The following is a 121896-nucleotide window of genomic DNA, read 5'->3' as shown; positions in this document are numbered from 1 at the left end:
GAAAGTGTTGTCGAAGCGAATCCTTGCCACACACCACCCCTTCGGCACAAGAGAGTTTGCGTGAGTTTGTACTTCATAAATTGCTACAAAAAAACACATTCTCAACCAGGCGGGGGCCAAGGGGGCACTCTAATGGAGCATTGTCAGGTTTGACAGAGGGTAGAATGAAACGATGGACATGAGCTTAAATAATGATAATGGTGTTGTGGATTTTTATTTTCCCGCGTTAGATGGTGCAAAACTGTCATAAAATCCATTAGAGACAAAGAAAAGGCATTATAAAAGCAATATCGCACCAAAAAAACAAAAGTAAATCCCAACGATACACTTCTGTTATGGCGAGAAAGTCACCGCCCGACAGCGACGTGATCTTGACGTTACATGCAAAACTCTTACCAGCTTAACGCATCGTTATTGTTACGTCGTATTCATCAACGATCCTTTCCTCACTCGTTACTCGATGGCTGGCTGCCAGCTCTGCCAATTCCTGCACGTTTTTCAATTGTAATCTCTCCTGTCGCGTGCATATATGATGTCAATTTTCGGACTACACGTAAGATAAACCCCTGCATGTATGCAAACGGTGCAGTGATTATCTGTTTTTATGCAAATTACATACTCTTCACTCTAGGCATCTGTTTATACCTTTTCTGCGAAATCGAAATGGAAAGTTGCTGTGTGCGTTAGCGTGTGATTCAATTGCAAACGTGCGCGCAGATATATCGGCATTTGAAAGTAGTAGAGTGGTGTGCGCACACGCGGCATTGATCGTGCAATGATTTATTCAGCATGAAATCCGCACGAATTTATCACCCACCCGGGGGGGGGGCCATCATTATGAGCGTCGAAATCAATAAGACGTTTAAAGGGACCATTCGTTGCGTGAGAGGCCATTTTCACCTTTCCGTGTGTGTTACTGCTGCTCGACTGTGAAAAATAGACAAGCTCCAGATAAAGGCTAACGAGACCTTATGATACCGACTTTAATTACATCGGTCAGAGTAAAAATCGATTCCACATATATCGGTGCTCAACTCGTGCTTATCACAATTTGTACAACCCAAAGCAGCAGCAGCAGCAGGGACAGCAGAATCACGACCAACGCCTTATCTTTTTCGCCGAGTGCAGCTTTTATTGCGTTTGCGATATAAAAATGCAGAGTGATCGCGCGCGCCCATCCGGTTCGTGGGATGCCGTTTTCACTCTTGCTCGCCGGTCTGCTTATCGTCGTAAACTATGAGCACGAATCCAATGATTAATACGCATCCGATAGAAAATGCAACCAATGCATCGAGGCAGACTCCGTGCGTGATTCATCACGGCAACACACACACACATGCCCCACTCGAAGAAAGATAGAATGAACGAGGCTCATTAGTGGCAAATGGTTCATCATTTTCTTTTCCATCATCAGCCCGTATCTGGTGTGGTCTGCAAGGGAGGAGAGGGATGTTTTGTGGTCAGCGCGCTGCTTTGTCCTGCTGCTTCATCTCACATTTCACGCCGTGATGAATTGCAATCGGTACGCCATGTAATGACGTTCGCCTCTCGAGGGCGTTGGGTTGTGGGGTCGTTTATTGCGATCTCCATTGCCCCCTCTCACACACTCCAGTGCGACAGAAAGCTTACCCTTTCAGTGCTTTTCTCTAATTGGCCATTCATTAGAGTGGTCGTCGGTGAATGCAGAATGCAGGCTGCTGGAATGGAGGGAAACGAAAATGCATTGCAAATGCATTGCAATGCTGCTGTTTGCGTGCGTGTATTAGATGCGTGTGCTCATTAATCAGCGGGGTGAATCGTTCATCACACCGATCGGCTTTAGTGAGGGCTTAGTGCGCCGGTAATCGAGATCCTTCAACAGTCCTGAAGGGTTAGAGAGATCAGGATTACTTTAAACAGCGTGCAGCGTGCAAGTGTCGTAAGTGATTTTAAAGTGGCTTTAATGAGCAAAAGCGCATTGCTGCTTATTGGGGCAGGTGTTACACAGTTTTCACACGCAAAGGTGGTCCAACAAGACGAATTTATCGTTCGGTTTTATGTTGCTTAAAAATCACCTTTACCATCAAAACGCTTTTTGTTTGTTTCTGTGCTGCAGTTTGCATACTGTCAGGCGACTTCATATAACAACCTTTTTGCAAATTTTCTCTGACTAAAAAACACAAAACTATTTCTCCTTATCGTATTACTTAACACACTCGTTTCCTTGCCCAACCTTTACCACTCAGTCTGGTGAAATCTAACGGCATCATCGCATAGCACTCCTCCGTGTGTGTGTGTCTGTGTGTACGACCGTACGTGATTGCATTTGCAATTCACCTTCGCCCGAAAAAAATGAACATAAATCATCATCGCATCGCTACCGGCGTTTATTAGTCCACTCGACCGGCTTTCTGCTGCGTGCGTGTGTGCCGATCGATGGCGGTGGTTGTGTTTTCAATTCGCAATCGGGCGACTCTGGGGCTGGTCCGGAGCGCTTAAAATTGAAAGCTCCCCACCACCAGCTCCGCCACGCCAAGTTTGGATGTCTGTGGAGCATGCATTATGCATCGATGTGCGGAATTCGAACACGATCACGCGCCCGGCCCGCCGTTCACGTGCGCTGTGCGCGAAATGGAAAGAAAACAAACGCAAAAGTTTAAAAGAAATGATCCATATGCGGGCATGATGCCGCCGCCTTCTCCCACCTGCACGGGTTTGTGTCTTTTTTGAGAGATTTGGTGTAAAATTGCCATTCCATTCCGTGGGTGGAAGTAGAGGGAGGAAGGAGTGGCGAGTGAGAGATATTTTTTTCTAACACCTTCATTCCATAGCAACGATCAGCGACAATTGGTGGAATATTGTGATAAATGGTTGGTGTAAATAATATTTCCCCACAGCTTGCGCCTGTCCGGGTGGCGTTGATTTTTGGGTGGTCTACTGCTTACCGTCTTGCGCCATCGCTAAACAGCCCCTCCTTCTCCATTCCCTCAAGAAGCACCTTCCAGCAGTGGTTCGTAATTCGACACGATTAGTGGACTGAGGCACTTCGCACAACACAACACAGTCACAAAACTGATCCATCGGAATCGGAAACAAAAAATGCAATTAATGCACTTTTTTCCCTACTACGGTATTGGGTGCGGCCCTAGGATGAGGGGTTTGGTAGGGAGGACATGAAAACACTTAACCAGAGAACTGAATTGTCATTTGATGCAGCAGTAGCGTCATTCGGACCGGGGGCGCCAGCCACTTGCAAAACGAGCCGGCTGCCCCAATGGTTGAAGGTTGTCGCTTTTTTTTGTTGTTGTTTGTTGATTCAAGCAAAAACCTCGCAACCCAAAAAGAAAACGTCGAAATTGAAACTGATGCGCTTTTTTTGTAGGCGCACGGAGGGTGCAACTATGCAACTGCAACGAAACGGATGATTCATCAGAGCGATCCGTTTGCGGCAAAGATGAGGTGGCGCCTTTTTCAGCTCTTTATTTTATCAAGGGTGCGTTTTGATGAAACGATTTTTCTCATTTTACGCTTCAGGCTGAGATAACAAAAAAACACGCGAAATGAAATCTTTGCCAAATGGAGATGTGAAAACGCCCAATGCCAAAAGGGGAAAATAAATAAAAATTGATATTTTTTGTAAGTAAAGATTGTGATTCTTCTCTCTCTTGCATAACAGTGAGATAATTTAACACTCCATGCACACTAATCAAGCCTATAATCATTTGAAAATCCTTTTAAAGTTAACTCATTTGGAATAAATCGGCCCAAAATGTTTCACACCCACTTCCCATTTTGCCCGCCAAACAACGAATTAACAAGCATGGCTGCCGAACCTTAATGCACAATGCTTTCCAAAGCATCGATCTTTCCTCAACCAAGAAGCACCATATCAATTTCCACTCAGCAGCCTTTCCCTTTGAAGGTCGATCGAGGCTTTGGAAAAGAAAAGGGAGGAAAAGGGGCTGGGGGGAGGGTAACTCAAATTATTAGCTGATTGCTAAAAATTAACCACCTAAATCCGACTAAACACAACCCACTAAAAAATCGGGGCCACCCTTTCCGTCCGACGCCTCCTCGAGCAGCACACTCACACGCGTACACGGCGCACTGATGGGGCCTCGGCAGGGAGGAAAAACGATGCGCTCGATCGACGGTTCGTGCGCGCGTGAATAAATTTGCAAACGAAAGCAAAACAAGAAGCTTTCCGGACCGTTTTGGGCTTCATCGCCAGGCATCGGTTCGGGAAGGGTCTACGGTCGGTCAGTTGCGCTGGTGAGTTCGTGGTGTGTGCAGTGTGTGGTATTGTGTCCAAGGCGTCCAGCCCAGCGCCCGCTTAAGCGACCATGCACGTGCTACTGTTGGTGAATCTTGAATCAAAGCAAAAGAAGCAGCATGCGTCCTTCTTCAAGGCCGTCGCAACCGGTGATACAAAGTGTGAGGAAACAGTAAATAGTTCATGTACTTTGATGTAGTTGATGTATGCAAGTGTTTAGGCTTACAAGATAAACTCCACAAACTCCAATTGCCCGTACTCTGTGACTCTGTGGCTAAGACATGACTGCAAAACAAGATCAAAAAGGAACTCAAGCAACCCTAGAACTCCCGATTTTGCTGAGCACAAAAATATCGCTCCAACGATAAGTGAATTTCGCCCCTTCTGCGGCAGGTTCGCATACACACACTCTTCAATGCTCAACCAGACCGGTGAAAATGGCAAACATAAACGCCCATAAAACGTGACGGCTCAATTCCATCGCATAACCGCCGACAGCGCCTAATTGGGGATTGAATTATTTTCTCGTTTTACTTCCAACCTCGGGGGAGCAATGCAGCATCTCCAGCAAGAGGAATGGTAGAGGGTGCATCTAAAAATAGGGCCCTCGGGGGTCCGTTTTGGTTTCAGATTCACTTCACGGTTGCGCTTTTTTGCGTGGGTTTGGCCCACCGAAGGCGAAATATGACACTGATGCAAACACAGCCAGTTCCACAGTTTTGTGGTGCAGTATCTCACCATTTCGATCACTTTCTCTGGAGAGGGGGAGGGGGGGAGCGTTGTGCGAATTTGCGCAAATCTTAGAATCAAAATCACACTCCGGCGTGATCGTTCCATGCGGAACCAAACCAAGCAATTGTATAGGGTGTGGCGTGAATATATTTTAATAAATTTCAAACAATTTATTACACACCACCGGAGGCCAGGGGGCACATTTGGTCCTTGCTGGAACACAGGTCGGACCAACTAATGCACAGCTCGCTGGTTGCTCTAGTGGCGGAGAGTGCACGAGTTTGGTTTCGTTTTACTTTCTTTTGTTTGGGTGTTTGGAATAGAGTCATTTGTGAAAGTTGAGAGTGCACCAATGTAAGGAACAGCGAGACAGAAACTGTTCCTGTTTGCTATTGAAGTTGTATGTATCAGAGAGCAATGTTATATGTGGTAGTTTAGTTAGCAAAAAGCAAAGGAAATATTTTAAACATTTTATGTAACTCACTTCCAACAACTCAAAGCATCTTTTTAACCTTAAACCCGTTCGCTCAAACTCCTTAAACTCTGGTCCATTGAATTTAGTTCTCCATTGAACTCTTGTCCACCGAATGCGCCATAGTGCCCAGCCCGGAGTCGAAGAAAGTGCAGGAAATAGATAAAGGAGACAGAACTGATTAATGTTTTTTTCCACCCGTGACGGCGTGGCAAATGGTGTAAACGTGAGTGTATTAACGATTTTCCATTCTCTTCTTCTCATGCCCTCTCTCCCCATGCAGTACTGATCATGACCGACGCACTCAAGATGACCGACATGCAGCAGCGCGCCAGTATCGAGTACGAGCGGCAGCGCCACCTGGCGAACTGGCTGATCGAGTCGAGCCCGCACATGCCCAAACCGACCGCCGCCCAGCAGAAGCAACTCCAGCAGCACCAGGCCCAGCTGCAGCAGCAACAACTGCAGCAGCTGGCGGCCGGCGGTGCCATCACCAGCAAGCAGTCGAAAGCGGCCAGCAAGCTGCTGAAGCAAAACCCCATGTTCCTGCTGGCCAAGATCGGACACAACATGAACCTAGCGGTCGGTGGTGGTGGTGGTGCGGGTGTTGGTGCCGGTACTGGTGGCGCTACCGCGGGTGGAAATTCGCTCGGCGCCGGGTCCACCTTCAACTCACAAACGAACCTACCGCTGCAGATCCTAGCCCCGGGGGGTGGCCGCGAAGGCAACAAACCGAAGCTGCGACGCTTCAACTCGCACGACACCAGCGCCAACATGTTCTCGGTGGCGGAGTTTGAAAACGCCCGAATGGCACGGCGCAACGAGCTGGAAAATGCGGCCCTGCTCCGGCAGCGCGCCCGCTACAAGCTGAACTCACTGTCCTCTGGTGGTGGTGGTGGAGGCGGAGGGGGAGGTGACTGTTCGACGGGCGAAAGCAAAGGCTCCAAGCTGAGCTCGAGCGAGTCCACCACGGAGCCACTGTTTGCGGAACAGTTTCTCGAGCGCTTCTCGCTGCCGCGCGTCATCCGGCTGTCGTACACCTCCTCCTCCTCGTCGTCGTCCGTCTCGCCGGCAGCGGGCAGTGGCCACCAGGGCGACCAGACGATGACGTCCTCCAGTTCGGCCGAATCGAGCAGCACGGCGGAGCGGCCGACCAGCGGCTCGAAGGGCAAGGGCAAGAAGGGCAAGGCGGGGCAGGGCGGCCCGATCGGCGGCGATCTGTTTCTGCTGTACCGGTACATGCGCGGCTATCGGAGTTACCACGTGTTCAACACGAAGGCGGGCACCAGCCGGAAAAAGGGCTACAAGATACCGCACGATTTTCCCGGTAAGTCACTACGCAGCTTTAAGAATGTCTTTCGGTAGTTTTGTAGTGTCAATTACAGGTGAGCGCGGGTTAAGCTTTAAAGCGCACTGTGATGTGCTCTTAACCTTAAATGCTAATGCAATGGGCTGTTGGGGAGAAAGTTGGCGCCGCTGTCCGCTTCAATCAACTTAATTGAGTTTAAGTGTTTCAACAACCACAAAAAAAGAATTTCCTCCATAAGTCGTTGGTCACGCTTAATGGTTTTAACTGCTCGTATGATAATTTGTTGCACGATCGAACGACAAAGACGATCCGCTTCAAAAGGGCCATACATGATATAACAAAGTCTGTGTATTTGGGTCCGTCTTTTGGAAATTTTGTGTTTTTTTTTACTAAAGTATTGCAATTTGAATTAGGAAAAGATGCTCTATTCCTCTCGTTTTCTCATTCAAAGTGAAAACAACCACTCTTCTCCCTCCTCAAACGCTCCCAGCTGATTAACGCAAGCGATCTATCATGCTGCCATTCTTCGCACCTTTTTTTGCATCGGTCGGGGTACCCAAAACGTCCCCTCCCAATACTCACCCACCCACACACACACCCTAAAAAAAAAGCTCCGCGCGCGAGCTTCCGACGCGTAACCTGGCGAATGGTTTCGTTCGCGCAATAATTTTCTACGCTTCGCGCTACAGTTCCCGTCCGCCCGGCCGGAGCGCGCACCACACGCCGGCGTCGATAGCATTTGCATAATTCCGCTTGAAAGCGGAGGAAGAGAAGGAAAGGGGCAGCAGCAGAAACGGTGAGAGGGCTCCAGGCATGTGGGTGTTTGTTGCTGGCTTTGCCTTTTCTTCTGCAAGATTGGCAATGAAAATTACATTATTTCACCGACCGCCCGTTGAGGGTGGCAAACAATTGCCTCCGCCTTCCTCTCTCTCTCTTGGCGATGGACAATCGAAGGAAGGGGAGGGGCTGGTGGGATGGTGCAATGGAACGCAAACTCGAACGATAGATACCAATCATGCTAATATGCGCACAACACTCTCCCAACACTATCGCCCCATACCAATCAATCTGTGTGGATGGCTTTCCTTTGGCCGTGGTTTTTCTTTTCAACGAGGGGGGGGGGGGGGGGTTTTGGTTTGCTGATTCATCTCTTCCAAGCGCAACAGCAAACTAACACCGACTCCTCTCCCCCTTCTACCAACAACGGCACAGCGAAGATCACGTGTAAAGAATGTGTTCTAAAACTGCACGCGTAGGCAAATAATATTGGGTGAGGTAAAAAAGCGAACCACCAAACATGCACCCTCCCACACAATCCCTCCCAACCGTATGACGATGCATTTTTAATTGAATGCAAACAGAGGGAGAGCGGGATGAGAGAAAGAGAGGGGGGGGGGTGGGGTGGCAGCACGAATGGAAGAGGGAAAATTGCATACCACGCTGCTTCTTTTTCTGCTGCGTGTGTGATACCGTTGCGTTGTGCGCCATCATTTAGATTGGCTTTGCGCGCTCTGGCTTGTGTGGACGGCTTCCCTTTCCTTTCCTGTCTTTGCGCCTTATTGTTAGCTCGGTGCCGTTTGACGCCGCGGCAGGCTGGTGGGCAAAAGTGCAGCGTCAAACACTGTATCGTTAGCATTGCGCATTATCGCCTCGCGTATCGCCTCCGATGCGTTGCGTTGCTAGGCTAGATCCACGCGCTGTGCCAAGCAGCAAGCGGCGCTCCAAAAAGTGCAGAAAATACAGATCAGCAAACGCGAGGTTGGTGGATGGACGAGAACTGTATCAGAATAGAATCTGTGGCTGTGGCTGAGGCCGTGTCATCATTAATCAAACATGGCGGCACCGGTTGCCTAGCAACAGCAGCGTGCTGCATCGGCTGCAGTAATCTGCATGTGTTGCTGGCAGGGGGAGTAGGGAAGCTTTGTGTGTGGATCGTTGTCAAACGTTTGCGATCTTGCATCTCATTGAGGTTTCTTTTTTTTTGTACCCAACTCTTCCCGGGTCGTTAAAGCGTATTGTGTGTCTCAACACCCTCCCAAGAACCATCGAGGTGATTATCTTTTTTTAGAATTTTAATTGGAATTCAAAGGCCGCCTTTCTGCTCCGCTTACAATCCAAAGGCTGCTCAGCCCCTGGTTAAGGTATAAAATTAGGGAAGAATGCGTCATCGCAGCTACTAACAGCAAACAATGCACACCACCGACCGATGCGCCGTCTCATTGAACAACGCACAAACCCGCATTTTAACAACAGACAGCGGATATGAACTTGAACCTCGGGCCAGGGGGAGAAGGTGCTTGTGTTTGATCGGTTTCGGTTCCTTAGCTCACACCATTGCACTGCACACAATGCACAGGAGAAAATGCAGTTTCATATTCAAGGGCATGTGGTGTGTGTGTGTGCGCGCCTTGTGGAATGCGATTATCTTGATCAATCGATCCCGTTTAATGACACACGATACTCCATTAGTTTTGGGTGAGATATGAGGGAAATGGAGAAGAGTAGCAGCCAGCAGTAAGTAAAGAAGAAGAGCGAATGAGATCACAATCGGTGTTTGGTTTCACATAGCTCTAAACGAAGTGTGTGATTTAAGCAAAAAGTATTTTTTTTTATTTTGATTTTTTTATGAATTATGTTTGATTACATAGAACGAACATACGGAGATATATATTGGCAATTCCAATAGAATATGCCTCTAATAGATCTGCATTGAATTATAGCATAACTCTGTTACATCCCGAGATTTGAACTCATGACAAGTGCTTCGTTCAGTCTTGCTCTTACCAACTGCTCTAGAGAATACACTGAAGATGCCGGTTGATCAAGGGCTAATAAAAATGGCGTTAAAACACTCATCTCATATAACCATTCTCGAGTTGGCAACGAAAGTACTACTTACCTTTAAATACAGTCCTTTTCCACATGTTCCAATAAGCTAATAATTTCTGCTGCTTCTCAACAAATCTCCTTATTTTCCCTCAGATTGATGATAGAAAGAAAAATTACGACACTTTCTTCTATTTGTTGTTGGCAAGAAGGTTATAATTTCCACACATCATTAAAAACAGAGCTGCAGTTTAATCGATGCAACAAGCAATCCCACGAGGGGCCGGGGACCTTCACATACACTTGCCGCAAAAGAGACTTTGTTGTGATGGGAAACCCAACGCCGACCGTTTTGGAATATGCAATTCAGTTTCCCACCGGCTTACTTGCAGCAACGGTTTGTGTTGTTTTTTTTTTGTTTTGGTATGAAGATGAACTTTTTTGTAGAATTTCAATCAAAGTCCATTTGAAAAAGCGTGCCTATCTTAATGAAACCCACCCTGAGATATAGTTGGATTAGAAGTTCGTCCACCCACAAGCTAACAGGCGCTTCTTGCGGAGCTTATTAAGCTTACATTACCATAACTGAAAACAACAGGAGCTATCTCAGGGTCTCTCAGGATAGGCCTCTTTAGGGCGGCAGCAGCACCAAGCAGTCGACAAATCGAACTCGTTTGCAGCGATCCACCGTCCAAATCGGACAACCATTAACCTAATTACTGCTTCTGTCTGACGGGAAGGCATCCCACCTCCCACACACACACACACACTCAAGGGGAATGATCTTGATCGGCTACCAGAAACGCTCATCAGCGTGCGTTGCCTCTGACAGAGACCATTTGTTTGCATGTTAATAGGGTTTAGGTGCTTCTGGTTGGTCCACAAATGCCAGCCAACCAGTAGCAGGCAAGAAAAACCTGTATCGCACACACCCGCCATTTACGCGCTATCCCATGATCTTCCCCGTGATCCCACGATCGAGTTATGCAACGGGGTTTGTCGGTTGGTCCACATCAACAATAACTCAATCGAGAAAACAATTGCCTCGGTGCATCATCACAAAAAAGGGGCAAGAGCAGGGATCTTCGTATGCATTCTTTGTCATTATCTGTCACATTTTAATGACCTCTACGGGTGGACGACGGACGACCTCTCTCCCATCTCCCCTCACCCAGCGTATGCACGCTGATATGCAAATGTCGGAGCTTGGGAACTGTGACCAGTGGTGGCAAACAAAAAGGGAAATAGAAAAGCTATAATCAAGCTTGTCCGGCATGTGGGAACTTTGGGGTAGCCCCCCCTTTTTTCCATAACTCCATTGACAGTCGTACTTTACGGTTTCTTTGTGTGTTGTGCTTCTTTCCCATCCAGGGTACTTCTCGTTCATCAACGACAAGGGCGCACCGACGGCCACCGTCTACACGACGATCGTGCAGCTGGTGCGGGATCAGGTGTACAAGTTCCTGTCGCTGGACAGCCTTTCCGCCTACACCGAGTCGCACGGTAAGTGACAATTGCAAACAATCCCGCCCTAAGATGTGTGCCTTAACGTTGTTTTTCCACACACTCAAACACAGACAACTTTAGCCACAAAACGCACTACGTGAAGGCGACGGCCAAGGCAGGGCAGGTGTACCGGCTGCTGGCCGTTTTCCAGGACGGCGATCACAAATCGGCCACATCGCCCTCTAGTCACAAGGATGGGTCGGGCGCAGGGAACGGTAACGTCGGTGGGCGCGAGAAGGAACGGGGCAAGTACGCGCAGCTGCTGGATGACAATCGGCAGGTAAGTTGTTGTGAGGTTCGCTCGAATTTGGCATGTTCACTTTGACCAATTTGCTTCCTCAAACCCACCTTCAGATCTTCTACGTGTCGCTGTCCGCCAAAGGCAAGTTCTACGAGATCGAACAGCACAGTGCGCCGGTACTGCAGAAGCACGGCAACTTTGGCAATCACCATCAACTGCACAGCCTGAACGGGAACAACACGAGCAGCAGTAGCGCCGGCACGAACGCTGGGAATCAATCCAACCAGCAGCAGCAGCAGCAGCAACACGCACAGTCGTCGCCCCATCGCAAACCGAAACAGCTGAGCCGGGACTGTGTGCATCGGATCGGGTTCATCATGCAGTCGGATCCGTGCCTGCCGCTCAACCTGAAGCTCATCTCGCCGCAAACAGGGACACACTCCTCCACCGTGCCTGGTAAGTGTGCAGCAGTGTGCTCCGGTTCTGGACGCCCTATTTAATGGTCGCTCTTTCTCAAAACACACAGAGTACGTGACGATCGCGAAGATCAGCGAGGAGAACTTCCTAATTGCGTGCCCACTGGACGAGCAGCAGCTCACGACGACGCTGACGCTGGCCAAGCTGCACCTGACGCCGCAGATGAAGTTCGCCAAGTGTACGATGGGCTTCGAGAACGAGCAGCACATGTTCCTGAACGCGAACGTGCAGACGGTGCTCAAGTTCTGCCAGTTTAACTGCGACAACTTTCTGCGCATAGTCGACCACGAAACGAACGCGATCGAGCTGCAGCAAATGACGGCCCTTTCGGTCGGACAGCAGCAGCAATCCCTTACCATGACTTCTAACACAACGACGACGACGACGACGACCGGTCCAAGTTCGCTGGGATCGTCGAGCAACAGTGGTGGTGGCAAGCAGCACGAATCAAAGAGCGGAGGGTCCGATGTGCTGCGAAGGTTTGGCCGGCTGTTTGGTGGTGGTGGGTCCGGTGGTGGCAGCGATCGCAACGGGTCCGGCCACGAGAAGGAAGATTCCATCATATTTTTAAGTAAAAATGACCTGGAAAGTCTGGAATGTGGGGCCGGCGGAATGGACGATAGGAGAGAGCACCACCATCTGCACCACCAGCACCATTCGCTGCACCAAACCACCAACAGCACCGCTGCCCACCAACACCACAGTCTGGTGGTGGACGATCGAACGCTCGGCGGCCGGTCGGATGGGGGCGGAAGCACCCACGAGCCACACTCACTGCCGATGCCGAGCTACCGGAGCGAGAAGATGAAGGTGTTTGCCTCGCCGAGCGGCAAGCCGGCGAAGAGCACGACCGCAGCGACCGCAACATCGTCCTCGAGCAGATGGTTCCGTGGCTTCGGCAGCCGATCGAGTGCGAACGAATCCGTGTCGGCGGACGATGAGTGGGATAAGCGCACGAGTCTCGATCGGTACCGGGACATGTCGAAGCTGATCCAGGAACGGTTCGGTACGCTCGGCATGCTTTCGCTATCGTCGCGCGCCGCCAGCACCGATCGGATCAGCAGCGCGTTTGACGATGGTACGATCGTGAGCCACGACCCGTCATCTTCGGTGGCGAGCGTTGGCGCACGGGAAAAGTGTCTTTCGTTGCAGCACATCGAGCAGAAGTGCAAGCCGGATCTGGTACCGCCCCATCATGCGTCCGGCGGTGCGCACGAGGATGAGGACGACGACGCTACCAGCGAGCTGACGGCTTCGGAGCTTGGGGACACCATATTCTTCCCGCTACGCCACAGCACCAACCAGCAGTCGTTCATGACGCAGAAGCTGTACAACGAGTTTCACGTCAAGACGAAGCAGTACAGCAAATCGTCCTCGAGCATTCAGCAGCTGCTCCATCTCGCCAGCAATGGGCACCGATCGCAATCGAGCAATCAGGGTGATCACCACCTGATGATGTTGTCGGGTGGTGGGAAAAAGAGCGCCCTAAAGAACCGCTTCCGAAACAGCGCGAACAACCACGACGAGGTGGTGCTTTCCTTTGAGGACCTTCGCTACATCAACAGCGTTTGTGATGAGGAGGCACAGGAAGCGGCTGGGAAGGAGAAGCGCCGCACCACCACCACCCCGAAGGCTGTCACGCTACGGGAACCTGCCAGCGGAACCGTCGCCGAGAGGACGCTACTGGACGATTTGCCGTACAGCAGTGTGCGGGATTCGATCGTGCTGCAGGCAGGGGACTCCGATCAGGACAGTAGCTCCGTACCGGCGGAAAGCATTTACGCCGAGATTTGTACCGAACATCCGGGCGTGGGTGCAAGCGATGGCGGTAACAGTCCCTCACCGACACCACCAGCACCACCGAAGCCGAAGAAAACTGTCCAGCAGCAGCAGCAGCATCAGCAGGTACAACCGAGGCCGGAAAAACGGTTCGTCAGCATACGCATCAATGTGCCGCCGTGCGATAGTGTGGCGGCGGCCGGTTCGGTCAGTCTGAATCCGGCTGGGGCAAGCAATATCAACACCACCACCACCACCACCACCATCAACACCAGTAACAGTAGTAGCAGCAGCTGCAACAGCAACACAAGCAGCCGCTGCTCGTCGGCCGTTTCTAGTCCGATGGAAGACAACATTTACAACACGATCAAGTAGCGTAGCTGTTGTTGTTGTTTGGAAATGAGACGACGACCAAAGTATTACCGGAATTTGTGATAAAGCCAGAACCCGGGTTTGGAGATACCTACGCCAAGGGCGTACACTCCAAGAGCCTGGTAGCGTTGTGGAGTAATGGAAGTAATACCGTTTAGAGGGTGCTCCGGCGTCGTGTACGAAATGAAACAGAACCGAACACGACGCAAGGGATAATTTAGGGTCGTTTTTAAAACGACGAGAAGGTTTATTCGTTCGGAGGAGGGGAACCCGCTTACCAACTAGGAGAAGAAAAGGACAAAGAACTTATCGTCAAGGGCGTGTGTGTGTGTGTAACTGTTTATTAAACGCTAGTGGAATTAATGAGATGAAGATGGTCGGGAGCGAATTACGTTGTTGCTCCTCCTTTAAGCGCTCGTAGACGCTCGTTCGGCACCCTTTCTGTAGGAAAAAAAAATCAGAAAACCAGACAAAAAATGGAAGTGAGAAAACTGCTAGAATTTAATCTTTTTCAAACACACTTGCATAAAAGTGGAATATTAAGGAAAGAAAAAGCCCCATCATGTGTGTGTGTGTGTGTGTGTGTGTGCATAACAACTAACACAAACGGGGAGGAGAAGCAAAAAAAAAAGAATTTAGTGTAGCAACGAAAACACACATGTAAAGATCGAAACAAACGCACGTTTTTAGTGAGTAAGATGTGAATTATTTAACTGTGGCTTTGTGTAGTGGGTTTTCTGTGCGCAAAAGCGTGGCCAGCCAAGGGAAGGAGGGGATTTTAAACTGCACAACACCTCAATAAAAATGTCTTTGAATGTAAGAAGAAAAATCCGCCGCTTTGTTTGTGAAATTTTATCCGAACGGTGGGGTAAGGGGCTTGGCCATAGGTACTTACAACATTTCGTCCAATTTGCGCATCATAAGCCACGCAAAATCAAACTGGGCGTAGTTGTCGGACAGGTCGTCCATCACGCGTTTGAGCAGCTGGAGCAGTACGTTAAACTCGCGCAACAGCAGCCCCTGCTTGAGCTGTATGTGTTCGCCTATATCCAAATCATCTGCTAGAAACGGAACGATAAAGGTTCATTACTATCCTGCTAGCTACTATAGGGATGGAGAGTATTAGACTCACACTTTGTTCGGGACATCAGCTCCGTCTCATCCGCTTCGCTCATCGCTTTGTACGTGCGCATCAGCTGTGTCTCCAGGCCCTGCTTGCTGTTGGAAATCTGTTTCAAATTCGATGCTCGGATCGATTTCACCTTCGGCTTGGCAATACTGTCCTGCATGCGCAACACGGCCAGACGCTGCTGCTGCTGCTGCTCGAACGACACTAGCTGGCCGTCCACGTACCGGACCGGGTTCGTGAGTATGGTGTCGAAATCGGGCAGATTGAACAGGCTCGCAAACTGTTGCTCGCTTTTTGTCGGTGGGTTGGGATTTTTGCGCTTGTTGGCGGGTTTGGCCAGTGCCATTTGGTCATCGTTTGCGTACTGGTGCTTTTCGATTACCGCTTCGAGCGAGTCAGTAGGTGTGCCGTTCCGATCGAACAGCTTGTAGCCCATCATCTGCAGGGCAATCTCCGTCAGCTCCGATACGCGCATGTTCATCGTGACTAGGGTACTGGAAACAGCTAAATCAAAGCGTTTGGATTGGTCACGATTGTTCCAGCATGTGAAACAATCAGTTGCACTAGGTACTTGGAAGCAGAGGGAAAACGAGCAGATTTCCGTGCGAGCTACTGGCGCAGTCGTTTGTTTACTTCGCGGAAACTGTCAGCTGCATTGTTTACCCCAAAGTGGGTTTATTATACAGGTGGGCTTATCCCGAACAAATTGACAGCCGTACTGTAGAAAAATGAAAACGAAATGACAGGAGGGGATTCGATCATTTGTTGATGTATGCGTGTGAATTCCAATGGCTATTTTGGATGATGTGTCGTAGTGTGGGTGAAAAACTACGTATCACAATCGAATCCCCTCCTGTCATTCGTTCGTCCAATATGGCCTTCCCGCCAAACCTATAAGCCCACCTAGTCCCTATACCCACTTTGGTTTACCCGTAGAACAAAAACCGCGGTTTCGCGAGCTCGCCAGCGCACTCTGGCGAGGTTTTTTGAAAGGTGTTGTAAGGGTTTAAAATGACCGCTAAAAAGGTCGCGCTGGTGTGCAATTTTCGCGTGAAACAAACGAAACAGGCGAGCATGATCGTGGGTTTCTTTGAGGCGAATCCACCATCGACCAATTTGTCACTCTACGGCAGGTCCTCCGGAAGTGCCGAGATCGCCAGATCTTTACGCACTACCTGTTCATCGACTTTCAGGCGGCCTACGACACGACAGACCGAAATGAGCTATGTGACATCATGCAGCGGTACCTCTTCCCTGGGAAGTTGATCCGGCTATTAGAGGCCACCACGAACGGGATGGAGTACAAGGTAAGAGTGTCGAACTGATGTCGGAACCGTTCGAATCTCACAGGACTCTGAGGTAAGGTGACGGACATCCGTGACACTAACCTCTACCGGTCTATCCATTTTCCAAGTTCTTCGCGGATGACATCGACATCATCGCCGGGATAACAGCGAAGGTGTGTGAGGTGTACATACGACTCAAACGCGAAGCAGCAAGAATCGTATGCTGCCGATTGTGTTTAACTCTTCGAATTTATTTATTTTTTTACTCTCCCCAATGATACAGCCTTTGCGATTTTAGAATGCGCCGTCCGTTTATTGCTGTATACACCGTTTGCGTTACCAGTTTCGCTAGTTCTCTATATGATTCCTATTCCTCCTTCCAAAAAACAACTAGGGAAAGGGCATAATGTTCCAATAAATATTAAATTAAAACTCAAAACAAAAGGGAAGAAAGGATAACAATATTCTTTTGCTTTTAGTGACAACTTAGTGTTAACGTTCATGCCCCTTTTCCTGCCACACGTTCGAAGGAGGAGATAATTTTCCGCAATGCCCCATTTTCGTCTGTTGAGTGTTAGAACTTTTTACCCCCGTCAAAATCGCACGGTCGCTGTAATGGGACGCTCTGGGCTAGGATGGGATCGGAAGAGAAGGTGCTGTCCCCACAGCCGCGCCTAGCCGGTACGAGATGGTCCTGCTGCTGCTGGTCGACGGCGCTGGCACTGCTGCTGCTGCTCGACAGCCTTTTTGCTTGCTGCAACGGATGTCTATTAAGCTGGTAGTGCCTTTGCATCTGCTGCCTTCGGTCCGTGTAGTTATCAACCGAGCGGGAAATTCTGTTCGGAAATGCAAACCAGTATTAATATCCTATCAATTGCGGTGCAAATAAATGGCAAACGTGCCCTCCTACTCCTCACCTATTACTAGAGGGGCTGTCACGAAGGAACGATCCACTACTGCTGCTACCGCTACTGCTTCCACCGGTAGTGGACAGTGAAATAAACCCGGGCGATGACGCCCCGAACACGGACGAGGGTAGCATTTGGAACGCTTCCTCAAGATCACGCTTCTGCAGCGGACCGCCGATGCCGGGGATAGTGAGAATGTCCTGCAGATTAACGAGCGTGGCCCGCGGGTCGCCCCGGCTCAGCGAGAGCTGATGCTTGAGCTGGGAAATGTTCTGATTCAACAGGTACACCCCATACAGCAGCGCGTTCGGCGCTGGTCCCGAGCGACAGTGCAGGGGAAAGCTGCAGATGGGGGGAAGAGAAACATGTTCAGTAGCGAATAAGCGTACTATTTGCATCGTAAATCACACTCACTCTCGATCCATCGTTGGTAGTAGCTTAATTTGGTCCACTATCTTCGAACGGGAACCGTCATACTTAATGGGATTTCTACAACAGGATGAGAATGCATGATCAATTTGAATTTCAGCTGGTGGTGGTGGTGATGTGCGCACCGCTACACCGATACGCACCGTAAGGGAATATCTAAAAACGAGGAACACATCATCACAGCGTGGGCAACGAAGCCAAGAGCAACGCTGAGGGCCAGTGCCGGCGTTGCGTCCGTGTACGATTCCGCATTCGGCAATGGTACATCGTTAATGGTGTAGATGCCCTGACTCGTCTGCAATTGTAAAAGAACGGCGCATTATCGAACCTCACCTCACCGCACTCCACCCCGAAACTTACCGATTTAATGTAATAAATTTCGTTCAGCCCCTTCAGCAACTGATGGCGCACCATTAGCATCTTTGCGCATACCTCGCGCACGCTGTCCTTCTGGCTAGCGTAAGCCATCTTCTGCTGGTACAGCTGCTCCTTCTCCCGCCCGTACGTCCGATAGCGCTCCATCAGTGCCGACTCTCGCTCAATGTTGCTATCACAGGCCGCATTCAGCCGATTGCGCAGCTGCTGCATTCCACCGCACATCCGGTCGCGTTCCTGCTCCAGCAGCCGGCAGCGAAACCGAGCCCGCTCGATGTGCCGCCGTAGCTCCTGGCCGCGAAGCAACACCATCGGATCGATTGGTTCGCGCTCCTGGTACAGCAACCGGCTCAGCTGCTTGCCCATCCCGCCCGTCCGATGTTGGTTCGCTCCCGTCCGGTACACCAAATGCTTGCTCGCGAACAGCTCCAAGTTGAGACAGTAGGCACTCTTCATGCAGATGCGCTCGATGAGCGTTTTGACGCTGTCCGCCTCGTAACGGATCCTTCGCTGCCGTTCCTGGATTGCCAGCAGCCGCGGTACGTCGTAGCTAGCGCGCACCTCCGGCGGGAGGAACTCCATAACAAGGTAGCGCAGCTTCAAGCTCGTCTCGAACGGTTCCGTCCAGCTGAGCGGTGACGAAGGGCTGGTTGATCGTACGGCATGGGGAAGTACACCACCACTGCTTCCCCCGTTGCTAGTCACCGGTGATACGGACAGCTTGTCGAAGCGACCTTCCACACCGAGCAGAGCGCCACCACCACCGTTTGAGAAGTTCCACTGGTGCGGAGACGTAGAGGAAGGCGTCTGGTAGGAGCCGAGCGGAGCCCCGGACATCGTTACCGGGGAAGAATTATTGCTAGTATCACAGTGTAACACGTTCTCGGCGGTATGTCCGCGGCTACCACCACCACCACGTCGAGCACCCACACCCGCTCCAACGATTGGAATCGTTGCGGAAGGCGAGAAAGGCGACGCCTGGCCAGAGGATGCGTTCGGTTTTGGTACAGTCGGGCCTCCCGCTTCTACGGGCAAGTTCACTACCGGCGGTCGTCGTTCTTCCGGCTCGAGGATACAGGCGGCCGAGGTGAAGTAACCGCCGTGCAGCTGAAACACGAGCGTGTTCGGGCGGAGCCGCTTTTCGTTGCGTCGCGCCAGCGGTACCAGACCGGAAAAATATACGCCCCATGCAAACAGCAACCGGTCGGTCTGCTCGTTCGCTGGTTGCGTCGCCTCCTCTTCGTCGTTCCTGGTGGCATCGCTGCTCTCGAGAGGCACTTTCGTTCGGGCAGGCTGGCCGGGTCGGGCGGTGTGTTCCCACACCCGCACACACACACTCCGGAGGGAGGATTTGATCGTTGCCGGACAGTCGATTTCCGCCCACAGTACGTTGCAGTGCAGGTCAAGCTTTTCGCTCGTGTAAAACGGGGCGGAGTGAGGCGTCTGGTGAAGCGTAAAGTAAACGGTACATTTCAATCTCTCTGCGCCTGTGTCGCAAGCTGGCGTTGTTGGCGTTGAGGTGCTGAGGTTACGCTCCGGTACGGTTATGTTGTGGCCGGAGATCTGCATTAGGCTGCGCAACCGTAGCTGCTGCGTCGATAGTGGACACCAGTCGCGACATCTCGGACGGTCAAACATTTTCTGCGAAAATATGTAATGATACGAGGTCAAATGAATGAAATGCATTGGGCTAGGCACCGACCCCTGAAAACGTGCTTTATCATAGCAAGCAATCGTACGATACGAAACCGTCACATGCGTTCTGCTATACGCCAAGTGATTCGACAAAACTTCATTTCGAAAAAGCGTTCGTGCAAAATGAATACACACGATTACGACTTTCTTTCTGCTTTGTGCCAAAGCATGGTCCCCGGAGCATAGTGAAACACTTAATATCCATACCGGGACGAATAAAAATCCCCTCGAGAAGCTGCGTTAAGCAATGGAGCGCGTGCTTCTTTCTCTCCAACACTGGCTATCAACATTGCAGCTTTCGTTCCACATTTACTTTCTGCGTTGGTGGGTTTCTGGCCTACTCTGTTCACATAATTAGCTCCGAAGATACAGTTTCACCCAGATGCTAGCTTACCCACCCTCACCCATACCCCATCGAGAAACATACTCCATTGTTGGTCAAAATCGATTGAGACAAACAAGCCTCCCGATCGATGACCTTACACCGGGTAAAATGGGTAATTTAATTAGGAAGATGGACCATGTTTGGGTGCACCGTATCCGTATCTATTAGTGTATTCCATATGTTTACCACGCAACATCCGTTTTGCTTCAACGCTTCCAAATTTATATGCACACTGGCAGTGTGTCCACTTTGTTTGGATGCCTGGTCTTATCGCGAGTATTCTTGCACACTTACGCTCAAGGTAGGCTGCTTCTCGACACACTCGCCTAAGGCCTCTGTCCCCTCTGTCTGAGACCCCCTCCCTTTGATTTACCTCATCTTTTCTTGTTTCGCACGATTGGAAAACTTTTTCACGAGGAAACCACTCCACCGATATCGCGTAGCCTCAATGCACTTGCTGCTGCTGGTGCCCCTGATACACGATCCAAATTTCTCTCACTCGTTGTGTTGTCGTTGTGTTCGCCCTTTCACGGGGAAACTTAGTCACACGAATGGTCGAGCGCCACACGGATCGTAGGCAATGCGTTAGTTCCGTGCTACAGCGGAACCATCGTTCGCTGTGTAAATGCTGACCAACTTTATCGAAACGCGTACTATCATCGATATTTCCACTCTTTTTCCACTCTTTCCGAATCGTTTTCTCGCTTTGTTTGCATCGCAGATTTCACACAGTGGGAGCCGACGGGGTTTAAATCAATTGACAGCTGACAGCCCGGAGGCACCCTGTTGCTGAATGTCAAACAAGAAAAAACTGCCTTTGAAATGCACGTTATTTTTTTATTGTAGAAAATCGTGGTACGAAGCAAAGGTTGTTTTTAGTTTCATAACGCTGTCTTTCTTTCTCTAAATCTTAAAACCATTTTATACTGAACGAATCAATAACTTGCATATGTAGTCCATATCCTGTTAACCATTTTTACAGATGTCCCCGGAAGAGATGAGAAACTATAACCGCCGGTGCAGCGAAAACCGTGCGAGCTGCGTAATCTCTTCGATAATTTAAAGACACGTTGGAAATACTGCACCTTTCGGAAATCCGTGTTGACGCACAAGTAATTCTGCCGCAATTTTGTTTCATTATTCATTTATTTATATTTTATTCATTATTATCCAGGTTTTGTGTACTTCTTTTTTAAAATAAAACAACTTTTCTGTTCTTTTTTTTAACACAATTGTATGATATATCTATTCAACAATATTTATATGTATAGAGCTTAGATTATCAACCTGTTCACAAACAAATCTACAAATATTACAATTGTTATCCTTACGGGGTTTTCACGTGTTTTGCTGAATGGGGGATGAAGGGGGCGCGCGTTCGTATCCGGGTGTTTTTTAGTGGACTTATGCATTTTTATTGATGCTCTTTTTCCTGCTAGCACTATACGGTGCAAGTGTTTGTGTGTACCGTTGTCTATTATCATACTTACAATGCTTAATGCTTATGTTTTTTTTACCATTCGCCACTTACAGAGTGGTGTCTGTTTCCCTTGTTTCTACTTCATTCGCATATCATTTGTTTTCTTATGCATCTCATATACATATATATATATAGATATACCTATACACATACCGTACATACCGTATATTGCTCTGCATATACATATGTATAAATATGCTCGTACGAACGCGTCCTACACATTTTATTCTTTTCCTACTCTCCGTTCGGGGTGGGTGGTATGTGGGTGTATGAATGTTGTGTGTGTGTGTGTGTGTGTGTGTGTGTGTGTGTGTGTGTGTGTGTGTGTGTGTGTGTGTGTGTGTGTGTGTGTGTGTGTGTGTGTGTGTGTGTGTGTTATGAGGTGTATTTTTGTGAATGTTAATGTTTGTATAATCTGTGCTACGCATAATATAAGCTTCTGTGTCCTTGCAGCAAAGCGGGATGTGCGAGCTTCCGTGGAAGTGCACTTACATTCCTCTGCATATGTGTGATCGACCCATAATGTTTTCCCATTCCTATAACACCCGTTACCCGGCAGCAGAACGTGGTTCTGTGTACGTTCCCGTCCGCCCGTCAAGAGGTTGTGTCACTAGTGAATGGTGCGCGCAACTTATATGGCAATGAAAACGATATATTACAGCAACATAAAACTCCAACAAAAAACCAGCGCAAACAACACAGTGTGATCAACCATGGTCACAAGAAGGAGGAGACGGAAATCCCGGCAGAACATAGTTGTCTGCTTGCTCAGAAAGATAAGGTTATAGGTGTACTGTAGAATGTCTAGCCCTCTTTTAACTCGCGTTGACTAAAGAGCCCTTTCATCTGCAGATTACTTATATCTATCTCTGTTTTTTTCTGTTTCACCGTATTCTCATTCTTTTTGGTCCTTTCCTACCAGCAGCGACGCGTATGCTCTCTTCCATACACAGAGAAATACAACTTTTGTGCCTAATTTTGTTGCACATTCAAGCACAATTCGGAAGGGAAAATCTGGGAACTCACGCACACACACACACACAGCTAGCTAGCTAAGTTTGGCCTATTTCAAGAATTAATGAATTTTATCATTCGGAAGAGTTCGAACAAGCAGCTTCCGTCGGAAGAAAAATGAAACATGAAGCCTTCGTCGCCGATCGTGCTGATCATGTCCCTAAATGTATCAGCGCTAAGATCTATAGAGAGCACACTACCATTCGCCATACGTGAGGGTTGATGATGATGCGAATAAAGTCGTTTGACATTGTACAACAAAATGGAGCGGATATTCTTTGTTTCTTTAGTAGCACTGTGGCAGCTGGCACATGCAGTATGATTAGTTCGCAAATCTATGCTAGCAATTCTTTCGAATACAACATGAATGCCGAAGCGTGTAAAACCAAACTAATGTGTCTGTGCTTCGTATACGATCAAGCAAACATGAGCATGATCGATACGCACATTTAACCGCACAAATAACCTACTCTTATCGTCCTATCGTATCGATTACCTCTTCCACGAGCCAAATACCGTCGGAAGCTGAATAGGTATGATGTGTGCTGTAGCTTTCTCTCTGTGTGCAATATAACCGGGTTTACACTGCAATGGCAGTACACCATATACTCGTTTCCGACCCAGCGCCAATGCTTATACGACAACACTAGCACGTTAGCTGCTGTTAGCTTCATCCTGTCGAGTAGTGAGTTATTAACCGTATCAGTGAACGAATGACTTTATAGTACGTGTAGTATGAAGAATTCGTCTCTCCCTGTGTGTGTGTGTGTGTGTGTGTGTGTGTGTGTGTGAGAGAGAGAGAGAGAGAGAGAGAAAGTGTGTGAAAATGGATCTTCTGTGTGCATATTGTTTACTAAACAAACAAAGTAAGGAGGGCTATGGAGAAAAACTCTGTGACCGTCCTTAGAACGGATTACTTTTTCCCTCAATATTACTTGTTGCTGTGCACCTATACTTGATAATAAACCTATATATACACAATCAAATTTTAAGCTCTGCAGCATTCCTGCACTCATTATTACAAATATCTCCCTCCTCTTGTTTGTTTTGTTTTATATTAACCCCCTGTTCACTGTACCGCGCGACTGTCTAAATCGTCATCGTCATACATCCATACATCTTCAGAACGATCTCTGATCACACTTCTAACGCACTCTAGTTGACTGACTGTCCGACCTGACGATTGGATGCATCGACAATTTCCCTCCCCAAACTAATTCTACCATCCGCTTCTGTTTACTACATACCACCGCCGCACCGGCCAAACCCAATGCGGTTCGTTCACAAAACGCGCTCAACGCAATTACTCCCCCGACGCCGCGCACATTCAACTAAACATAATACGGATAAATTATTTTAAACTATAATCGTGTTTTTTTTCTAATCCGCTCATTACCCTCTTTCTCCCTTGCTGTGTGCACTAAACGTGCATTAATGTGTTGACGCGTCTGCTGCTAACGTGTGCTATTGTAGCGATATTTTGAGTGTTTTTTTTATGTGAATATGTACGTGTCTGTGTTTTTTTTAATTGTTTTTGTGTATTATTATCTTGCTTTCTAACATGTGTTCTACTTGTTGCCTCTGTCCCACCATATGCTATCTCATTCTGACCGTTTAACAGATCGAGCCCAGCTTATACTTCAGTTGTAGAAACACCACGCTCCCCCTGTTTTGAACCAGTTTCCGTATCGAATTACTGAAAGATGATTTATCTGTTCTAAAAGAACAGCATTGCAACAGAGATGAAAGAAAAAACACACACACACAAATCGACTTGTCCTGTTTAAACCAAAAGCATCGTTTTTTATCCACTACACATGCACTCTCAAAGCTCGAGAAATGATCATTTGTATTCGAGAATCGCTCAAATAAAAACAGTCTCACATGTTGATTAGCAAAGATTTTAATGCATGCTCAACATCACTACTATCATCTCCTTCTATATACCCCTGGCCTTTGATATCCGGGGGTTCTTTATTGCACATATTAGCATAATGACAAGCATTTTCGAGCGATTCCTTTCCACATAGGATGCGTGCAGCAAGTAAGCAAAGTCGTTTGCGTAAGAAATTAATAGTGCCTTATATTCTTACGCACCCTCGCGTCAGTGTAGCGTGTGTGTTTTGCAAGGAGAGAAAAAAAATATGTGTGTGTGTGTGTTTTTATTTATTTGTTTGTTTGTTTGTTTGTTTGTGTGATTCTGTAGTATCCGTTTCGCTTGTTCCATTTTAAATCCGCGTGTATTACTAAACAAAACCTAGCTCAACGCACCTTGAGATCAAAAGGTAAGGGTTCCCATTCTAAATCAATATACGAGTGTTCAAAGACAGATCATCTTGGAGGTGCAATTTAAACGATCGGATTTTACCAATGCCATTTGCAATTGGTATCATTCAGAGATGAGACATAGAAAAAAATAGGCAAAATAGGTTTTTTACATTTAAAAAGTAAGCGAACCGTTTTGAGCTTTGAGTGTAAACGATGGCGTATAAGTTGACGTCGCTCAATGACGCGAAGGTACAATACTGATCCACACTTTTCCCCGCCACAATCTAACTCCAGCCACTTGCACATTTGTAAACGATGTTCATCGCTCTCTGCTATATTTAATTTCCTCACCATTTCCCCAACCCGCCATCCTCCGATTTCGACAGCAAACCAGATGCGAAAAAAAACTTCGTTTTTCTATGTGGTACCTAATGTTTGTTTTTCGTATCATTAACTTGGTTCTTGGTTAGCAAATTTTAAGGACCCTCAGGCGCAATAACCTTTTGTTTGGTTTTATCATCATGACTCTTACATCCCTAACGCTATTTATAAGACACTTTTTTCCAACAGCAGCTCTCTTATATTAAGCATGCTTGCTGCCATTATTAGGTAAGCCAAAAGTTGTGTTGTATTTTGTTTTTGTTTTGAGTTTTTGAAGGTGTGCTTTCATCAAATGTTGTTTTTCCATCGGGTTTTACTAGATATCGATCATCAAACTCTGACAAAACGAAATCACAATTCCAATCCGCTCGGATAACTCATATCGCATGTCGCAATCCGAGACAACGCAGCAATAGAACGAATAAAGCATCAATATGATTGAAGCGTTCACATAAAAGGGGAAAAATAAATATATCTTTTTTTCTTTTTTCAAAAAATGAATTGTACAAAACACAGTACAATGCAATACTCATACACAAAGGGGAAACAATTAAAAATGGTTCAAAATCAAAGAATTAAAATTACGGAATCACACTACACAAAAAAACATAGAGCACTGGAATCCTTAGAAACAGGGTATTCGTTGTTACCCTAATTACATGCAAACACAAAGGTTCTGTATCCCGTTTGCATTCTCCTTCACTTTCATTTCCTTACCCACACATTCAGTATAGTGAAATAGTTACCACAGATATTTCCAGGTTACTATCGTCATCCGACGACACAAACTCGTCTAGGCTGCAGTCGCTGTTAGTCGTGAGAATGATTTCACTGGCGTACGAATCTTCGTCCTCCGCGTTGCCTCCGGTTTCCTTCGCCGCTGATCGTACTTGGTCACCTGTACCAGCAGTATCATCATTACGACACGTCAAAGTGCCGGATCCCGCAGCCAAAGCATTATCTCCACCATTCAACAGCGCTTTACCGGCGGCGCAGCTAGGGGTTGGCTTTGTCATCTCTGCTTTTACGCCTCTTTTCCGCGCCACGTCGCGTAGATTTTGCACCTCAGCTTCTTTATGCAACATGCCAACAGATTCATCGACGTGCCAGCTTGCATCACTGCCGCTCTGATCAACATCGTTACACTCCACGACCGTCACTTCATTCTGCTCAGCAAAGTACTGCTGCCCGTCTTCAGTTTCAGCACTTTCACCTTCCATCACAACAGTTCCAGTTGAAACTGGCCCAACATTGTTGACCGCCGTGCAATGGACACTCGTCAGACAATCGTTACGATGATGATCATCAACACAGTTGCAGCGGGCACAGGTAATAATACCTTCTGGCCTATGCCGATAGCGTTGCTCATCGTCGCTAGCGGCTGAGGCGCAAACTGTTGGTCACTTGCTATCTCGGGAGATCCTTCTTCGACGTCCCTCAGTCACGGTGACTTCGAGTCCAGCTGTTGAGAGGAGGAAATAGAAACGTTTTTCATCTTAGCAAATCTACTCGTATCGCAATTGCTGCTTTCTGTCATACCTGCACTTCTCGTTTTACGGCGCAGCTCTGTCGCAGTCCCGGTTTCGATGGCCTCTACCCCACCCGAAGTTCCGGACCCCTTCAAACCGGTTCCCACGTGATGATGGTTCACATGATTTACCACTTTGCTGCTATGATTGCCATTGGCTCCGCCCGAACTCAATCCACCCGATGAGGCTCCGTCCGCATGACCGGTCGCGGCAGCTGATAAACCGCCAGCTCCAGCAACATCGTTCACCACGGCATTATTATTGACAGTGGTACTATTCCCGTGATGGTTACTGTCGATGTTGTTGGTTGTAGCAGCGGTGGAATTCTGCTGAAGCAAAGCATTCGCCGCAGCCTTTGCCTTATTGTTCATCGCCGCCGTGGAAAGCGTCGATGACGTCATGCGTACGCTGCGTCGTGTACTGATTTTCTCATCCGCAGAAGTACCCACCGTTGCAGGAGTTGAGGGTGCACCACCAATGCTGTTTGTGGCGGATTTTTGCGTACCACCACAACCACCGCCAGCACTATCACTGCCGGGACTCGCATTGGCGTTGTGCGTGGGTCCATTGCTACCAGTGGCATTCGAGGTGGGTGTGATGGAAGATGCAGCTGTCATGGTGCTCGTGGTCAACTCAGGAGACGATGCTGTGGAAGACGGCGGTGGCGCAATTCCACCCTGCTGCTTGACACCGGACGCATTCTTACTGTGATGGTTGCGAAGTGATTTTTCTTTCTCGCCACTACCACCACCCCCACCTGTCGACTGGTTCGTTGTGGGTGCAGTCCCCTTCGGCAACGAGGCGGATGACGGTGGTATAGTGCTTTCACTGGCACCGGACGAAACGGCGGAATGAGCACCTTTATCTCCCGAACCAGTTGCTGCTGCGGCTGCTGCGGCTGCTGCTAGGATTTTACACGAGGTTGAGGAAGATGAAGTAGAATTTGTAGTCGAAGTGTTGTTGTTGGTGTGGTTGTTGTTGCGAATAGTATTGATGGTCGTGGTAGCAGTAGTAGAATCGATAGTAGAAGTAGTAATAGAAGAAGTAGCAGTAGAAGATTGTATGGTAGGAGAAGTAGTAGCATTGCTAGTGGTAGAAGTTGAGCTGAGTTTGGAGGTTAGTTTAGAATTTCGAGCTTTACCCGCGATTTCGATCAAAGGTTCATCGCTGTCGGAGGAATCCGCAACAATAGTAACCGTCGTTGGTGCTGTACTAGCGGCGGCTGCTGCCGCGGCAGCGGCAGCGGCTGCCGCATTGGCCGCCTTTCTCGACATGCGACCCTTGGCGAGCGTATTATCTGCCGATCTTCGTAGCGCAGGCTTCGGCGTTTCGGAATGGACTGCCGTGCCCGGGTCGGTAGCAGTCGTTGCTTTACGGGACTTCTTGGCACGCGTCGGAATATCATCGCTAACACCGGACTGGTTGGAGCTCTCCGACCCTTGCCGTTTCCGTTTGTTCGCGGCTGCCGGTCGGATCGCATTTGCAGCCGATTTAGGGCTTGGCCGATCATTGCCAATAGTGGCACCGGCTGCTGTGGCTACACTGCCGCCCCCGGCAGCGTTGGACGTGGCAGCAGAAGCGTTTTGCTTCGCAGTACCGCCAGCCGTTCCTGCTGAGCTACAATTTTTAGACGCAGATATTGCACTGCTCCCTGAGTGGGTGGCGTTGCTGGCTCCTGCTCCAGTGGCTGCAACAGCAGAGGAACCATGCGAATCATGTCCCACTGAGGTTGCCGCTGACGGACTCTGGCGTGGTGGAAGCTCCAGCGGACTCTCCAATTTGCTGGATGCGCGAGTCCGAATCCGATGTTCTCCACTATCCGAGTTCGATGGGATTTCAATGGAGAGCTGAGTTAGCATCTCCTTACCCTGTTGCTGTTCGGATGTCGAATGACCATCGGCGGCACTTTTGCTCGAAGCTCCCGATTGTTCGCTTGCTTTCGAAGTGCGTGTGCTACTCCCTCCAATAGTGGTATTATCGTCTTCCATGCCAGTGCTGTTTGCCGATGGTGACTTTTTACTCGCTGGTGTTCTACTAGGCGACTCGTTCTCAGAATCAACCGATGGATTGGTCTCACTACCCTCGGCAGGTAACGATGTCACGGACGAGTTTCTACGAGATCTTGCATCACTCCGAGCGCTCCCATTAGCTGAAGACTGAATCCCATCACTAGCTGCAGCGGCCGTACGTCTTTCACGCGCTTTTTCACTGGAATAACTGTACAGCGGTGGTTGCTCATGACGCGGTTTCAGATCGATGTGCGGATCAGCCGAATCAGGACTTTTTGGATCCGCTTTCATTTCGACCGGACTCGCCGTGGCAGATGGCTGCGCAGCTGTAGGCGTCGGAGATGATGATGATGATGACGATGATTCAAGCTTCTCAGTAACGGTGGTGGTGGTCTCGGCGGTTACTGGCGCAACAGCAACAGCATCAGCAGCAGCAGCAGCAGTACAAACAGCCGGTGTGGTAGCCGTGGCGACAACGGTAACTGACTGCCGTTCGTCAGAAGATTTTCTTAAACTCTTCTTTACACTACTAACGATAGCCTCGTCGGGATCAGACTTAACTAAGGGTTTTTTATCGTCCACTAACATTATTACCTTACTATCACATTCGCTTTTCACACTAGGGATATTTTTACTATTGTTGCCGCATTCATCGACACTTTTCTGTGTTGCAGAGATGCTTCCGTCAACATCGCTGGACACTTTCGCATCGAGAGTTGCATTTGTGGTGACCGGTGACATTTTGTGTTCCTCTTCCGGAAGATTGTTGTTGCCAACAATGTGCTTAGCGAGTAGTTTGCCGTCCGTTTCGATGGATTCAGATGGAGACAAGTGCTGCTGAGACTGCTGGGACTGTTGTGATTGCTGCTGCTGCTGCGGCTTTTCTCTGCCAGCAACGCCTGCCGCTTTTACAGATGTTTTAGTCTTGCTGCTCCCGATGGCATCACGTTTTTCTGCAACGGATTTTTTCTTAATCATCGTAGTATCGGAAAGTAACTGCTGTTGTTGCTGATGCTGGTGGTGGTTCTGTATCTTTGTATCGTCATCTTTCGTCAACTTAATGCCCTGTTTTTCCTCCGATGACTGATTGGTGTTCAAGTGGGTGACATCGTTCAATAGACTTTCAGGGTCAATAATACTCTGCTGCTTTCTATCATCTTCGACGTCTATGTCAAGAATTTTTCTCAGATTCGTCTGATCCATGCTCTCCAGAGTTTCGTGATGATTGTGATCGAGCAAATCTCCCGGCTTTAGCAGTATAGAATGATCGCCATTTAGCTTCGCATCGGCACCACTGCAGCTAATCGCGACCGCGAGGTCATTTAATCCCTCCATCTTTGCCAACGCCGCCTCAATATCGTTGTAGTGCTCCATACTGCCATCCAACAATGGTGTAGTGGCCAGCTCTTTTCCGTCCTTAGGTGAACCGCTTTTCTCTGACCGCACGGCAACAACATCCGCACCGTTTCCTTCAAGCATTTTTTCATCACACTGTGGACTATCAACGGAAGGCATTTGCTTTCCATCTAGCGTGCTGCTATTACTGTTTGTACTGCTACTGCTGTTCATCACGTTACTGCCTGTGCCACTGCTGCTATGCGAGCCCTGCGGGCTATGCGATGACAGCTGATGGGGACTTTTCTCCGACAGTGCATCCATCGATTCAATGCCACTATCCTCACCCTGTGCCTGAGATCCTGGTGAGCCCCGGACATTCGTATGGCCAAGCAAATGATGATTTACACCCAATACAACGCCCGCCGCTACCGTCGCTGCAGTTGCCATCGTTCCCGTCGAGCTGGCACTACCAGCGGTAGTGCACACAGCGTTTGCCGTGCCAGGAGAATGGGGCGAACTGGACGTAGACGACGGATTCGTACCCTTCTCTGCAGCAGTCGGTGGTGGGGCGTCCAATGGGAGCACATCGGCAATGGCACCATCCGCAGTGCTGCTGTCCTGCTGTTTGCTATTCTTTCCACTGTCCTCCAACGGTACGTCTACCAGCAACTGCTCCGGTGGTCGGTTTTTACTATGATGCTCCTGATCCGAATGATGATGGTGATGCTGATGATCGTGATGTACAATGCTGGTGTTAATTTTATTTAGCGTATTTTGCTGTGGCGATTCTTCTTCTCCGCAATGTTGCTGCCCTGAAGGATGACTTTCCAAAACAGTGGAGGATTTCTCACTTGAGGTAGATGTTGTGGTGGTGGTTGTATTGGTGGCCGTTGTGGTGATGATGGTGGTAGTGATGATATTGTTGCGTTCGGCTGTAGTGCTGCCTGGATTGACGGACGCCGTTTCCGCTGAGGATGAAGGTGATGAAGCTAACGTTACAGCTGCACTATCTCCTTTCTTACAGTCTTCCGCAGCCGACGACAGGGCATCCACGGTAGCCGGTTGCGACTGAGGCGCAGTGGCCGCACCCACAGCAACCCCATCTACCGAAGCTTTGACGAGATTTTTTTGAGTCTTACCGTAACTGCCACCATTATTGTTAATATTGATATTGTTATTGTTTATGTTGTTGCTGCCATTGCTGTTAGCATTATTCGCACCGGAGCTCTTGGAGTTTTTTGTAGCCGATTGGAGCAAGTTTGTCGGAGGTACTGTGCCGACGTTGGTCGAACCAATCGGTACGCTCTCACTGGTTGTAACGATCGACTCGTAGATGTCATTAATTTCCTGCACACTGGTAGTTACGGTTGTTGGCGTGGACGCTGTTTCTGCACCGCTGCTGCTGCTGTTGCTGCTGGCGGTGTTGTCTATACTCGTGCCGGATACAGTCGATACAGTGCTCGCCGCAATGGTACCACCACTCGCGGTTAGACTTATGCTGCTGCCACCGTTACTGAGTCTTCGCTTCTTCTCCGGACAGACGTATCCGTTCGGACTGTGTCCGGCAGAGGATGTGCTGCCGCTGCTGCCTCCAGTAGCAGTCGCATTGCTATGCCCTGCATCTGATGCGGCTCGCTTCTGCGAGCCTAATTGTGCCTCGCTTGTCTGGTCGGTGCTCGATTGCACATCGGAGACAGTCATTTTGGACGATCCAGCAGTGTGGTTTTGATAAGCAGGTGGGGATAATGATACTGTTGGGCCTGCCGTTACGGCCACCATGCTCGAGATTGGTGCGTTGAGGTCAATGGAGTTACGTTTGCTGAAGGTGGATCGTTTCGCAACACCACCACCGTCACTGCTGTCATCTTCGCCACCGCTCTGGCTTTTCTTACGATCTTTGCGGGAGTTCTTGATCACCACGGAATTCTTACCCCGTAAGCTAATGTGCAACGGAGGCACTCGCAACTCCTCGCCTGCTGGAGATGAAGTCTGCACAGCAGTGCCGATACTGTTTGTGCTACCGGTATTTCCGCTGTTTCCCGCCGCATTGGCAACCAGCGGGGCCGGGACAGAGACAAAGCTGCTGCCACCGCTGATACTCCCCATGGCGTTGGTGACTGCCGAGGGGACCGACGTTGCAGCGATGAATTGCTGAGATTGGGAAGCAGGATTTAACTGCAGCGACGTCAGCAACGCTGTGCCATCGCTGTCTACCGTTAACCTGTCCACGCTTGCGTTTGCCGACGCAGCAGGCATACTTCCGGTCGATGCAACCGTTAATGATGGCGGTAGAGCGCTTATTCCACCGGAACGGGAGCCAAGGCCGCTTTCGCGTACGCCAATGGAATCTGGTTTTTCAAGCTTCAGCCGCAACTTGAGTTCCGTGCCGTTTTTACTCGGCGAATCACCTGACCCAGCTGCGTCTACTAACAGCACTGAGGTGGATAGAACTTTCGCCTTTTGCTTGACAACCGTCTTAAGCGATGCTTTCGTTTTTTCCTTGGGCTTGTCCTTGGCTGCTACCGGAGACTTCAGCTTGTCCTTGGCCTTTACAGGTTTCGCGCGTTCCTTTTTATGCTTCACCGGTTTGCCTGTGCTTACCACCATCTGCGGTACAGCGACATTGGCGGAACTGGTCACATTGCTACCAATACCACTTCCGGTAGCAACGGATGTTGAAGGGACAATGGGAGCACCACCATACACAGCATTGCCCATGTTGGCGTTACTGCCCGGTGCTAAGCTTCCAGCATCCATCGCTACTAAACCAGCTGTAGAAGGCGACGGACGTTCCGAATCGCTGGCATCCGAAAATAGCCGCGACGAGGAAAGCCCACCAACGCTGCCCGTAGTGTCGTCGTCCGAATAGAGTGAGTTAGGGATCTCGGGGGGGAAATCGTTTCCACGAACCGCGCCCATCTTGCTGCTCTGCCTTCCACCTGCTTTGCCACCGTTTTCCGATTCTTCAGTACCCTCTTCCACTTGCGTTTCTTCCAGCTCGCCTGTTAGCGGGTTGATCAGAAGCTGTGCCTTCCATCGGCGCTCGCGCAGTTGCGCATCGCTCAACGTCGTTCCACCACCGCCGGGAGCGCCCATCGGCAGCCCGGAAAGTCCAGTAGCCACCGCCTGATTCACGGACGCACCACCAAGCAGTGTACCCGGGACAGTCGAAATATCAGCCGGCTGTTGCAACGACGCTGGACCAAGCAGCGTGTGGTGATGCTGCTGCTGATCCATCAGATCCAGATCGTCTAGATCGTCCAGCTTAGTGTCGAGAAATGCACTGTCCAGATCGCTCGGTAGCAACGAATCCAGGTCGTTCTTTGCCAGATCGGGCAGATCAACCAGACAATTGCCTAGCTCGAGCGAATCGGCACCAACGCTTGGGGACGTGGCAACGCTTGGTGAAACGCCGTCCAGCGAATGGGATTGTTGTTGTTGTTGCGGTGGTCCCAACGCCGCTGTGGGCTTGTTCAATTGTTGTTGACTGAGATTGTACTGCATCTGAAAGCGTGCAAACTCCTGGTAGCCTGACTTGGTGGCCGAATCCATTGGTAGCGTTGGCCACCGTTGAGTATAACCGACTGATTGCAGTCCCTGTTGCTGTTGCTGTTGATGCGATAGTGGCATTGGATTTGGCTGTCGAAAAGGTAGCTGTTGCTGTTGCTGCTGCTGAACTGGAAAACGGTTCAGTTGCTGCTGGGAATGTTGTGGCTGCTGCATTTGCATTTGGTCCTGCAGCTGGAACGCTGTTGGAGACGGGGGTGGCCGCATTCCCTGAGCATGACCATGCGACGACTGTGGTCCCATCACAGGTGCTCGATTGTTAGCGGCTAGCATAACATTGCCACCGCCACCTCCACTGGGTATCGCGAGTTGTTGATGTTGCTGCTGCTGCTGCTGCTGCTGCTGCTGCTGTGGAGCTCTCACGGCCGGGCCAATCCCCACCGCCACAGGTCCACCGCTCGTCGATGGACCCGCCACGAGGCTATATCTTTGCATCTTAATGGTGTTCATGGTGGAGGTGGTGTTGCTGCTACTACTGCTGTTGCTATTTGAAGGCACTGACAATGGTGGAGTTACTAGAGAAGAAGGCGACACGTTCAACACACTCTGATTGTTACTGTTACTGTCATTACTATTGGTTGCTGATGACACAGCACCTGTGGTCACTGCTGCTGTCATCGCAGTCATATTGTTACTTCTATTCACACTACTAGCACTGAGCATTACGCCAGACACACCTGGCACTGTTGTGGGCGCAGCCCCACGCAAAGGACTGCCACTGTTCACTAACGTCAGCTGCTGCTGTTGCTGGTGAGCAACGACCGAAACTGTAGCGGCCCTAGCCGAAACCATGGGTGCGCCCATCGTGGATGCCCCGCCAATCACTGGATGATGCACTAGATGTTGTTGCTGCTGCTGCTGATTTACACTCACTACTTGATGGTTCACCGTGCTACCACTCTTGAGCGCTCCACCTCCCATCACGACACCGTGCACACTTGTATCATTGTCACTCGGCACTATCGGACTACCGCCGCCGACAGCTTGCTGCGACAACATCGTCGCCGACGGTGGGATGTTTGGAATGACCCCGCTCTTCACCATACCTCCACCCCCAGTACCACTGGCAATCAGCAGTTCCTGCTTCAAAATCGGCTGTCCTACACTGCGCATCAGCTGCTGCTGTTGCTGTTGCTGCAGCTGCAATTGCTGCTGCTGCAATTGCTGCTGCTGCTGCTGCTGCTGCTGCTGCTGCTGCTGCTGCTGCTGCTGCTGCTGCTGCTGCTGCTGTTGCTGCTGCTGCTGCTGTTGCTGCTGCTGCTGGGATGGACCGGTTTGCTGCTGGCTGTTTTCATTTTGTAGCAAATTCACCAGCAATGGACTGGACATGGCCACATTGTTGCCCGCGCTTGCCGTGCCCACCGGAATGGGCATCGTGGTTCCGACGACCGCAGCCGGAGCAGCAGCTGCCAGGTTCTCCTTCGCTACAACGCTTCCAGTGCCGACGGCGGATTGATATGGCGGCGGTGGTGGAACTGCACCAGTGCCTACCGGTGGTACAAACGAACCATTCGATGGTTGTTTCACTGCTCCTATGCCGACACCGGACACCGGGGCAATGGACGGACCAACCGTTACCGCCCCACCGCTGCTGTTTAATCCGAGCGTATTTTCGCGCCGCTGTATTACCCTTGCTTGTGTCATGCTTTCGAACGGATATTCGCAGGCGTCGACCACATTTGGCACATGGGCTGGAACCTTGCCGTCCATCGGGCAGATAGTGTTTGGCGATTTGAATATTCCGCTCCCGCCTCCACTAGCGCCCACGGTGTCCATCGGCAATGGACCATTGCTAAGAGGCTTCGGAAGGTTTGGATGGACGACTTTAGAGGTACTGGGACCGGGCAAACCATCAACAGCAGCAGTGCCGTGCAGTAGCTGTTGCTGTTGCAGCTGTAGTTGGTGCTGTTGTTGCATGTGTAGCAGGTGCTGTTGCTGCTGCTGCTGTTGCGCCGGAATCATTGGCTGAGCGTAGACACCCTGGGAATGCCCTTGCAAGACGACACCCGACGAATTTGGCTGGGGTTGCTGTTGCTGCTGGGACAAAACCCGAGCCAGCTCACCCAAACCGCCAGTGCTGTTTCCTGCAACCGCTCCATCAACCGCAGAGTTATCTGCAAAATGAAACCGTAAATCACATTTAGCTACCTGTGTTTCCTTTCAACAGATGCGAGTGTTTGTATCGCTCGAAACAACGCAAATACTGACCAGTCCGCAAAACAATTTCCTGCTGCCCGGCTAACCGCAACGATAGAACCGTCTCTCCTTCCAGCTGCACCGACAGAATGCCTAGGGCCCGTAGTGCACTGTTTCCTTCGGCTGCGAGCCTTCGCAGTCGTACCGCCGCTTCCTTCGGTATTGAGAGGGTAACTCGCACACTGTTCCATGGTTCCACCTAGAAGTGAAACGCAGTATGTCATAGTGAAAGGCAATTAAAATTTGGATTTTCATGGATTTTCAATTTGGAATTTGGAATCATTTCTCTCCGTAGTATCCCCACCGAACACATACCTTATCGACCGTAAGCTTCCCGGAATCGGACTTTTCCTTTCCACCCTCGTCCGGCTGTTTTTCCTCCACCAGCGTTGTGAGACTTTCTACCAGGCTTTCGAGTCGTGCCGGAAAGTCTGGATCGTGCAGGTTCCCTTCGCATATGACAACCGCCTTTAAAGTGCTGTCATTGCTTTGAATTTCACTGACACTATTGCTGCTGTTGCTGCTGCTGTTGCTGCTGCTGTTGCTGCTGCTGTTGGTGCAGCCTCTGCTTCGGCTTCCTTCGTTACCGGCATTTCTACGCTTGCTACTACTGTTTGTCCGTTTCTGTTGATCACCGTCACTATCGGCCGCCATTCTGTAGTAATGGTAAGAACGTAACTTTTCAAATAACCATCGTTTGTTCGCTTAACAAGGGCCCAAGCCATGGACCCGAACGATGAAAGAGTAGCATAGCAATTTCTTAACTTGACCATCATAACAAAAAACTTTACCAAAACTACCGGGAGGATATGTTTGACCATGTGCTTGTGTGTATGTATTTGAGTGGGAGCGAGAAGTATATAGCGGCTATCGCATTCGGAACGCGATACGCCAAAACGCAAGACGCAGGGGCCTTGATTATTCAAATCCGAAAATTCTTCCCGACCCCTGGGGACCTGTGACATTACGTGAACTTTTGATACACTCTGCGTCTCCCTTTTTTTCGTACCACAACCCTCATCCATTCATGGCGTGAACGAATATACAATTGGCGCAATGTGGAGCCCCTGGATGAAGAGAAATCTTCACCCAAAACACGACACATACGCACATTTGCTGTTTACTCATTCGCTCATAAATCTGTCACGTCATCATTGGGTCAGGGATTGGAGAACAGAGCTCCGGCGCAACCTGTTGCGCCATTGATTGTTTATCAGCATTCAATGCTAGATGCATTCCAGAACGGCCAGGACGCCAAGACACAGCTTCCCGTTCCGCTCCGATCATTATCATCCATTGGTTTGAAACATTTAGGATATGTCGCAGCGTTGATCTCGGATTTAACCAACACCTCCAAGGATATGGAGCCGGTGTAAATACATAATCAACCACTGATACAATTGATCGTAAACAAATCGTAATTACGAGGCTTCTTCTTCTTTCTATCGCCATACCAACAAACGGGATTCAATTACACGCGCGTGTTTAGGAAATGCTCACACATAGTCATTTCACTCGCTCATACTGCCTGCATCTATCGTGCCTTCCTGCTCTCGGGCCACTTATACTGCTCTCTTATCAAAAAAGATAGGCGTGCGCGCACACAGATTCAACCGTTATGTTGCAATCTCCCTCACGTAAAGGCGGGAACTACCGTCGTACTTTAGCATACTTTACCATCCGGTCTCGAATGTATAATATAAAAAAAGGTTATTAATCATATACACTATCAAAGCAACCGCTGTGGCACGTAGGCCAATTCGCGTGTAAAAAACCGGTCCTCCAAAAGAGGGATCTTGTTTGTTGCCCTCCTGTGTGAGGATGGTTGTAGTAGTGTGGTATTGTAACAAGCCCTCTTGGCTGCCTTGATGGCGCTCCTACGATATCGACACATATCGTTTAGCTCCTTGGCCATGGGTCACACTCGACATCGTTCAGCCGAGAAAATATTAGCTGCGTTAATGTTGTGTTGGTGCACAATGTCGGGTTTCCTGTCGAGGGGGTGTTCGCAATACACACCACCAACACATGCACACACATCCTCCAAACCTCAACAAAACAAGCTAAGAAATACACTGACCAATTATTGGTCTGTGTAGTTGTGAGGCATGTATGTGTGCGAGAGAAAGAGACGCTAGAGCTTCTAAAAAGACAAGGCAAAGCGCAAAGGATGATGATGATTGTTGGCAACTCGTTGGACAGTTTCACGAGGTTTCTATCCAAATAAATAGCTGTTTTTTGTTAGGTTATTGTATTTAACTAACCCGACAGTGAAACCTGAACTTCGTGGACCCTGTCAATTCAAAAGCTCCTGTCAAATCTGTTTCATTTCGGGGGACCTTCCGTCGGCATCATAATTATGTAACCTAGTATCATGAATCGCTACATACAACAGCGCAGTGCCATGGTTTTTACACATTGCTGGCGCTTTAATATTTATTACAAAATAGATGTACGTCCTCTTTTTCCAATAACATCGCGCATTTCGCTCAGCAGTATGAACAAGCAACCAACAAACTCAGGGCCCCTGGCCAAAATGTGAGCAGCAGCAGCAGCCATTTTGATTTTAAACTGTGACAAGAAAGGAGAACGAATTCCTGCTTCGATGGAGCGACTGAGACGGACGATGCATCTCTACACTATATACACGCACTCTCTCTCACACACACTCACGCATGTACGCACACACATGCAAGCAAGCGCTATGCTCAACCTGCTGCGAAACCGAAGGCCAACAAATCTGCGCGCTCTTTCGCTCTCGCTCTTTCTGATACACACATCATCAACACGCACTTATACTGCGACTCTCTCTTTTTCTTTCTATCTCTTGCATTCAATCGAAATTACCGCACGCCTCTCTTTCTCCCTTGCGACCTCGTCGTATACACATGCATACCCACACGCACACACACACATACACACCTCCGCAACGCTTCAACACACGCACACGAACGTACACACGCCCCTGTACCACACGTTCTTCACACAACGGTGCAAAACCGCTCCATAATCAGTGCGCTGGGAGATTTCCTGTTTTTCAAGTTATTTCACGCAGGGGCTTGTAGAGTTTCCCGGAAACGGGACTTTTTATATTAAATTATCTTCATTACATTCTCGTCGGATCTCATCCCATCTCGCAGGCCCACAGATCGGCGAAAAAACGATACACTCTGCACTAAAACGTTCCTGAACTGAGATGAAAGCATTTTCCACACATTTTAGGTGAAGAGGAGGTGTACTTCTTCATACACGCCTAAACCACATACAACACAACACGCAAGCTGTTGTACGCTCTCATTTTTACACACGCACACATACTGACAACTGATTATTATGCAGCAAAAAATGCGTTGGAAAACTCGTGTTCAACCTATCGACGTGCCCGAGGCCAACGCATACTCCGTTGTTGCTACTAGCAAACACATTTTCACGCTTTTTATGATACGATGTTGGCGATGTGTTAGGCAGAATTTTCCTTACGACTGGAACACTAACGTATGTTTTGAGCGTACCGCCGTCAACAGCAGCAGCCGACGAACCGATTCTTTGGGCTAGTGTATGTAGGAGTATCTTGGATTGTATGTGTTTGGTGCGCTTGTCGACCTACGAAACACAGCCAGCAAACGCTTGTGAAGAACGACTTCTTACTCCCTCTAGCAGCCGCTTACGCACTACACCCGCACGCACATACACACACTCGTACACACTCGCATCTATCCACATGTGTGGAAGCTCTTAACTCGTATGCTTTACACATGAAGCTGATGCTCACACGGGATCGTATTGCGTACACGCGCACTGTTTGCTTTGATTGTGAAAATACACTTTCTGCATGCCCATTGTCCGAGATTCACACACCTCAGGGTTAGATTTTCACCTACCAAATCGTTCAGAGGTTAGCTTTGCATTGTTTGACAACGTTGTTTCTCGTCCCGTTTACTTTTCACGCGACACGCACGCAAAGGGCAAGCACGCACGACACTATAGCAATGTGGGTAAATTTGTATGACCAGAACCGCATCTCCACACCACACACACGCATCCCAATCCGACCAACTCTGCCAACAACCCACACACACACACATACACAAACACGCGCGCGCGCGTTCTCATACGTCTCTTGTACGTGTACACCATAAACATCGGTCGCCGTCAAGAAGGATAGCAATTACACACATACGTGCTCGTAACCAACACACACACACTGCCAATCGAATCAACAAAACACACACGCATGCACAACGCGAGCACACCAACAGGAAGCTCCAGTGCACAAACCCACACACACACTCGCTCAAGCAACCTTTTCACCCAACGGTGTGACAGAGACGGGTAGAGCCCTCGCGGGAATGACCGACAGAGCGAGACAGTCACGACACGAAACACCAAAAAGAACTCCAGCATTTCTTCGTTCTCTTTTTCCTTTTGCAACCCATAATTCCATGGCGCTCTCGTGAGGGGGTTTCCGTTTGGAACGGTTTTGGGTGCGCTGAACAAAATATGACCCCCGGGAAGTGTGGTGCATACTATCCCGATTGCCTAGTTCCAGGCGAAAGGGCGAAAATTATTTGTTTCACAAACGCAGCCCATAATGGGAGGAACTGTGAGCTTGTGGGCCAACATTGACGTGAATCGTTCGATTCAAGTTTCTTCTTTTCTTCACCAGCAGAAAAACCACATACTACCGCTACCAACACCACCAGCATTACCACTATCACTACCACTAACGTGATCAAAAGTAACTCACACACAACTGTTTCATCGTATAATGCACTCTAGTATAGCGGCCTACAAGCTTCGAATCATATTTAACACATCAGGACATATCACCATTACCTCCCATCACCTATTTCCCCGCACGGAGGGGACATCAAAAGTGGACACCCCCTTGAACACTAAACGGGGACGGAAGTTATCCCGCTTTCCTTCCCGACGGGGATCTTCAAACACACACACACACATACACGCACTAACGCACACATACACATGCATGCGTGCAAGCATTCGCTGTGGAAAAAGTGGCCAATTCTTCACGACTTTCCTGACTGGCTGCTGGCACACACACGCGAAATGGAAACCCACTGCATCGAAAAAAAAACGACCCCCGGAGCATTTTCGGAACGGCAACGCGACCCCCCGACGGTACTGGTCTCGTACGCCTGGGTGTACCACACACACACTCTTTCTTACCCATTTGAGCCTTGCTCAGCCGAGAAGCCGAGGGTGACACACTTTTTGCGACGACAAATATCCACTTTACACGCTCAGTTGCCGCCAAACAATAACGAAAACACGATCGCCAGATGCCAAATAAACATAGTTTACTAGTTTACGGGCTGCACTGTACGTGGAAAGTCTGCATTTAGCGAAAATTCAGTACGTTTGTTACAATCGAACAATAACAACGACCGCCATTTGCATTTTTTCCCATTTTCTTTCTCTTCCATTTCAGTGGCGAATGTTAGAGCGAGAGAATGTGCCGAAAAGCGTATGCGTAAGCGAGAGCGTTTGAACGGTGAAGCAAAATTCACGACACGACGGGCGAAACGGATGGCCGCCCATGCAGCACATTTGCTGTATGGACGCCCTGATGTTCGAACGATTCGGATACATTATTTATACTGATTTTCATCATTTTCAGCGGGTTATAAAGTGTTTCATCATTTTAAAAAATATATCAACTTTTTTCAGTATGCTTATGTCATTCATTTGAGCATTGTAAAGAGAAAATTTGTTTAAAAACTGTTTGTATAACAGATTATAAATTTCTATTTTCCAACGTTGCAAAATGTGTTGTCATTTTGACATTTAATGTGTTCTACGCATCGAATAGCACAACGGCACTTTCTCATAGGAATCTATCTATTATTTTTAATTATTATCATATTCGTAAATTGCCTTATGTTTACAACGTTTTTACATTTAAATCAATCTAGATTGTTTTTGATCATTTTTACTTTTGAATTTACCTAACAGCGGTGCTGAATATGCTTTTAAGCCCTCTTGTATGTTCAGCAATGCTATATTATGTATAAATCGCGCATGTACAGTGGACGTTCCATAGTGCCTCAAAAAGAAGCACAAAATCGGCGCGCGCGTGAATGTTTTGAGAGATCCTTCCGTTGATCAACAAAGAGTTCTGCTCGTAAAATGGAAGACTCTATTGGAAACGTTGAGGAGATATACCTCTGTTTGCGTAGATTGAAAGAAACTTCATCCCACAAAGACCCGAACCAAGCAGTAAACGATGTGCGAAATTTGAACTATCTGCTCCATACGGAATCGCTGCAAATGTATGGAGCAAAAGCACATACGCACGGCTTATCAAATTTATGTTTCAAGTTTAATACCTACTGTTTGCTTCCAGAGAAGATGAAAGACTATCAGCACAGCTGCTGAGCGAAGGCTTGCACAAGTACCAAGATTTAATGACCAATCCCGACGGCGTTAACAACTACTGTGACGATGTGCTGGAGCTGCTTAACACTCAGCCGTCGGAGGTGGCTGACGATGACTTTGAAATCACCGATACGGCGTTGGATGATCCGGTCTCATATTTGCCAAGCAAGGACTGTGCCTGTTACGGATCGTACGAGAACTGTTGTGAGGACGAACTTTCCCCAACCAAACTTGCGAGCATCCTGCACAAATCGAAACAATGCGAAGAGCAGCACCAACAGCGAATTGATAATCGCGTTGATAATCGCGAAACGAAACAACAATCGGCTGCTACTGCTGCTGCAACCAGTTATACCGTCATTGAGGACATTTCACGCCGTGTATTTGCAAACGGTGGCAATCCGGCATTCACTCCTAAACTTCCTGTTACCAAGCCGGCATCGAAACCGCCACCTGCCGTACCAGTACCAGATCATCAGGAGCCTAAATCTGTTAACCATGAAGGTTGTAGTGGTGGTGCTTTCCGAACGGCAAAAGACGAACTGCACATACAAAACATGAAGGTGAAGTGTGTAGAGCGTTGCTTGACGAATGCTTATTGGTAACATATTTCTCTTTGTCGCGATTTTACAGAAATACGGAACCACGAATCCGCCTGGCAAGGCGCCACTATTTGCGTACGGTCGCAAAACGCTCGGAGGGCGGCGAATGCTTGGCAGTAAGTTCGTCTGTCCAGTGCGGTCTGACAATGAGGATCGCTCCACTGGAGCGCCTCACAATGGTTCGGATGATGGTCGGTCAGGACAGTACCGCGGGTATAGCAACGATAACAGCAGCAACGAGGACAGCCAGGAGGATGAGATCGATGAGCGGTTGAGAAACATTGACCCAAAAATGGTGGAATTGATTCGCAGCGAGATCATGGACCGGTTTCAACCACTTTCCTGGGATGATATTGCCGGCTTGGAGTACGCAAAAACCATCATCAAGGAGGCGGTTGTGTGGCCAATTCTGCGGCCAGATATTTTTACCGGTTTGCGCAAACCACCGCGTGGTATACTGCTCTTTGGACCACCCGGTACGGGCAAAACGCTTATTGGTAAATGTATAGCGTCGCAGTCGAAATCCACATTCTTTAGCATCAGTGCCTCTTCGCTTACCTCGAAATGGATTGGCGATGGGGAGAAGATGGTGCGGGCCTTGTTTGCGGTGGCAGCTGTTCATCAACCGGCGGTCGTCTTCATCGATGAGATCGATTCCCTACTCTGCCAACGGTCGGACACCGAACATGAAAGCTCGCGCCGCTTGAAGACGGAATTTTTGGTACAACTGGACGGAGCAGCAACGGCGGAAGACGAGCGAATTCTTATTGTTGGTGCAACGAACCGACCGCAGGAGCTGGACGAAGCAGCACGCCGTCGGCTGGTGAAGAGACTGTACATTCCACTGCCGGAACGGTCGGCCCGTATTCAAATTCTTAATCGTCTGCTGGACCGAGAACGCAACAGCCTGGAAACGGATGAAATTGCACGCATTGGCGATCTTACGGAAGGTTTTTCGGGTGCGGACATGAAAGTGTTGTGCCACGAAGCTTCCATGGGCCCAATTCGCTCCATCCCGTTCGATCAGTTGGGTGACATTGCGAAGGATCAGGTTCGACCGATATGTTACGAGGATTTCCGATTAGCTTTGACAAAGGTGAAGGCCAGCGTATCACAGGACGATTTGCAACAGTACGTAGTCTGGGATCGTACATACGGGGCCGGCGCGATTTAGGGTGTGCTCTAGTATCTATCGTATAGGCACACCCTAAATCAGGCACGAAAGACAAACGTATGGCACTCTATTGAGATGTTCTAGAAAATGTTGGGCATATTTGATAGAACTTGCTAGAGCTTACATCTGTTTTTCGTCGGATACGACTTATTCTAGAGCACTCCCTTGCGATGCTGGGAAGCAGTTACTGAATTAATAAAAGACCGCACCAGCAAATTTGGCTGTGCTGGATTCTTTTGCCTAATTGCATGGATAGTCGTAGTGATGTGGAGAAGACGAGATTGAACTGATTGACCCATGATGACATGATGATAAATCAACCACAAACTAGCATTATCCCGGTTACACTTACACGAGAGCGGAAACCCTTACTCATTCGTTTGGTTTAACCGGAATTTATTTTTATCGCACGATTACCATCAGATACTGGATTGCAATCAACTGCAAACTGTCTCCAAGGAATCATACATATCTCTCTCTTTGTTTCTCTCTCTCTCTCTCTCTGTTACTAAATAAAGTATGCTGCGGCAGCCGTATCTAATCCTTGACCGATTGCAGCAGACCAGCATCCTTCATGCGCTGGAACGCCTTGTTTGCATCATAGGTCCTGCAAAAACAATGTAACCACATTAACTTAGACCAGGAGCGGACGGGCCCACGCAACCAATCCCCGCACCACCATTTTGCACTCACTTGTAGAACTCGGCGTAGTCCCGCACCTTGGGGTCGTTGTGCATCACCTTCATCGCAACGACGGCAATGGTGCAGAGGACGCCCGACACGATCAGGTTGCGCTTGATGGTGGCATTGTGCAGGCCGCGCAGCACGGGCTTCGGGATTCTGGTAGCGACTTCAGACATCTTCAAGAAGAAAAGAAAAAAAAAACAAACCGAATTTACATTACGTAATTTGATCGTCCTTCGTGAGGCGTATTTTCCAACACTTTGGCCCACCCACTGCCAGTATGATTAATTCGTAAATCTTCACGTAAATCACGTGTGTTTTAAGCGCACTGGAACTGGAATCGAGTTAAATAATTGCTCTTTACCTTGGCTCGTGTGTTCTGTTTTTTCACAGCACCGAATTCTGGTTCCGAAAATCACAAGAGTGTGAAAAAAGACAAGAATGACAGTCGAAGTCTACTCGATGTAATGTCAACGCAAAGATGGCGATGAAAGGAAAACGATAAAATATGTTATTTGCAAGAAAATTAACCCAATCAAGCAAGATCGCTCAACATGTGAAACCAAATTTGATTGGACCGTTTGCTTTGTATAACAGAAATGCGCAATGGTGCTATGTCCTCGAAGTCTATATAAAAATCAATAAAAAAATGTTGCTATTTTAAAGCTTCGTACTAATAAAATTGAATGCGTTCTGGTTGCCTGTTATTGCAATCTGCAATCTGGAATGTCTGGTTGCCAGTTATTTGCAATTTCGCTTAAATTCAAATTCTACCCATTTGCATGTTCCGTTGAATCCCTTTGTTTCATCTAAATGTGTGTTTCAAAAAACCGTTGAAATATATCTTTCACTACCCCACAACAAAACCGCCTCTTCGCAGCAATGCAATATCTCGTTGGAAATTCACAAGCAGAGGTAAAAACAAAGAACAAAACTTGACCGTTAATACCTGACTCGAATGTACAATACTTTCACTACCCACTCCAGTAACATCCAAGCTACTCTAACTTGAGAAAAAAAAACTAAACTAATGTTACGATTACGGGTAAAACAATGAAGGAAGAGCCAGTCGCCACATTTTCATAGAAGCCAGCCGGCGGGACATGTTATTTATGTGTGCGAGGGAGCTCGAGCCTTTGTAGGGCGTAGTTTGGTTAGCTTTATCTATCGGGCTTTATAATGCATAACGACCACAACCAAATTCACGCGGGTAAAGGCATACGGCAGAGCATTTGTTTTAGGGGTATCAGGGTTCCTAGTTCTTTATGTAGTACCTGAAGATGGATGTGTTTGTGTGCTTTGAAAAAGGGTAACAATTTGTAAGCGATAGAAATAGTATATAAATTGCTGCTCGGTTCAACCATCGCGTTATTCTTTGTCGGCCGTCCTTTCGTGAACAATTTGTGTGAGTTGCGGAAACTCGGGTTTGTGCTTGTTTTTGTGAAAAGTGTGCGTTTTTGTGCGCGTTGAAAGGTGATTAACACCCAAAAAGTACATCGAGGTAAACATCCTTTCATATGTTCAAAGTGTACAAAAGCGATCGGTTGTAGTTCATGTTGGCTGTGAATATCCCTTGATCGTGTTCGCTACTGCTATGATGCTTTGTAAAGTAGTACGAATACGTACGAGGGATATCTGCATTCCTAGTTCCGAATGCAACGATCGAAACAGTGGAACATGATTGCTTAAGAAAAAAAAAAACAAACGTTAGAATAATTCTCTGTACTGGGATTTAGTAACACACATCGAAACCATTGCACACATTCCAAAGGCGAAAGGCTTGTCTAAGCCTACATCACCTCTTCTTTGGGCGTCCTTCCCCCCTATCCTAACACGAAGAATGTGACGCATTCATTTCGGCAATGGCAGACATGGCTGGCCTTTTTCGCTCACAGCATGATCTAGTGTTCTTTGGACGAATTGATTTTGGTCCTAATCTGACCCCAATGTGTTTTGCTCTCATTCTCTTCGCCCTTTCAGATCGATTTTTTAATAAAATACCCCCAAAATGACTGATCTGGATGCAGTGTCCGCACTGTTAATGCTGAGTGGAGGACACCAGCCCACATTGGTGCAAATGAACAACTCCACAGCCAATGCAGCAACGTCTGGCACGTCCCCACCGAAGCGGCGGGAAAGAAAGAATGGATCACCCAAGCAACGCATCGTACCGAAATCGACCCTGCGCGTTGCTTCCGTCCACGGCAACATTGCTCAGCACGAACTGTTTACTAGACATGCGATGAAGCGCCCCGTCATTTCGTTGGTTCCAGTTAACAAATTGGAAGATACGACTGCCAGGAACCGTGCACTAGCGATGCGGATGGGCTCGTCATCACCGGATTTGGAGCGGTGGGAGCGAGCAGATACGTTGTCCCCTATTATTGTACCGCATCCGGAAACATCCCACGGGGGACGATCGATCAGTCCGCGGATCATCGAGACGCCAGGGAACCATTCCCCTCATCTGCTATACGGTAGCCCCGGTATGAACGGATTCGCAATGATGCTGAAATCAGGTGGCAACCAATACACCAGCTCCCCGGAACCACCTTCGGATGGAGCAAGCGGTAACGTAGAGCACGGCGCCACTGCTGGTGGTTCGCTCGTTGCTATAGCGGACAAACCAGCACGATCACCTTCGGATTCGGGCGTCTCTTCCATACTGGACGAGATGTTGCAGCCGAACTTGGTGCTGCAGCGATGGAAGAAGGACAGCGGAATTCCCGATTGCGTGCAGAAGGAGCTGGACAAAATAGTCGAAATTTCCGCCTACAACAAGGATCTCTATACGAAGGCTAAGCTGGCCAAGTTCCCACTAGAAATGGGTAAGTAGTAATCAAGGGTTTTGTAGTAGCGAGTTATATGGACTCACAAGGTACCGTATTTTTGTTGTGTCCCCGCCTATTACCGATTTAGGATTCAACCCCAACAAATCGCGCATCCGGAAGAATTGTGAGAACGAAGCCGACAACCAGGACCGCGTGAAAAACAACGAGGCGTCACGTCGATCACGCCACAAGAAGAAGCTGATGACGCACATGCTGAACACCAGCCTCGAGTTCGATCGGCAGGAAAATCGTCAACTGTACATGCAGGAACGATGGTTGACCAATTTGATTTGCGAGCTGGAGGAAAAGGCACTGAACCGGGGAATCGATGCGCAGCTCGTGCGCAAGTTACGGCACGCGTGCGGATTTCAATGATCAAAGCGACGATCGGCGTCGGAAAGAAGACGAAGGGTTTAGAACCTAGATATTTTTACCTAGATAGATGTTTTACCAGTATGCAGACAAAGGAGAAGAAAGGCAAAGGCCAAACCAGGACGTTCTTCTTGATATATATGGTTTTTGTACGTTTCCAGTGTAGAGTATTTATTGTGTTTACATTATATTAGCAAAGTGTATTCTTATGTTGTTTAGGAGCCCCTTGTATAGTCTGCGTTGCTTCAAGATAAGTTCTTACATTTGTAAAGAAAACCCGTTTTAAATATAATATAGTGCGTCATCAAAAACACAGCCCAAATTTATTGTCCATAGTTGCAAAGTTTTTCCATCATTTTGTAGAAACAGTAACGGGCATCGTAGTCCATGTCGTACCAAAAGTTGACCGCAATGCATTTGTGGCTTTGTCGTACGTGATGATACCAAAGGCTGGGAAGGTACAGCAAGTCCCCAGCGTTCAGACGAATTTCGTAGGTTGTTGCATCCGCGTAGCAGGGAAACCGTTCCAGATCTGGCTGCAACGGATCCACGCCGACCCACTCGATCATCCGTGGTTTACCTATTTCTATTCAACGAAAGTGCTTGTTTGTCCTGCTATTCCATTCCCTTCCCAAACCCGTTACGACTCACCGTCCAGAATTGGCTCGATAACTATCGAATCGTCATTTTCCTGCATGTAAATACCCATCGGATACTGGCGCCGGGGTACGTTGTGTAGGTCGATCGGAGGGATCAGGATAAAGTCTTTGTATCCGGAAATCACACAGTAGATATTCTCGTACGGATCCTTGTGCACTGTGGACAATTAGAGCAACAGGTTAGAATCCGCCAGCAGCAAGCTGCTTGCCCTCGGGCACACTACTCACTGGATGTGATAGCCCTTTCATCTCCCATCCAAAAGTTAATGGCATCCGGCTGTTTGTTAAACGCTTCGGAGGCAAAATCTAGACTGCTTTCGTTCACATCTATCCACAGCTCTTGAAAATCCTCGGTAAGGTTGGAATTTTGGCGCTGTATGTAGGGAATGACGTCCGGGCTGCAGCATAGAGCAAGGGTGATTAAGTTCGAATTAATTAACGCCTAGTCAATTCCCAATGTCGGATATTTTTACTCACTCCTTGTGATCAAGGGCGGAGAGGAAATCCTCCATTCGCATCGTTTGCTCGAGCGGCAGGACGAAATATTCTTCATCCTCGTGAAAGGCCAAACCGTCCGCATAGCCGTTGGGCGTGATCGCAACCGTTACCTCTTTGTCGGGAATTGTGTCTCTGTGGAACTTGCAAAACGTAAGGGATTGTTCGATTTCGGGTTATTTTAAGCAATTCACGCTTGCTGAATCAAATACCACTCTAAGGGATGGGGGTTTATGATTGAAACAGCATCGGAAGGCGCGACAAGTTAGCGTTTGCTGTCTAACAAATTACACATGCATTGTTTTTACACGCGCTAGAACAGGTGCACATGCAATGCAACTACCTGGCAATCATAATTTTATCACTTCGTGTTGGTGTGCGCGCACAGGAAGGAAGGCGTTACCCCGTCGGCAATAATTTCATGTTTCACAGCTGTGCGCAGGTTGTCTCCCTCCCCAGTCAATGAAAGGTGAGATGATCGTCCAATTAAACTTTCCTCTCTCGCGATGACTATTTTTGGCAGTGGTTCAAAAATGCAAACGGACCACCAGCATACCATGCCAGCGCGGGATAAGACACAGTGCGCGCGGCATCATCACGCGAACAAACGGCAACATCCCAGTTCCCATACAAACTGCTCGTGAAAATATCACAACATGCGTACCTTGCGTCTAGCGCCTAGGAGAGAAAAAAACACGTACAGCTCATGCGTTACTAACCGAAAGTACTTGGAGTTCCATTTGTCCACCGCTGGCCAATCGTTCACAGCGTTGCGCATTATCAGGGGAAGGTTTTTCGCTACGTAGTCGCGCACAAATTCCAGCGAACTCGGGATACCGTACGTCTCCGGTATGTTCGACGGAAGGAACAAATCTGTGAGGGCGAAGAGACGGAAAACATCACATTAGTATGGATTGTTTGATGATCAGTGATAACGTACCTTTGGCCTCGCTGGTAAGAAATTGAAAAGCATCTCGCAAGTTCGAATTGTTCATCTTTTTGGGAAGAATAACTGTCGTCGAGCTCGGGCCCACTCGCACCGCTTCACGGGAGTACCTGCGCTCGCTCTGTTTGCCTCAAGAATGTGTTTGTATTTTTTTTTTCGCGCGGTAATGGCAGCTGATAGACCTGTCAAGAAAAAGTTTGTTTACATGAAGGCGTCTACAGACGGTACCAATCTTGAGCGATTGAAATTATGAATATTAAACGTGAAACTGTCGCAGGTCACGTACGATTTTATTTTTATATTACATCAACACTGTTTAAGTCATAAATCATTGAAAATCAGCTATTTGACGGCAAAACCTAGTAAATTAGTCAAATCAATGCTCCTCTTGCGCAATGTGCCACCTAGCCATATGTCACATGGAGCGGAATGGCAATACCTGTCAATCGGGTCGTAATTTGCACTGTTTTCGTTCACGGGCCGCAAAAGGTGGAAAAATCTTTGCTCCGAATGGCTCGAATGGCCATCGCTCGCTTATTTCACCCCGGTACGCGATAGTGTCCCGCACGCAGGAGGTTTTTACTGGTGGAGTTTATTTCCCCCAACAAGCTGTACACATCTACCCAGCTGTCCTAGTGATTCAGGTTTACCATTGGTTCTCTGCTACGAAGCAGTAAAACAGCGACATAATCTTCTCTAGTCGGAAGAAAAGAGCGAAAGTAAATAAGGGCACTAGGAAATCGTGAACGCGTGAAAAATTGCACAGACGTTGCCCAAAAGTGAGCGGAAAATGTTGTGATGCCAGGGAATGTGCATTTGTTTACGACAGTAGACTAAAAGCGTGTGTGGCCGGCCGTGGTGCGTTCTAACACCGCCGATAGTAGTAAATATCCAAGTGGAAAGGTAAATATTGTGTAGCTTAAGATAACATGGACACGTATGTGGCAGAATGGAAGGATTTAAGCAGTGGAGGAAGTGGCGATCAATGAGTGGATATGTGTGATGCATTTTCATTAGACACTAGAAATGGCAAAATTCCTAGCACTATTCAGTCCGAAAGGAAACTGACACCTGATCAACGCGAGTGGGGAAGGTCTACTATTTGCCATGGCACACAGTGCCTCCTTCCTCCGACTTCAACCCTGTGTAAACAAATGGCCTTCCGTCCTAGAGCGGGTTCGGTGGAGAACGTGGTGTGCTTTAATAATGATGCGGGATATGCTCATGTGATCACATCTTGGAACAAGTGTAGACGAGCAGCTTTCAATCGCAAGCGAGTGCATTCTGAAGAGTTCGAATCGACCTGTCTCATTACTTACTAAACAGTGAATTTCGTTGGGACCATCACAATAAAGCGTAACGTAAAGTAACGGATTGTTTGTTGTTGCTTTACTGTAATAGTGCTGTGAGAAAATATATGCGGATTTCTATCGCTTTTCCAACCAAGCTTGCACGCGAAAGACGGTGATTGTTGAATGGATTAAATCCTCCAAACGCATTGGAAATGGATAGTGGAAAGCAAAGCATTAACATTGCAAAATATAATTACCCTTTTCACTAACTGCTTCATCAACCGTGCCAGCTCCACTCCTGATAATGGAGCAAGTTTTATTGCTTGTGAATTGATTTGATTCGTTCGTGTTCGCGACGTATCGATCCCTCGCTTCCTACGATCCAACGCTTGATAAGGGATCATCATCGCCTGCTGCTTGCGTATGTTATTCATCATGTGGCCGATTTTTTTTTTGGTTGGACCAAACAAGTAGATAACAAGCCCCTCAAGCCTTCATCCGGTAATGTGTCGATCGTGTACAATAAACAATTTATGATATCCGTTTTCACCCTTGCACCACCCTCCGACTCTGATGGAGTCCGCAAAATCTGTCGAGTGTGACAATGGGTGGTGGACAAAGACCAAAGAAACCCACATCTACCGTACGTCTAGAGAGTTTCCCGAGAGCTGATTCACAGTACTGCTGGTGGGGGATTGAGCCAGTTGATTGAAGATGTCGTTGGGTGATGACTTTTTTTGCAGTTAACGACGAAATAATGGAGTCTAGTTATGAGGGTTGAAAATATACCCGGAACTCGCCACTCGGGTGATATACTATTTATTCATTTACGACTGGAAGGGCAAAGGGGCGATTCGTGTAATATTCGTTGCCAATTATAAAATTTCTAATATCCTTTCACACCCTCTCTCTATATCATTCTCTCTCGTCCTAGCAGCTTCTCCACACGCTTTGCACGCCAACCGCTGCGACGGTTAATGCGTCCCGGTGACGTTTTTTAATTACTAATTGCAGAAGCGCGGGCTAGTGAGGAAACAGCGAAACGATGGGAAACTCAAGTACAAAGCTGGCAGAAAAATGTTCCCTGCTGGCGAAGAGCGAAGTGCCCGTGGTGGCAAGCTCCTTTAAGCTAGTCAGCAAAAACTCGGAACGCATCAAGGAAGATGATCTCATGGTTGGTATCTCGCTTGCCGGAGCGCGGTGAGCCAACAAGTTTTGCTGCACTTTTATTTATTTTCTTTTTCTTTTCCTTTTCCGCGTTCATCTCACCCATTCCCGTTCCTTGATGTCCGATCTTTTTTGTCGTTGTTGTATCTCTTGGCGGTCGTTGCCATTCGGAATGAACTGGCACCGTTCCATGTTGTTGACTTTGGTGTCTTACCCTCGGCAGAAATTCTGGGGCTCACAGATGGATCCCCGGTTGGCGCAGTACATCACCAACTTCCTGTTCGGACCGCTCGGTGCCCGGTCGCCGGTGGTCGAGTTTCAGCGGTTCGCCGAACTGTATGTTTATTGTGTCCGCGGCACTATAGATGAACGGATCAATGTGCTGCTGTGCAGTCTCGGGCAGCAGCCCGAATCGGAATCGACCGAAATTGCGTATCCGCTTATCAAGGAGGTAAGGGTGCAGCACTGCCACATAGTAGACCGCCTGTGGTGAAGTGAATCGATTTTATTTTATCTTTATCAAGCAACACGGAGCATGCAAATTGTTTTCTCATGCTTGCGGTTTGTTGTTTTTTTTTTTTAACTATGTCATGCTCATCATGGTTCACTTATCGACACACAGTACGTGGAAGCGGTCGTCAGCAGCTATATGCGAGCTATCCGGCTGGAAGGTGGCCCACAGTACAAGTCTTGGGAATCGCGAGGTTTCCGCATCGTTAAGGATTGCATCCAGAAGCTGGCGGAAAGTTTAGCGTACGATGTGGTGCAACAGGGCACGCAGAAGGTTACCCGAGCCGATGCCGAACGATGGTAAGTGGAATATAATCGGACGCAGCTGACATCCTGCTGCTGCAGCGTGTACGTGTAGTTCCGTAACTTGACCTGCTTTTCGTCCCGCTGTATTTCTGTTGACGCTGGGATAAATGTTTCTCGTTTTTGCTTGGTTATGAGAAAAAAGCATTTCTTTTGATGCTGGGAAATGCAAATAAGCAACGTGTTTTCGAGCGAATGCATTTGAGTTGATTGCAATTTAAAGACAATTTTATTTATTTGGAAACGTATTTCGATGTATGTTTTGTAACATATTTTATCAGAAAGATCCAAAATAAGCCCTCAACCAATCGATACTTTTATTCCATACCTCTAAAACGTAAAATAACCTTGATTGCGTAGTCACAGTAGTTTGTGCGTTTTAAAACTCCCTCGAGAATGTAGGAGGTGCTTTAGGTATAGACTGCTGTAGTTGAAGCCGTAACGAAACATGCATTATCCATTGGCAGGTTACATAAAAATCCTACCTTTCTTAAGATGCTGGAACACGTGTTCTCCCATCTGTACCACTATCGCAACGTGAAGAACGCCTCGGAGACGGATGGAAACGCACGGAAAAGCATCATCCCACAGGAAGCACTCCAATCCATGTTGCCCTACTGCGAGGGTCTCCAGTATGTGCCGGACTATCCGGCTTTTACCGATTTGTCGCAGATGCTGTTTATCAACTCGAATCTGCCCGGAACACAGCAGAACAAGTGGCGCTTTCTATTTTCATCGCAAATCCACGGTGAAAGTTTTTCCACCCTACTAGGTAAGAGAGTGAGAGAGGAGTTTGTTTTGAGAAATGTGTGTTGAAACTTTAAACGAATTAAACGTTAAATTTTCTTTTCGCTACCTTCAGGTCGTATTATGGACCAGGGACCGACGGTAGTAATCGTGGAGGACGCGAATGGATACATCTTCGGTGGGTATGCGACGGACTCGTGGGCACTCAGTCCCAACTATGTCGGCAACGAAAACTCGTTTCTCTTTACGCTGCGGCCCAAAATGCGATGCTTTTCAAGCACCGGTTATAATGACCATTACCAGTATCTGAATTTGCACCAGCAAACCATGCCGAATGGAATGGTACGTGTGTTTGGATTGAAAGTATCAAGCAAACTTGATTTTTATCTTTAAACCATTTTCATTTTCGTAGGGTATGGGAGGTCAGCACAACTATTGGGGCATGTGGCTGGACAGCGAGTACGGTCTCGGGGAGTGTTCCGAGTCCTGCACAACGTACAAAGGATACTTTCAACTGAGCGCTACAAAGAAATTCAACATACGCAATGTGGAAGTCTGGGGTGTTGGTGATAAACCCGTGAAGGAAGATGAAGGGGTACGTTAAACTGTAGTTGAAAACGATTAGAGGTTTTGTTGATGATCTTTTCTTTCTTTTCACCAGGAGGATGAAAAGTCGGGCGCACGGTCGGTGCTGGATGGTAATGCAGACAGTAAGGCAATCCTGAAAATGAGCGGCCGGGAGCAGTACTCGGACGGGTACCGGGAGGAGCCGAAAGACTAAGGGTTGCGAAAACACGCCAGAAAGCAAAAGTGTTTCGTGCTGGGTCGCTCGATGGAAATCAACTTGGTGGATGTAACGGATACGTTCAATTTTAACTTTCTGTAATCGTGTTCAAATTCGGTGCACATCTTGACCGATGGCCGTGGCTGCCTAAAGTCAGGGAAAAACGTGCAATGCAAACAAACGGCATCTGTCGTGGACGTGTCATGCTCTGGGACAAAGTACGGGCCAAAAAGTTGCCGCGTATGAAGTATGTAGCGTTTTAAGAACCAAAGTCTGAATAGTTTTCTTAAACGGGTTTACCATTGTAACTGTTTTTGTGTTTTGATGCTCCCTTCATCACGTTGGGGAAGAATTTATTTGATTTATTAACGATAAACATAAAACAAGATAACACCAACTTGCACCAAGAAACCATCCGTACACCCGCACTATAATCACGAGACTCTTCATCTGGCGTGAGGACAACACTAACTTGTTAGATACTGTTTTGATTTGAGCTTTTAGGCGTTCCACGTTTTACTCGACTGTGGGTTTGTTTAGATCGAAACAAAGCAAACAAGCACAACACTTAAATTATTTCCCTTTGCACAGCAAAAATAGCGCTGATGATATCACGTAGCAGTATCCAAGATACGCAGTAAGATAAGTTTTACAGAAACATTTTGATTGAACTACAAGCAATGTAAATTCGCAAAGATAGCGGAAACCGCTCCTGGCGAGGAAATTAAAGTAGCGTAGTAGCATAGTGTCAGGAAAATTTTGTTTTCAATCTCTCTCCCTCTCTCTACCTTTCAACTTTAACAAAGCCTGGCCATTAGACGTGCAATGAACTAACGGTGAATAATTTAAAATATCATTTCCAACTCCTCAGTAGAAAACGGTATGACGTTTGTACAGTTAATTTAGCTTAGTAATGTGCCCTGAATCCGTCGATGTTGTGCAATTAAATCTCCCCCTAATAGACACACACAGACACATCCGAGGTTTTCATAAATAGTGCAAAAGATGTCTATGCAGTCGGAAATTGGAGATGCAGAGATGTATTTAAGATCATCGATGTATTTATTTATGTATGTTTAATTATAAGGCAATGAGTATAGACCGCGAGGGGTTTAGTTTTGAATGTGCCATACAGGCGATGCGGTATCAAATTCAGGTCATCAGAAAATAGTGCGTCATTCGCCGCAGCAGAATTCTATTCAAATTGTTTCATATGTGCAAAAGGAAAGGCAACAAGTATCCCATACTGGGAAATCCCGTTTTCCGTATGCTATTGTATGTGGCGATCGTGACCCGCGTTGTCCGTTTATTGATATGTGTGTATGTGTGTATTTTATGTAGCAATGTCGCCATTGTTGGCTAGATGCACGGATTTGAATGAATATAAAAATATAAAGCATGTGGATTATTAAAACCAATCCGATAGGAATGCGTGTTTTTTTTTGTTCACTTACCTGTTACATATTAGCTGAGTCCTGTCCTTGCTCTTGTTGTTCCTGCTTGTACCGGTTGCACGCTAGCTGGGTATGGCGCGATAGAAACCGTTGACTGCCGAACAGCTTGTTGCACACCGTACAAACTATCTGCCAATCGTGATGGCCAAACGTACGCTGATGGTTTACCAGTTGAAAGGGGAATTGAAAGTTTTGGCCACACGTCGCTTCCGGGCAAACGTTCAGCTGCTCCCCGTTATGGCTGAATGCAATGTGGTACTTCAAATCCGATGGCCACCGGAAGATGGACCTACATTGATAACATCGATGTTTTCCGCCTTCAGCAACTTTGCGCATCTTCTTACGTGTGCCTTTTGGTTTGTAGGTGGATTTTGCGCGTAGATTATCATCTTCGGTATCGGCAAACGGATTCCAAAACAGGCGACAAAATTCGGCTGACGAGAGATGAATGTTTACAACCATTGAGCCGTTGGTATTGATCGGGACGAACACTTACCATCGTAATGCTGCTTAACGCGGAACAAATCGTCATTATATCTTTGCGAGAGTAAACTTCGGGGCATAATGGATGCGTTTGGATGTGGAGTATGATGTGGAATGTTCTGGTTTGCAAATTTTGAAAATTACATACTTAAGGCCTTGCCCAGCCTACTTTGATCCAGAAGCAAAATCTGGTTCTTTGAGACCGGTCTGACCCGCCACTTTCTGTCATCTCGAATTAAATATATTATTTTATGGACTAATTTACAATACATGGTGGCCTGCCAAATTGTAAAAATGCTAAGATTTTTATTAAAATTCGTGTGTTTTTATTCGACTTCTTCGGATATTCGAGATTCTCTGAAATCTTGGAACCGCATAACCGCGAAACTCGGGAGCAGGCGGTGCATTATAGTAACGCTACTGTCCACTAGAGCGCGCGCTATATATTGAGCTGTGATTTGCAAAAAGTGCTGTTGTCGGTGATTAATTTACATTTTTATTTTCATAGCTCAATGTGTATAGTAAAATATGTGCTTGAAAAGGCAAGGAAAAAGAACATTTTGTTACTTTCGTAAAAAGTTTAAATGATTCATCCACAAATGACACACATTTTTCCCACCGGCACTGTAGATTGTACGGTAAAGTAAGGTTCTGCGCATGTCCACCCAGTAGTGATAACCTGGAAAATTTCTACTTGCCAGTTGCAAAAGTGTGTGTACTGGTACTGGTGACAAGGGACAGACGTGCGTCCTCACTGTGGAAAAGCGCTAGGAAAACAGAAGTTACATCCGACCACCACAGTACGGGAAGGTCAATCTCTGCTCCTCGCGCACAGTTTTTTGGCACAGCACCGTGGAAGAAGTTTTTGCAGTTTTCGCCCGCCGTCAGTGTGGGCCAATTGTGCGGACAACCGAGCGTGAGCATTAGCATCGAGAGTGTGGAAAAGTAGCTGGTGTTGCTGATGGTTTCCCCATCGAGATAGTGTGGAACGTGGGTCAATCGTAGTTTCGGCAAATGTATCGTTGTACGTGTGATAAGGAAAAAGGGGCTCACTTTCCAACGGAGACATGGGCTTGTCATTAGGTTCAGTTTTTGGCGACGGAAAACCCGAACAGTTTAATTCGCAACCTGCGAAACAGGTCATCTGCCTGGCAACCTCATGTGCGTCTTCGGATATAGCAAAAACAAAAAAGCATAGAAAGGATCACACTTGGTAAAGCTACAGTTCCTTATTGTCTTTGAGTCCCGTATCGTCCCGTCGCCCGAGTGAGATGAACATGGGGAATCTTGAGGCGAGCAGCGAAAAGGTGTATGAGATGAGCGGTGAGACGTAAAGAATGCGCTGAGTGTGTTAGTGTGGAAAAATCGTCTGATCGTTTGCGAGTTTTGGTGTGGTATGCATGCGGAATTTGTGAGGATGTGTGTGTGTATTCTCAGTTTCTCACACATTACTCACGCTTGCTCATCCATCCGTCCAGCTCGGTGCTCACTAAGCGTAAAACCCATGCGGAACCGTTTGGTCGTGCAGAGAGACGAAGTACGCTGGCTAGAGCTGACCTGGCCTGGCAACATTTTTTAGCCTGCCGCGTTGAACTTTTCCCTCGTACTCGTTCGACGACTTGGGATGTAAAGTGTGCTAAGTCACGGTCAATTGTTTACGTATATGGAAAAATTGGCGTCACATGAGTGACAGTTTGTGAAGGTGCAGTAATGAAGGTGTATGCTTTTTTTTTGTTTGAGTTAAATTTGGAAATGCGGATGCTAAAAATGGTTTATTTCCACCGATCAATGCTGTTAGTAAGTGGCAAAAGTTTCCGTTACCAAAGGGCCTGGAAGTGGTTTATCTGGCCCTGAAACAGTTTCCCGATGCAGATTCACTCCAATGAGCGGGAATCGTACGTGTACGAGGTCGCGCCGTATGTGATCTTGCTCTGACCTCGACTGCTACCTTGAAAGAGAGCTAACCAGATGGGTGCCATGGGAGATGGAAGAATGTCGAAACCGGGACAACCATTATCAGCCAGAATCTCTCGACATTCTTTATCGGCTCACGCTCATTCCTTCTCTCTCACTGCGGGAGCTCTCCCGCTTGCTCCGCGATTCGAAGAGCATTAGAATACGCGTGTGTCCCCGTATGTGCGCTGATTCCCAGACGGGTACATCGCGTGTGTATGTGTGTTTATGTTGTAAATACTATTTTTCTTGCGATGCTGCTATAGAACCTGATAAAAAGCGCACTTCGTATGCTAAACCAGGTGAGCAACGCAAACGGTACGGACGGGAAGTGCGAGCGGAAAAGTGTTCCTGCATGCCTCGATTGCGTTCCATTTGCCGAAAGTGTGCTCCTCAATGTCATCACCTGTCCCAGGATGTTTGGTGTTGACGGTGAGCAGGACAGCCGAGAGACGAGAACGGGTGGCAAGAGTTGGCAAACGATGTGTGATTCGTGGTGCTGCCTCAAGCATAATCTAATTTTGTGATAAATTGATGAACTAATTTACATGGTGTGTGCCCATCAGAGGGAAGTGGATCGTTTGGTGTGATTTGTATTTTCATTTTGCTCTTGGTTGCGATCGTTGAAATATTTTTAATAATTTACCTGGCACAGCACCAACGCTTGCGTATGAGGGATGTTGTAAGATTAATCATCTGTTTAGTGCTCAGTGCAGGTTTTGGAAAATTAAGGTATCAGTACACATTGGCATGAAAATATATTTTTTTCGTAAAGCTGACGCTAATTTTTCCAACTTAAAACTGGGTCAACTGAGTGTACTACTGATTGTATGTGTATTGTATTTAGGCGGTAAAAGACACACAATTCTGCCACCGAAACGGGAGCATAAACCGGCACATGCTTTTACCTACAGACGAAATGACAACCCCATTCCAGTTACTGTAGAGTGGGAAGAAAAATAATACTAAAAAATACTATAACTCTGGTAGCTATTATTAGCCAGGAAAGTGTCGTGGACGGGCGATGCGTAAGTATAGGATCCAGGGGCAGTAAAATCGGATTGACTGCCTTTTTTGCCTTGCAATTGACTTGCATGGGAAAGTGGCGAACGGTCTCTGATGGCCTTCAAACCTTTGGATGGAGAGTTTTATTTTGGATCTGAAAAGTGAAACCATGAACGAGTAAAAACCTTGCTGCGTCGTGCGAATGCCTTTCCGCATCGATGTTCACGCCGATCTTGTTGCGTCCGTGGTAGAATTTGGTGGACGTGATGATGAGCGAATCGAGGTAAAGAGTATGCATATGTTATGTCAATGTGCGTAGAGAATGTCGATTTTATTTGTATTGTATATTATTTGTCAAAGACTTTTTTGTATGGGTGTATTCAGTTTATATTAAAAGCTATACTAATAATTGTTCTGTTGGACAATCTTAAATAATTTGAGATTTAAGAGTATATATCATATTAAAAGGTCGGTCTCGTAGTACAGTCGTCAACTCATACGACTTAATAACATTCTCGTCATGGGTTCATTCCCCATATGGACCGTGCCGCCATAGGAAGGACTGACTATCCTGCTATGGGGGATCAATAATTCACTGAAAGCCAAGCACAGGCAGGCCTTGACCGACAACGGTTGTTGAGCCAAAAGAAGAAGAAGAAGAGAATCATATTAAAAACTTGCTACAGCAAACTCAGGCAGTTGTTCTGGGAGTCAGATTGTCCATTAAAACAACAACCATAGCTACAATGGAATAAATTTATTACACCAGCTGCGTGCTTGCTCAGCAGGAAACGCTGTCCTCAACGTATCAAGCTCCAAACACACATATAATTCATCATCCGACAATCTCCGTGGCCAATGGTTTGGATGCGCTTAATTGTCCACTCATCAAAGCCCCTCGCAACGAGCACTAGAAAAAATGCATCGATTTTGTATGACGCTGTGAACTGTGACGTTGTTACGTTACCACAGCATACAAGTCGCGTCATTTGGCGACGGCGATTGGGATCAATTGTGGATCTCTAGGTTGAAGAGGGTAGCAAAAAGACCTGTTACCATTACATTCTCAGTCGACGAACGAGATCGGCATCGAGCCGATAATTATCGTCAACCGGGCGACCCAATGTCGTATGTCGTCATCGTTGCCGTGCATCGCACCGTGTTTTCAGTCACTTTGTGACGCACACAATAACGGTAGTGTGTTTGTGCACGAATTTTTTTGCCGCGTAAGTGACTGATTACGGCGATGCCAAGCGCAGGGGGGAGGATTGGAGGTTCTGTGTCGTCAACTAGTAAATTGGTTTGATAGTGCACACAAAACACACTTTCCAGCCTACACAAACTAACATAGTTCAACTGTTTCCGGAGATGAAGAACCGCTTCAATTCCCCCTTGAGAAAACGTTATATTTTTGGATATTCTGTGTGTTTGTACTCACCCGTCTCCCCCAGGCTCGCTACAAACACCTTAGCAAATGCACGGCATGTAACCGTGGTGGTTTGAGGTGCGCTCGAACTGATGGAGGCGCGACAACACGAGACACACCATCGAGAGTCAGAGTACACGGTATGATATTGGTAGGTCAGTGTTTTAGTTGACCCGATAGTTTCGCAGCGTGTGGAGGGTTTGCGCTGTTGCTGGCTCTCTGACACTCTGTGCCTGTGCTGTACCGTGTTTCGTGTTTTATTGCCAACGGTTTGGCGTGCACCAGCGGGAGAGTAGGTGTCTTCAGCTTCAACTTGAAGTAAATTACTTTGCTTTATCCTATCGAAGGGCAGCACCGTGAAGCATGGTGTGTTGTGTGCAACACTCCTTTCTCTCTCTTTCTCACTGCAGAGCACTCGCCCATCGATCAGAAGCTCAGAATGGATAGTAATTATTTAGTATTCAACTCACGAGCACGGTAGTTCGCGGCGCTCCATCGCCGTAATTCGTTTTCTGTGATCTCATCACCAAACCAACCGTTGCCGCAAGTGTGAGTGGCGTGCAATATTGTGCGAGCGTCGAGAGCGTATTAGTCAATCTATGCTGGAGCACTGCTTCGAACGGGTGTGCGCACGACTTAGACCACTGCTGCGGACGTACGGTGACAGATGCCGCAACAGCTGTGTGTTGGCCAGTGCGAGTGAGCGCATCTCCATGAGCGCGTGTGCGAATGAGTGTGTTGAATGGCTTTCGAAAAGTAAACAACCGTTCGTCCGCTTATCCATTATCGTCGTGTTCACCCCGTGTTCCGTGGCGTTCTTATCGGTAAGACCCGCGAACGCAAACGCCATCCAACACCACACACAGTAGCAGCCACAGGGGTTTGACGGGGTTTTGTGGTTCAGCTTGTTGCTTTCGGACTTGATAATTGAATCGGACGATGCTTCTTCACAGCCAAACTTATCCACTACTACGGGAAGGTATTAGATTAGTTGGTTCGTTCGTTCATCCGTTCGTTTCGATTCGATTCGGAAGTGTGCTGTACCGCGTGTGCTGTACGATATGATGACGGAGCCTGTCAGTGGTAATACGCCTAGTAATAGTGTGGGTGGAGAATGAGTTTATCTACCGAACGGTTATCGGTCTACCATATGGTGGTGGGTGCTGTTGACGCGGACCAGCCAGATATGCGGACCTAAAGCCATGCGTATGCGGCTGTGTTCGTTGATCTTGTGTACGTGTGTGTGTGTTTGTGTGTGCATGAGCGTAGAAACACTCGCGTAATACGATGCACACTTGCGCCTGGTTTGTTCCGCAAGGGTTTCTATTTTGTAGTGACGCTAATAGTTAGAAACTGGCACTTTGTCGTTTGATAAAGAAAGTAAAGTCATTTATTTCGACGAGCGCGATTACGGGTGTGTACCACAGGAAGGTGAAGAGTAAAGAGCGATCGAGCTGGTTGTTTGATAATCACTTGAGTTGAGATGTGTTTTCAACTTGTAAGTAAACCGAGCACAAGCGCCTAGTATCCGATAAGACTGTGCTATTATGCTTCGATCTGTTGAATAGAAAACTACAATGTGTAGAAAATATAGAAGAAACGAATCAAAATTAGTATTATATGTAAATTAAACACCATTAAAAGGTCTACCGTATCACGGTCATAGCTCTATCCTGTATGTTTCGTTTATTTCTCCTTTTCTCTCTCTACAGTGCTAAATTTATTTCTACTCTGTGAAAAAAGCATAGACGGAGCGAAAGTCGTTTGATCCTGGCCATAGAGTGATAATTAAACAAGTGGAAAATGACGCTAAAGTGTTGAACGCATTAGCAGAATGCTTGGAATCGTTCAAGAAGGCTACGGTGTGGATTGGTACGCTTCTCTCATCGGTAGCGCACGGGAAACGAGGCTCGTCGAATCGATCGTTAAAATGGTGACAGAGTGCTGCTAAAAGTGAGGTGTACGTCACGGTGTATCAGGTGTACGGTGTTTGCATGTGTTGAAGGAAAATCACAATCTCCGAGAGTGAAGCCTTCGAACCGGAAGCTAAAACGGAACGCTAAACGTGTACGGAAGTGTATATGGAGAGGTGGCTGTGTGTGTCTGTGAATGAATAAGAGTAAAAAGTGGATAAAAAGCCCCATTACTCAAACTGTGTGTGAATGAGAAAGAATATATATTAAAAAAAAAACAACCGGGTGAACTTAAAGTGCACATCTCGGCGTGGTGCTGGAGTGTGTACATAATGCATCCGGTGTGGAGCAGTGCTGTAGTTAAGGGATCGTCCTCCAGTGAGACAACACTGCAAACCGTCGAGGCATTACCAGTGGGGAAATGGTACCGATAAAAGGAAAGATGTGGTGAAAAAAATAAGAAGGCACTGGGATAAGAATCTAAATACCAATCGAGTGCGGGAAAGGCGGCTTGTACAGTGAAGGAGGGCCTCTGACGAGTGTGTTGTAGAAAAAGGAGCATTTTCTTGACCTGAGACATTGTCCAACAAGAGTTTTTCAGTGTGAGTGTTACGTGTGCAGGCGGGGTCATAGGTGTAAAATGGGCAACTACTGTAGTTCCGGACAGACCAAAAAGGATAAGGATAATGTGTCGGAAAAGTCCGAAGAGTAAGTATCGGTCGGATGATGAGAGATCTTTGTTTCCGCTTATATCTAAAAACGATTCCAATAATGTTATGATAGCGAATCAGTAGCGTCCATATAAGCAATGTAGATGAAAGCAGTTTAAATATTAACGTTATACGCTCACTGTCCCGTATCTCATCTCCTTGTCGACTGCTGCTGTTAGCAAACATATTTCACACATAGCGTAACACGGTTGCATATGGCACGTCTACCACGAGCCTGACAGCTATCGATCCGTGCACGAAGACTGAGACATACTATCGGAAAATTAAATTTTATGTCCCATTATAACCGCCTTTGCTCTACTAGGGGTGATGATTTACGTGACGATACTGAACGGTGGGCTCTCTTCTGCTCTGATAAGCAGCTTGTAGCAACATGTGGGTTTTGTGTGCTACCGATGCCCATGCGTCTGGGAATATTGATCTCTGCAGCTACCTGAGGCTACCTATTTGCCAATGGTTTAGTTAGTGCAAAGAAAGGATTTGAATAGAATTAACAACGGTTCCGATTGCACTCCCGCTTCACTTGGCTAGAACTAGGGATTTAAAGGTATTGATGGCCATTATCGCCACAACACCTGCCAACTCATGGAGACGCATGGTATTTTGTGGTGAATTTTAATTTCATTTATTGAATCGGTGCGGGACGACGCAATATTTGCTTGGTTTGATAAAAATAGCTTGACTTGCAAGCGAAAACTAACACCAATTCACCGTAAGCTTAGTTTGTTTTTCCACCCGAACAATCTCAATTCATTTTCGCCTCCCATTCGGCGCTTCGCCAATGGAGACGCATGGTGCTGAGTGACGGTGTGCTATTGCTATATGTGTGTGTTTGTGTTAGTTCTTCACGGTAGATTTATTATTGATGCACGGGCACGTTGGCTGTTGCATCGAACTGCGCGTTGTTTACCTTGGCCGAGGGCGTCGTTCGAGTAGCCGCTAATGTTGACGTCAGCCGTCGGCACGACGGACACATAAGTGCACGTACGAACCAATGATGGAGGTGTTTTGATTTCGCATATCATTTATCACTAACTTGTGTTTGTTTTTGAGGAAGCGTCCAATGAGTTGAAGCAAGTACAGCATACAATGGCGATTGATTATTTTATTACATTTTTTCGTTGATATTGCGTTTAATGTTTTGCCTGATTGTACATTACATTTCAGATCACCATCTTATCAGCTGGCGGATAAAAACAAGGGCAAGGGGAACGATGTAAAGGAGGCTCCGCTGGCGGCTCCGGAAGTCACATCGGATGCATCGGGCACGGGCCAAATTTCAAACAGCTCCAACGTTACCAATGGCTGCAACTCGTCGACCGTGGCTGGAGGGGTGGGCGTGGATGGGGCCAGAGCTCAACCAAAAGCACTCCAGAATGTGCAATCGATGACACTGTCAGGTAAGAATTGCCGTATGAAATAAAATATACATAAAAAAAACATTTCAAGTCTCAAAAATTCAAAAATGTCACATAAAGGTCAATAAAACTATGTAACCATATCCTGCAAAAGTACCGGTTAAAGTAATCTACCATCACGTGCTGCATTTCATACCGTGGTACCGTACAGACCGGTGCCAGCTAGTGTGTTGAAGATAGTAATTTTTCAATCGCCAATCAACTAACCTATCAATCACAATTTGTTGTCCCACTCTTACCTAGACTCCACCGCCAACAGCCCGATGACTGTGTCGCCACCATGTGATATACCGCCAGTGCATCAAAACTTACCGCAAAACCTAACACCACTGTACGGCAAGCCGACTACTAACAGGCGCACGGATAAGTACAAAAAGATCGTTCTCTACATACTGGCCGCAGACGATGGTAAGCCCTGTTCAGCAGGTTACAGTGTGGGACGTTTTTTTAAGTGTATGGGGGATTCTTTACAACCTTAAACATGGAGCGACATAGGACATGGAAGTATTAGCAGTAGCTAGACGATGAACGAAACATTCTTTACATACACTGCACTGTAAATGGATACAGCAGCCACGAGGACTACCACAGTGGGCGTGTGGTAGAAGCAGTGATTGAATATGTGCTTGATGTAGCTCATACCACATCCTGATCTGACCTATTTTCGTCCCAATTTGCTACTGCTCCTATCCTTTCCTCCACCATCTCCAATGGTCGGTACACCTCGGTGGGAAGCGGGGATGGCGAAACGTGCATTTACTGGATTTGATTCCCTTGTGTCAATTATGGTCCCGATTTGCGATGGTTAGTTTATTTTTACTTTTGCTCTGCTACCCTCTCTGTAGCTAACGTTTCATGGCACATACATCCCCTACGGTATGGAGCAGGACGCTTCAGTACACTTGCATGACCTCCGGGTGTTTAAAAAAAACTCGGCAATATCCTCCGGTTATCGCATTAACCCTTTCCGGTGTGTCTGGAGCGTTTTGGCAAGCACGAGGAAAGCGATAGAGGAAGACTTTACGGGGAGAGGGAAAAAAGGAAAATGTTTCAATCGGAATTACGACTCACACGGCACGGCGAGTCGATTGATTCGTGGAATGTAACTGTTACTGGAAATTCCGATGGCTTACCAATGTAACGTATGCTCTTCACTATATTCGCAGGATTTCAAACAGAAAAGGCCATGCTGCGAGAGGTGTTTAAGGGGCTGAACCAGAAATGCCAGAGCCGCGGGTTTGAGCTGCATGTGGCCGATCTGCATGTGCAGCAGCCCAAGGGGAACAGCTTCGACGTGAACAAGTGGTTCCGAGGACCGCTCGAGGCACAGGGCGGTCACGAGCTGGCAGCGAACTGTTTGGCCGAAATTGCCCGCCAATCCTGTGACTCGTACCTTATTCCGGTGCTGTTCCTCGGTGGCACGCTGGGCGATCCGCTGCTGCCACTGACGATCGAAAGCCAGGACTTTGTAGCAGCCCTGCAGATGGCTGAGCGGAATCCAGCGGAACGAGCGATACTGGAGAAGTGGTACGTGCTGGACGATAAATCGCAGCCCGCGTGCTATCGGTTGAATGCAACTGCCCCACCGGTAAATAGGCGATGCTTGAAGATATATGAAGAGGGAGTTATCCATTTTTTCTTCGTTGATTGATTTCAGCCCATGTCTTCAGAAGAGTCGCAGAAGGAACTTGCGCTACTGCTGCAAACGTTGATCGATATATTTTCGAAGGAGCTGCGTGACTCTTATCTAACCACCGTCGTAGAACAGGTACCAAACGTTAATGTCGATGTGTTCAAAGCAACAGTTAATATGGAATATATTTTCACAGGAAATTAACAACACCGTTTTGATCAGCCAAGAACTATCGAAACGTTGCATCTGGATCCAGAGCACAGTAGCAGCACTTAAAACGGAAGGTCAATCCTCTGTAGAAGCGGAAATGGTGCGAAGGTTAACCAACATCCAGAACGATCTGAAGGTATTTTATTTTGTTGATATCAATGCCAAATAATGTTGAATTAATGCACTTTCTTTGCATACTAGAATCAACTGTCCGAGAAGCACATCATTCGCATCCCGGCCAATATCGCCCAACCGCAGCAGGAACAGTTTGGAGCGATGCTGGACACTTGCCTATCGCTTGAGATTGATGCAATTATCGATGAGCACGTTAGCAAGTACTCCATTCCACACTGCACGCACGGTGTCGATCGACGTTTGTTGAGTGAGCTGGAGGAGGTCAATCGGCACTCGCGTGTGTTGAACGAAAATTGCGCCAACTTCAGCACGACCGAGCGGGTGCGCGAATATCTAACGTCGGCCCGGGGCAAGCCACTTGTTGTGTACGGGCCGATGGGTGCTGGAAAGAGTGTCTTTATGGCGAAACTGTCACAAAATCTGCACACTTGGCTGCCCGATTCTCATCTAGTGATAAGGTAATGCACGCTGAACTAGTCCTTATAAGCATGAGAGTATAACAGTGGTTTTGTATCTTTCTTACAGATATGCCAACCTTACTATGCAAAGCTCAGATGTTACCGGTCTGGTGGGTTCGATAACGGAGCAGATATCAGTATTAATCAAAGGAGTACCGACACGATGCCAGCATGTGAGTTTTGGGAAGATAGGAAGCCGTGAAACAACAATGGCTTTAACCATTTTGCACTTCTTCACAGACCGTTTCATCATATTCCGGGGTACTGAAGTCATTGCTAGAGAGCTCGAAGCAGCAAATTACCATCCTGATCGATTCGATCGATGCGTTGCGTGACGTGGAAGATCTTGACTGGTTGCCGGTAACGCTGCTGGACAATGTGAAGTTTGTGCTGACGGTTAGTTCCGCTAGCACTGGGCATGATCTGGCGAATGCCGAAAGTCGCGTGCTGCAGCGCCTTCGTGAACGGATTGGAGACGATAGCTGCTTCCTGTATCTCACGCCCTTTACTCAGGAACAGTGGGAGGATGTGCTGTGTTTCGGAGGAGGAGATATTTACGCTGCCAACGGTGCATTGCAGCTGCCAGAAAGCTGGAAGAAATCAGACGAGAAGATTTCAATTCAAGCGAAGGTTGGTCTTAAGTTTGGTGGGATTCACGGCGTACTGAAACGCAGTTGTGTATTTATCGTTCTAGATTCTCTGGTGGCTCGGCTGGCTTGGCATTACCAACCTTTCAAACACCTCCGTTTCACACATCAGCGAGCGAGTGTTTGTGATTCTAGAGGAAAAGTTTACTGCCCCCATCGTGAGGCTGATCATGTCGTTGCTGCTCGCTTCGCGGGAAGGACTGCTCGAGACGGAAATCATTACACTTATTAGAAATTCTAACTTAGTCACCGGTACGAGGAGTTTTCTTTTCATCTTTGGCTAAATGATCTCTTCACACACACATCTTCTTATTTGAGCTGCATTTTTTTACTTTCTAGGATCAACAACAAAACAGTGGACACATTTTTGTTGGAAGATGGGACCACTATTTCTTCACAATAAGAACATTATCGTCATCGATAGGACACTGCGGCAGGTGGCAGAAAAGCGCTACGAGGCCGACATTAAGCATGCGCATCAAATTCTGTACGACTACTACGAACTGCAACCAACCGTTTTTCTCGACAAGAAGGGTAAAGAGAAGTGGTAAGTGACCATCACACCATGTCGTCCGTTTGAAATAATTACTAACGATTTTAACTCTGGTTCGAATTGCAGTTTTAACTATAGGAAGATAGTTGAATTGCCCTACCACAAGTACAAGCTCGATTCGACGGCAACCGATAGCGCCATCTTTTCCACCTCTCCGTACCTGACCGATCTAGTCTGGTTGCAAGACAAACTGATCGCTACCGGATGTGTTCATGTTTTAAACGACATTCGTCTAGTAGATAGTGCCACCAGTGCTGGTACTCACGTGGCCCTGCTGAAATCGTTCATTGAGACGCACTTCAAGGCCCTGAACTATGACGGTAATCAGCTATACTCGCTGCTATATCCGGTATTAGTAGCGGAACAGCAGCGACCCGGTTCTCCCTATGCGAACAATACAGTCGTACAACAATGGCTGAAGACTATCAACAACAGCACTGTACCGTTCCTGGAAAAGTTGGTGTTAACTGAGGGGGGAGACGAGGAGGAAAAGCAAGCAGTTGACAACATGCCGAACGTGGTTGGGTACGATCTGATCATGAACCTGAGCATTGAGGGGTACTTTGTCATTTCGCTTAGCACAGAGCGGGAAGAAATCTGCGTGTGGGACGTAGCAAAGTAAGTTGCGGGATAAAATATCAAAGAGGATACGGTGAGTTACTTTAAAACAATTTTCTTCGTTTTCCGTAGATGCCGTAAGGTACGCACACTTACTGGTGTACCTCAACCATCAGCAATATGTCCAGTTGGTGATTATGGTGTGGCGGTTCTGTGTCGTCGTGAGATTCGCATTATCGATCTGAACGAAGGCAGATTCAAGGTGACACTGAAAGGTGTCATGAACCAGAAGATGCCCTACTTTGGTCTGCACGATCCGGCGCATCTCGTGTGTCTATCGCGTAACCGCATGTACGTGAATCTGATGAACATTGAGTCGGGTGACTGTGTCACAACATTCAAGGCGGGTGAAGATCGGTTCTTGAATTCACTCCTAGTGTCGGGTGATGGGAGGTAAGCGAGCTTGCTGAGGTACTATTAGTGTGAGTTTTCTCACGCCTCTCTCTTACTCTCTCTATTTCGTTGCAGAATTCTTGTGTGTGGTGATGAAACACAGAAACCGTTCCCGCTGCTGGTGTGGCATTTGTCGCAGAAGAAGCTGCTATACGATCTACGCATACCGCATCACGATTTTATCACTTCACTGTCTGCTATTACGCACGAAGGCTCATACGTGTGTGTGGTTGCGAAGGAGCTGGCAGAACCAAGCCCTAACTTTATCGTGGTGTACGATCTACAGAGCGGCACACTGTTCAAGAAGTGGAAACCATCCTGCAACACGGTATCTCTTGCCATATCGCAAACTAACACCTGCGTCATTGCTGGACTCGAGGATGCAAGAATTTTAATCTGGGATCTGGTGACTGGTAAGAACTAGCTATGAACAAGCCATACGGGAGATATATTATTCATGCTGAACTGATTGTTTGATTGTAGGTAACTGCCGAAGCACCCTGGTCGGGCACAGTGCCCCGGTAACCTTGTTGAAGATAGATCCTACGGGCAAGATTCTGTTATCTAGCGATAAAGAGGGACGCGACATGTCCATACGGCTCTGGCAGCTCGATAGCGGCAATCTGCTGGCAGTGTACACCCCGGAGGAACGTATCACGACGTGTGAAATTCTTAGCGGTGGCTCCTATCTGGCACTTGCATTGGAGAACCGTCACAATCTGATCACGCTGAAACTTCGCTCAGGTAAAGATGGATCCACAGTCGATGAAGATCGAGCAGCGACAGTATACGGCAATTCCGAACACGATGGTAAGCAGTTTGATCTAAAGCAGTAATAATGAGGAGGACGGTGAGTCCTATCCTTTTCGAGTACCATTTGACGAATGAATCTCCCCAAAACGAGTGAAGGTAACGATAATGGATTGTCTTCGGTATAAGAATGTAAGTTAGAGTCAGAAGTATGGCACAAACGCAAACGCAAATTTAATTCATCCATTACAAACCCATCTCCTATGGTTAACATAGTCGTCGTGGTAATAGAATCGAAATGGTTGCGTATTCGGAGCAATGTTCATGGAAAAACGTAGATAAATAGTAGTGCAAATGATTGACAACCAGACGCAAACTGCATGTAAATTCAGCTTCATAACACAAAAAAGAACACATATTAAAAATAATTGCACCCTAGCCATTGTGTCCCGTGCAGCATACAACCTTGAATGTGAGCGATTCTAAATCTTCATCAAACATCTTACAGCAAAGTATGCGCGGTATGATTATCTTCCTTCATAGAGTAAACATGGATACCGTAGGAAATGAACGATGTAATGACACTGCATGATGCAGTTGTTAGTAAGAATGGCGTTAGTACTCATCAGTACTGCTCACATACGACCTGTATCTGTGTTTTAATTAGGAGAATGTTTTTCTGTACAAACTATATGTAACTGAAGTTTGACGAGTTTGACTCGATCGCGAATGTAACTCGCGGCATTCAACTGAGATCGCACAGTCATCGCTCAAAAAGTGGCTAAAGTGGAACCCCTCATAACGAGTACCCCATATTATGAGTTTTTCCCCGCATCATGAGCAAATCTTAATGGTCAACAAATACCTCTCTTAACGAGTAAAATCTCACATAATGAGCAATATCATTTGTGTTCCTGGTCTGTTTCAAGCATCATTCGGACAACATTGTGGCTCTACAGAAATAGTGAGCTACAAATCTCTTCTAAATTATAAGTATTATGAAGGTATTGTTCATTTTTCAAATGCATTTATGCCCTTTATACCAGCACATTTTCGTTGCTGAAACCAATTATTTCACTTTTCATACAAATTATATGAAAAAGAGCCTCTCGCATAGCGACTGAGTCACTGGAACGGATTAAACTCGTTATGTGGGGGTTCACAGTACATTATTTTAACGAAACGGAAGGACGGATGCTCGTGGTCTACAAGACGGAAGGACGGAGAAACGATTTCAGTTTTTGCTTTTGACCTTATTGTTGAACTTTCGACGGCGAAATTATAATTTTCTGCTATCTGAATGTGATCGAATAAGTATCGTTGATTATTGTTTAGTTAAATTAAGAAGAGCAAGTGCGTGTGTGTTGTGGTGGATGTGATGAGAATGAATTGGTTAATATTTGGGCTTAGAAATAATTAAAAATTGTATTGGTTAAGCAATTGGTTTCGAAGATAATTTAAACTCATTTTTATGTGATTTGATTTTTATTTATGTATTGGCTGTTTGGCTGTTGGATTGAAAACATGACATTTAGCAAGCGCCACACGTTGTTCTACGTTTTGTATAGTCACATACTAAAAACCGTGTAGAACCATAATCTATAATGTTGCAAACTATTTCAACCCATTTTTTACAGTAGAGACCTTTTCGTTTGCGTATGTTGAATGAAACTTTTATACATTTTTTACACATATTGGCCTCCTCTTGTGTGCGCATAGGGTAGGCTGATAAGAAAAGCAAAAGAAAACATAAAATTAAACCTATCTTATACACTCTCTGCACAGTCTTAGGAAATCTGCCATAGTGCAATAGTTGTAAAACGTATCGCGTAAGGTAAGGACAAAAAACAGAAGCAAATAGTAGTTGTCATATCTATTAAAGCAAACGCAAGCAACATAAGAAACGTTTCGAACCATTTCACCATATAAAAAAGCAGACATAACATACCAATAATAACATATAATGCAGTTTGATCATCGTCTAGAATGGTAATCGGCAAATAGTCCGTAGCTAGCAGCAACAGTGTGCAATATAACATTTATAATAGTACAGCCATAGCATGAACCATACACACCCAGCCAATGCGCAAGTGGTTTCCCTTAGCCCAAGCCTTCTGCCGCCAATATCGTGTCACCAGACTAAGCAAAAATTATTACCCTTAGAGTTCATCTCATCTGGAATGAGACATTGAGGCTGGTCCTTGATATGAAGTCTTGCAATGCAATCCATCCCACGCCCGGAAGCAAACGCTCCTGAACTCAATTCAACACTCTCAACGCTCGAGAAACCACCTCCCTAATTACAGCTGTGAAACAAAACCAGGTACTGTAGAATAAGCCGACCGTCGGCAGTACGAAACTCGTGTAGACGTTAAGATGGGTGTGATAGTTTGAGATACGAGGTTACGTTACAACCGTAGCAGAAGATGGTGGTGGGATGGATAGTGTAACAAAGATCGAACACTTTTAAGTAGCTAAATAGGCGTGTATATCTTATATGTGTGTACGTGTCCCTCATCCCACGTGGTACCACGATGAAGAATAACACTTCTTGTGAAGGAGAGGAAAGGAAAAAGCGAAAAAATGGGAATAGAAATCAAAACAAAGTAACGCCATACCGTTCGTTGAGAAAGGAAATGTAGCGCAAAACAAGGGTTAAGTAAACACTATGCTAGTATGACAAAACGCACAAGTAAATGAGGTAAACTATTAATATACGAAGCGAAACGGACAAGTAGAAGGAAAAAATATGAAGGATTGAAAAACTAGAAACAAGAAACGCAACACAACATATAATGCGATGAAGTACTATCAATTTTTACGTAAAACCTTATAAGTAATATTGTATTTGTTACTTTTGATTTATGAATGTGTGTATGTATTTGCAAGATGAAAACCAGAATACCCAGAAAAACCAAGAAAAAAATATTATACGTATATATATATCACGAAACCGAACAAGTGAAACGTTGTAACTGGAGCAAACATTATAAACTGGCGAAAAAGAAAATGAATAATGAAACTGCTGATTGGAGCAATGTTTGTTTTACTTTATATTTCGTGAGAAACTGAAAGAAAATTGGATTGTTTGAAGTAAGGTTCGCAGCAATATCAGTGCGAGAGCTATAGCCTCTACAACAATTGATTAAGAATTACCTTGGCCAACATAATTCATCTTGCGAGCAATACGATGCGTATCTGTATCAGTACACCGGACACACCCATCTCGTCGCTCTGATCTCGGGCGTGATTCCCACATGGTTTACGGTCAATAAATCTAAATTTAAAATACAACGCTTAAAGGCTCCTGTCAACGGCGGTTCGTTTATCATCAGTCCCTCCCTGCTGTGCCAGTTCGGCGATGGATTTTTTTTGCAAAATTGTGGTGACAACAAATTCAGTGTGTGTAGCTGAAAAGCCGATCTATAGACTGTGTTTAATGGAATTGAAAGGGGTTATAGTCTGAAATTAAAAAAAAAAACTGGGTATAAAAAACATGATCATAACAGCCTAATTAAATGGCAAGGATTATCAGGTTGACAAGCACGTGAAAATAGAGAGATAGAATACGATGTAAAAAAATACACTGCACCTATCTCGTATTGCTTGATAATGTCATGAACTATTTTCGAAATTCCTCCCACAAGCGGTGGTGGAAGTGCTGCTAAACGGGCCATTCATCACTGGTCGCGTTGTGCGGGTACCACGCAGTAGTATGTCCCGGGTCGTTGTCGTCAGAACGTCTGTGCTCGCTAGGTTGTTTTTGTGTCCCGATATTTAACGCTACCTATACTACCAGACAAACCGTCGTCGTGCTCTTTTTAGTGATTGAGAGAAGAAGTGAAGCTTGCGATAAGGTGTAGCAACTTACCGAAAATCTGTTGAACTGTAATGTGGGAGTTCGAATAAGCCGGGCTCAGTAAAAAATGATTTAACACTACAAGGAAAAATAGTAAAATTGTAAAGAAACGGTAAATAACCAATAGAAATGCGGCAGTTTTGTTAGTAGTTTGATTCAATGGTAACACCAGTGTACTAAGTGCAAAGCTGGAAAAAGAGTATCTGTTGAGTTGTGTTGCTGGTTGCATATCTTAGGGAGTAAAAACGCTTAAACGCTTAACGCGATTCGGTTGCAAGCGCGACATCGACCACGTGGTGGCAGCGGAACTCATCATGACGATTCTGTGTGAATTTAATGCAATTTCATTAGTTTGAAAATTATGTATGTAAGTTGAACACGAAAGATAACGAAGGATGTAGATAGCAACAGTAGTAACGGAAGTAGATATTTGGAATATAATTATTCTTGTTATTAAAGAAAAGACATATATTTTTCCTTAAAGTGAGTGTAAATGTTTCAGAGTAAAGATAAAGTGACTTAGCGTTCAATAAGCTGTCAAGTCCTCTGGCTTCCCCTCAGCAATTCATTTCAAATCAAGTCGAAATCTCCGTGAGCGCCGGGGCAAAGATTTTTACTCATATCACACTACAAAAACTCTCTCGCCGAAAAATTCGCTCCGTTGTGACAGAACGCTGCAAAACGGCGATGAAAACAGTTCAATTGAAGCTACTGTGGCGGCACGGTCGCACGGGGTAGCTGGCGAAAAGCGGAAGTAGGAAGCGCACTGGCATAACACAACCAGGATCGGATCGCCTGACAGAACACGGGACCGAGCATTGTGAAATCGTCGTGAGAATCGACCCGACACTGTTCGCGAGTGGAAGTGCTCTCAAGTGCTGTGCTAGCTGCTCGTCATCATCATTGTTGCCGTGGTCGTGGACGTCGTTGTCAACGTTGTCCTAAGCAGAGAGCAGGCCAGATCAAAAGTGAACGACGGGAAAAACAGCGAGGAACGCCACAGCGAGCTGTACGCGGGAATACAGACCTCTGTTCAGAAGAAGCTGCAGTACACCCAGTTCAGCAGTGCTCTGTGTGTGTGTGTGTGGGTGTTGTGTGTGCTCTTTTGTGGTTTTTCGGAAGCTGTGTTTGGTGGAAAATCGATCTCACTAGCTGCAGTGGTCATGTGCGGTTTCAAGGGCTAAGCTAGGCCAAGTGCAAAAAGTAGCTTTTCCTATGAAATTGTGCACAGCTTGACAAGGTTTCGAACTCGAGCGGTTATTTGACAAACGGTGCTGCACACGGTGCCGCGGACGGAAAATGTTGCTGCTAAAGAAAAACCTTCTCTACTGGCTGCTCCTGTCAGCCATATTGGTGAAAACGGGTGAGCCTTTTCTTCGGCGTGCATGAAAGGAGGAGCTTTTCCGGGGCTCTCGGCCGGTTTTTTCTTCTTTTTTTATTATTCTGGGGTGTGGATGTAAATATCAGGGGCCTCATAGGCCACATAGGCAGGTGTGAGGAAATATCATGTGGGCAAAGGTTTCATCTCATTTCCAGTACTCTGTGCAAACCGGGCCATGACCTTAACATGAACCCGTTGAAGTGAATCGGCGTGAAAAAAATGTGAAATTCCAGAACAGGCAATATTACATCGCTTTGTATGCTTCCTATGACAATCTCTTCTGTCCTCCTCTCACCGCTTTGTGCCCTGTCAAGGTGTTCCCGTTTTCTCGTACGCTTTTTCGCAGAAAAAGGAGTTAAATGGGAACAGCGTACGAGTGGGCGCTCTCCGTTATCGGTCACATTTTCCATTCGGAATGGCTTCGGGTTGACACGGGAAGGTCGTTGTGGGTTTTATTTATTTTGTTTTCTCAGCAGAAATAAGAGGAAGACGCGTGTGTGTGTGTTTGTATGTGCAAATTTGCCACGCTCGAGTGCGTGTGTAGTTGTATGGGTGAGCGAGTGTAACGACTCTCACGTGCGCTCTCACGTGCGGCACATCCTGACCGTTGGGGCGAACCTCGCTCATTCGTTTGCTCGCTCGCATCCATTTCGACTTCAACCTGGACCCGCACAGCTGATTTTGAAATGTTTACATCTTTATCGTGCTAGTCTCATCAGGTGGCAAAAGAACGGATGCGTTAAAGTTTGCAAAGCGAATGATTTGCAAAATGGATTGATTTAGGGAGGGGGCATTCAATTATGTTGTCTCATGCATCAATGACCGAATTCAAACAAAACTGGAACGAAAAATCCAATTCAATAATCCTGTTACAATTCAATGGAACTTAACATGCGCCCAAAATAACGTAAATAAAATAAACCAACCAATCTCCAAAGCAAGCCTTGTTGACGCTCCCATTTAATAAAATTCATACAATGCCTTGCACGCGGTCATGTTCGTATGCATTCCCCAGCCAGGCACGGCTCAGTTCACCTGGCGGCAATAAACGAGTTAGTGACCTTTCCGGTCAAACCAATCGACTGGGAGCGCGTGCGTTTGTTTTCGTGCACTTTGCTACACGATTGCCCTACAAAAATAGCCATCCCGCTTAGGGTGTCACAAAGGGAAAGTGAGTGGCGGAGGGTTGACTGCAGTTCCCCGTCGTCAGCAGCCACGAATCATCGCACCATGGGCACACGTAATCGGTGTGGATTTGTCATCATCGGTCCCTGTTCGCTTGTTTTGCTCTCCCGTTTTGGCGACACAGAGCGATGCAGAATCCGCGGTTAACTAACCTTAAGTAGTGTATTTCTGTGTCATAACCGCTCAACTAACTCAACTCGCCGTATGTGCAATTCCGACCGGTAGCAAACAAAGTGTCTCTCAGACACTCGTTCCAAAACAACGTTCAAACGAGCTACGGAACGGTGTGCTGCGGCGGAGATAGGGCTGCTGCTGTCTGTCTGACTGACTGTCTGCCCGGTTGCCTAACGGCTGTGTTACGGTTCGTCTTTCGTGCACGTCTAGCCATGATGTCTGCCAAATTGCCCCGAATGTGTTTGTATACGTGCAGCATACAGGGCTTTCGTCACAGTCTGGCAAACTGATATGCGCCGTACGCCCAACACCCGGGGGGCTGGTTATTTCGGGATTTGCGGTCGCGAAATCTTGCACCCTGCCCCGGTATTTCGTTGTTCGCTCTCACTCTCTCACTCTCTTGCTTCTCACCACTCCCTTTTGGTAACGCAACAGCAGCAGTAAGAGCAACAGCAGGCACATTAGCAGCTGGCGAATGCAATCGCGCTGTCCACCAGTGCAATGGCTCCAACAAGTCTCGTACGAGCAGACAGCGACGATCGTACGACGATGATCAGCCGGCACGACACAGCGAACGCTCGCGTGTTTGCTGGTGCGTAAAACCAACGGAAGTACTCACACGTCGCGCTGGGTCTTCCGTTTCGGTTGCACCAGACATCGTGTCTGGGCCATGAGGATATGTTGACACCACACCGTCACAATGTCTGTTGGGTGGCTTTTTTTAGCACTGGGCCCCCGGTATGCCAACAACGCATCATGTCGGCAAACACGCGATGGTGTGACATTTTTACGCATCAGGGTACCTGGTTTTCGCGACTGATAAGGGGAGTGATCTCGTGCGTGGGTTTTTTCCTATTTGATTGATGTGGTAAAGTTAATAATTTCACTGATGTTACGTGTTCAGATATTAGTTGGAGAATTGATTAGGTGGATGATATTAGATGTAATATAAAACAATTAAAATCCCAATTCGAAAGGTATTCTGGTGACACACCCAATCGATAGCCTTGCCGACTCCAAAAATAGAACATGATTAAGAGCCAATAGGAACGATCAGCTTGTAAATTTGCTATTTAGTTGCCAATTGAAAGGAATGTTATTATTTTAACCCCAGAACCGTACCTCAGAGGCACTTGCTTGACCTCGTCGCAGCACCGGTTTGAGCACGAGTTACCTCATCATTGCAGCCGGGTATTTAAAATAAGAACGGAACACTGAGCAGTGAGACTGCCGAACCAAAACAATGACAGAATGCCGTTGGATCGCAGCCAACACGTCGATCGAAAGGATCATCTCCCTCCTCTACTCCTCCAAAGTTCTCGTTAATTTGAATGATCTTGCAATTTGGGTGGGAAAAATATTTATATTGCTTTGTTGTTCTTGTATTTCCCTCCGCTTTCCACGCATCTCGGAAGTTTACTGCGTCCCGACGGCAGCCGTCACCGAAGCGGACGATGAGAACGACTCAGAATGGGACGAAGATGAGGAATCATCGGAGGCAGATGATGATGGGCGGGTGTACAAGAATCCGAGGAATTCGCCCTCAACCGAATGTCCACGGGACGAGGAACAGGCCACACTGCTGGTAAGATGCCTCAGAGGGGAGGCGTGCTGTGAGCTATTCCGTTTAATGCGTACCACGATTTCCTTTTCGCAGGGTCAAAAGTGCCTACGCAAGTGTTCGTCGGACGAGGACTGTAAGAGTAAGAAGAAGAAATGTCTATGCGATGGTGCGTGCGGTATGTCCTGCATTAAACCGGATCGGGAATGCCCGGACCTGTCGCAACCGAGTCTCGGGTCAGTGACACTGTCCGGGAAGCATTTTGGATCGCGAGCGACGTACACCTGCCCGCATGGCTATCACGTGGTTGGGCTGCAGAGTCGACTGTGCCAAGCGGATGGAAGTTGGGCGGGAAGTGAACCAGTATGCAAGCAGAACAGTGAGTAACAGGGAGAAGGCGAGTTAGATTGGGCTGTGTAAAACCTCTTTTTCTTTTATGCAGTCTATTGTTTGGAGCCACCGACCATCGAGCACGCAAGACACTCCGCTCTACCCGAACAAGCAACCTTTGATCTCGACTCAACGGTACAGTACCACTGTCACACGGGCTATGCTACGGCCGGATTTCCAAGAGCCAAATGTTTGGCCGTCGATGGACAAGCGAGCTGGTATGGACCAGACATTTCCTGCGAACGTAAGTCGGCCAAAGAGGAAAAAGGACATGCAGAGGCAAACATCAATAACGTTTCGTGTTTTGTTTGATGAACCAATTCCAGCACGTTCCTGTGGTCAGCCGCCTGATCCTGCTCATGGCTGGCATGCCGGAGAGAGCTACACGTTCGGTGGAAAGGTAACATACCATTGCGGTGAAGGGTACGAGCTGGTCGGAAGAGCCGAACGCTACTGCCAAGCCGATGGATCGTGGACACCGAAGGAACTGCCAACCTGTGTTCGTAAGTAGAGTTCTATCGCCTCGTAAAATCGATGTGATTGATGTTTTCTTTATTACTTTATGTTATTGGGGGGCTGGGCACCGACTAATAAGCTGTTTGATCTCCGCATGTACTAATATATCGTGCACTTTTTTTCTCTAACACAATCACACACAATCTTGAATGCTGCAACTACTAGCTCAACCTGCGGCTGACTAGATAAACTCCTCTCGCGGGCAAGCAATTGGAAGTAGTGGGTCCAAGTACATAAGGGCCTAGCATACTAGCACACTACCAGTCATTCGCATAGGCACTGAAGGATAAAAAGTACCTATCTCATAGTTTATGTTATTCAGAGTTTTCCGCATAGAAGAAATAGCATCGGAGAACAGCTCGGTCGAGCTTGCAGGGCCATAAAACGTAGGAGTAGATCTTTCCCATTCCTTTCATTGAATTGCCGTTCTTGGCGCGTTTCACTCGTTGATCAGATTCGCGCGCGACCCGTCGTGCAGTAGGTGTAGTACATTAACATGACCAGAAACAAACACAGTATCATAACTTACTCGAATGTGCGTAAGGCTAGGGAACAAGCACAGCAGAAGTAGGCGACGAGTAGCCGGGCAGCAGGCTTAAATAAGCGTAAAGAAGAGTTACGAAGCACCACGCTACAACATTTATCACTCTTAAAATTAGCCAACGTCAGCACGGGGATCGTGGTTGTGCTTCTCACGATCATTTCACATTCTCACCATTCTTCTTGCTTTGCGGCGTGTGGGTTAGGGGATTTGTCAAGCATAAAGAAAGGGAAGAAAATGGGATGGCAAAAGGAGTATGTGGCATATATAAATATTACAGCAAATATTTACGTAGCGATAACCGTAGTATAGAAGAGTGTCATTTTGAATTTACTAGAAACGCGTTTGAGTGTGCGAGTGTGTACGCGCGGCCAATAAAGTGACGAGCACGTTAGTGAAGACGAAAACAGTTTTAATGGGTCATCGCTAGGCAAATCAACACCTTGCCGACAAAAAAGGCATTGGAAAAGGGAAGCGAGTAGCCGGGCGGGTTGACTAGAAGGGGAAGAAAACCAGAAAGCATAACGGACTTGTATCAAACTGTCACATAAGTCTTGGCACGCGATTAACATTGTACTCAAGTGTGACGTTTAATTCTTGAATAAATTCATTGCCGCAATCTCTAATACTTGTTTCATTTCGTTTCATTTTGTTTAACCACATGATCGCAATTGCGACACGGGGGGAGGAATGAGCAAGAAATGAAAAGACAAGGATTTATTTCGTTTCTTATGCAGCTACTGGCTTGTTTTACATTATAATTAATTTTCTATGCTGCAGGTTTTGCTTTTTCTCCTAAATGGGAGTATATAATGATTAATTTTCTTTGTTTTGTACATTTTTCACCGGGCAATGAAACAGTAGAAGAAGGTGTTAAACAAAATGAAGCGAATGACATGAGTATTAGTGATTGGCGATGGTGGATTTATGTGTCTTAAATGTCAATATCACAATGCAAGGAAAGGATAAATGAATGGGCAGTTCATTAATTTGAGCAGAAATATAGGACTAATTGGACGATGTTTTGTGGCTGATCGGAGTCTGTTATTCATACTCCTCAAGTTCACCGTATGCAATCCAGTATGCAATAATAGTAGAATACGCACCTTCTTCTCCTATTTCATTCTCTGTTAATGTGTGGAAACTATCTACAAAGTTTTTTCTTTTAGTTTTTTTAAACATCTTGGGTATTCAAGAAAGAAATTAATATTCTGTTTGTAGTAATTGATGCTGATTTTTATTTAGTACGACCGAAATAATTCGGTAATGCTATGGAGTAACCAACTTACTCCTGCTAGTGAATTCATAATCATGCTTAAAAAACTATGAAAGACAAAGTAATACATTGAATCCTTTTCATTCCAGTGGTAACATCGGTACAATGTCCATCGCCTGAAAACCCGAGAAATGGTAAAGCGATCTACACCAGCACATCCTATAACTCGGTGGTCAGTTACGAGTGTCGCTATGGTTACACCCTGGTGGGTGAAAGCTCTCGCCGATGTGGTGCTGACAAGCGTTGGACCGGAACATTGCCTGCTTGCAAGGGTATGTAGCACCATCATCTGAGGTTCCTATCACACTGGCTACGATCACGAATTGTTCTTTTGCACTCCGTTAGAAATAAACTGTGGACATCCCGGCACGCTGTACAATGGATGGTTGGAGAACATCGAAAGTGGTACGGGACTTGGGGCAAGCATTATATTCCGCTGCCATCCAGAAATGCTGCTGGTCGGTAATACCTCGTCCGTATGTCAAATTGATGGTCGGTGGCGATACCCGCTGCCGCAGTGTTTGGCACCCTGTGTCGTTCCTTCCATCTCGCAAGGTCAGGTAATTCCGATCGAGTTTGACATCGATGTGAACTCGACGACAGTTGTGCCGACAAGTGGAAGTAGCTCCAAGGTAAAGCATGGTACCGTGCTGGAAGTGATTTGTGATGAGCATTACGAGTTTCCCTTCTCTTCACTATCGCCGCCCACCTGTAACAATGGAACGTGGAGCGTTATACCACGTTGTGCACCGGCACGCTGTAAGACCATGCCCAAGCCGCCTAAGTTCGGTATGGTGTTGGCACCGAAGACGGAACATGGTATGCGAGCACGGTTCAAGTGTAAGGACGGCTACAATCTAACAGCTCCGGGTGGGAAACCGATACCAGATCCGAATAACTACGTGTTGATCTGTTCATTTGGTAACTGGACTGGTGAAATGCCACAGTGCACGGAAGTGTATTGTCAGTTCCCGGGATACATCCCCAATGGAAAGGTGTTGCTGGTGGGAAACATGGGCTTGTACGACTATCGGCCGTACGTGCGGAAGGTGATTAACAACAAGCAAATTATGTACGAGTGTGACAAGGGCTATGTGATTGAAACAGGTCCACCTGGAGCGACCTGTATAGGCGGGAAGTGGAGTCCGACGGAGTTACCGATCTGTACGCCCGGTCAGCATCCTCGGTTGCGCTGGAATCGTCGTCGTCGTTCGCTGGACCTGCGTATGCGATTCCACCGGTCAAACCTGCTAAAGCAGCACTATCGTTATTTGCAACGTAAGCTGGAGGAGCATGACGCTTATCATCAGCACGAGTTGGTTAAACGTGCCGCTGCCATACCGTATCGTGGTCAGATGACACCCAATCGTCATTACACGTTCGAAGACTTCCAGCGTTTTCGTGCAAAGCGTAGCATCGATGCGAGTCGAAATGCACTGCTAAGAAGCGCCTTCCGCACCGCTATGGTGCGTGAGCGTCGGGAGCTTTCGGATGTGGAGAAAGCCTACAGCAAGTACTACGAGCGCATTAAGGCAAAGTATCGGAACTATGTGCAGAATCTGCTTGGCTTCAACAAGGCTCGTACCATGCCCACACACGACGATATACACGTGCAGGACGGTCGATGGCATTCCTACCCTGAGTCAGACCCAGTAAGTCGTAACCGAGGCGTGCAGAATGGGCGTGAATTAGAAGCAGGGCAGCTGATGGGAACACCGGCACCCTCACCAGTAGCTACTCGTCGACCCCGACCACACAAAGTCAAGCAAGGTGGTAAGGCTCGAAAGCCGAAGCTTCCACCACCGATCACAATACCGGACATAAACGAACAATCACGCTATCGGTTGGATTTTGTCGAAAGTGCCGAAACTAATCGAACACCGGACCATCTGAATGAGAACGATATTTACAGCAATTATTTCCCACCGCCACTGACGGGGCGTTATCACACGAGCTGGCAGTTTGCGTCGGAAGTGACGCCCAGTCATCGGAACGAGGGCAACCAGTACCGTACAACACAATACCGTGGCCGGAATCGAACGGAACCAACGGTGGAGGAAAGTCCGCTCGCACTGATGGAGAAGCTACAGTCGCAGATCATTAGAAGGAAGCGAGACACGCGCGATGCTGGCAGCTCGATGGAGGAAACGAAGCGCACACAGAAAGCGAACCGCAAGGCAGCGAACCAGACTGACGTAGATAGCATGGACCCGGCGCGGAAGGTGAAATTCAAGGGACCTTGTGAACCTCTGGCCAGTGAACCGTACGCACAGCTGGAAATCGTTCGCCCAGGCAAGGACCCGAACGAAACGTTCGGTCCGGGGACGATTGTGCGCGTTACCTGTACGAAGGGGTATGTCTCGAACATTATAAATCCGAATGCGACGGCGAAATGTGTCAGGGGACGATGGAAGCCTACAAAACCAACGTGCAGTATGAGTAAGTTTAGTTGAAAGGAGTTTAAGGTGATGATGGAGACATTACACAATATTTGCTTTTCTGCTAGAACCCTGTTTCGTGCCATCAACCGAGCATGGCAAGTACTATGAAGCATCAGTCGATCTGACGACCATTGATGCAGTGCGACCAACTACAGCCTCTCTAACCCCGATGGAGATGGTCGAAAATGGGAAGATGATCAATTTTCAGTGTGATCATGGCTACAACACGCAGGTGAGTAGGTGTTTATTTTCACAGTACAAACGATCCATTTCAAATGTGATATCTATGAAAAATAGGGTCCCTCCAATCTACGCTGTTGGAACGGTGAGTGGGCTGTCAGTTCACTGCCGGAATGTTTACCTGCTCCTTGTGTTCTGCCGCCAATTATGCACGCAATCTATCAGGTAAGAGCAGTATCTCTGGAAATAACAAGAAGTGACATTTATCTAGACCTAATCAATTTGAATTCTCATCTGCCAGGGTGGATATCGTGCTGGTCTAACCATTGCGCATGGCAGCTCAGTGATGATTCAGTGTGAAAGTGGCATGGGCAGTGCATCATCAGTACAGATGGGTAAGATAATTTTTCCTGTGGATCTGTGTATACCACTTTTCTCATCTACCATTGCTCACCATCTGCTTCCAGATTGTGCTCTCGGTTCGCTTACGCCCGAGACGATCAACTGTGGGTACATTTCGTCCCGCAAATCGCGCGATGATGACAGCAGCTCGATCATCGTACTCGATGGCAACAATGTGACCTCCTCCGAGGATGAAAACGATGGCAGAGAGTGCGGTCCACCAGGGAAGATCCATGGCTCGTTGGTGTACAAAAACGGTGAACAGATGGATGAAAACAGTGAGGAAGGTTTCCCGTCCGGTACGGAGATAACGTTCGACTGTATCGCTTCCATAACGGGCGAACAAACAACATGGAAAATTATATGTGAAGATGGGCAATGGATCGGTCGCTCGATGAATTGCGGTTAGTACAACATCAATATCAAGTATTATATTTCGTTTGAACAACTTGGAACTGAGCGTTATGTTATGCGTTTATAGATGACGATGATCCACTGTTTCATCGAATGCCGTCAGCGAACGGATCGTGCATGTTCCGCAACAATGAGCCGCACGTCGTTAGCTTCTACAACGATCTGGAAATTCGGGAGGACATTGTGGAGTTTCCGCCGGGGACGACGATCATATCGAGGTAAGTGACGAATAGGGGTTTTAATCGTATTCAGCTCCCACTGTGATGCTGATGGGACCGGGGAGTACATTTGTTTTGTGGTACCATTTGTTGGTATCCAGCACAACTAGTCAAGAAAGGAGAGTAAGATGAAGTTGAAGAAAGGAATAAAGAGAATGCATAGATAGACATACTTGTTTCTCCAGTTTGTACCACGACCGAGAGGAATTCGCACTGATACAAACATTCGGGTGGAGGTGCCAGTATCCATTCTTTGGCTCCTTTTAGCTGCGACTGCCACGAAGGAAGTCGCACATTGTCCACCTGTGAATGTTTTGGGCATAGGTCGATCTAAAGCGATATTGAAATGACCATCCATCACTTACGTGCATGTGTGCCCCAAGACCAGGCCCACCCATAAACACCCAATCGATGGCACTGTTCTCCGAGTCAGCTGGCAGAAAGTAGGGACGCTGGTAATGCTTGCGCAGCACATTCACGATCGCTGGATCACAATTGCTCCATCCAAAGTACCACGGCACAGTTCCCGGGTCATATCGGACGCGTGATTCGGGCAATGAAAACGCTTCTCGTATGTCGCGAAATCCGGTCTGGTATGGGAAGAACTGACAGCGTTCCGCTCTCGGCCCACTGCCATGCGTTTCATAGACACGTTTGAAGAACCAAAAGTCGAAACTCTCCACTGCGGTCCAGTTAACGGTTGCATCGGTCACAATCACTGGTCCACCGCGGTATGCGTAGTCACGGGCGAACTCCGCCGGACTGACGTTCGACAGCCGTGGAACAGTTCCGCGAACCGCTCGACAGAAGTCACAGCTCTCCGGGGGTCGAAAAGCTTTCTGCAGCTGTGCCGGCATGGTAAGAATGCACTATGAAATGATTGAACGAGAAAAAAAACGCAACGAAACGACATTAGAATCTGCTGCAAAGGAGGGAAGGTGCTTTTTTTGGCGAGTGATCTCGATGCACTTCAAACAGAAGAGAATGAACAATAAAACAAAAAATCCTTGAAATGTCGAAAATATGTAAACGTTCGCAGGAAGCGTTCATTACGCGAAATTAATTCCATTTCTCATTTACATCTTCATTTGCAAACAACGTTGCCAGCTGCAGTGGCCACCGTCGTCCGCCCAGGAGAAGTAGCGCAAGCACCAACAGCACTACCGTCGGTACCATTTTCCATGGGTTGGTCAAACGTTGGCGTATGCAGTGGGCGCTGCCGGGAGGAAGCAGGGCGAGATAGGTTGCGGCGGATGTGGGGAACCGCTTCGTTAGAAACTCGCCCAACTCGATGCCACTCGAGTCGGAATTAATTAAAAAATTCTTCATCTTTTCATGCACTTCATCCATGGTTGGAACCGGTGTGGAAAGGTGAAACCGCGCCACAACACAAAAAAATTTGACTATTTTAGTTGCTGTAACGAATTTGGGAGCTAGTGTATTCGATGCTACGTATGTGTGTAGGCTGCGTATGTGTGTCTATGTTCACTTTCCTTCGCTGTGGGAAAATCGTATTAATTCCACACTGAGAAATCACTTCACTTTTTGCTCATTGTTGTACGGCACAAGTCCTTCACGTGGCTCCGCTCCGAACCACTTCAATCGAACCAATTGCGCTCCACCACCACGAGTGATTTTCGATGCAAATTTTCCAACAAATTTCCTTTCACTTTGTTTGTTGCCTGCTGGTGTTTCACTTTACATTTTCGCTGGTACTCAGCCATACAACCAAGCTGGTTGGATTGGATTAATTTTTCGAGCTCTAATTGAGAATGCACTTGTTTGGAAAAGTAAGCTGGGGAGGTGGTAGATAAAATTGTTGTACAGTTTCCATCCGTTTCGGACGGACCGTGCCTTACGGCATGGTTTGCACTACACGTGAAATCCTTGTTGAATGAATAATTTTACGCTGTTCGAAATGTGCGAGAACCACTTGTTGAGAAGAAAAAACAAATCTGGAAAGCTGCTGCGGGACAGAACATCTGGTTCCACAGCCTGTGGCGTGTGAATTGATACTGAAAAAGGGAAATGCACTGATGCTGAGGTGTTTGCCAGTGCGTGCTTTGTACTGCAGCAGAAAAGATGGGGTAAGGCAATTGAGTTTGGGAAAACGGAAAGGGTGTTGGAGGACTATGGGAGTTTTGGGACAGATACTGGCCACATTACTTAAACGAAACGAAAAGTAACGAAGAGAAGAACAATCGTAAAACTTCGTTATGAAAAAAGGAAAGTAAATGAGCTTTGCCACTTCATCAGGACAGTTAGGGTGTACAATTAAATTAACTTTGTGCACGATATGGTACATTTAATGTTCAACTGCTCATTTAGCTCAGTTCGTTTGCGATCTAGCGCGACAAGATGAAAAGCACCATACATACAGCAAAGTTTCGGGAGAAAATATTATTTATTGAAAATAAAAATGACATTCATTTGATGTTGCCCACCTGTGGGTCTGTGTTCGTTAGTAAAATCACCTTGGGAAAAGTTTTGTCCCGAACATTTGTCGTTTTGTTGTTGCTAGGATCTTTTTTTTGCAGAAGCACGTGTATGATTTTTTTCTTCTTTTTCTCTATATTAAGTCCAATTTTAAAACACTCCTCTTGACCACCCAGCAAAAGAGACCACGTTCCGCTGTGCGGATGGAATATGCGAACACACACAGCATCAAACGTTTGCAGCTGGCGCTCCTTATCAGTGACTCAGCAGACGCAATTCACGCAATTGTGATCATTCGTGACGGGCCTGTCTCCGGGCTGCTCCATCCATCTCCATGGTGATAGCGTTTCCCTTACAGTGGGAGTAGGGATGTGTATTTTGTGTTCACCTCCCATCCCATTGCCATTATCGAATAAAGTGATTTTTCCCCATTACGTCGTCTGCTTCCACGCAGTTCCATTTGCCAAGTGGTGTTTTTAGATGAAGCTTTTCACACTGAGCCCACTTCCGATGGGTCTTAGGTCAGACTGAGTCCGTGTTCGTTGTAATGATGTGACTATTTGCTTCTTTCCTTCAACACTTGAATTCTAGGAAACGGACTTAGTGGAAAGATGTGAAATTTGTTCGAAATGAAGTAACTTAACATTGCTGTGGGAGCTTTCGGCAGCAGTTCATCCAGAGCTGTGGTGCGTTATAAAATTGTATTAAATTTTATTTTCGTCTCACAGCTTTTTTTTTGCTTTGAAATTAAATTTTGGGAAACGAATCTCAGGCTCGTGTCCGGGACTGGGTGGAGATTTTGTTTACGAGTTCCTGTTTGCATTTTGCCTGCCGTCCTTCAAATGAGAGCGCTTCGTTTCTTCTCCCCTTTTTTGTGCTAAATTTTAGCTACATCTTTTATTAAGGCCTGGCGTTCTGTAACCGGTGGCAGTGATGGGCGTCAAACGGTTCGTTAACTTTTGCGCCAGAGATTGAATAAACATCACACTTCGATTGCTAATCGACATAAAAATGGCGTTTGACTGACGTTAAAGGAAGAGAAAGTGTGTGTGTGTGTGTGTGAGAGAGAGAGAGAGAGAGAGAGAGAGAGAGAAATACACACACACACACTGGCATCGACCGATTGAAATCCCGGGTCAAAGTTTATCTGATTAAGAAGCCAACGGGCGTGACGGCTTGCTGTCGGTTGAATTTGAAGCTTTCGATGGTTACGGATTCGAGGGATGAATGAGTTGGTAACCAGCGCAATGGAGAGGCATACGTTTTTGTTTGAATGAAAGGACGGAAAATGACTGCACCGATCGAACGCCTACACGCACCGTTGTCCGTTGATGAAGCGGGAAATGAATGCGATTTAATTTGCCCTTTTTCTATGGTAAGAGCGTAAGGCGGGTTCGCTACTGTACGTTTGCCTTGTGGCAACGTGAAAGGTATCATATTGCATGATTGAATTCAAAATGAATGATTGTGTTTGCCTTTTTTCTGCTGGTTTCGAATTATTTGGTTCATTTTTGTTATACAGCGTTGTGTAAAGTAGCGATTTGTCGATTTTCCAATTAAAACCATTTCCTCGAAAGAGGTACACTGTGCGGAGGGGGGGGGGGCATAAAAGCGTTGCCAGTGGAAATTTGAAAACGGACATTTGTTACTGGATGCCAGTGCCTGCTAAATTGAGCTGTTGGTCTGATGGTTGATGGGTGGATCGAGTTTTTGTTTAGTGTGTAGGCGGTGGGTAATAATAGATTCGTTTGAAATAGGCCTTGTTTTTGAAATCGAATTAGATTTCTAGGAATATTTTTAAAACCATGTTGTCGTATTTACAAGTAAGTAAGAACTGGTGCTGTATATCTATATTTCCTATAACCTCAGTGCTTGTTTGTTGGATTTACAATTACTCTCTTTACTTGTGTACACACTAAAATAGGTTTTTTTAATAAAATTAAAAAATCTCATTTGGGAACAGAAATAGATTCCTTTATTAAGAAGAACCTGTTCAAAATGTACTTGCTCAATCTTTCGAAATAGATGTGTCGATATTGGAAAGTACGCCATGATCGGTACCAGTGTGCGAACGTGCGTTCGTTCAGAGTGGAGCGGACAGAAACCATCCTGTTTCGGGTTGAACCAGGAGAATGATTACGCAAGTAAGAAAGGCATTCAGATGCTTTTTAGTGATAAGTCGTTGAATGAATCTTACCAAAATACCACACTCTCACTTTGTAGTGGAAAAACCACCGACCATATTGATACGCCACCAGAACGGCCCGATAGCGCAGAGTAATGATGGTAAGCTGATCGTGTATCCGGGTACCACCGTACATCTCGAGTGTCTGTGGATGCGTCGCTTTGGAAATCCACGATGGAATGTTAGTCACGATTATCGGTAGGTTGTTCAATGTCTGTTGGTTTGAGAAGTCAGTACTGTAGTAGCTGATTCAATGAATTTTCTGTGCAGCAAATATCCCGAAGGCTGGAGCTCGGATGAAGGGCGCGATCCACAGCTAGAGTTTCGCATTAGCATTATGCACGCGGTCAAGGATGATTCTGGAAGTTTCACCTGTGTCACACCAGCTCGACACACGCACACGGTTGAAGTGGTTGTAAAGGTAGGTTACATGTTGCTACAAGATAAGCTACTAGCCTTTCTATTCTGTATTCTCTTGCTGCGGGCTTGTTCCACCCTTAGGCGGTTCATTGTAACGAAATTCAGGTAAGACGGGGACTGTCTGCCAGCACAGGAGAGACGATGATGGGCACACGAGTACTATTCTCCTGTACCAACGGTAATGCGTTGATTGGAACGCCTGAGATCTCCTGCCTGCCAAGTGGTAACTGGAGTGCACCGTTGCCCGTTTGCGAAAGTGTGGAGTGCGGTGAGGTCCCGATACAACCGAGTAGTAATGGATCCGCACCGCGAGTTGCCATCTTGTCGCGAGAGGTGGGAGGTCGTGCGGCGTTTTCTTGCCCACCGGGCTATGGTTTGAGGGGACCCAGTGAAGCCATCTGCTTGCCCACGGGTGAATGGGGTGGTCCATTCCCATCGTGTGTGGGTAAGTGTTGTGCAAGAAACGACTCTGATCATGTATCAGGTTGTTAACTATCTATTTTTTTCGGTACAGAGGTTCAGTGTTTCCACCCAGGGGCACCTCAAAATGGTTACGCTCAGGGGACGCCGCCGTATAGGGCAGGAGATGTGGTCCAGTTCAACTGCAACCCGGAGTACATGATGCAGGGACAACCGATCATCGCTTGCCAGGACAATGGGCGCTGGTCGGGAGGTCTACCAAAGTGTAAGTTTTTTACTGTCATTCTCATGCGTTCTTAGACTTTTTAACAATAAACATTCAAACATGAAGCTACCAGCAAATCAGATGGTATAGCTTAATAGTTTTATAAGATAAATTTCAATTCCGTCCCCGTAATGTTCTGGTCTACAGGTGTACAGGCTTGTTCCTACCCCGGTACCGCCATCAGTGGTCGGATGTCATCGGTGAAGTTTTACTACTCAATCGGGGAAAGCATCACATTCACGTGTGACGCCGGGCTGGAGTTGCGCGGCGCCAAGATGCTCAAGTGTCTGAAAAATGGCAAATGGTCGAATGCCATTCCAACCTGCGTTAATCCTGACGCAGTAAACGTGCGCACCGACGCGAAAGGGGTGTTTAAGCGGGACAACTAAACGGTTCACTTAACGGAGCCGTTCGCCCAAGGAACGTAGAAACGACCCACCTACAGTGCAGGAGGTCCTGTCACTGGATTGATAGACAGCTACAAACTCGGTTTCGACAGATAGAGAGAGAGAGAGAGAGCGAGAGAGAGAGAGAGAGCGAGAGAGAGAGAGAGAGAGAGAGAGAGAGAGAGAGAGAGTATAATAGCAATTTATTAGCAATCAGCGGGCAGTTCAAGGAATTGCTTCATCTCATAACCTTAACATAGGCAACCCATTGAGAGGAGTCACAAAAAAATTAAGCCTCATAAAGGCGACGATCGTATCAAAAGAGAAGGGGAGTGGGGTGGGGGAGGGTACAGCTACTTAATAATAAATAATAAGGATAAAACAACCGGAAACGATACAATAACAGACGCATAGCAATGAAAATATTATCATCATTGCAATTGGATTAAGCAAACCATCTTCACCATACCTTGACACCGTCACAAATGTACACGTAATTTCGATAAACAGCAGTTTCTCTTCGACTCATACAAACCTACAAATATAGATTCATCACACACGCACACAGTTACACAGTAAAATTGAGAGGGAAGTACATATCGCGTAACAGAAATGCTAGTAAAACTACAACGACACGCAGAGAGGAGTGTAATCAGCGTTAATTTGTTGTCGTCTCTTCCAATCTCACCGAGGAAAAAACATTAGCGAAGTGTGAAGGGAAATATAGAGAGAGAGAGAGAGCGAGAGAGAGCGAGAGAGAAAGAGGGAGAGAGAGATAGGGAGAGAGACAGAGAGAGAGAAAACCAATTGAATCACACTTGTAGAGGTCAGATGACTACATGTACGTATGGATATTAATATTTCAAAATATTACCTAAATGCTATCGGAATCAGGGGGCTTTGATGTTGATGCAGCACGAAAGTTTGGCTAAAAGGACAAAGCTGACCATCCCCATTAGTAGTAGCAAAAATGGAGGAAGCAAACTTACTGGAAACCATTGAAAAAGCTGATCAAGGATATATCCATAAGCAAAGTTACGTTTAGGTCCGACTGTCTTGTTGTTTGCTTTTAATCTCTGATTGTTTTGTGTTGCTGTTTACTCCATACTCCCTCTTAACGACGAGGATGATGGTTATGATGATGATGAGGAAGATGATGATGGGGATGATGTATTGATGTTGCCTGTTTGATGGATTGGACGCACTGGCTGTTTTGACGGGAAAAAGGGTTTCCCTTGACGCATATTTAATTGTATCGATGATCCAGAACCATCACCGATGGACACACCCGGTGTCACGTGTGTGTGTGAAACCATGGGATAATATTTGCCCACTTTTTATGCCTTGACCCAAATGCAAGGGGATGGTTTTAAGCGAACATCTCTTTCCGTGCATCAGGCTGTATCGTGGTTAGTGGTTTATGTGGCTGGTGAATAAATAATAACCATGCAACTCTGCAGCATCAGTTTTGATGCATAGGGGAGAAACAACTTTTTTGTTTTCATTGTTGTCGATGTTTGTAGCGAACAAAATGGGATCGAATGTAGATTTATCGACAGCCGTTCGTCGCGCGGTAATCGCTCCTGGGTTTACCAAGCTAATTTATGCACAACTTAATCGCAAATGTAATATCAACATGGTCGCTTGTTTGTTTGTTGTTATTGCTGCATACGCGGCTCTTGTTGCGTTGTTTCTACCCCGATTTTGCCGGACTGGATAATCTCTCCACCATCTCGTCATTGCACATTCATCAGAAAGGGCGGGATTTTTTGCGATCCAATATGAAGCTCACGTTATAATTGCTTCCGTCAGGTCAGATGAGTTGGTTTTGCAGTGTAAGTAGGCAACAGATGACAAAACCACCACTCAATACACCCACAAATACAAACACTGTGCAGAAAGTACTGTTGGGAGGAATGCCCGTGAGGTATGTGTTGCACTGGATGATTCGCGTTTTCGGCAAAATAATCATTTTATCCTGCGCCATTCGTATGTCACATTAGGTATTGTTATGCTCACAATGTATCACTCCTTGATTGGCGTTACACTGAATTGAAAACTGTAAATAAAATAAGCAGGTGGAATTTATTGAACATATATTATATATTATATACTTACAAATGAAATATATCTATATATAAATATATAAATATCAATATTATACTATTTTGATGGACACACAGACTTATTTATATTTCTACCGCACAGAACGCTAAATACATTCGACGAGTGAATGCGGCCGATGGTGTCCGGTTTGCGTAGTGTTGTTTCAATTAATCCGAATTTCCCGCAGCGGTTCATTTGTCACTTTTCATTTGCAGTACGGGCGGCAAGCGCGGTCGATGGTTGGCGTACGGTCACAGTTGGGTGACAGTTTTTAACCACCATTCCGCCGGATCACGATTCAATTAATGAGTGCGATTCATTTTAATGGGTATACGCTTTCTGTACGATTTATCATGTAATTTGTACAGCAATTGTTTATGCTGACAGTGAGCCGTTTGATAGACCTTGCGTGAAATTATGATTTAGGGTTTCGTTTTAATTTTAATTAACGCAAGTGTTCTGTTTATACATATGATAAGGGTATCGACATAATGGGATAAATAATTGCGTGAGAAACACTTTTAGTTTAGTTTTTTTGTTTTGTTTAACTTTTAAAGGCTTTAGCATTACTAAATGCTAAAACCAAACAAGATAATGGAATGCTCATTTACAGGTCTGATTCACCAGCACAACGATTCTTCTTATCAGCTGTTTATTATGTTCGCTTTGTGTAAACTACACACAGGACACAACAATTTGAAACATTATTCAACCCAGAAAGAATGCTCCTCGATATCTCTCTATCTGAAGGATGGTGCAAAAGGTAGTCGCTCCAAAAGAGACAATCGATTGCAGCCGTTCATCCATTTGCATTGTACTTATCTTATCTCGTTTCAGCAATTCGACTCAACCGAATGGAACCTGTACCGGTTGAAAGTATGATAAAGAAAGCAAACTGGATGCAATTTAAGCATAAAAAGGGGAAAACCGTTCGGTCTGTGAAAATGTTTAGCACAATGCATTATCATCTACCGGTGCATTGCATCCCACCATCTGGAGAGGTGTCATTTTCTCTGATGTCAGACAGCGACACATTCCTATGGAAGGAGTATTCAGACTTCATGGTCGAGGTGAAAAAAAAAAAAAAACAGAACTAAAAGGGCTTGCATTTCAATCAGCATTGATGAGGTTTCGGGGCATTCGTACGGAATGCAACCCATATCACACATCAATTTGTTCGAATCGATTCAGATTCATGTGCCAATCTGCATGTTGTGTGCACGTGTACGCTGCTGTCTAGGTCAGGACAATTACCGATGGAATGTGGAGCGAGGCAGAAGAAACCGTTTGTGAAATGTTGCACCCCATGGGAATCATTTGGAACTAAGGTTTGAAATACGTTGAACGAGCTGCGGCTCATTTATGTGGTTGATGATTGAACATAACAAAAGACAGTGACAAATTCTTTAAGCAAAACGAATAATATATAATCATGTGGTAATATTTAAAAGAATGCTTCCAATAAAAAAATGAATTTGGGATATTCCTTCCAATAATTGTGCAATGAGGAATTCAATAGTCATTTAATTGTCTATTCACTCGTTGAATGTACATTTCTGAGGCTTTTTCCCGGGGGATACTTACAATTCCATCACAGGAAGGCTTTCATCATATTCATTTTTACATACCGAATCTCCCACATGGTTTATTCTGATGGTGCATTGATCACACATTTTCGAATTGATAGCACATTTCTCCAGACACTGCATGAACAGCTCAAGTGAACCATATTAAGAGTGGAGCTATTTTTAGATTTCCACACTCACCGATGAGTGAGCAGGAAATGAAGCCAAACCCGGATCCGTATTTAGCACCGAGAGTGATTTCCAATTCCATAGTATGCAAATAATGCTGCAAGAAAGTAAACCGGGTGTGCGGAAAAGGTTTCCCGGGTCGTATCTCAAATCCCACCGGGAGGTCTCTTTTGCACATTTTTGCATACGAGTGCGTCTGTTTTCGCCTTGCAGGAAGGCGGACGATTACACGCCTGATGCAGCAGATCGTGCGAATGGGCTAAAGAAGCACGGCCCTTGACAATGTGTCCCTTGGGCCGCCAATGATGAGATGGGTTGATATGGAGTGTGTGTGTGTGTGTGTGTGTGTGTGTGTGTGTTTGGAAGAAAGAGAGGGAGTGCTCGAAAGAAAACACGATGTCGGTGACCCAGTTACCGTTGAATAACTTTGCTAATTGGTTCTGTTCGACAAATCGGTAATTACTGCGGGGAGTGGAAGAATGTTAGGATTGTTCGGATACTAGGAGGCTGCTTCTCAGTACGCCATGTACACCGTATGATGGCCTGTAGTGTTTAATTGCATGCAAATTAACAACTATAGCAACGGATTGCGCTAATGCACTGAGAGAATTGTATGGAGCAGAAAACGTCTAGCGTTAAGCAGCTGTTTGTTTGTCTGACCGCTTGATCTATGAATGGTCGTTGCACCCCATTCAACTGAAGGGCATGAAACGAGAGAGACCGAAAATATGCTTTTGAAAAAAGTCGTGCAAATGGGCAAACTACACGAAAAACACTGCTAGTCAAACATTGAAACATTGTAGTGAGAGTTTGTAAGATTCTCCCCCAACACGTCGTTGATTGTTGACCGTTTTCACTGCGGTAGTTCCCGGTGGTGCAAAAAACACGGTCACCCCAGTAGTAAGTCATCTGAAAAACTTGCAGAAAAAAACAATCTTCCAATTGTGCGGAATGTACGTGCAGTGCATAGAAATTGTTGGCAGGGCCACAGTACAAGTGCCACCGTACCATTCGTCTCCTGGACCAATTTGATGAACTTACTCCGTTAGCTAAACTTTCAAAAGTTCAACAGAATCCAAATGAAGGCGAAAAGAATGAAGAATGAAAAAGGCAGTTCCCCTCAAATGTTAAAAAGTGCATCCGGCAGAAAGGCGAGTGCAGTGGGAGCTTCCATCAAATGTAGCCCGGTACTAGTGGTTAGCGAACAAAACTTTGGGCGAACTTTGGAAGGCAGAACAAGCAGCCATCGTTTCGACGTGCTGGTCGCACTGCAATCTCGGCCGGATGTGAAGAAACATTCTTTGTTCGCGTAAGGTTCCTCCTGTACCCATCAACTAGTGAGTGTGAACTTTTGAGTTTAAATCTGAGATTTGTGACGAAAACCGGAAAGGAGAGAAACACCAGGAATGTCGCTGGAAGACCCCGCCGCCGGAAGGCCCCATTGTTTCGGGTACGGCTTAAGAGCACGATCTGTCTTGATGATCTTAGGAGAGCAGCGATAAGCTGAGACACAAAATACATCAACTACTGCACCATAGTGTGTCCCCAGCTCTGCAATTGAATACAAAATTGTTATCCAATGATTTTTCTTGGTATGAAATTAATTTACAAAATAAGATACCTTGGTATGGTTCAAATTGTTCCCCACAGTTCCTCCAGAAACTCTACTCTGCCGTAGTATTTATTTCTGCAGATGAACTCCAATTAACTGCACGACCTATCTTTCGGATGCATGTATCCTACCGTGTACCGGGTCGAACCGCACCAGTGGGGATCTTGAATTACCCGATGGTAATTTGCCGAGATCATCTTCAAAATACATCACACCGGCAACCGACTCTGCAAGCAAATGCAAGAAAAGCTGCTCATATGCATCGGATCGGCGAGGGAGGATATTTGCTTCTAACTTTCTCGGAAGACCCGCTCACCCGTGGCAATGTTTATTACAAATGCCACTCTTGAGACACACATACACACACAGACTGGGAAAGCGTTCGTTCATTCATTGGTTGGTGCTATCCGGCAATAATACGGTCGAGCCAATGGCGGTTGGAGCTCATCGAGCTGTGCCTTTTTGCTGTTGTAGCGTGCGAGCGTTATTATCGCAGAAACTTGGACAAAAGGGTTATATCTACTGCATTGCATCCTCGCTCCCGTACACACATTGCTCTTGGGAGAATGGTTTTATTTGATTCTAGTACACAGTTGCACAGGAGGAACGGAAGGTTGCTTTGTAACAGCTGGCTAGTAGAGACCTTCGATGGACCCCACTACTTTGTCTACTATGCAGGCTGAGGGCTTTTCTCTGATGACGAAGGCTTTTGGGTTAACCAGCGGGAAGAAAGAACCCTTCCAGGGGGAGTTCCTTTGTAGCTCAGATGTTGCTCAGTTTGGGTCGTTTCGTTGAAGCTTCCCGGTGAATGTCGTATGAATAACAATTTCTCGTAATTAAAGTAAAACCGTACGCTGGTGACCTGGATCCCAAGCTGTGAGTATTCTCCGGGCGTATGAGGATCATGTAGGCTCCGGGAAGGCATTTCAAAACTGTCACGATAAGTGAATATACAAAGAAAGAGAAGGATGGGAAAATGTCCTACGGTTCTGTCGGTCGGTGTTGTAAGAGTGACAAAACGTGGGCGATTTGGTGGTTTTCCTGGTAGCACATGCGTCTGGTGGCCGTTTGTGAAATGCTTCGAACAATAAACGGAGACCCAACGTGGGTGCGTAGTAGATGAGCAGGAAGAAAATTATTATCGTTAAGAAACGGGTCGAGCACAAGTTTGCAGCGGTCTTCATCCAGTTGCCGTTCTGATGCGGAAAAGGATGCAGAAATGGTATTTCGTTTGGTAGAAGCAATACAATGCACACACTTGGAGAGTTGGTTTTTGCTGCTGTTATGTTGTTGCTTTTCCGCTGTAAAGGCAAGCATATGATGTCACGTTTCGCTAGGTGGGCTGACGGTCGGTCGTAAAGAAAAAGCGCAGTGACTTACTTTACTCCACTTGTTCGTAATTATGGGCCACAGAAGAAGCAAAGCACAGCATTGTAAGTAAGTCATACTTCGAAAATCACCCTCCATCTCAGCCACGGGTGGAAGTACTCGGCACAGTGCCCATCTGGGATGGTTTGATCTCATCTCTCGTTGGCACAGGAAGTTTTAGTCACCCAGAAGAGAATACGCGAGACCATAGAACGACATAAAAGATCCGCTCATGTGAGATGTGCAATTTGTAGGCCAAGGATCAACCTACCGGAAACGTTCCGGTACCGGGGACGTCGTTTGTGGGGGCGATAGCGGGAGTACGGTTCACAGTGTACTACCGGTGGTACATCATTTGAATTACGATGCTTTTAAACAACCATCAACGCGACGTTAAGTCATCGAGCTGCAACTCTTGCTACTTTCAGGAAGGGCAGGAAGTAAAACTGAATTGAGCACACCTGTGTGCATCGCGTCGAGCTTCTGTTTTTCTTCGAGCCGTACCATTACGAGGGTTACATCGGTACATACTCTGTAGCGGGTCCTCTACAATTTTAGAAAATCTGTATTGCGCTAACATGCTTTTAAAAAAGGAATGGTGAGATAATGATATAATGCTTTAATTAGACAAATTTATCTACAAGAGTTTAATTGTGTTAGTGTTGTGATGCACGACGGGAATGCCAATGCTGCTGCTAGGTTACATAACATGAGGCTCAACCATTAAAAAAACTGAAAAAAAACTCGTTAAAAATTGATAATGAAACTGAACTGTAATGTTTATGTGTTAAAATGCAATGCAAAAAACTCAATAAATTAAAAAAAAACTTATTAACTATGATTAAAATAAACAAATATTTTCCTTTGATTTGGAGAATATTGTTAAAGTAGTCTGTAACAATCAGGAAGAAACCCCAGGATGTGGTAAAATTTAAATAAACTCTTATCATTATAGGACACAAAACAATCAAAGTTGCCACCGAACACCTAACTGGATTAAAACATGGTTTCATAAACTTATTTTCGCTTTGCGCCTTTTGCTCATTAGAATAATCCGAGGTGGACGCTTAACTATCACCAATGCGAACCAAGCCAGCAGTGGAAGGCCGTTGAATGAAAAGTAAAAACATGAAGCAAAGAAGAGTGGAACGTGGAGAGCTAGTGAAGATACCATGCCGAACGGCGGCAGCAACACGCGCGTTTGTGTGCACGCGACAATGAAAACGGAAAATATATTAGTTTAATCGCTTTATAAATGAATTTGTCCTGCGGGGATAATGTTTATTTTTCTTCTCTTGTATCTCCCCAGTTTTCGCATCCACGCGGGAGTGCTGGGAAGTAGCTACACACTGCCACAGAGAGCGTTTGATATACTTCGCCGTTTCTATTTTTGCGTCTTGAAAGTTGAATTTCAACACATTCGCAAAACGTACGTTCGTACGGTGTATGGTGTACGGTGTATGATAAGAAATGTTCATTTGCATAGTTTTGGAAAGTGTGTTGCAATTTTGTTTACGCTGTATTGAAATATGTTCCAATTTATGACGGCGGTGCCATCGGCACAGCTTCGAAGAAACGAGGAATGAATTTCTTGGGTACGACCTGCAGGTCCTGCGAAGTTGTAAATTGTGTTTTGTATAGAAAAGCAGGATGCTGTTTTAAAGTTGTATTGACATGGTTTGCTCCACCATTTTAGTTGAATAAAACACTGTAAATAAACCTACCTTACATAAACAAAAAAGGTAGCAAGGAGCAGAAAAGGTGTACGTTTCGTCAAGCTGTTCCGCGTAGCGAAAGATGTGTGCGGGCTTCAGAAAATTTGTTACTTCACATAAAATATAATGAGTTCCGGAGCGTGTTCCACTAAATTTGCCATGCCACACCATTCCACTCTTTTGCCATGCCATGTCGCTGTGAGGTTTTTTTTTGCGATGTCCTAAAGGCAAGAAGCAAGAAAGCTCGTAGGCTCGTTCTTCTTTTTTGTTGCTGGTGATTCAATGCCACCCATCGATGGTAGTGGCAGGGTTTGGTTTGGTAAGATTCCAGCAAAACTTTTGCTGCTTCAACAATTGCGACAGGGTAGAGAGTATCCTTTTTCACGGGACGGAAGCCACGGTTGGTTGGTCGAGCGACGAGCCTGTGGAATACTCACGTTTTGACGCTTCCTCGAAGCGCTACGTAGTAGGGCGTTACGATGACGCGTGTTGCGTACGACGGGCGCGTTTACATGCCGAACTCAAGCGTCTGGAAGATGGGGCGTTAGGCGGCACAGTGGCATCGCTTTCCTTCTGAACGTGTTCAAGACAAGCAGACAAGATAGACGTTTCAGTCAGTTAGACCGCTGCCGCCTACCGACTCACGCAGCCCGGCATTCGCTTTCCATTAGCATAAATAAGACTCATTCATTTTGTGTTACCGGTGTCGTACCATAAGTGGGATAGGTAGGGAAAGCTCAGTAATGACTGCATATTGAGACGAGAGCCCAAGACCAAGGGAGAATGTGGGATAAATCAGCTCTTCAGTATCATCTGGTTGGCCGAGGATATTTATTCCACGGTCTGTTGGCGTCGGAATCGTCCCCCGTACCAAAACTGTATCACCGTGCTCTGGGAAGTACCATCATCCCAATCTGTACATCCCCACTGGTGGTGCACTAGGTTCGTATGCGAAGCGGAATGAGTGTATTTTCAAATATGCTTGAAGTATTTCCAGAAAAGACACTCGATTCCTCTCCTCCAATCCACAGAAAATTGGTCGCAAAAACCACACAGGGAATGAGTTAATTTGCCAACACTGTTACTGAGTCCTCAAAGCTAAAATGTCCCTGAAATGCTTTCGGGAGTTTGGGCTGGTTGTGCGTTTTGCTTAAATGTGCCGCTTTTGATGTAAGTAAGCGACACTTTGTTAGCAGCTGTACACGCATAGGAAATGAACCGGGAAACGAAACATGGCTACTGATGGTGGGTGGTAGAATGTAATGCTTTCCCATGACTCCTTTTCTACTTGATAATGGTGGTACCGGTGGTACACTTTTCCGGAAGTATGATCCGGTTCCCTAAGCACTAATGGTGTTAAAAAGCGAAGCGTTACAGTACAGTGGGCAAAACTTAATCCCTGGAAGTAAAATGTCCGGGACGCTTGTGGAGAATGAAAGAGAGAGAGAGAGAGAGAGAGAGAGAGAGAAAGAGAGAGAGAGAGAGAGAAAGCGAAAAGTAGAAGGCGCTTAGCACGATTTAAGCAAAGTATAAACAAAAGGAAACGTATCTAAACATGTGTCGATAATAACACTAATGCGGCTTACGGAAAGGTACAATTCGGCATGTGCGGGGAGGATAGGAGAGATCGAGAACAAAGTTTTATTTCGCAACAGAAAGTAATGGTATTTGCTGAGCTTATGCATAATGGACATATGACGATGTACATGTTTGCAGGGTCATTGCAGAAATGTTCGTTACGATTGTTACTCGGCTGATGTTGTTTACTGTGAAGCGTTTACTAAAAACGGTTCGGTTTAATAACCGAAATGAAATGATGGTGAGTGAAGCTTAACGTTTGCAAACGGAAGCTCGTTTTAAGCTGGTGAATGGCACGTATGCGAGAAGCAATTCAAATGACGTAGCAGTATGGCTGTACTATGTTATTTATGAACTATTTCTTCGGCAAAGATTTCAATGAGCTGAGAGATAGTGGAAGAAGATTCATTTTAAGATCATATTTACTATAACTTACTGTAGGCATCACATCAAGAGCATCATTCCAGGTAAACCATTGTGCAATAGCAATCCCCGGGGAGGATAGAAGATATGTTATTCTTGGGTGGAGAATTTCCGCAAAAACTACCAAGCTCAACGAAAGTACTACGCCGCAAGCAATTAGAAAATGAGCAAAGCTCATCATTTTCTTGCAACACATTCAATCGTGCGATGCATTCGTGTGAATGTAATGAAACGGAAGACAATGGCTGGCAGTCGTTGGAAGGAAAGGCAGCTTTCCTTAAGCACGTTAGTGGTTTTGCCTCTCGCAAACCAGCTTGAGTCACATCTGTCAGTGGAAAGTCAGCATTGAGCGCTGAGTGAAGAAAAAGAAGTCGTACGAAGAAACAGAGAAAAGCTTGAGCAAAAGTTACGTTACGGCGTGATTTGGCGGTGCAAACCGGATCGGTTAACGGGTTGGTAAAGACATGCGGGATAAAGTTTTGGCGCACAGACACGGTGGAATGTTCATAACTTTGTTGAAATGGTCTCACAAAAATGTGTCCGCTTTCGAAAGATTTTAAGGGAATATGGGTGTTCGTCTCTCGGGAGTCGGGAGTGACACACAATCTGTCAGCGGGCGTGGAAGATGTGTTCACAAATGCTTGCCGACCGGTCTGTTCGAATGGCCGGTTACCAGTGTCTTGTGTGCAGGCGAATCGACTGAGTGTTAGGACCTGTGCCAACCTGTGCGCTAGGCTTGCAAGCGAATCGAGCTTGTGCCATTGTAGACCAACAACGACCGCCGGTGGAGACTAACTTTTACCATTAGAATTAACGGGCTCCGGCAAGCGACAGTCTTATTTGCGGTTTGGTGTAGTGGTAGCGGGTATGAGAGATGTTTGTGAAATTGTCAGGCAATAAAACGGGAAACCAGGGGCTTTAGGCTTGATACACCGTACGCCGTGTCTTGTAGCGGGGTTTTTATAGCCGCGAAGAGTTTAATTAAAATTTTACGCATTCAAACACACTTTTCACCGGATTCGGTCGGGAAGGGTGTGTGTGAGTATGGGAAGTCAAACAGGTTGACAGTATGTTGCTGACTGTTGTTGACGGGACGATTTGCTTTAATTGACGTTGGCGCTAATGGCAGATGGCGGGTTCGGATCACTGTTTAATTGTGTATCGGTGACGGAATAACGAAACTGTTTGCTGACGATGGTGCAATTGACGTCGATTAGAGCTTGTAGGGTGGGCACATTCAAAACGAGTGCGAATGCTTGAAAAAGATGGGTTTTTAATAGAGAAATTAAATGTACATTCGCTTCAAACTGTGTGATTCCACCATGGATGGGCATTGTGTCAGTCTTTGAGTGCATTCAAAACCATGTAAGTACCTGAAAATCGATTTGCATTCGAAGAAAAAAGCTGCCTCAGGCAACGTAATTATGTTGCACTGCATGCAATTGAATGTGACAGTAGTGTGGGAGTTATTGTTTGTGCTTAAATTCGTATTTACACTTTGTCAGCACAGAAGCATATCCGCACATTTGTTTTCTCTCTATTTCGGCCAACAAACACGTTCAACTCCTAACTCATCAAATTACAGTTCAATTAAGGACACTGCCCATGCTTCCTCCGTGGTACAGTTGCCTGGTTCGTCCGTTGTCTACATTTCATCCCTTTATAATTGGAGTAATTTTTGCAGCACGTTTAGCTAATTGCTATTAGCGGGACAGGGCGGGCTCCCAAAAAACGGTACAACAGCATTTCCCGCTGTGACCATAATGGTTTACCCAGCCACTGGATTGACCTGCAAAGGGGCAGAGAGCGTTCAGTGAAGTTGCATGCGAGAGGAAGGCAACCGCCGTATAGCATAACGGGAAACATGGATTGTAAATGTCCGATTCGCATTGTACAAGGGTGTTTACATGGTACATGGTAGCAGCTGCAGACGTCGTTTAACGACGACACCAAAAGCACCGCCATCACCATCGTCAAGCGTTTGAGTAATAATGCAGTCCCACTAACGTTTCTCTCCATTCCCTCCCTTTAGAAAAGACTTCGGGTTGCTCCAGCTTCGGGTGAACCTCGGGATGGTGCGATAATTGGTTGGAATTGATTTCCCTTTTTCACCACCCGGAACGATCCTAGTGGCCAGGCTGTAAATGTTGCAAAAAGGACGGAATGGTGCCGACAGGCGAAAGCCACCGTTTGGGTGCTCAATAGGGTAGAAGATATTACAAAGCCCACCCAATCACGCCCCCAACCAGCAGAGCGATACAAAATTTCCACTTTCCAATGAGGGAGCGGTGCGATGCGGTTGGAACGTACACACTGTTCCAGCCACTTACCGCGAAAGTTGTGTGAGTGATTCTATAAATTTAAATACCGTATTTCCTTCGCGAGGAATTTTGCAACGAAAACAGCATGCAGGCCGCGGGCCGTAAATCCACAGAACATCACCAATAATGGGATGTTTGTGGAATGTTGATTATTTTGGGGGGGTACAGCGTGCATCCTAAACTGTCCCAGCGGGGCGCTACGTACCATCTATCTTTACGCTTTCCAAACAAAAGTCAACTTCTCGCCAAACGCGTTTGCATTGAATGCAACCGTACGGGTTGGAAAAGTTGCAACGCTTATGTTGGCACGAGTACGTGGCTAAGCGTATGATGAAAACGCGAACGGTTGGCAATTTGCCAGTAGGATGCCGATGGGTGGGCAATGATTTCAGTGAAAGCGATTCGTCCTGTGGGTACGTTTTAGTGGAAGAGTGGGCATAATCGGTGTTGCAATGCAGCTATGCTGCCGAATGGGGAAGATGATTGTTGTACGCTTGTTACACGCTTGATCTTGCCGTGGTAATGCTGTGTATGTGATCCGTAACAGCAATTTTCGTAGATATCCCGTGGAGACGTTTGCTATTTATTAACGTTTTTATTGAGCTGCTGTGTATTGGTGTTGGATGATCGATTGCAAAACTTTCTCTATTTGTCTATTTGTTGGGATGTTTGTACGATGCTCACCTTTGTCTGTGAAACTGGAATAAGATTCGACTGCGTTGTTTATTTTGGACGATAAAAGTGTTTTAGTTGAACTTCGCCTGGGTGTTTTATTCATTATTTTTTGTTGTTGCTGAGACAGCGCCATGCGGATTGGTTTCGATGTAACGATGGACCTAAATGATAGTAACATAAAAGGTGGGCTTTATGTCTTGTGCTTGCCAGACAGTATGTAAACAAGTGAGATGAGTAAGTGAGCTTTGAACGTGCCAGGTGAATGTTGAAAAATGAAAATCACACTGCAAACCTGTAAAACCATAAGTAACCGTTCCGGTGGGCTAACACGTCCACCGCAAAACCTTCATACATGACATGACGTGTTTGAAGAATGCATAAAGAAGCAACACTGAGCACTTAAATAAGTAACGAACCGGACAGACACAAGGGACGGGCCAGAAAATGAAAACATCCTTTAACAAATATAACCCCCGCCACACATGGAGACCGGGTCGGCGCCACGTTTCTAGTGAAACCAACACCCGCAAGGATCGAGTACAAAGCAAACATTATATTTCACCCCGTGTCTTCAACCATTAATGCTGATCCTTTGCACACGCATTTTCCCATGCATATGAAGTGGGAGATGGGAAAAGAAATCCAGAATTTGTTGCGCACACGTTGATTGGGAAATGGGCAACATGAGCCTGGAAAGGTGCTTGCGTGAAGGGAATAGGAAACCGGAGGCCAATCTTTAGCCTATCTCCTATCACGGGCGAGTGTGCAACGAATCCATTTACGGATCTTTCGCATCCCAGCCACATCACCTTATGCAGTTTTTTTGCAAACAGGTTGGTTGAGCCCTGGGACGGTTATGAATAATTCAGTGCTATCATGTGTTTTGTTTTATTCCCTTTTTTGGAGGGCTACCGATGAACGCACGTGAAACCGACAACCAGATTGACAGTAGGCATAATACATGGCCACGGTCACGTCACATCATAGTGTGTATGTTTTTTATTGTTGCATCAACACCATCAAAACGCCTTCCTCCTCTACCGCATACGGTAGGCATTCACAAAAAGGGTTTCCATGATGAGGATAGAATGGCTTAAAGTGAAAGGAATTTTTGAAGTGGATTCGAAAAAAAACAGGCAAATACACTCACAAACCCTGAAAAAACTATGGAAAGGGATAAGGAAACAATTTGCCTGGCCTTTTGTTTTGGTTTTTGAAATTGAGTTTTAAATAATTTCATTTCCTACCGTTGTATCGTATCCCATGTTGCATGCCGTTTTTCTCGCTTTACGGTTTTCCAAAGGTCTACTGGCGAGCTTGCCAGTGTTTATCCATCGATGACAAAAAAAAACCCTCACAAAGGACATCATCACCACTCGTATTGGGTTCATTTCGATTACTTAAGGTAGCAAAAAGTGAATGAAAAACAGATAAGGAAAATAAATAGAACGTTGTGTAAACGGTACGCGTATTAGCAATGGTGAACGGAGATGAGCTTTGTGCAACTGCAAACGTTTAAAAAGCTAATGAAAATATTTGGAAAGACCTTTTGTGTTGCATTGCGTAAAGTTAAGTTTGTCATTCTTTGCTTTTGTCTTTGAGATGTACAGCAAACAGCGCTTGATGGAGTGAACCATATGAAAATACTGCGTGAGTAAAGATAAATACTTATGTATTTTTACGATGTGATGAAACTTTATGATGAAAATGCATTTAATGTAAAAATACAGTGAAATAGTAGCAGATGAATAAACCTCAATAATCTAGATTGCATACCTATTGATATATGATATTTGATATTTATGATGATATTTGATATATGATATTTTAACATCCACATACTATACGATAACATTTGCCAATTGGCCTCGTGCTTCAAATCTCATCTCTGTTCACTGCGCTGCATTGCATCCAGTAGTATCTTCCCTATAGTCAGGCTGTCTAGGTCTAGGCTGCAGTGGTGTTCACATGTGGACGCTGTTTGAATATTAATCTCCCTCAACACTCAAATCATTAGCTTGAGCAAACAGCTAAACGTGCTCAGCGTTGCTACATTACATTAGGTAAATGCACTTCACTCACCTGTTGACAGAGAGCAGTTGTACGTAGCGTGTTGGTTTGCCTGCCTGCGTTCGTTTCCGTACAGAGTTGGGAGTACCGTTTGGCTTCAAAGTTGCGGGGCGATTTTCCACCATTTCGGATGGGAGTATGTGTGGTGCTAATAGTAGACCCTGCTCAACAGACCATTACGCCAACGGCACACTTGGACGCATGGACTTGTATTTAATGCACAAATTGAATACAATCTATAGAACTAATCAACAGCTAATCCTCCAACCATATGCGAGGTTGCCGGAAAGGTCAGGATGACATTTCGCGGCTTGCTTTGATGAGGTTTGATGGGGAATATTTGCAGTGCAAGACTGTGTCTGGAAACACCACCAAACGATCAAAGGTGGTGTGTAATTGAAAAGCAGCGTTTTAGATTGTTAACATCTCTTAAAATATTCGTCCCAAAAATATACGCGTGATTTGAAGCTTCAGCAGTTTGCAAGAGTAGTTATTATTGATAAACATCGTTGAGCCATTATTTCTAGATGTATTGTGGTAAGCATTGCGGTTAGCTGGATTAGAATGTTTCTTACATGTACGGTCTATTCATGTAGTGTTACAGCATTCATTAGCAAAATTAATCTAACTGGCTGAACTTTAGAAAGGAGCTCCGACGTAGGTGCTTGTTTTGACTGCAGTGCAGCAATTTAGGCGAAGCTAAATATGACTCTATCGTTCCTGAAACAAGGAAGACCCGTAGTCACCTAATTACCTCTGCAACTACGTATATAGTCACCACCGCAACATGCAGGGACCACCAATCCCTGACGAATGTGTTTTCGGTTGATTCCAGCAAACGAATCATTACTTCCTCTCCCGTTACGCATACGGGGTTATGCTTGTAATCAGTTCCACCTCTTTGATGGTCCAGTAGGTCGGAACGGAAATGTAATATGCGTATAATATTAGCCTAATGAGGTTTCGTCACGTGGAAATGGAGTAAAATTGGCGCTCAGCAAAACACGCGCTGGGTAGAGATTATGATCGCAAACGGGCATATTATTTCAACATGTTGATGTTGGTTTATAATAGCCAGATGAAAGTGGATGTAAATAATAATTTAGATTTTTATAGTTTCCTGTTCCCTCTACACATACCATAAATAATATTAATAAACTAGCTGGCAGTTATTCCCAAGATTGAGATAGTATCATAAACCGCTAGGCACTTTACATAGAGTGTAAACTGCTACACCGAGTGGCAAAGTGATGTATGCAACAACAACAACAATGTTGCTATTTGTAAGGGGAGTTAGAGAATTGCAATTGAAATAAGTTAAACGTAACATCTGAGAATGTTGTAGAGCTTAAAACTTATACTCATGCCAGCATAAGGTGTGTGCAAAGTTTCCTTGAAAAATATCCAGCCGTTTCCGAGGACGCTGGCAACAAACATCATGACACGAGATTTTCATAGATATAGAGAAGAGAAGAAGAGAAAGAGGAACAGAGATAGAAAAGAGTAGATCGATATAGAGATATGGAAAAGATAGAGAAGATAATATGAATTAGTAAGAAGTTATGTCGCTTTATAGTGCTTCGATCAAATTTGTATAGGTGTAAGGTAGGGCACTCACTTACTTATCAGCTTTGCGGTATGTGAGTACCGGTACTACATAGGTGCCATATAGTCTCAGCTTCGTCCATCGCGACAGGTTCTTTGAGGTAAACTGATTTTTCAGACTGTAGAAAGAACGGTTGGTTACCATACTATTGTCGTTGCGGACCTTTAACCCAAGATAGGTGAATTCTAAGACGACTTCAAAAGTGCGTTCACCTATCTATACGTCACGCCTACGTAGGTTTGGATTATTTATTGGTATCAGCGGTCCGATGTTGCCACCATCAGTTTGGTACTTGCCTCGTTTATCTTCATCCGAGGTTCTCTTCCTGCCTGCTTGATCCCTTAGCAGGTTTCTGCTACATATGAGAGCAGTACACCGATGATGTCTATATCATCAGCGTATGCCAGGATCTGGGTTGACTTATAGAAGATGGTTCCCGTAGTCTCCACCCTCGATTTGCGGGTGGCCCTCTCGAGCGCCAAGTTAAATAGGAGACAGGCAAACCCGTTCCCCTGGCGCCGACCTTTGCTGTTATCAAAAGGCCCTGAGAGTTTTCCATCCACCGTCTCCTGGCAAGTGACGTTGGTCATAGAAATTATAACTAGCCTTATCAGTTTGGCGGGATTCCAAAAGAGCTCATAGCGTCGTATAGTTTTACCCTCGCTATGCTATCATATGCAGCTTTGAAGTCTATGAAGAAATGGTACGTGCCGTGTTTGTATTCTGCCATCTTCTCCAAGATCAACCGCATGGTGGTTGATTTTCCGTTTCGGAATCCTCTGAAATAGTTTCCGACTATCTCTTCGACGTGCGGGACAAGACGATCCTGAAGGATCAGGGAGGATATTTTATAGGCGGCATTCAACACCGTGTTACCCCTGTAGTTGTTGCAGTCCAACCTGTTTCCCTTCTTGTATATGGGGTAGATGGTGCTGAGATTCCAACCACAAGGCATCGATTCGTTATCCCACTTCTTCTTCTTCTTTGGCTCAACAACCGTTGTCGGTCAAGGCCTGCCTGTACCACTAGTGGGCTTGGCTTTCAGTGACTAATTGATTTCCCCCCATAGCAGGATAGTCAATCCTACGTATGGCGACACGGTCTATTTGGGGATCGAACCCATGACGGGCATGTTGTTAAGTCGTACGAGTTGACGACTGTACTACGAGACCGGCTCTATCCCCGGCTCGTTATCCCACACCTCAGTGATAATTTGATGAATCTCGTTTTCTAGTCGTGCACCTCCATTCTTGACCAATTCAAATGTGTAAGGTAGGGCACAATGTTAGGTAGTAATTTAGTACTTACATTCCAATGGTTGAAAGACCCCTATCCTGGAAACAATCCGTAAGACAGTGGCCTAAAAGTGTTTTCATAAGCACAACAACTTCCTGATTTACAGTAAAGTATAGCAACTTAGGGCTATGTAAACAGCCTTTCTTTATCCTTCAACTACGCACTCATGCCTTCGAGGTAAAACCGGAAATAATCCAATTAGCGAAACTGTGCTGCCTTGCCAGTAACCACTTGAAGCGAGTACTTACATCGCCAAACACTGCCTTTTGCTGAGCCTCTCCTCCTCCAGGCATTCAAATCACTGCTTGTATGTATTTGTTTCGCACAACTAATCCCTTTCAATTCTACAGGGAGCCGACTAAACGATACACGATAGCTGTCCGTTGCTGTCGTTCGGGAGTAAACGGACAAGGGCGTGAGAAGCGATTGCCCTCCCCTTGCACGTTCGTTTTCCCCTGGAGTCATTGCCTGTGACTGTTTTGCTGGCTTTGATGAGCCCTGTGGGGTGTGGTGGATGGAGGTGATTATGGAGCCAAAGCCAACCATCACGTGTGGAAGGATTTTAGCGTCAGGAGCATCTCAGCCTTCGAATAAAAACGACAGGTCAGTGCGTTAAAGCAACAGACAGCTCTTTGATAGGACGAGGGTGAGTGTTTCGTTCGCTGTGTTGTCGGAGGGACTCTTCCAAACAACATTGCATTACGTGAGCGTGTGTGTTACAGAGTGCCTGAGATTTTCCTGATGTGTTTATTGACTATCGAGTAGCTTGCTATGCAAAAAGATCGTTTTCTGTGGGATGTAGCCAGCAGTCCGAAAAATCTGCTGCTCATTTTCTCCAATCAGTAGTTCCAGCTCACGGGTGTGTTGATGCTGAGAAGGGATTACCCTATTCGCAAATTTTACACCTCCACACAAAGAGGCTAATGTCCGCTTCAATTATCGTTTCGCTTCTTGGCAGCTCGAGGCAGATAGCTGCGATTGATCGAAAAGGAGGGGTATTTCTTTCTTCAAACAAGGGCAAAAGAAACAAGAAGCTTGATTGCTTGTGGCAATCTGCATGAGTAACGTGCTCCCAGGGCATTACGAGCTGAAACGTAACGATTGTCGGCTAATGCTTTGTGGCATTCTGGATCGATCCAGTGCGAAACAGTCCAGTAGCAGCATCAAATCGGTCATCGGTAATGTAACCATGCCGAGTAGCACGAAAAGCTTAAGCTCGGGTCCGGTGGGATATGCGAGCCGGAGGATCTTTTCGCTGCTTTGCAGTTCTAACACCGTATTTGGTTTGGATAATGTTGATATGAGCCGATTTGCCGAAAAGGGAACATCATCGATGAGAAAACGAGATGAGAGCGGGGGAGAGAAAAATTGGGAATTGGCACGAGGGGAAAGTAATCTACTTGAAATTTCTCAATGAAGTGCAACTGTGTAGTGAAATGGTAATGACTAGATTCGAGCTGGGAGCAATATGGAGCCATATGGTTATGATATCGTTTGGAGAGATGTAATCAAACGTTCGATAATGTTGATAACACTGTCATACATGTTCCTTCTCGAAGTTATGATGTTTATGTAGGAATATTTTTATTCTTTTTTATTGTTGTCCTACGCGTTGAAGTTTAAAACGACCGTCTTCAGATTGAACCGATAAGCGTGACACCTTTCCGGTTCATTTCCCACCCGCTAGCCATAATCCTTCAGCAAACACCGAAAACATAGCAATAATCGTGTAGAAACTCTGCAACATCCTTCCACTGGACGTGACCGGCAGGTCGAATGAATCTCTCAAACGTTTCTAACCCAATCGACAACGCATTTATTGGTTGTTCGTTTAGTTCGTAGAATCGGAACATCTCGCTCTTCCTACAGCTGCTGCTCAGCATTCCTTCTTGGGCTTGGTCTTTAACGCCCCCTTTCTTTCTTTCTGTTGTGCCTTGAATACATAGCTGTCGCCTAACGTCGGACCGGAAAGTTTATCGAAAGCACAGTGGATTAATCAGCGATGGTCTGTTTGCAGCTGTGACAGCTTTTATTGAGCGAAGGGCGAATAACTCACACGTAAACGAGGGTCCAGCGTGACAGCGTGCGAATGAACGAGTTCCGAGCGGCTATGGGGCGACTGTTTGGTCCATTAGCGGTGATGCAGTTTGGCTGTGGCGGGACACGCAGGCTAAAGTAACTTGAAAAAATTGAAACCTTTTTCCCCTTCTTTGAGCGCTCTTCGGCATGCGGTCAGCACAATTCACTGCTGAGACAGGTCGTTTCAGGATGGCTCTGCTAGTGGCTCTTTTCAGGGCACCCAAAACAAAGGATGGAACACGTTTTTAAGTTTAACACACTCATTACGTTGTCTTGGATACAGGATTCTTGGATGGTTTATGACAATATAAGAGTATGATGTTGCTTGTTCGGTGTAGGTGTAAGAACCTTCGCGCACACAAGCATGCAATAAAAGGGTTTGATAAACGGCCGGGCAGCATAAAGATTAATTATGCAGGTCAAATGGATAATTATTGTCCCAAAAAGAGAAAAAGAGACAGAACAAAACACAGATTCACAGCACTCACAGATGACACGACGGGTCGGAGGATCAAACAAATGTGATGCGAAAAGACGTGAGGCGAACGTGTTTGAAAAGAATCGCCTTGATAAGCGGATTGGCAGGGCGGGAAATCCTTTACCCGCTGTAAGCTTAAAATGGCTTCTTGATTGCGAAAACTCCAGGAATGTGCTATCTGTTCCTGGCGAACCTTCCGTCTGTCACCCAGGTGCGCTGTGTAATGCTGTGTCAGGGATGTTTTTTGTTGCTCGCTGTAATGTTCACCTGTTTCGTCATACCATTTGGAACCACCGAACCGCGAGTTAACGTCGATGATTTATGATCGGTCGTGGAAATGGAGTTTAGCCGATTGTTGCAGGTAGGCAGGTGAGTTCTGAGTTTGGTATTTCGGGTCATTCGACGGCAAATGGCAAAATCTGGGGATAGTAGAAATAATCCGTACCACACGATACTTTCGGGGTATGATCGTTGGAAAAGGGGGCTTGATTTATCAACCGACAGTATTTTCGTGCGGATTATCCGACGGGATTAATTTTTACGTGCCAGAGCAGTAGAATGGAAATCGTTGCGGCCTTTTTTTGTTGCTCGAGTAAAGAGACCGGATTGGTTGTTGTTGTCGTTAGTGCTAGCAAGATTGGTAGGTGGGTTGATTTATGAAGAGATTCATTGGGTTTTTTGTTCTTTTTTGCAGGTATAACGGTTAGCTGAAAGGGGTCCATCAAAATTTGATGAACCAGCGATTGAACAAACGCATATTGAAGTAGCCTTTTTACACATCTTTTATCTTCTCTTCCGGAAGCTTCCCTTCTCTGTGGACAATAAATCTTATTAATCGTTAAGGGGATGTTGTTTTTATCGTGGAGGCTATATAGGATGAGAACGGTGAGCCGTCGGCAGTTCATCAGGTGTCTGTATCGTTAAAATAGGCGGAATGTGATAAAATGAGGGCTATTGCATGTCAATAGCGATGCAAGGCGGCAAAAAAATGGTCGAAATATTGTTGGTTCAGCTGAATTGTGTGATGAACTGCTTTACGTTCACATTTAACCAATGCTTCTGTGCCGCGTTGGAGCATAGAAGAACGAGTCAAGGGAGAAATATTAAATGATATTAATTAAAAACATTGAAGAAGAATTCATATCATAGTATGTCCTAACATGATTCACTTTTATACCCGTACAAATAAATATTCGATTTTTTAGAATGAGCAGATGCGTTTGAAGAAAAGTTTCAGGAACATTGGTCTAAATTTCAATTCCCTCAAAAACCCGTCCAGGGAAGTTGATTGTACAAGAAAAGCAAAAGATGTTCCTGGTAAAAGACTGTATATTCACTCAACCTGCTATACTTACCCTTGCTAGCTTCTGTTCCAGTAGCTGCACTACCCTCAGGCAAGCAATAACGTTCTCCTTGAGAGTGGGTACGGTTCGGGATGTGGGTTTTTCTTGCAATCGACGTCATCAGCTTCATCATCGTCACCGCCAAAACACTGGAACCGGATGTGAATACCAAGTCGTTCATCCGGGTGTGACCGCCTGCACCTAAGAAGAAGAGCATGTGCGGCACTGATTGCATGCACTGCTTCCGGCAAAACCGGACCACAAACGGACGAACGGACGGATGGATGACGTACCCGTACCGGGACACCCCGAACACGTTCTCCCAGGGATGTCGAGTACGCGCGCAACGACACGTAGGACACGAGAAGATCGCAATTGCATTCTCTTGTCACGTCCGTGTATGGAACTCGGCTCGAAAGAAGCGCACGCCATTTCCTCCCCTGTATGCAGGGATCTTTCTTCTTCGATTCTCAGCCAAAGCCACATCTCGGTTGGATTAGCCGCAGGCATCACATTGCGCTGCACACCGGGGCTGGATGGAGCGAAACTATTGAAGGCCTACACTGATGCCCCTAGGGGAGGGGCGGGCCGGGCCCTGATGAAAGACCATTAATTTGTGCAAACAATGTTGTGGTTTGGCTGTGGATCGGTAATGGTTGACAAGGGGGAGCAAGGCAACCAATGTGCAAAGGAGTGACGCTATATCCTTATAAAGCGGGTCATTGCCCCGCGGGCACACCGGTCCACCGGAACAGAAACAGGTAAGTTATTTCTGGTTTAGAAACCCAAAAGAATTTTCTTTTATTCTAGATGCCGTTGTTCGTCCGTAAAGAATCTGTCCGTGTGCTTTTGACTACGTTAATAGGCCAACGAGCCCATCTTGGTTTACGCTTGGATGACGCGCATAGATAGAATAGAGCACGACGCAATAGGAGGACTTTTGAGAGATGGCGTAACATATATGTTGTCTTCCGTCGTCAAAAATTTGTCAATGCCAGCGGGAGCTGCGTGGCCTTGTTTATCGTGTGGAAATTTCTTTTCTTTCCGGATCTCGGCGTGTGGTGTGTTGTTTGCTTTAGTCAGTACTCAGTCCGTACTCTGTGCGTTAAATGAAATGGGTGAAACAGTAAGCATCTGACAACTGGCATCTTGGGAGCAGAACGCAATTCGAAAGGCGTGTACCGTAATCGTAAAATATACGTAAATCGTCCAACAAACTTTACCATCAACTTCTATCGCATGGATGGGGGGATTAGGGATTGAGTATGAGGAGCATTCTTACCACGCAATGTCCGCAGGCAGAGCTACCTGGTCGTACATATATTCCGGATTTTGGTAGAGATTTTTCGGAAGCTTTGTGTCACGTGAGAAGGTTTTGCAAACACACACGCTCTCTCCATCATCCATACAGGTTGGTTTATCGACGTCCATCGTTGTTTTCCTTGCCTTTATTGGCAGCCCAACTACCTCACCTCACTGGTCTGAAGGATTCTCCGGTTTCCACCTGGTTTGTGGTAAGGTGCTCATCGTCCAGAAACCAGAACCACCGAAATCCCGGCACGTCTAAGCTGCTTACAAAAGGATCTGCTCGTTTTCAATTTTACCTTATTTCACCGTGCTCTGTGGTATGGGCGAGTTTCTGGATTGAAAAATAATAAAATACAGCAGGCCAGTGGCTTTTGTTTTAGTCTACTGGTGGTGGTTGTTTAATTGAAGAATACTGTGTTGAAGAGTGTAGGTTAGGTATCATTTTTTGAATCATATTTTATGAACACAATTCGTAAAGAATTTTACCCGTAGACTACTATTAGAAAGCTATTGCCAACGGAAAAAATATTAACGTATGCATGACCTGTTAAACCTATTTCGTAAAGTTTTTGCTACATGAAAATCATAAACTAATCTTCCAAACAATATCCCTGACGTAATGGAGACGCCTGGTAATTCACGAGCGCAATAAATTCAAACTACTAAGCGCACACTAAAATCAACCTTCATTTTCCAACGAGATGGATGATGATATCACAAGCATAATAGTCACTGCAGCACATCACCAAAAAGCTGAAGGTGTTTAGCAAAAAAAACCAAAAGGCAAATTGAACACTACACAGCTAACATTGTGTCGCTCGTCCGGCTTTCCCTGTTATGAACGAAGATGGACGGCGGGATGAGTCAACGTGTCGACAGGGATAACAAACGACGAATATTAATATACCATGGGAACACACCCAGATGCGAGCAGCGCACGGTGTCATTATACCATCGGTAAACACACTCCACTCTGCTACCGACGTTGAAAGGCGGAACGGATGACCCCGAGTGCTGGGGGAGCTCGTGCGCTACTGCTGAAGGTGACAACACGCAGTGACAAATTTCCCGAGAGCGTAATCACGGCGCTAGTGATGGTTGGAGCTGGTTGAAAACAGAAAAGGGATAATTGAATGAACTTTCTCATCGTACAGCGGTGCAATCAGTTTAGGGGTGATGGGAGCTGTTAGTTGGCGTTGGTAGGAGCTTCCGTGGTGTTGTTGCATGTGTAGTCGGTTGATGAGGGGGGGGGGGGGGGAGGGGATGGACGTCAGACTAGAGATTAGAACCCAACTGGGATAGAGTAGACTATGGTTTGTACCAGTGATCGATGTGTTGCTATTATAAAGGGTTTAGGTGTTTGTAGCTGATACTATTTCAACTATAAAACTCGTTGTTATTGTTTAAACGCAACGAAACAAATGTAAAACGAAACAAGAACCGACGCACATGTGTGCGTCAATGTCCGGAAATGTGTACTTCACTTTACACCGTCTGGACGGCGTGGCGCAACCGAACGATAGGCAACAAATGAACAGCAAAAGAATGTGGTTGAAGAGAGCTGTGCAAAAGCGGCACGACATGGTATCGCAATGATTGCTCGAACGTTTGCATTCCACTTTCACACTACGACACTTAAGTGCGTGGCATAGTGCCATTTATCTTTTTCTCAGCTACCCCGGCCATGGTCACGTCTTGTCGCTGTGGTAATAGTTTTTTAAATGCGCTCTTGGCCACACTTGGGTACAGAAGAGATTCGTTCTACTTTTTCTTGCTTCCTTTGTGTTTCGTTCTGCCCGCTCGGCAAAGGTGATGCCGTTTTGGGTGTAATCAAGTTAAGTGCAGGTTAAACCTGGGCTGGTGCTGTAGCAAAAGTGAAAAGAGAAAAAAGACGGCGATGGCAATAGCTAGAGTAATATAGCCTTTTCTTTAAGCTTGCTTCACAGTCGAACGGTGAAGGGCTTTACCCCGTTTTTCCGTAGTTTCCATGCAAGCACCAGAACACAGGAAAATTGTTCAGCATAATTGCCAGTTGCAGGGAGCAAAATGGTAGGCGAGTGGATTGAAATGAAAGGCTGCTTTGCTGCAAGGCGATAGGAAAATTACCATTAGAAAATTGGTTAGTATATCTTGAAGAAATAAAGCACCGTTGCTGGAGAAAGACTTCATACGTATACTATTGGTATGAAAATGCTAGTGATTGGAACGAGGCGTATAGTGATGGAATGATTCTCTCCCTTCTCCGAGATAAACACCTACTTGTCCATGAGCTTCGAATACGTCGGGCTAGTATCCGGTTGGCCGTATCGACATCACCAATCGCCGGTTTAACTCCCAACGTATTTCATCCGTGCAAGATAAAAATGCATTTGTTTGGCTTGCTGCAGTTCGTACGGAGTGAGAAATCAATTATCAGCATTTATCGGAAGCGGTTGCTCTTGGCATCGTCATCAAGTGCGAACGTGAGCGCGTGTAGCATGCGATGTATTGTTGTGTAGTTTGTTCCATTTTGCCATCAATTCAATGGCACTACTCGGAAAGGAAAAAGTAACGATCCATCAATGGAATTGCAAAATAAAGTAAATGGAGCTGTTGTAAGAGCGCATGTGGAGAGTATGAAGCAATAAAGCTTACTGTTTGTAGGAATTGTGTATCCTAGGTATAACATTGAGTGTGGTTCTCGAGAAACTCCTATTATTGTCGAGTTGTTTTCGTACATTTCAAAGATTGCAATATAATAAGTTAAGAAATAGTAAAGGTTTTATTGATATGAAATATGCCGCTTCGATGAAATTTTCCTAGGGACATTAATCGCAGCAGTTCCTAATTATACCTCTCAATGATTGTACATTGCTTAACATTGAATTATAAACGTATTTAAAATCTTCATTATAAATGTAGTATGATATTGTTCTAGATGTTCCGAGAAGACCTTTTTGTTCCAGTGAAGGCACGTGTTGGCGATGGGAACCCTTGCTTTCGTTGCAACTCAAGGTTGGTTAATGCACGATAACGAACCGATTGAATGAAAATTACGAAGCATCATCAACATTTACCGCTCCACGGTGAAGTGCTTGCCACCAGTGCAGGCACCAGCACTAACACTCCATTCCTCCAGTCGCAATGATGAATTGTATTTATTGAGTGAATTTGGAATCAATTCGATACAACAACTGGGACCGGGGAGGTAGGATACTGCTGCACAGAGGTGCCTCGCCGGAACGTGCACGCGTAAGCTTTCGGCTCACTTCACTTAACGACACTTATGGGCGAAAAAATTCCGAGCACGAACGGATTGCAAAGTTGTTTCGAGAGCAGCGCAAGCAGCAAATGGATGTTTCGGTCTGATTTTCGTGAAAAACCGGTACCCGTAAACGCGATGCGTATGCCAGTACCGCGTGCTTTACGACACTTTGGCCATAGTTGAATTGATGTTGAATGGTTATGCTGCTTATGCGGCGGCTCGGTCGCTTGTGTTTTAAGGCTTGTGTGCGAGTAGCGTTCTTCTTCTTTTTGGCTCCCTGTTACCCGTTTGTTCTTTTCGGAAGGCGCGCTCGTTTGTTCCGTTTGCTTGCACGCAACACTGATGGTGGCGGAAGGTTCCCGAATCTTGCGGCAAAGGAGGCGACCGTCCGGGGGCCGGAACGCCGCTGCCATAAATATTCATAACTGCCCACATTTGTCTTGGCGGAGCATAATTTTCGCTGATGTATTACATTTCAAACAATTTAATAAAGAGCAGCGGGGGATAAAATATTTAAATTTCACATCCTAACACCGCAAATCACGTGCCACGTGTATCACTCACGATGCTTTCATCGATGACGCAGCGGAGATAATGGATGGCACGTGGTTTTGTGTGCTAGGGGCTGTGGTTCCTGGTAATACGCTTGTTTGAAGATTGGTTAGGGGATAGCCTTACTGGGAATGGGTTTATGTGACAGGTTTATCAATTTGAGCAATGTTGTGTGGTTGTGATAACAAAATGGTAGAAATAGGATTTTATAAAATGCATTTTTGATAAGTATACAGACTGCTCATTCTTCTGGCACCTAAAAGCATGCGTTACCTATGCACTGATGTTAAAAGAACAAGGCACGGTGAACTCCTTCATCTTTAGTGCGAATATCATGTTCATCCGGTTCACATCATACGGTTTCGGTTTGATGAAAATTTATGGCTAATTTATGATTGCGATTATAATTTAGCTGCCAGATGGAATCGCGCAAAAGGGCATGAAGCATATTGCTTCGCTAGAAGTAAATTGCAATTTTCCACAAAACGGACTTGAGCTGCATAACTCACGATACTAGTTAGCATTCACATAATTTCGTTGAAAGCCAACGCAACAAAGCTGACAGCTGTAGCGTGTAGTCTGTGCAAATAGGACACAGCCGAGTGAATGCGATAGCGTAGCACGTTGCGTTTTGCGAGGCGTAGACAACGCGGGCCGCGCTGTTTGGCTGGCAATTTTCATGTTTCTTTAAATGTCTTGCATAAATCAGATGGAAAATAGCATGAATAATTGATAGCTTATCTCAAAATATCGGGCAAGATCTCTCTGCCCCATTTATGATGATACGGAACATGGTTAATGCCTTTTTTGTTGTCCTTTGTGCGTGTGGGCGCTGTCCGTGTGCTTCTGTTTCGTTTCACCCGGCGGAGGCATCCCTTGTGGACTGTGGTTTGGTATAAATTCAGTGCATATTTCCCAATCCTGAATAAAACCCACTGCATCGGGGTCGTTCGCCGTTTCTCTTTCCCGATCTGTCGATCCGTGATGGTAGTGGCGGGTGTATGGGAATATTTTTGCGCATTTCACTCTGTGCCTGGAATCGATGGAATTCGACGGTGGTTATCATTATGCATAAGCCAAGATTATGCAGATGGAATTCGTCATCATCGGCGAAGCAGCGGAGTAACGACAATATCGGTAACATCGGCTACATGATTGGACAGGCACGGCTAGACTTATCTATTCCCGGTTCCTAAATTTGATAGAAGGCCCACAAAAAAGGGCAAGCAGAGGAGGGTTTGAATTTTCCACAACACCGAATCCGATACCGCGTAGCAAGTATCGGACACAATTCCCAATAATCAATTTCTTCGAAAAGCCTGATCCTTGAGCTTGTTTTTTTCTCGTTTGGGGTTCGGTTCTTGTGAGTAGGTGGGATCATATTCTCGAAGGAGTCACTTAGTTTCTAGAAAATGTCGTTGGCCCAAGGGGATGGATCGTGTACCAGAAAGTAGAATGTGATGCGGGGGTGCTTTCTTGAAACATGTTTATGTTCGGTTCTTGCCGATAGGCATCCGAGAGTATGTGGTCAAGAGCCACTTAATGGTCAGTGTGTGTTCGGGCGGGCATTTTGCAGAAGGGAATCTTGTGGTCAAGGTAAAAAGGTGGCCTTTGTAATTATTTGGATTTTTAGAAGAAGCAATACTTGGAAATATGATCTGTTTTAAGCATATTGAATATTTCACAAAATTATTCCATGTTGTTTTATTCTCCTTGTTTCTTCCGAAAGAATTCAATTCTGTGCGCCATTTAAATTCCATATTAACACATAAATGTATGACAATTCTAGATTGGGCAATTTTGTTCCAAAATATAAGCAGACACGACTAGTAGCGCTGTTTTTGTGAATATATTGCACATCATGTGTTGAGTAGCATTGTTTCAACACTGTCAGCGCACAGGACAACATACATGTTCTTGGCAGCGTCGGTAAAGCAACAATAAAACAAACACCGCCAAAATAGACCATCCTGCAAGGCGTTTCGCGCGCGTACCAAAGGAAACCACATTCCGATGGAGTAAAGTACGGGCGCAGTTCATTTAAATGTGCGGTAAAATAGTGCGCCGGTGGGCGAAGTGGCGTCGAGCGCTGAATAAATTTGACTGCGGCACGCCAGGGCTGCCGCAACATTCCAGGGCCGCGCAATTCACACGTATAGCCACCGATCGGTTTGCCCCGCAAAATAGCTTCATCGTCACTTTCAATGCATCGCAATGAGCAGTACAATTTACGTCCTGGGTGGGAAAGCGTCGGCCGTATGTGCACAGCTCTGCATGATGTTCTACGGGGCTTTTGTTCCTCGGTTGCCACAGTTGTGCCATGGCGCACAATTTCGGAAAACCATAAAGCGAACTCGAAAAAAAAGAACGAAAGACCAGAGGATACACGTGGATTCCTCGGGCGGAACTCGCTGTCCCTCGGGCTGGTCGGTCGGTGCAGTTTGGTCGGATGTGCGTCTCGAAGGAGCTACATGTGTGCTGCTGTGCTGGTGTTATTGTGCCGTTCGTATTCCACTCTGGCAAATGGTGGTTTCGACTCGCAAGATGCCACACGGAAACAGTTTCTCGAGTTGCTCACAAAATGTCGTCGTATTCCTTCCCACTCCGACAAAAAATGAACACATACACACACAGAAATGCAGGCCGCTGAGTGTGGCGTAATTTATGGTGTTTTTGTATTTTGTAATATACCTTTTTTAGTTGCCGTTGCCACTTGCTCGGTTGTGCTCGCGTACGAGCGTTCGCTCCCGGGAATGGGTTCATTTTTAACAAATACCTTTTTAATGCGAAAAAACGCTCCGGATGCGAAGGGCGTCGCAAGTGCATGCACGCTGCATGCGCTGTTTTAATGGGCAGTTTTGGTAGAGAACGCAAAAAAGAGCAACAAAGCAAAAATCAGACATCATAATACCCAGAGCGAATTGGCCACTGGAACGCGTACAGGCACAGTATGGTGCACGCGGCTTGTTATTGCCGGGTTTTTTTTTTGTCGTGGTTGCGAATCCCTTCCACCTTCCA

At 46.3% G+C, this 121896-nt stretch overlaps 13 protein-coding genes across 31 annotated transcripts; 6 read left to right on the top strand and 7 right to left on the bottom strand.

Moving 5' to 3' along the window:
* The first annotated feature begins 4124 nt into the window (after window positions 1–4124).
* LOC120955246 (uncharacterized) lies at window positions 4125–14795 on the top strand. Its single transcript, XM_040375939.2, has 6 exons — window positions 4125–4413; window positions 5740–6783; window positions 10963–11094; window positions 11169–11377; window positions 11452–11794; window positions 11865–14795. Exons 1-6 carry the CDS (start codon window positions 4323–4325, stop codon window positions 13967–13969), a joined length of 3924 nt encoding a protein of 1307 aa, XP_040231873.2. The 5' UTR covers window positions 4125–4322; the 3' UTR covers window positions 13970–14795.
* Window positions 14288–15754, bottom strand: LOC120955248 (uncharacterized). Of its 2 annotated transcripts, none has more exons than XM_040375941.2 (3): window positions 15099–15754; window positions 14862–15027; window positions 14288–14407 (listed from the first exon to the last, which is right to left on the bottom strand). In XM_040375941.2, the coding sequence occupies exons 1-3, from the start codon at window positions 15574–15576 to the stop codon at window positions 14374–14376; spliced, it is 678 nt and encodes a 225-aa protein (XP_040231875.2). In that variant the 5' UTR covers window positions 15577–15754; the 3' UTR covers window positions 14288–14373. The 2 variants fall into 2 exon arrangements, with proteins under 2 accessions (XP_040231875.2, XP_040231876.2); XM_040375942.2 differs by having other exon boundaries at window positions 14862–15024; window positions 15099–15753.
* Window positions 15755–16785: 1031 nt separating this feature from the next.
* On the bottom strand, window positions 16786–20915 carry LOC120955247 (UV radiation resistance-associated gene protein). The gene is made up of 6 exons (XM_040375940.2): window positions 20547–20915; window positions 18079–19734; window positions 17862–18013; window positions 17704–17778; window positions 17299–17631; window positions 16786–17217 (listed from the first exon to the last, which is right to left on the bottom strand). Exons 2-6 carry the CDS (start codon window positions 19729–19731, stop codon window positions 16956–16958), a joined length of 2475 nt encoding a protein of 824 aa, XP_040231874.2. The 5' UTR covers window positions 19732–19734; window positions 20547–20915; the 3' UTR covers window positions 16786–16955.
* A 1069-nt stretch (window positions 20916–21984) lies between these two features.
* Window positions 21985–41555, bottom strand: LOC120955244 (mucin-4). Of its 5 annotated transcripts, none has more exons than XM_049609641.1 (6): window positions 41146–41555; window positions 36271–36610; window positions 35968–36154; window positions 27987–35873; window positions 26856–27749; window positions 21985–26778 (listed from the first exon to the last, which is right to left on the bottom strand). In XM_049609641.1, exons 2-6 carry the CDS (start codon window positions 36607–36609, stop codon window positions 26717–26719), a joined length of 9369 nt encoding a protein of 3122 aa, XP_049465598.1. In that variant the 5' UTR covers window position 36610; window positions 41146–41555; the 3' UTR covers window positions 21985–26716. The 5 variants fall into 5 exon arrangements, with proteins under 5 accessions (XP_049465598.1, XP_049465599.1, XP_040231868.2 ...); XM_049609642.1 differs by having other exon boundaries at window positions 26856–27746; XM_040375934.2 differs by having other exon boundaries at window positions 26856–35873.
* A 300-nt stretch (window positions 41556–41855) lies between these two features.
* On the top strand, window positions 41856–44385 carry LOC120958788 (fidgetin-like protein 1). Its single transcript, XM_040381795.2, has 3 exons — window positions 41856–42248; window positions 42323–42917; window positions 42988–44385. The coding sequence occupies exons 1-3, from the start codon at window positions 42106–42108 to the stop codon at window positions 44128–44130; spliced, it is 1881 nt and encodes a 626-aa protein (XP_040237729.2). The 5' UTR covers window positions 41856–42105; the 3' UTR covers window positions 44131–44385.
* Window positions 44386–44458: 73 nt separating this feature from the next.
* LOC120956540 (cytochrome c oxidase subunit 6C) lies at window positions 44459–45301 on the bottom strand. Of its 2 annotated transcripts, none has more exons than XM_040378065.2 (3): window positions 45179–45301; window positions 44824–44990; window positions 44459–44737 (listed from the first exon to the last, which is right to left on the bottom strand). In XM_040378065.2, the coding sequence occupies exons 2-3, from the start codon at window positions 44988–44990 to the stop codon at window positions 44668–44670; spliced, it is 237 nt and encodes a 78-aa protein (XP_040233999.1). In that variant the 5' UTR covers window positions 45179–45301; the 3' UTR covers window positions 44459–44667. The 2 variants fall into 2 exon arrangements, with proteins under 2 accessions (XP_040233999.1, XP_040234001.1); XM_040378067.2 differs by lacking the exon at window positions 45179–45301 and adding an exon at window positions 45088–45109.
* Window positions 45302–46159: 858 nt separating this feature from the next.
* LOC120959197 (uncharacterized) lies at window positions 46160–48259 on the top strand. The gene is made up of 3 exons (XM_040382434.2): window positions 46160–46315; window positions 46795–47642; window positions 47734–48259. The coding sequence occupies exons 2-3, from the start codon at window positions 46823–46825 to the stop codon at window positions 48018–48020; spliced, it is 1107 nt and encodes a 368-aa protein (XP_040238368.2). The 5' UTR covers window positions 46160–46315; window positions 46795–46822; the 3' UTR covers window positions 48021–48259.
* Window positions 48260–48304: 45 nt separating this feature from the next.
* LOC120959198 (bifunctional peptidase and (3S)-lysyl hydroxylase Jmjd7) lies at window positions 48305–50276 on the bottom strand. Of its 3 annotated transcripts, none has more exons than XM_040382435.2 (6): window positions 50112–50276; window positions 49836–50044; window positions 49154–49314; window positions 48905–49074; window positions 48669–48833; window positions 48305–48603 (listed from the first exon to the last, which is right to left on the bottom strand). In XM_040382435.2, the coding sequence occupies exons 1-6, from the start codon at window positions 50164–50166 to the stop codon at window positions 48341–48343; spliced, it is 1023 nt and encodes a 340-aa protein (XP_040238369.1). In that variant the 5' UTR covers window positions 50167–50276; the 3' UTR covers window positions 48305–48340. The 3 variants fall into 3 exon arrangements, with proteins under 3 accessions (XP_040238369.1, XP_040238370.1, XP_040238371.1); XM_040382436.2 differs by having other exon boundaries at window positions 49154–49306; window positions 49891–50044; window positions 50112–50273; XM_040382437.2 differs by lacking the exon at window positions 50112–50276 and having other exon boundaries at window positions 49891–50019.
* Window positions 50277–50560: 284 nt separating this feature from the next.
* LOC120959196 (MTOR-associated protein MEAK7) lies at window positions 50561–56338 on the top strand. 2 transcript variants are annotated; one of them, XM_040382431.2, is made up of 8 exons: window positions 50561–51020; window positions 52347–52583; window positions 52800–53027; window positions 53199–53386; window positions 53857–54161; window positions 54252–54478; window positions 54549–54731; window positions 54798–56338. In XM_040382431.2, the coding sequence occupies exons 2-8, from the start codon at window positions 52455–52457 to the stop codon at window positions 54915–54917; spliced, it is 1380 nt and encodes a 459-aa protein (XP_040238365.1). In that variant the 5' UTR covers window positions 50561–51020; window positions 52347–52454; the 3' UTR covers window positions 54918–56338. The 2 variants fall into 2 exon arrangements, with proteins under 2 accessions (XP_040238365.1, XP_040238366.1); XM_040382432.2 differs by lacking the exon at window positions 50561–51020 and adding an exon at window positions 51033–51830.
* A 34-nt stretch (window positions 56339–56372) lies between these two features.
* Window positions 56373–57406, bottom strand: LOC120959201 (zinc finger protein 213-like). The gene is made up of 2 exons (XM_049608133.1): window positions 56871–57406; window positions 56373–56808 (listed from the first exon to the last, which is right to left on the bottom strand). Exons 1-2 carry the CDS (start codon window positions 56935–56937, stop codon window positions 56378–56380), a joined length of 498 nt encoding a protein of 165 aa, XP_049464090.1. The 5' UTR covers window positions 56938–57406; the 3' UTR covers window positions 56373–56377.
* A 167-nt stretch (window positions 57407–57573) lies between these two features.
* On the top strand, window positions 57574–73734 carry LOC120959194 (uncharacterized). Of its 10 annotated transcripts, none has more exons than XM_040382424.2 (16): window positions 57574–57667; window positions 62954–63862; window positions 65053–65285; window positions 65547–65711; window positions 66470–66891; window positions 66961–67071; window positions 67133–67282; window positions 67348–67739; window positions 67807–67912; window positions 67980–68369; window positions 68434–68638; window positions 68726–68933; window positions 69006–69557; window positions 69630–69950; window positions 70026–70363; window positions 70434–73734. In XM_040382424.2, exons 2-16 carry the CDS (start codon window positions 63795–63797, stop codon window positions 70784–70786), a joined length of 4014 nt encoding a protein of 1337 aa, XP_040238358.2. In that variant the 5' UTR covers window positions 57574–57667; window positions 62954–63794; the 3' UTR covers window positions 70787–73734. The 10 variants fall into 10 exon arrangements, with proteins under 10 accessions (XP_040238358.2, XP_040238353.2, XP_040238356.2 ...); XM_040382419.2 differs by having other exon boundaries at window positions 57621–57773; XM_040382422.2 differs by having other exon boundaries at window positions 57621–57847.
* Window positions 73735–75228: 1494 nt separating this feature from the next.
* LOC120959193 (sushi, von Willebrand factor type A, EGF and pentraxin domain-containing protein 1) lies at window positions 75229–91532 on the top strand. Its single transcript, XM_040382418.2, has 18 exons — window positions 75229–75922; window positions 78715–78884; window positions 78957–79239; window positions 79303–79494; window positions 79577–79753; window positions 81673–81855; window positions 81929–84022; window positions 84090–84256; window positions 84322–84429; window positions 84506–84599; window positions 84672–85010; window positions 85088–85238; window positions 89700–89818; window positions 89898–90057; window positions 90130–90280; window positions 90361–90724; window positions 90794–90964; window positions 91112–91532. Exons 1-18 carry the CDS (start codon window positions 75859–75861, stop codon window positions 91351–91353), a joined length of 5229 nt encoding a protein of 1742 aa, XP_040238352.2. The 5' UTR covers window positions 75229–75858; the 3' UTR covers window positions 91354–91532.
* On the bottom strand, window positions 85246–89677 carry LOC120959199 (uncharacterized). Its single transcript, XM_040382438.2, has 4 exons — window positions 86319–89677; window positions 85604–86107; window positions 85412–85541; window positions 85246–85344 (listed from the first exon to the last, which is right to left on the bottom strand). Exons 1-4 carry the CDS (start codon window positions 86586–86588, stop codon window positions 85259–85261), a joined length of 990 nt encoding a protein of 329 aa, XP_040238372.2. The 5' UTR covers window positions 86589–89677; the 3' UTR covers window positions 85246–85258.
* Window positions 91533–121896: the final 30364 nt, after the last annotated feature.

The sequence above is a fragment of the Anopheles coluzzii genome, chromosome 3 (genome assembly GCF_943734685.1).
Source record: "Anopheles coluzzii chromosome 3, AcolN3, whole genome shotgun sequence".
Classification (NCBI taxonomy): Eukaryota; Metazoa; Arthropoda; class Insecta; order Diptera; family Culicidae; genus Anopheles; species Anopheles coluzzii.
Note: the sequence above shows the minus strand (reverse complement) of the source record. Positions and strands in the feature narration are given on the sequence as shown.

Coding starts and splice junctions, on each gene's coding strand:
- LOC120959194 (XM_040382424.2), top strand. CDS start 63,795: ATGGGCAACTACTGTAGTTCCGGACAGACCAAAAAGGATAAGGATAAT. Junction 65,286..65,546: donor GCAATCGATGACACTGTCAG/GTAAGAATTGCC, acceptor ACTCTTACCTAG/ACTCCACCGCCAACAGCCCG. Junction 68,934..69,005: donor AAGAAGGGTAAAGAGAAGTG/GTAAGTGACCAT, acceptor TTCGAATTGCAG/TTTTAACTATAGGAAGATAG.
- LOC120959197 (XM_040382434.2), top strand. CDS start 46,823: ATGACTGATCTGGATGCAGTGTCCGCACTGTTAATGCTGAGTGGAGGA. Junction 47,643..47,733: donor CAAGTTCCCACTAGAAATGG/GTAAGTAGTAAT, acceptor TTACCGATTTAG/GATTCAACCCCAACAAATCG.
- LOC120955244 (XM_040375934.2), bottom strand. CDS start 36,609: ATGGCGGCCGATAGTGACGGTGATCAACAGAAACGGACAAACAGTAGT. Junction 36,155..36,270: donor GGAAGCTTACGGTCGATAAG/GTATGTGTTCGG, acceptor TTTCACTTCTAG/GTGGAACCATGGAACAGTGT. Junction 35,874..35,967: donor GGAAATTGTTTTGCGGACTG/GTCAGTATTTGC, acceptor TTCATTTTGCAG/ATAACTCTGCGGTTGATGGA.
- LOC120955246 (XM_040375939.2), top strand. CDS start 4,323: ATGCACGTGCTACTGTTGGTGAATCTTGAATCAAAGCAAAAGAAGCAG. Junction 4,414..5,739: donor CGCAACCGGTGATACAAAGT/GTGAGGAAACAG, acceptor CTCCCCATGCAG/TACTGATCATGACCGACGCA. Junction 11,095..11,168: donor CGCCTACACCGAGTCGCACG/GTAAGTGACAAT, acceptor ACTCAAACACAG/ACAACTTTAGCCACAAAACG.
- LOC120955247 (XM_040375940.2), bottom strand. CDS start 19,731: ATGTTTGACCGTCCGAGATGTCGCGACTGGTGTCCACTATCGACGCAG. Junction 17,779..17,861: donor TTTTTAGATATTCCCTTACG/GTGCGTATCGGT, acceptor ATCCTGTTGTAG/AAATCCCATTAAGTATGACG. Junction 17,632..17,703: donor CTACCAACGATGGATCGAGA/GTGAGTGTGATT, acceptor CCCCATCTGCAG/CTTTCCCCTGCACTGTCGCT.
- LOC120959196 (XM_040382431.2), top strand. CDS start 52,455: ATGGGAAACTCAAGTACAAAGCTGGCAGAAAAATGTTCCCTGCTGGCG. Junction 53,387..53,856: donor CGAGCCGATGCCGAACGATG/GTAAGTGGAATA, acceptor ATCCATTGGCAG/GTTACATAAAAATCCTACCT. Junction 54,732..54,797: donor CCGTGAAGGAAGATGAAGGG/GTACGTTAAACT, acceptor TCTTTTCACCAG/GAGGATGAAAAGTCGGGCGC.
- LOC120959199 (XM_040382438.2), bottom strand. CDS start 86,588: ATGGATGAAGTGCATGAAAAGATGAAGAATTTTTTAATTAATTCCGAC. Junction 86,108..86,318: donor CGTTGTTTGCAAATGAAGAT/GTAAATGAGAAA, acceptor ATCATTTCATAG/TGCATTCTTACCATGCCGGC. Junction 85,345..85,411: donor GGTACAAACTGGAGAAACAA/GTATGTCTATCT, acceptor TTTCTTGACTAG/TTGTGCTGGATACCAACAAA.
- LOC120955248 (XM_040375941.2), bottom strand. CDS start 15,576: ATGAACATGCGCGTATCGGAGCTGACGGAGATTGCCCTGCAGATGATG. Junction 15,028..15,098: donor GCTGATGTCCCGAACAAAGT/GTGAGTCTAATA, acceptor TTCCGTTTCTAG/CAGATGATTTGGATATAGGC. Junction 14,408..14,861: donor CGCAAATTGGACGAAATGTT/GTAAGTACCTAT, acceptor TTTTTCCTACAG/AAAGGGTGCCGAACGAGCGT.
- LOC120956540 (XM_040378065.2), bottom strand. CDS start 44,990: ATGTCTGAAGTCGCTACCAGAATCCCGAAGCCCGTGCTGCGCGGCCTG. Junction 44,738..44,823: donor GACTACGCCGAGTTCTACAA/GTGAGTGCAAAA, acceptor TTGTTTTTGCAG/GACCTATGATGCAAACAAGG.
- LOC120958788 (XM_040381795.2), top strand. CDS start 42,106: ATGGAAGACTCTATTGGAAACGTTGAGGAGATATACCTCTGTTTGCGT. Junction 42,249..42,322: donor CATACGGAATCGCTGCAAAT/GTATGGAGCAAA, acceptor GTTTGCTTCCAG/AGAAGATGAAAGACTATCAG. Junction 42,918..42,987: donor TGCACATACAAAACATGAAG/GTGAAGTGTGTA, acceptor GCGATTTTACAG/AAATACGGAACCACGAATCC.
- LOC120959201 (XM_049608133.1), bottom strand. CDS start 56,937: ATGCCCCGAAGTTTACTCTCGCAAAGATATAATGACGATTTGTTCCGC. Junction 56,809..56,870: donor CGTTAAGCAGCATTACGATG/GTAAGTGTTCGT, acceptor ATCTCTCGTCAG/CCGAATTTTGTCGCCTGTTT.
- LOC120959198 (XM_040382435.2), bottom strand. CDS start 50,166: ATGAACAATTCGAACTTGCGAGATGCTTTTCAATTTCTTACCAGCGAG. Junction 49,315..49,835: donor TCCTAGGCGCTAGACGCAAG/GTACGCATGTTG, acceptor ACGTTTTGCAAG/TTCCACAGAGACACAATTCC. Junction 49,075..49,153: donor TCCGCCCTTGATCACAAGGA/GTGAGTAAAAAT, acceptor TCTATGCTGCAG/CCCGGACGTCATTCCCTACA.
- LOC120959193 (XM_040382418.2), top strand. CDS start 75,859: ATGTTGCTGCTAAAGAAAAACCTTCTCTACTGGCTGCTCCTGTCAGCC. Junction 81,856..81,928: donor AACATTGCCTGCTTGCAAGG/GTATGTAGCACC, acceptor GCACTCCGTTAG/AAATAAACTGTGGACATCCC. Junction 84,023..84,089: donor AAAACCAACGTGCAGTATGA/GTAAGTTTAGTT, acceptor CTTTTCTGCTAG/AACCCTGTTTCGTGCCATCA.